The sequence below is a fragment of the Rattus norvegicus genome, chromosome 1 (assembly GCF_036323735.1).
Source record: "Rattus norvegicus strain BN/NHsdMcwi chromosome 1, GRCr8, whole genome shotgun sequence".
In the NCBI taxonomy this organism is placed as follows: Eukaryota; Metazoa; Chordata; class Mammalia; order Rodentia; family Muridae; genus Rattus; species Rattus norvegicus.
In genome coordinates this window covers 70,312,475-70,456,653 of record NC_086019.1, presented here as the reverse complement: position 1 = coordinate 70,456,653, position 144,179 = coordinate 70,312,475, and the positions used below count along the sequence as shown (strand labels likewise).

The following is a 144,179-nucleotide window of genomic DNA, read 5'->3' as shown; positions in this document are numbered from 1 at the left end:
TGACTCAGCCTGTGTTACCATTCCCAGTAGCAATAGGGCTTGTAGTCTCATCTTCAGGAAGAGCAGAAGGCAATTTTCGAGTCAAGTGCTCAGGTACCCAAATTGGATTTTCTTGATTCTGTGGAAAAACACAAACATCTCCCCTAGATCTCGAAATCACGGGATCTGGGCCACATCATTCACCAGTTAAGACATCCTTCCACTTTACTTCTGCATTAGTTATAGGGGTAATGGCAGTATGGCAGTCCGCAGCAGAGCGGCCATGCACATCTAAAATTTAAAAATTTAAAGTGAAAAGAGCTAAAGAAAGTTGTTCTTTTGCTGTCCGGCTGCTGGCAATTCCCTCTTTTTGTTTTTGTATCAGCTCTTTCAAAGTACGATGTGCTCTTTCCACAATTCCTTGACCCTGGGGATTGTATGGTAATCCTGTAGTATGAGCGACCTGCATTGTCTGGCAAAATGTCTGAAAGGACTTTGCTGTGTAGGCAGGCCCATTGTCTGTCTTGAGACTATCAGGCTTTCCCAGGCCGCCCATGCCTCTAAGCAATGACTAATGGCATCACGAGCCTTTTCACCAGTCATCAGAGTAGCGTGTATAATACTGGAACAGGTATCAACAGAAACATGAGCATATTTTAAATTTCCATATTGAGATATGTGTGTGACATCCATCTGCCAAAGTTTTAGCGGGATCAGACCACGAGGGTTAATCCCCACATGAGGAGGGTGGTGAAATTGAACACAATTCTGGCAACCTAACACCACATCATGGGCTGTAGCCCTAGAGATGTTAAATTTTTGTTGAAGGGTAAAGGCAGGAACGTGAAACTTGTGATGGAATCCTCTAGCGAGATCAACCGGAGCAGCATGAAAAATAAACTCTCCACGAGTACTGGCATCCACCAGGGCGTTATTACTGGTCAAGGGACCAGGCAAATTAGTATGGGCTCGAATATGTTGTATGAAAAATTTATTTTTTCTGGCCCAAATCATTTTTTGTAATTCTAAAAGAATTTGACATATGGTACTAGTTGACCGAATTGATCCTGCAATTTCAAGTAAGCGCACAGCATTAACTACATAAGCAGAGTCAGAAATTAAATTAAAAGAATCATGAAATCTTTTAAAAATTTCCAATACAATTTTACATTCTGTAATTTGGGGGGTGCCTGGACTGTATTGAATTAAGGCTGGTTCTTGAGAATCAACCATATAAACACCTACACCTGTTTTGGAGCCATCTGTATAAATATCTAACGCTCCAGACAAAGGCTCTGAGGCAGTGACCTTAGGAAAGATCACTGGATGTTCAATAAAAAATTGTAGCAAAGGATCCTTAGGATAATGATTGTCAAACTCTCCAAAACTACAGTGTAATATGGCCCAATCATCTACCAAGGCACACAATGTTTCCATCTGAGCTGTAGTATATGGTATAATAATTTTCTTGGGTAAAATACCAAAATGTCAAATACAAGATTTAATGCCTAACACAGCAACCTGTGCAATGGCAGAAGGGTAATATTCAAGGGTCTTATTAGGAGAAATATGGGGATAAATCCAAAGAAGCGGTCCTTGTTGCCATAGCACTCCTGTAGGCTGACGAAAGGTTCTTAGTATACACAGAAGGAGATCTTCCTTTTCCTTGTACCTTCTTAGCATTGCCTTTTCCAGTCTTTCTTCTACTTTCCCCAAGGATAATTGTACTTTCTTGGTTAAAGCACGGGGTGAAGCAAGCTGAAGATCCCCTTTCAGGATCTCATAGAGTGGTTGCAAATCTACATTGGGCATTTTAATATAGGGTCGAATCCAATTTATGTTTCCTAGTAATTTTTGAAAATCATTTAATGTTTTTAAATGATCTTTTCGTAATTCTGTTTTCTGAGGGGAAATACTATGAGGAGTAATTTTTGTTCCTAAATACTCCCCTATTTTGCCCATTTGAACCTTTTCAGGTGCTATCAATTGATTGTTTTCAAGCACCTTAACCACTTTCGCATAGGCCGCTTTTAAGGTGCCACAATCTTTAGCGGAAAGCAAAATATCATCCATAAAATGTATTATTCTTACTTTTGGGAATTGGTCACGTACAGGCTGTAGGGCTTGTCCTACATAAAGCTGACACATAGTAGGGCTATTAGCCATACCTTGAGGCAAGACCACCCACTGATAGCACTTATCAGGCTCTTCATTATTCATAGAGGGGAAAGTAAATGCAAATCGCACGCTATCTTGTGGGGCAAGAGGGATGGAAAAAAGCAATCTTTAATATCAATAATAATAATAGGCCAATCAGCAGGGATGCTGGAGAGTAATGGTAAATCTCTCTGTATGGGACCCATTATCTGCATCTGAGAATTGATAGCTCTTAAATCATGTAATAATCGCCATTTTCCTGATTTTTTCTTAATAACAAATAGGGGTGTATTCCAAGGTGAGCTGGATGGTTGAATATGTCCTAATTGTAATTGTTCGAATACTAAGTCGGCAGAAGCAATTAATTTTTTCAGAGGATAGAGACCATTGAGGAATCCATCCAGGCTCCTCTGTTTTCCATGTAATGGGTAGTCCCCCCTCCATGGCCCCTCCATGGCCCCTAGGAAAAGCCCAGACCCGTCCTGTCTTGTTTTTGTTTTGACAGTACTGGGTCAACTCGTCCTTGTAAGTTTTTTCTCAGACCCTTTTTAGGCGCGTAGCCCATTTTTGTCATCATATCCTTGACTTGTGGGGAGTAATCATTAGTCAGTCTCATGTCTAGATTTATGAAAACATCTCTGCCCCACAGTGTCACAGGAATGTCTATAACATAGGGAGTAATCTTTTCTGATCTCCCTTCTGTATCCTTCCATGTCAATTCTTTGGAGCTTATTAAAGGAGCCATTTCGTACCCTAGACCAAGTAGGGCCTGAGATGATGTTTGCGTAGGCCACCTAGGTAGCCAGTCATGAGCAGAGATAATACTACAATCTGCGCCAGTGTCCAACAGACCAAGGAATGATTGTCCCTCCACAGTCAATGTTAACATTGGATGATCACCCAGTTCCAATGAGATAAAGGCAAATCGGGAGCCTGTAGATCCTAAGCCCCCGTCCCCTCTAATTCTATTTTCAGCAGGAAAGCGCTTATGCAAGCTAGGCAGAAGCAGCATTTGAGCAATTCTGTTTCCAGGGGAAATGGCAGTGATTCCCTGGGGGGAGGCTACCAGGACTTTTACTGTGCCTAAATAATCAGGGTCAATTACTCTGGCACAATCTGTAAACCTTTCAGGGCAGAGGAAGAGCATCCTAACAATAGCCCAACTGTGTCTTTAGGGAGGGGTCCTCTAAAATGTGTGTCTACAGGCTGCACTCCCATTTGGGGGGTCAGTACGAGTCTGGAGGGGGAGTAAAGGTCCAGTCCTGCTGAGCCTTTAGCTCGGGTGGCGAAGGAAAGGCCAAGGCCTCTGTTTGTCGCCCTGCAGAGCCCCATATATTTGAGGGACCTGGGGACGTGGGCCCCGTTGTCTGTTTTTTGGCCGTGCACCACCATATCCTGTCTATAGGGGTCAGCCATCCAACTCCTTCACAGATCAACACTCATTTGCCCAGTGGTTTCCCTTCTTACACCGTGGACATAGTCCAGGCTGCTTGGGTCTATTGCTAATTTGCCCCTTACTCCTTTCAGGACACTGTCTTTGATAATCTCCTTTACGGACACATTTGAAACAGGTATCCATGGTGGCAGTTTTCCCTAACTGCACCACAGCTGCTGCTAGGCCAACATTAGTCAATGGCCCTCCCATTTCCCTGCAGGCTTTCATCCTAATTTCTTTTTTTTTTTTTACAGCTTTTTGAAGATTTTATATATTTTTTTCTTTTTTTTATTAACTTGAGTATTTCTTACATACATTGCTAGTGTTATTCCATTTCCCGGTTTCCGGGCAAACATCCCCCTCCCCGCTCCCCTTCCTTATGGGTGTTCCCCTCCCCACTCTCCCCCCATTGCCGCCCTCCCCCCAACAATCTAGTTCACTGGGGGTTCAGTCTAAGCAAGACCCAGGGCTTCCCCTTACACTGGTGCTCTTACTAGGATATTCATTGCTACCTATGAGGTCAGAGTCCAAGGTCAGTCCATGTATAGTCTTTAGGTAGTGGCTTACTCCCTGGAAGCTCTGGTTGCTTGGCATTGTTGTACATATGGGGTCTCGAGCCCCTTCAAGCTCTTCCAGTTCTTTCTCTGATTCCTTCAACGGGGGTCCTATTCTCAGTTCAGTGGTTTGCTGCTGGCATTCGCCTCTGTATTTACTGTATTCTGGCTGTGTCTCTCAGGAGCGATATACATCCGGCTCCTGTTGGTCTGCACTTCTTTGCTTCATCCATCTTGTCTAAATGGGTGGCTGTATATGTTTGGGCCACATGTGGGGCAGGCTCTGAATGGGTGTTCCTTCAGACTCTGTTTTAATCTTTGCCTCTCTATTCCCTGCCAAGGGTATTCTTCTTGCCCTTTTAAAGAAGGAGTGAAGCATTCACATTTTGATAATCCTTCTTGAGTTTCATTTGTTCTAGGCATCTAGGGTAATTCAAGCATTTGGGCTAATAGCCACTTATCAATGAGTGCATACCATGTATGTCTTTCTGTGATTGGGTTACCTCACTCAGGATGATATTTTCCATTTCCAACCATTGCCTACGAATTTCATAAAGTCATTGTTTTTGATAGCTGAGTAATATTCCATTGTGTAGATGTACCACATTTTCTGTATCCATTCCTCTGTTGAAGGGCATCTGGGTTCTTTCTAGCTTCTGGCTATTATAAATAAGGCTGTGATGAACATAGTGGAGCAGGTGTCTTTTTTATATGTTGGGGCATCTTTTGGGTATATGCCCAGGAGAGGTATACATGGATCCTCAGGCAGTTCAATGTTCAATTTTCTGAGGAACCTCCAGACTGATTTCAAGAATGGTTGTACCACTCTGTAACCCCACCAACAATGGAGGAGTGTTCCTCTTTCTCCGCATCCTCACCAGCATCTGCTGTCACCTGAGTTTTTGATCTTAGCCATTCTCACTGGAGTGAGGTGAAATCTCAGGGTTGTTTGATTTGCATTTACCTTATGACTAAAGATGTTGAACATTTCTTTAGGTGTTTCTCAGCCATTCGGCATTCCTCAGCTGTGAATTGTTTGTTTAGCTCTGAACCCCATTTTTTAATAGGGTTATTTGTCTCCCTGCGGTCTAACTTCTTGAGTTCTTTGTATATTTTGGATATAAGGCCTCTATCTGTTGTAGGATTGGTAAAGATCTTTTCCCAATCTGTTGGTTGCCGTTTTGTCCTAACCACAGTGTCCTTTGCCTTACAGAAGCTTTGCAGTTTTATGAGATCCCATTTGTCGATTCTTGATCTTAGAGCATAAGCCATTGGTGTTTTGTTCAGGAAATTTTTTCCAGTGCCCATGTGTTCCAGATGCTTCCCTAGTTTTTCTTCTATTAGTTTGAGTGTGTCTGGTTTGATGTGGAGGTCCTTGATCCACTTGGACTTAAGCTTTGTACAGGGTGATAAGGATGGATCGATCTGCATTCTTCTACATGTTGCCCTCCAGTTGAACCAGCACCATTTGCTGAAAATGCTATCTTTTTTCCTTTGGATGGTTTTGGCTCCTTTGTCAAAAATCAAGTGACCATAGGTGTGTGGGTTCATTTCTGGGTCTTCAATTCTATTCCATTGGTCTATCTGTCTGTCTCTGTACCAATACCATGCAGTTTTTATCACTATGTCTCTGTAATACTGCTTGAGTTCAGGGATAGTGATTCCCCCTGAAGTCCTTATATTGTTGAGGATAGTTTTAGCTATCCTGGGTTTTTTGTTATTCCAGATGAATTTGCAAATTGATCTGTCTAACTCTTTGAAGAATAGGATTGGTATTTTGATGGGGATTGCATTGAATCTGTAGATCGCTTTTGGTAAAATGGCCATTTTTACTATATTAATCCTGCCAATCCATGAGCATGGGAGATCTTTCCATCTTCTGAGGTCTTCTTCAATTTCTTTCTTCAGAGTCTTGAAGTTCTTACTGTACAAATCTTTTACTTGCTTGGTTAAAGTCACACCGAGGTACTTTATATTATTTGGATTTATTATGAAGGGTGTCGTTTCCCTAATTTCTTTCTCGGCTTGTTTCTCTTTTGTGTAGAGGAAGGCTACTGATTTATTTGAGTTAATTTTATACCCAGCCACTTTGCTGAAGTTGTTTATCAGCTTTAGTAGTTCTCTAGTGGAACTTTTGGGATCACTTAAATATACTATCATATCATCTGCAAAGAGTGATAGTTTGACTTCTTCTTTTCCGATCTGTATCCCCTTGACCTCCTTTTGTTGTCTGATTGCTCTGGCTAGAACTTCAAGAACTATATTGAATAAGTAGGGAGAGAGTGGATAGCCTTGTCTAGTCCCTGATTTTAGTCGGATTGCCTCAAGTTTCTCTCCATTTAGTTTAATGTTAGCAACTGGTTTGCTGTATATGGCTTTTACTATGTTTAGGTATGGGCCTTGAATTCCTATTCTTTCCAGGACTTTTATCATGAAGGGGTGTTGAATTTTTTCAAATGCTTTCTCAACATCTAATGAAATGATCATGTGGTTTTGTTCTTTCAGTTTGTTTATATAATGGATCACGTTGATGGTTTTCCATATATTAAACCATCCCTGCATGCCTGGGATGAAGCCTACTTAATCATGCTGGATGATTGTTTTGATGTGCTCTTGGATTCGGTTTGCCAGAATTTTTTTTTGTTTGTTTGTTTTTGTTTTTTTTTTGTTTGTTTTTTTGTTTTTTTTTTTCTCGGAGCTGGGGACCGAACCCAGGGCCTTGCGCTTGCTAGGCAAGCTCTCTACCACTGAGCCAAATCCCCAGCCCCGGTTTGCCAGAATTTTATTGAGTATGTTTGCGTCGATATTCGTAAGGGAAATTGGTCTGAAGTTCTCTTTCTTTGTTGGGTCTTTGTGTGGTTTAGGTATAAGAGTAATTGTGGCTTCATAGAAGGAATTTGGTAGTGCTCCGTCTGTTTCAATTTTGTGCAATAGTTTGGGTAATATTGGTATGAGGTCTTATATGAAGGTTTGATAGAATTCTGCACTAAACCCGTCTGGACCTGGGCTCTTTTTGGTTGGGAGACCTTTAATGACTGCTTCTATTTCCTTAGGAGTTATGGGGTTGTTTAACTGGTTTATCTGTTCCTGATTTAACTTCGGTACCTGGTATCTGTCTAGGAAATTGTCCATTTCCTTCAGATTTTCAAGTTTTGTTGAATATAGGCTTTTATAGTAAGATCTGATGATTTTTTGAATTTCCTCTGAATCTGTTGTTATGTCTCCCTTTTCATTTCTGATTTTGTTAACTTGGACAAACTCTCTGTGTCTTCTCGTTAGTCTGGCTAAGGGTTTACCTATCTTGTTGATTTTCTCAAAGAACCAACTTTTGGTTCTGTTGATTCTTTCTGTGGTCCTTTTTGTTTCTACTTGGTTGATTTCAGCTCTGAGTTTTATTATTTCCTGCCTTCTACTCCTCCTGGATGTATTTGCTTCTTTTTGTTCTAGAGCTTTTAGGTGTGCTGTCAAGCTGCTGACATATGCTCTCTCCTGTTTTTTTCTGCAGGCACTCAGCGCTATGAGTTTTCCTCTTAGCACAGCTGTCATCCTGTTCCATAAGTTTGGGTATGTTGTACCTTCATTTTCATTAAATTCTAAAAAGTCTTTAATTTCTTTCTTTATTTCTTCCTTGACCAGGTTATCATTGAGTAGAGCATTGTTCAATTTCCACGTATATGTGGGCATTCTTCCCTTATTGTTATTGAAGACCAGTTTTAGGCCATGGTGGTCTGATAGCATGAGGGGATTATTTCTATCTTTCTGTACCTGTTGAGGCCCGTTTTTTGACCAATTATATGGTCAATTTTGGAGAAAGTACCATGAGGAGCTGAGAAGAAGGTATATCCTTTTGCTTTAGTATAGAATGTTCTATAAATATCTGTTAAGTTCATTTGGCTCATGACTTCTCTTAGTCTGTCTATGTCTCTGTTTAATTTCTGTTTCCATGATCTGTCCATTGATGAGAGTGGGGTGTTGAAATCTCCTACTATTATTGTGTGAGGTGCAATGTGTGTTTTGAGCTTTAGTAAGGTTTCTTTTACGTATATACATGCCCTTGTATTTGGGGCATAGATATTTAGGATTGAGATTTCATCTTGGTGGATTTTTCCTTTGATGAATATGAAGTGTCCTTCCTTATCTTTTTTGATGACTTTTAGTTGAAAATTGATTTTATCTGATATTAGAATGGCTACTCCAGCTTGCTTCTTCCGACCATTTGATTGGAAAGTTGTTTTCCAGCCTTTCACTCTGAGGTAGTGTCTGTCTTTGTCTCTGAGGTGTGTTTCCTGTAGGCAGCAGAACGCAGGGTCCTCGTTGCATATCCAGTTTGTTAATCTTTGTCTTTTTATTGGGGAGTTGAGGCCATTGATGTTGAGAGATATTAAGGAATAGTGATTATTGCTTCCTGTTATATTCACATTTGGATGTGAGGTTATGTTTGTGTGCTTTTCTTCTCTTTGTTTTGTTGCCAAGACGATTAGTTTCTTGCTTCTTCTAGGGTATAGCTTGCCTCCTTATGTTGGGCTTTACCATTTATTATCCTTTGTAGTGCTGGATTTGTAGAAAGATATTGTGTAAATTTGGTTTTGTCATGGAAGGTCTTGGATCCTCCATCTATGTTAATTGAGAGTTTTGCAGGATACAGTAACCTGGGCTGGCATTCGTGTTGTCTTAGGGTGTGTATGACATCAGCCCAGGATCTTCTGGCCTTCCTAGTTTCTGGCGAAAAGTCTGGTGTGATTCTCACAGGTCTGCCTTTATATGTTACTTGACCTTTTTCCCTTACTGCTTTTAATATTCTTTCTTTATTTTGTGCGTTTCGTGTTTTGAATATTATGTGACCGGAGGTGTTTCTTTTCTGGTCCAATCTATTTGGAGTTCTGTAGGCTTCTTGTATGCCTATGGGTATCTCTTTTTTTAGGTTAGGGAAGTTTTCTTCTATGATTTTGTTGAAGATATTTACTGGTCCTTTGAGCTGGGAGTCTTCACTCTCTTCTATACCTATTATCCTTAGGTTTGATCTTGTCATTGAGTCCTGGATTTCCTGTATGATTTGGACCAGTAGCTTTTTCCGCTTTACATTATCTTTGACAGTTGAGTCAATGATTTCTATGGAATCGTCTGCTCCTGAGATTCTCTCTTCCATCTCTTGTATTCTGTTGGTGAAGCTTGTATCTACAGCTCCTTGTCTCTTCTTTTGGTTTTCTATATCCAGGGTTGTTTCCATGTGTTCTTTCTTGATTGCTTCTATTTCCATTTTTAATTTCTTCAACTGTTTGATTGTGTTTTCATGGAATTGTTTCAGGGATTTTTGTGACTCCTCTCTATGGGCTTCTACTTGTTTATTTATGATTTCCTGGAATTCTTTCAAGCATTTTTGTGATTCCTCTCTGTAGGCTTCTACTTGTTCTCTATGGAGTTCTTCACGTCTTTCTTGAACTCCTCCAGCATCATGATCAAATATGATTTTGAAACTAGATCTTGCTTTTCTGGTGTGTTTGGATATTCCATGTTTGTTTTGATGGGAGAATTGGGCTCCCATGGTGCCATGTAGTCTTGGTTTCTGTTGCTTGGGTTCCCGCGCTTGCCTTTCGCCATCAGATTATCTCTAGTGTTACTTTGTTCTGCTATTTCTGACAGTGGCTAGACTGTCCTATATGCCTGTGTGTCAGGAGTGCTGTAGACCTGTTTTCCTGTTTTCTTTCAGCCTGTTATGGGGACAGAGTGTTCTGCTTTCGGGCGTGTAGTTTTTCCTCTCTACAGGTCTTCAGCTGTTCCTGTGGGCCTGTGTCTTGAGTTCACCAGGCAGGTCTCTTGCAGCAGAAAAGTTCGTCTTACCTGTGGTCCCGAGGCTCATGTTCGCTCGCGGTGTGCTGCCCACTAGCTCTCTGTGGCGGCAGCAACCAGGAAGATCTGCGCTGCCGTTTCCGGGAGCTTCAGTGTACCAGGGTTCCAGATGGCGTTTGGTGTTTTCCTCTGGAATCAGTAATGTGTGCAGAGTGCAGTCTCTTCTGGTTTCCCAGGCATGTCTGCCTCTCTGAAGGTTTAGCTCTCCCTCCCACGGGATTTGGGTGCAGAGAACTGTTTATCTTGTCTGTTCCTTCAGGTTCCGGCGGTGTCTCAGGCGCAGGGGTCCTGCCGCTCCTGGGTCCTCCCCCACGGGAACCTAGAGGCCTTATACAGTTTCCTCTTGGGCCAGGGATGTGGGCAGGGGTGGGCAGTGTTGGTGGTCTCTTCTGCTCTGCAGCCTCAGGAGTGCCCACCTGACCAGGCGGTGAGGTCTCTCTCCCACGGGGTGTGGGAGCAGAGAGCTGCTGCGGGACGGGATACAAGGGTGTGGGACTCCTGGTAAACACAGGGAGTTCCCGGTCCTAGAGGTAATCTGCCTCTGTGTGTCCCGAGTTCACCAGGCAGGTCACGTGCTGCAGAAAAGTTGGTCTTACCTGTGGTCCCAAGGCTCAAGTTTGCTGGCAGGGTGCTGTGCACGAGCTCTCTGCGGCGGCAGCAACCAGGAAGATCTGCGCTGCCATTTCTGGGACCTTCAGTGTACCAGGGTTCCAGATGGCGTTTGGTGTTTTCCTCTGGAATCAGTAATGTGTGCAGAGTGCAGTCTCTTCTGGTTTCCCAGGTGTGTCTGCCTCTCTGAAGGTTTAGCTCTCCCTCCCACGGGATTTTGGTGCAGAGAACTGTTTATCCCATCTTCATCCTAATTTCTAAACCTTTGTTTGTATGGTGTTATAGCAGTCCTACATTCTTTTGTACATTGGTCATACACTAGCCGTTTAATGAGAGGCATGGCTGTATCAGGGTCTCCGAAGATCTTGGTAGCAGCCTCTACCATGCGGGCTACAAATTCTGAAAAATGCTCTGTGGGCCCTTGCAGAAACTTGGTAATGTTCCCAGAGACTGCGCCCCTATTAGGCAGTGCTTTCCATGCCTTGATGGCTATTTCATTAATTTGGCTATAGACTTGTTCTGGATAACCAGTCTGGTCCAGAGCGAATCTCCCTAGACCTAATAGTATGTCAGCGTCCCAAATGTCTCTGATGGTCTACTCCTGAGGCCAGATTAATGGCCACCTGAGTATTAGTATATTCATAAAGGTAAGATTTCCTATCCAAGTATTGACCTGAGGAGAGGCAGGCTTTAGCAAGACTCCCCCAATTCCCAGGGGTGAGGCAATATCTAGCAATAGCCTCAACTTGAGCCACAACAAAAGCTGCACTGACCCCATAGGTTCTGACAGATTCTGCCAATTGCTTTATAGTCTTAAAATCAACGGGTTCATGATACTGATGCCTGTTAGCATCCAGAAATACTGGAAAACTTAATCCCATCTCTTTCCACACCTCTGGGCAAAAGGAAGTACCTTTTGCAGGCTTCACCATGCTTTCATGTTGAGGGTTATACGTAGGTGCTGTTGGTATAACCACTTTCTTGCCTAATTGTCTGCCTCGTTGCCATGTGGCGTTAGCGTGTGGCCAGTCTGGATCATCTCTCTCTCTCTCTCTCATACTGAGCACCCTTTTCCTTGAGATCAGCCTCATCATCCTCACTAAGCTCTGAATCATCTGACATTCCTAAGGTCAGGGCTTTTAAAGAGGGATATATCTTATTTGTTTCCTGGTCCTGATTATCCCCCCCCCCCTTTTTTTATCTCTGCCTTTTTTCTGTTCCTTTTGTCTCCCTTTCTTTTCTTTTCTTCCTTCGGGATCTTTTCTCCCTCCGACATACTTTCTTGTTGTTCTGTAAGGATTTTCTGACCTGTGCTAATGGCTTCCTCACATAGTCTATCCTCTAAGCAGGCACAGACCATTCGCCAAAGAGGTTTTGATCCAGGCTTAAGCTTGCCCTCTGTGGCTTCTTTATCCAGATCTTTTCCCAATTTGTTCCATGCTCGCAAGGTACGAGATCCTGATACTATAAACGGTCGCATTCATCAAGAAAGCTCAATAGGATTTTCCTCTCGATTTTGAGGTTATGCTGATTGAGGAGTTCCTGGAGAGCTGTCAGGAGTGGGCTGGAATGTGAGTTTCCCATACTCAATGAACTTATTTACGAGCGGTTTTACGAGCAGGATGGGCTGGTGTGTTTGTTTACACACGACTTCGTAGCCTGGCACTTTTTGGCTATTCCCAGCAAATGCACTCACTTCCGGAATGGTAGCAATTCAAAAGAAAACAAATCTACCACACAAAGAAGAAAAGAAACAAAATTACAAGTCCTACCCACAAAGGATCAATTGGAAATAACATTGCTGAAGACCACAGACTTTTTAGCCTCTAAACCAAGGCTTTCATCATCTCTGCTTACCTCCAGAGAACTTTATCATCCCTTACCCGGGAACTTACCGACGTCGCCATCCTGGAATTGAAGAGTTCTGAATCCACGAGGATGTCCTCGGGTTCCCGTACGGGTCACCAGTTGGTCGCGCTCACCTCGGCCAGCAAGGAAGGCGCAACACGGTTGGATTCTTCTCAACAGCCTTTATTGCAGGACCACCTCATTGCTGATACAAGGACCTCGAGCGGCAAAGGCGCTCGCCTTATATACACAACAGGCTGTGTTCATGCTACTAGTCCTTAAGGGATTGGCGGAGCCCGAATCACCTCATGCTACTTGTCCTCCAGGGATTGGCAGAGCATGAATCACCCCACTACCATGGTACCGCCCCGGCCAGATTGACGCCAGGGGCAAAAACGTGTATGCACAGTACTGTATTTTACCACAGGAGGGCGCTGGATGTTGGCGCCATCTTTGTCTTACCGCGCCGCTCCCTACATACAACTAGACAGGTGAAGGAATAGAAAAAAATTATCCAGGATTTAAAAATGGAAACAGGAAATTTTCTCCCATGCTCATGTGTTCGAGATGCTTCCCCACTTTTTCTTCCATTGGTTTGAGTGTATCTGGTTTGATGTGGAGGTCCTTGATCCACTTGGATTTAAGCTTTGTACAGGGTGATAAGCATGGATCAATCTGCCTTCTTCTACATGCTGACCTCCAGTTGAACCAGCACCATTTGCTGAAAATGCTATCTTTTTTCCATTGGATGGTTTTGGCTCCTTTGTCAAAAATCAAAGTGACCATAGATGTGTAGGTTCATTTCTGGGTGTTCTTGGCTTCATAGACATTATCTAGTTTTGGTGGGTTTATATTTCCAGGTGCGGCAGGCACTGAAAGGCCAGTCCTTCAGTCTCTGCTCCAAACTTTGTCTCCATATCTCCTCCTATGAATATATTTGTTCCCCCTTTTAAGGACTGAAGTATCTGCATTTTGGTCATCCTTCTTCTTGAGCTTCCTGTGGGAAATTTGAGCTTTTGGGCTAATACCCACTTATGAATGAGTGCATACCAAGTGTGTTTTTCTGTGATTGAGTATCCTCACACAGGATGATATTTTCTAGTTCATTCCATTTGCCTATGAATTTCATGAAGTCATTATTTTTGATAGCTGAGTAGTTCTCCATTGTGTAATTGTACCACATTTTTTTTAATCCATTCCTCTGTTGAAGGGCATCTGGCTTCTTTCCAGCTTCTGGCCATTATAAATAAGGCTGCTATGAACATAGTGGACCATATGTCTTTGTTGTATGTTGGAGCATCTTTTGGGTATATGCCCAAGAGAGGTATAGCTGGATCCTCAGGCAGTTCAATGTCCAATTTTCTGAGGAATCTCCAGAGTGATTTCCAGAGTGGTTGTACCAGTTTGCAATCCCACCAACAATGGAGGAGTGTTCCTTTTTCTCCACATCCTCACCAGCATCTGCTGCCACCTGAGTTTTTTATCTTAGCCATTCTGACTGGTGTGGGGTGGAATCTCAGGATTGTTTGATTTGCATTTCCCTGATGACTAAGGATGTTGAACATTTCTTTAGGTGCTTTTTGGACATTCCATAATCCTCAGCTGAGAATGTTTTGTTTAGCTCTGTATGCCATTTTTAATAGGGTGATTTGGCTCTCTGGAGTCTAACTTCTTGAGTTCTTTGTGTATTTTGGATATTAGCCCTCTATCAGATGTAGGATTGGTAAAGATCTTTTCCCAATCTGTTGGTTGCCATTTTGCCCTAATGACAGTGACTTTTGCTGTATAAAAGCTTTCCAATTATATGAGATCTCATTTGTCGATTTTTGATCTTACAGCATAAGCTATTGGTGTTTTGTTCAGGAAATTTTCCCCAGTGCCCATGTGTTTGAGACTCTTCCCCATTTTTTTCTTCTACTAGTTTGAGTGTACCTGGTTTGATGTGGAGGTCATTGATACACTTGGACTTAAGCTTTCGATTTCCCATGGAGGGAAAGCTAAACCTTCAGAGGGGCAGACATGCCTGGGAAGCCAGAGGAGACTAGTTTCTGCCCACATTTCTGATGCTAGAGGAAAACACAAAATGCCTAGCACCATCTGTCCCCCCCCTGTGCACAGGGTCCCTAGTGAAGGCAGGGCAGGCCCTTCTGGTTGCTGCCCTCACTGAGAGCTGGAACCTGGATCTGAGAAGCGACTCCAGGCCTGAGACCAGTGGTAAGACCAACTTTTCTGCTCCAAGTGACCTGCCTGGTTGACTCAGGACTCACAAAGGCAAAATTGCCCAGGGACCAGGCATTTCTGGTTTCTAGCTGGGTCCCAAACGTCGCTGATCCTGGCCCTCAGCTGACTGCTCCCAAACCCCGTGGGAGAGAGAGCTCACCGCCCAGACAGGTGGACACTCCTGAGACTGCAGGGCAGGAGAGACCAATAGTACTGCCCGCCCCTGCGGATATCCCAGGCCCAAAAGGAAACCTTACAGGCCCTTTGGAAACAGGAAGATGTGGACACTCATCCCTGCGGTCCAGACACCGCCCGGATCTGAAGGGACCCGATCAAACAGCTCCCTGCATCCAAATCCCATGGGAGGGAGAGTTAGAACTTCAGAGGGGCAGACACACCTAGAAAGCCAGAGGAGACTACTCTACACACATTTCTGACACTAGAGGAAAAAGGCCAAACGCCTAGCACCATCTGGGCCCCCTGTACACATGGTCCTGAGCTAAACAGGGCAGGCCCTTCTGGTTGCTGCCCTTACAGAGAGCTGGAACCTGGATCTCAGAAGCAGCACAAGGCCTGAGACAAAAGGTAAGAACAACTTTTCTGCTCTAACTGACCTGCCTGGTGGTCTCAGTACACACAGCAACAGTAACACCGGAAGAACAGGAGACAGGAACGACTACATGCCTGAAAGCAAAACACTCTTTTCCCATAACTGGCTGAAAGAGAAGAGGAAAACAGGTCTACAGCACTCCTGACACACAGGACGGTCTAATCACTGACAGAAATAGCAGAACAAGGTAACACCAGAGACAACATGATGGCAAGAGGCAAGCGCAGGAACCCAAGCAACAGAAACCAAGATTACATGACATCATCAGAGCCCAATTTGCCAACCAAAGCAAACACTGAATATCCAAACACACCAGAAAAGCAAGATCTAGATTTAAAATCACATTTCATCATGATGACGGAGGACTTCAAGAAAGACATATAGAACTCCCTTAGAGAAAACAGAAATAAACAGCAAGGAGCCTACAGAGAGGAAATGCAAAAATCCCTGAAAAAATTACAGGAAAACACAATCAAACAGGTGAAGGAATTATAAAAGGAAATAGAAGCAATAAAGAAAGCACAAAGGAGACAGCCCTGGATATAGAAAATCAAAGGAAGAGACAAGGAACTGTAGATACAAGCATCACCAACAGAATACAAGAGATAGAAGAGAGAATCTCAGGAGCCGAAGATTCCATAGAAATCATCAACACAACTGTCAAAGATAATGTAAAATGGAAAAGATACTGGACAAACCATACAGGAAATCCAGGACACAACAAGAAGATCAAACCTAAGGACAATAGGTATTGAAGAGAGTGAAGACTCCCAACTCAAAGGCCCAGTAAATATCTTCAACAAAACCATAGAAGAAAACTTCCCTAGCCTAAAGAAAGAGATGCCCATAAACATACAGGAAGCCTACAGAACTCCAAATAGATTGGGTGAGAAGAGCAAGTCCCCCTGTGACATAATAGTCAAAACACCAAATGCACGAAACAAAGAAAGAATATTAAAAGCAGTAAGGGAAAAAGGTCAAGCAATATATAAAGGCAGACCAATCAGACTTAAACCAGATTTCTCACTGAGACTATGAAAGCCAGAAGATCCAGGACAGATGTCATACAGACCCTAAGAGAACACAAATGCCAGTCCAGATTACTGTATCCAACAAAGCTCTCAATTAACATAGATGGAGAAACCAAGATATTCCATGACAAAACCAAATTTACATAATATATTTCTAAATCCAGAACTACAAAGGATAATAAATGGTAAAGCCCAACACAAGGAGGCAGCTACACCCTAGAAAAAGAAAGAAACTTATCGTTTTGCAATAAAACAAAGAGGAGACAAGCACAAACATAACCTCACATCCAAACACGAATATAACAGGAAGCAACAATCACTATTCCTTAATATCTCTCGACATCAATGGACTCAATTCTGCAATAAAAAGACACAGATTAACAAACTGGATACACAATGAGGACCCAATATTTTGCTGCCTATAGGCAACACACCTCCGACACAAAGAAAGACACTACCTCAGAGTAAAAGGCTGGAAAATGACTTTCCAAGCAAATGGTTTGAAGAAGCAAGCTGGAGTAGCCATTCTAATATCGAATAAAATCGATTTTCAACCAAAAGTAACCAAAAAAGATAAGGAAGGACACTTCATATTCATAAAAGGAAAAATCCAGCAAGATAAACTCTCATTCCTAAATATATGAGCTCCAAATACAAGGGCACCTACATACATGAAAGAAACCTTACTAAAGCTCAAAGCGCACATTGCACCTCACACAGTAATAGTAGGAGATTTCCAAAACAACCATGAGATTGCACCTCACACCAGTGAGAATGGCTAAGATCAAAAACTCAGGGGACAACAGATGCTGGCGAGGATGTGGAGAAAGAGGAACACTCCTCCATTGTTGGTGGGATTGCATACTGGTACAACCATTCTGGAAATCAGTCTGGAGGATCCTCAGAAAATTGGACATTGAAGTGCCTGAGGATCCAGCTATACCTCTCTTGGGCATATACCCAAAAGATGCCCCAACATATAAAAAAGGCACGTGCTCCACTATGTTCATCGCAGCCTTATTTATAATAGCCAGAAGCTGGAAAGAACCCAGTTGCCCTTCAACAGAGGAATGGATATAGAAAATGTGGTACATCTACACAATGGAATATTACTCAGCTATCAAAAACAACGACTTTATGAAATTCGTAGGCAAATGGTTGGAACTGGAAAATATCATGCTGAGTGAGCTAACCCAATCACAGAAAGACATACATGGTATGCACTCATTCATAAGTGGCTATTAGCCCAAATGCTTGAATTACCCTAGATGCCTAGAACAAATGAAACTCAAGACGGATGATCAAAATGTGAATGCTTCACTCCTTCTTTTTTTTTTTTTAAGGGAAAGTCCTTTAATTCCTCCAGACAGAAGCCTAAGCTCACTGACTGCAAATCCTCTTCTTTTTTTTTATTTTTATTTTATTAACTTGAGTATTTCTTATATACATTTCAAGTGTTATTCCCTTTCCCGGTATCCGGGCAAACATCCCCCTCCCCCCTCCCCTTCCTTATGGGTGTTCCCCTCCCAACCCTCCCCTCATTGCCGCCCTCCCCCCACCAGTCTAGTTCACTGGGGGTTCAGTCTTAGCAGGACCCAGGGCTTCCCCTTCCACTGGTGCTCTTACTAGGATATTCATTGCTACCTATGAGGTCAGAGTCCAGGGTCAGTCCATGTATAGTCTTTAGGTAGTGGCTTAGTCCCTGGAAGCTCTGGTTGCTTGGTATTGTTGTACATATGGGGTCTCGAGCCCCTTCAAGCTCTTCCAGTTCTTTCTCTGATTCCTTCAACGGGGGTCCTATTCTCAGTTCAGTGGTTTGCTGCTGGCATTCGCCTATGTATTTGCCATATTCTGGCTGTGTCTCTCAGGGGAGATCTACATCTCGTTCTTGTCAGCCTGTGTCAACAAGGGTGCTGAGGGTACCTGGAAGAGAATGGTGGACAGGAGAAATGAATAAGGAAGCCAAAACAAGAATCTGATCAAGGCGACAATTTTATTTTTTCCAGGGCTGAATTTATACCATAACATGGGTAACAAAGTGAGGGAGGGAGTGTGAAACATTTATACAGGCCAAGGACACAATATTTGTGTGGTCAGGGAATCAGCTGATGTTGACAGGATTTTAGAAAGGTCACAGGTTTGTCAGATCTATTGGTCAGCAGGATGTTGGTTTTTCAGAAAGGTTACAGGTCATCACATTGGGTATCTTGACATCAGATGTATTTCTCAACAAGTTAAGAAATTTATCATAACATTATTCATCCTGACCACCAGATTTGTATTAGTCTTCTGCACCTGGCTCGGGATTTTCCATGAACGTAGACAGACAAATTTCTAACCATAATAATAATATCAATAATGGAGGGTTTCAAAGGCATCGCTCCCAACAAGCCTGCTTCTTTGCTTCATCCATCTTATCTAGTTTGGTGGCTGTAAATGTATGGACCACATGTTGGGCAGGTTCTGAATGGGCATTACTTCAACCTCTGTTCTAAACTTTGAACTATTTCCTCCCAAGGGTATTCTTGTTCCCCTTATAAAGAAGGAGTGAAGCATTTGCACATTGGTCATCCTTCTTGAGTTTGATGTGTTCTGTGCCATCTAGAGTAATTCGGGCATTTGGGCTAATATCCACTTATCAATGAGTGCATTTTTCTGTGATTGGGTTACTTCGCTCAGGATGATATTTTCCAGTTCCATCCATTTGCCTATGAATTTCATGAAGTCATTGTTTTTGATAGCTGAGTAGGATTCTGTTGTGTAGCTGTACCACAATTTCTGTATCCATTCCTCTGTTGAAGAGCATGTGGGATCTTTCCATATTCTGGCTATTATAAATAAGGCTGCTATGAACATAGTGGAGGATGTGTCTTTGTTTTATGTTGGGGCATCTTTTGGGTATATGCCCAAGAGAGGTATAGCTGGGTGCTCAGGTAGTGCAATGTCCAATTTTCAATATCCAATTTTCAGAGGAACCTTCAGACTGATTTCCAGAATGGTTGTACTGGTCTGTAATTCTACCAAGAATGGAAGAGTGTTCCTCTTTCTCCACATCCTCACCAGCATCTGCTTTCACCAGAGTTTTTTTTATCTTAGCCATTCTGACTGGTATGAGGTGAAATTTCATGGTAATTTTGATTTATATTTCCTTTATGACTAAAGATGTTCAACATTTCTTTAGGTACTCTTTGGCCATTTGATAATCTGCAACTGAGAATGTTTTATTTAACTCCACTCTCATCAATGGACAAATCATGAAAACAGAAATTAAATGGAGACATAGGCAGATTAACAGAAGTTATGGAAAAAATGGATGTAACAGATATTTATAGAACATTCTATCCTAAAACAAAAGGGTATACCTTCTTCTCACCACCTCATGGTACTTTCTCCAAAATTGACCATATAATCGGTCAGAAAACAGACCTCAACAGATACAGAAAGATAGAAATAAACCCATGTGTCCAATCAGACCACCTCAGATTAAAGCTGGTCTTCAATAACACTAAGGAAAGAATGTGAACATATACGTGGAAGTTGAACAATGCTCTACTCAATGATAACCTGGTCAAGGAGGAAATAAAGAAAGAAATTAAAGACTTCTTAGAATTTAATGAAAATGAAGGTACAGCATACCCGAACTAATGGGACACAATGAAACCTATGCTAAGAGGAAAACTCATAGCTCTGAGTGCCTGCAGAAAAAAACAGGAGAGAGCATATGTCAGCAGCTAGACAGCACACCTATAAGCTCTATAATAAAAAGAAGCAAACACACCCAGAAGGAGTAGAAGAAGGAAATAATCAAACTCAGATCTGAAATCAACCAAGTAGAAACAAAAAGGACTATACAGAGAATCAACAGAACCAAAAGCTGGTTCTTTGAGAAAATCAACAACATAGATAAACCCTTATCCAGACTACCCAGAGGACACAGAGAGTGTGTCCAAATTAACAAATTCAGAAATGAAAAGGGAGACATAACTACAGAATCAGAGGAAATTCAAAGAATCATCAGATCCTACTACAAAAGCCTATGTTCAACAAAACTTGACAATCTGGAGAAAATGGACAATTTCCTAGACAGATACCAGGTACCGAAGTTAAATCAGGAACAGATAAACCATTTAAACAACCCCATGACTCCTAAAGAAATAGAAGCAGTCATTAAAGGTCTCCCAAACAAAAAGAGCCCAGGTCCAGATGGGTTCAATGCAGAATTCTATCAACCTTCATAGAAGACCTCATACCAATACTATCCAAAGTATTCCACAAAATTGAAACAGATGGAACACTACCGAATTCCTTCTATGAAGCTACAATTACACTTATACCTAAACCACACAAAGACCCAACAAAGAAAGAGAACTTCCGACCAATTTCCCTTATGAATATTGACACAAAGATACTCAATAAAATTCTTGCAAACTGAATCCCACAGCACATCAAAAGAATCATCCACCATGATCAAGTAGGCTTCAGACCAGGGATGCAGGGATCATTTAATATATGGAACACTATCAACGTAATCCACTATATAAACCTCCTTAAAGGTAAAAAGCACATGATCATTTCATTAGATGCTGTGAAAGCATTTGACAAAATTCAACACCCCTTCATGATAAAAGTCCTGGAAAGAACAGGAATTCAAGGCCAATACCTAAACATAGAAAAAGCCATATACAGCCAATCAGTAGCTAATATTAAACTAAATGGAGAGAAACTTTAAGCAATCCCACTAAAATCAGGGACTAGACAAGGCTGCCCACTCTCTTTCTACTTATTCAATATAGTTCTTGAAGTCCTAGACAGAGCAGTCAGAATACAAAAGGAGATGAAAGGGATACAGATCAGAAAAGAAGAAGTCAAAATATCACTATTTGCAGATGATATGATAGTATATTAAAGTGATCCCAAAAGTTCCACCAGAGAACTACTAAAGCTGATAAACAACTTCAGCAAAGTGGCTGGGTATAAAATTAACTCAAATAAATCAGTAGCCTTCCTCTACACAAAAGAGAAACAAGCCAAGAAAGAAATTAGAGAAACATCACCCTTCATAATAGTCCCAAATGATATAAAATACCTCAGTATGACTTTAACCAAGCAAGTGAAAGATCTGTATGATAAGAGCTTCAAGACTCTGAAGAAAGAAATTGAAGAAGACCTCAGAAGATGGAAAGATCTCTCATGCTCATGGATTGGTAGGATTAATATAGTAAAAATGGTCATTTTACCAAAAGGAATCTACAGATTCAATGCAATCCCCCATTAAATTGCAACCCAATTCTTCACAGAGTTAGACAGAACAATTTGCAAATTAGTCTGGAATAATAAAAACCCAGGATAGCTTAAACTATTCTCAACAATAAAAGGACACCCAGGGAAATCCCTATCACTGAACTCCAGCAGTATTATAGAGCAATAGTGATAAAAACTGCATGGTATTGCTACAGAGACAGAAATATAGACCAGAGGAATAGAATTGAAGACCCAGAACTGAACCCACAAACCTATGATCACTTGATTTTTGACAAAGGAGCCAAAACCATCCAATGGAAAAAAGATAGCATTTTCATCCAATGGTGCTGATTCAACTGCAGGTCAACATGTAAAATAATGCAGATCGATCCATGCTTATCACCCTGTACAAAGCTTAAGTCTAAGTGGATCAAGGACCTCCACATCAAGCTAGATGCACTCAAACTAATAGGAGAAAAAGTGGGAAAGAACCTCGAACACATGGGGACTGGAGAAAATTTCCTGAACAAAACACCAGTGGCTTATGCTCTAAGATCAAGAATTGACAAACGGGATCTCATAAAACTGCAAAGCTTCTGTAAGGCAAAGGACACTGTTCTTAGAATAAAATGGCAGCAAACAGATTGGGAAAATACCTTTACCAATCCTACAATTGATAGAGGGCTTATATCCAAAATATACAAAGAACTCAAGAAGTTAGACTGCTGACAAATAACCCTATTGAAAATTGGGGTTCAGAGCTAAACAAAGAATTCACAGCTAAAGAATGCTGAAGGGCTGAGAAACAACTAAAGAAATGTTCAACGTCTTTAGTCATAAGGGAAATGCAAATCAAAACAACCCTGAGATTTCACATCACACAAGTGAGAATGGCTAAGATAAAAAACTCAGGTGACAGCACATGCTGGCAAGGATGTGGAGAATGAGGAACACTCCTCCATTGTTGGTGGGATTGCAGACGAGTACAACCATTCTGGAAAACAGTCTGGAAGTTCGTCAGAAAATTGGACATTGAACTACCTGAAGACCCAGCTATACCCCTCTTGGGCATATACACAAAAGTTGCCCCAACATGTAACAAAGACACATGCTCCACTATGTTCATAGCAGCCTTATTTATGAGAGTCAGAAGCTGGAAAGAACCCAGATGCCCTTCAACAGAGGAATGGATACAGAAAATGTGGTACATCTACACAACGGAATATTACTCAGCTATCAAAAACAACGGCTTTATGAAATTCGTAGGCAAATGGTTGGAACTGGAAAACATCATCCTGAGTGAGCTAACCCAATCACAGAAAGACATATATGGTATGCACTCATTGATAAGTGGCTATTAGCCCAAATGCTTGAATTACCCTAGATGCACAGAACACGTGAAACTCAAGAAGGATGTCCAAAATGTGAATGCTTCTCTCCTTCTTTAACACGGGAACAAGAATATCCATGGAAGGGAATAGGGAGGCAAAGTTTAGGACAGATGCCGAAGGAACACCAACTCAAAGCCTGCCCCACATGTGGCCCATACATATACAGCCCCAAACTAGATAAGATGGAAGAAGCAAAGAAGTGCAGACCGACAGGAGCCGGATGTAGATCGCTCCTGAGGGACACAACCAGAATACAGCAAATACAGAGGCGAATGCCAGCTGCAAACCACTGAACTGAGAATGGGACCCCCATTGAAGGAATCAGAGAAAGGACTGGAAGAGCTTGAAGGGGCTCGAGACCCCATATGTACAACAATGCCAAGCAACCAGAGCTTCCAGGGACTAAGCCACGACCCAAAGACTATACATGGACTGACCCTGGGCTCCAAATTCATAGGTAGCAAATAATACCCTAGTAGGGGCACCAGAAGAAGGGGAAGCCCTTGTTCCTGCCAAGGCTGGACTCCCAGTGAATGGGATTGTTGGGGGTGTTATTAATGGTGGGAGGATGGTGAGGGGAACAACTATATAAAAGGGGAAGGGAAGGTGTTAGGGGTATTTTGGCATGGATACCAGGTAAGGGAGTAGTATTTGAAATGTTAATGAGAAATACCCAATTTAATAAAAATGAAAAAAAACATGGAAACAAATTTTTATTTTAAATATTCATCAAGTATTATAGTCAATATCTTGAGATTGCCTGCCAACAGAATAACCTACAAGGAAAAAAGAAATCAAAGCTTTTACTTGATAATCAGTAAGGACACTGTGGTGTGTGCTGTATATTCTATTCACCAAGGCAAATCAATAAAATGAGCTTTGGCAAATAAAGAAAGTGCAAGTAACACTACTAGTATCCCAAGCAACCTGGTATATGTCTCTGTAGAAAACAACATGGAGGCTCACCTCTCAGTCTGGGCAAAAACAAATCCAACATTATTGAAAGACCTAAATGTTTGGCCTATAGGCTTGATATGAGTACTTTATGGATCCCAATCCAATATTCGTATATACCAAATGACATCCCAAAATTCTGCCACAGCTCAGGATATCATTTTAATAGCTACTACCTGAGATGATGCTGTCTCAAAGGAGTGAAGAGTCAACCATCATAATAGAGAGCATGCATATTCCTGATTCATTTGATATGACATCACCTTCCAGAATACAAAGAGGACAGAAAATTGTAAGCATCAAGACAAATAACTCATCTAATCAGTAAGTATACAAAAGTACAAAAAAAATTTAAACTGACAAAGACACATTTCAACCAATGTATAAAACAAATTCTAACTTATAGTAACTATGAAAATTTAATAAACTCCATATCAACGTCCTATTATAGCCCAGTGAAGTACCAACCATGGAGAAAATGTATCCAGTTTTAATGGATAGATGGAGTTAAAGACTCGACTTGATTTCTAGTGGAAATATAACTCAGTGTGGCCATTATGACATTAGAACAAGGTAGTTTAAAACTTATAAATCAAATTCAATGCCCATATTTCTTACTCATTGTAATCTAACCAAGTTACATAAATTAGTATATCAGACATACATTTGTGATGTTTCGATGTACTACAAGTCAGTACTATATCAAAACAAATAACAACTAGATATGAATAAAAATATTAGTATTTACTAACAGGAATAAAGTTCTCTCATTTCACTTGAGTAAAAATATATGAAATTGTTCTCAATCACCTTAATGAGGTGTGAATAAGCATCAACCCAAGAAATGTTTCATCAAAAGACAGTCACCTAGAGACCAGTTTTATAACACAGATTGATAATGAATGTATGCCAGGTACCGATAGTGAACAGGATGAGTATTGAACCTGTATAATTCCAGGGGCTTTTGGATTTTTACATGATGACGGGTTGTCCAGATAACAAGAATCATAGCAATTTTTAGGACATTTTATAAGCATGACTAGCATACAATAGTATATGAACAATGAAAAGCATGCTCAACTCCTGCCGCAATGTTGCATATTAGATTGCCCTTCCAGACACTAGACAAGGGAAAGCCTAATGTCCTATGATTCAAATCAAAGTCTGAATGACATTGGACCTTTATGACCTTCTCAACTCTTGTCTTACCAGGAAAGTTCTGATGAAACACACTTACATATAGCTGTTGACATATGGTCTAGCCTAAGTGGCTAAGGGAAAGATTATCACTGGGACTTATGCCATGGATAAGAATGAAATCATGGCACCTGAGTATGGAAAACATGGTCTTCACAACATGTTCTGAGATACGTGTTGATCAAATTTTGAAGACCTCAGATGCAGAGCCTGAGGCTCTAATTTTTCAGATGAATCCAGGGAGTAAGTCACAGGATTAGTAGGAAGGAAATGGAAAATATAATTAAATGGATCTCCAGATAGCAACAGTATTAAAACAGACACATAAGTGTATATGTGTATTATGTTTGTTCTCATATGAAGGAGATTTCACAACTGTCCCATCTTATATCCTAGCAGACATGAAGAAGCTGTGTGCTTTCCCTCTTTCCTTCTTGGTCCTGAAGTTTTCCCTCATCTTTTGCAGCTTGACTGAAACTGGTTGCTTTTGGAGGATAAAGAATAATGAAGATGATGATGGAGATTTGCGAAATGACTGTGGTTTTGTTCTTGTAGCAAATGAGGAAATCACAAAAGACAGATATTATAAGGACCTTATCTATTTTAGGTAAATTTTCAATTTAATTTCCTTCTTCAATATCATGTATTAGAAATATGTAGCTATGTAGATGAAATGTGATTTTCTGTCCTGTTCTTCCCACTGTAACACCAGTAACTACTGAAAATTAACTCTCATGTTTCTTCTTGTTTGAGTACTTTCAAATGTGTCACAGTTTAGTTTGGTTTTAGTACATTGAGCTCTAAATCACAAGGCTGGACAGTGAGAGAAAGTAGATTTTATATTTTGCCTCCTCGTGGATTTCATAGGTTGAAAGATGCCATCGTGCAAGGTGTCTTGAACTGCCTTGAATTCACAATCCACACCACAGACAAGAGCTCAATATGAACAGGCTGCATCACAGTCTATCTTTAGTTGTCTGCCAAAGATTCATATATCCGTGTGCATTCTAAAGGCTTTCATAAAATGTTTACTTAATTTTGGTCTCTGGCAGTTGGACATATATTCATACATTTAAATATGTATGTGTGTAGTGTATATGATTATATATATGTATAATTGTGATATATATATATAGAATTGTGAATATACATGTGGAAAACCTGCCAAGTTTGAGATTCTGTTACTGTCTACTTCTGTATATATTGCTATTCATTAGTGAATAAATACAACATTTGAAATTTTTAGAAGGATTATTTTACTTCTTGTGGATTAGAATCTGTTCTCAATATGTCTACATCGTTCTCAGATCTCAAGTGTGAGATATCAGTGTTGGCTGCACATCATAGATATGAATGAAGAAGTCTGGGAATACCTCACCTATTTACTCTGTTTGGGGCTTCTTTCTTTTATGAACTGAGGTTTCCTGTGCTTTTCTGTCTCTGAATCTCATCCCATCTTTTACTTAATTTACAACTCTTTAGGATTTTAAGAATACATTTTCCAATTGTTAGCCACAATACATTGTGCATATTTAGATACTGATAGTTGCTTAATATTAGTATTTTTGGATGTCAGTTGACTAGGGATTTCATTTCTGTTTTATCCTAGGTTATCCCACACCTAATTGGTAAAATAATGGAAATTCTCATTAATGACACTTTTATAAGCAATAATAGGGATTATAATGAACATATATGAACTATATTAATACACTTTCATGGTTTAAAATGAGAAAAAGCTCTAAACACTCAATTGAAAAATGCAACTTTGAGCAAAAGAGCATGTTTTGTGTTTTTACTCCTGATGAGAGGAAATTGCAAATAGTAAAACAAGTACTGGGACATGGTGTGGAACAAATGAGCACATTTCATATGGAAAAAGGATCTCAGTGCTCTGAAATCATGGCAGAGAATTAGTAAGATTGAGGTGTTAAGAGAAATCTGATACTTTTTTTTAGTAAATTTACATAGTAACATTGACACTAACAGGTAACAATAAATTGATATGTGAATGAGCCCTAAACGATAATAATCTGGTTATGTGGTATATCACTTTACATATTACCAAATGGATATATAAATTTAAGTGGAATGTACCATAAAATAATTATTATGTTTAATGAACATTAACATTTGAAAATATTAAAAGCATATTCTAAAACCATCATGTAACTATCATTACTGGTAATTTTTCTCACCGTGCATGAAATGAGCATTTTCTTAATATTAAACTTGAAAGAGTATTTCCTATTTTCTTCTTTCTAAAATTTTCTAACTGATTAAAGAAACTCTCATGAATAAATTTTTAAGTAAACTGATTTTTAGACAATTTATATAAATATATAATGCATTTTGAGTATTCTATGTCAGATAGTATCATATATTGGCTTTGAATATATTTCTTAATAATTTACTCTTTAATATTTTATGCTATTTACTGTGTTTGAATTCCAAACAATATCTTGTATGTTTTGAAACATAATTTAGTACTTAAGCATTAGAAATAGGATCCTTAGGACTCAGTGGTTAAGAGTACTAACTATTCTTCAAGAGGTCCTGAGTTCAATCCCCAGCAACCAAATGGTGGTTTGCAACCATCTGTAATTGGCTCTGATGCCTTATTCTAGTATGTCAGAAGATAGTGAGAGTATACTCACATATGTAAAATAAATAAATCTTTAAAAAATAAATAGGATCCTAAGTTATGGATATTGGTAAATATGTGTTAATGATATGTTATGGTACTAAAGGATATAAATATAAAAGGTGAATGAAATATCTTGATGTATTATTTGATTCTTAAAATACTCAATATGATTAAGATATTTGATGCTTAAAATTTTTTAAATAAGGCTGGAGATATGGGTCTACATTAAAGAACACTGACTTTTTCCAGAGGTCCTAAATTCAATTCCCAGCAACCAAGTGATGACTTACAACCATCTGTAATAGTATCTGATGTTCCCTTCTTGTGTGTCTGAAGACAGATACAGTGTACTCATATGAAATAAACAAAATACATCTTTAAAGTTTTTTAAATAATAAAATTTAAGGAGAATGTGTTATGAATTAGATATATGGTTCAAATCATGGGTTTTTGTTTATGTGCAATTAGAACTCTAAGTCTATTGCATAGTAGAGTCTTACTCCCTAGGACTGTAATCTAGCTCATGGATGACATTCAGAGATTTAAAAAAAGCTCTTTATGGATTTTCACAAATATAAAAATTATCGTATCAGAGCATCCTATATCTAATTTCCCAGGCTTATTTCAGGAGAGGCAGCATTTACACAGAAAGTTATCATGTCTTGCAGTAGATTTCTGCAATTTGAATGGAAAATTTCATGTATTGTACATTCTCCTTAATCTTCCCTGTGGCTTCCTTTAGAATACCACCAAGAAGATATGAGGATTTTTTGGTATTGTTTTTTACTACCAGTGAAATCAACAAAAATCCTCATCTTTTACCCAACATGTCTTTGATATTTTCCAACATTGTGGGCATGTGTGATGATACATTAGTATTCCTGGAAAATAAATATTCACCAAAAAAAAATATTTTCAGTTTTATTAATTACGCCTGTGGATTACAGTATAGATGTGATATACAAGTTACAGGACCATCATGGACAACAGCCTTAAAACTGTCAATTAATAATAAGAGACCAAAGGTGAGAATATGTGACACTGGATGAATTAACACCTTTTTTATTCCATTCATATGTATCTAGCAAGAAAACTTGTGCAGCATGCATTTGTGAGTATGCTGTTATACATATATTTTAAAAAAATAGATTATCAGATCATAGATGCAATGGGGAAACAGGCAAAACTATTTCCAGGAATATTCATACTTGTCAGGAATATTCTGAAATTTAGTAGGAATAATACATGATATTTATAAGGGAATCTTATTATCCTTAATAGGAATTCTGAAAGGTATGTAACATTACTCATATAGAAGACAAAACTGCCTAAAAATCATATTCCTCATATGGATGTTTCATCCTCTCTTCCATATCCTTTAGGTTTTTTTTGGACCATTTAATCCTAACTTGAGTGACAATGACCAATTTCCCTACGTCTGTCAGATAGCAACCAAAGATACATGTTTGTCCCATGCCATGGTCTCCTTGATGCTTCATTTTAAATGGACTTGGATAGGAGTAGTTATTTCAAATGATGACCAGGGTATACAGTTTCTCTCAGACTTGAGAGAAGAAATGCAAAGACATGAGATCTGTTTAGCTTTTGTGAATGTGATACCAGAAACCATGCAGATATACATGGCAAGGGCTATGATATATGATAAGCAAATTATGACATCATCAGCAAAAGTTGTTATCATTTATGGTGAAATGAATTCTACTCTAGAAGTCAGCTTTAGAAGATGGGGAGATTTAGGAGTACGGAGAATCTGGATTACAACTTCACAATGGGATGTCATCCCAAATAAAAGAGATTTCAGCCTTGATTTCTTCCACGGGACTGTCACTTTTGCACACCACCATGATGAGATTTCTAGATTTTGGGATTTTATCCAAACAGTGGACACTTCCATATACCCAATAGACCTTTTTCAAACTAAACTTGGGTGGAATTATTTTAATTGTTCAACCTCTAAAAACAACAATAGCAAAATTGATCTTTTTAAATTCAACAACACCCGGGAATGGATAGCACAACAGAGATTTCACATGGACCTGAGTGAAGAAGGTTACAATTTGTATAATGCTGTGTATGCTGTGGCCCATACCTACCATAAACTCATTTTTCAAGAAGTAGACTCTCAGAAAATGACAAAACACAAAGGATTATTTTTAGACTGTATGCAGGTAAAATTTCTTACAATTCATTATACTTAGATTTAGTAATGTGATATTTTAAATGACCCCTGGCAAACTCACATACATTTGTTAGAGATTAGTCTCTCAATAAAAATATTTCTATTCTACAAAACTCCCTAATGAATCTTTTACCAGGATAACATTTAATAGGAGAGATTATTTTTTTGTTTGAATTATCAGTGACTTTTGTAAAAATTTGTCTCAACATTTTAACAAATAAGTTTTATATTTAAAATAGGAGCTGAGTTTTATCATAAAAGCCTTAAATGATGACTAGACTAGAATAATTTTATCAAGAATCAATATATACACTGTGAATAATAGTTATCCATTTAAAGTAACATTTATAGAAACATAAATGATGAAAACTGTATATTTCATTAAGTTTATGTTTATTTCACATATGTATACTATATATACGTGATTGACCAAGTGCCCAACTGCCAATCTTTTTTTCCACAATGTCCAGACACACACACACACGCACGCACACACACACACACACACACACACACACACACACACACACTTCTTGTTGTGGATAGCCCTGGTGCTGTTTGTATTTTGGTGCTAATTCCACTTCCCCAAGAAGGGCTGCCTGGGAAGAGGAATGACTCCTGTATTCAAGTGACTTGCTGGGAACCTTCCCTTAATAAATAAAGATTTCTAGGAACCAATCACTGGATAAGGAGTAGGTGGCACTTCCGTGTCAGAGATGGGAAGAGGAGAGGCAGGATAAAGGACTAGTTTTTGGACAGGGAGAGCTTTCAGGACAAAATGTAGCTAGCAAGAGGCCTCCACTTTAGATAACCTAAATTTGCCACTGGCGGAGTTATATTTAGAATAGCTTACAAAATTAAGATGCTAATTGCTGTGCTCAGTGATTGAGTTACCTGTTGATTCTAAACTAAGTTTGTGTGGTGTTTTCCTTCACGCTGCAACTCAACTAAGTTACAGAGAAAGGCATGTTGGTGGGGCATCCCAGCCAGATACAAAATTTTGGAAACGTGCGGCTGTTGTGGCAGCTACCCACCATGGGAACTTGGTGAGCCAGGCAGAGAGATTTCAGAAGTCTGGGGTCAGAGAGTCTGTAGGGCTGAGAACAGGTCAGGCTGACCTGACCTCCAGTGCCTTGCTAGTGGTAGTGTGGGTGCTTGGAGGCCAAGAAGGCAGTGAGACTGCTGGGGCCAGAGAGTAGAGGACAGTGTGGGAGTCATATTTTTAATATTTCCTACTACACTTGTTATTTGGTAAGCTTTGTTATTTGGTAAGTTGTTCTAGAACTTTTTACCCTGAAACTTCAATGTGAAATAAATTAATTTTTAATTACCCATGAGAGAGATTACATTTTATTACATGGAATAACTTTAATACACCTGTCTTTACTGGAAGCCATTTAAATATTAGGGGACAATCTCAATTTCACATTGATATACATATGTAATCATCTAATGATGCATCTCATTTAGGTGACTTCTGTGCTGAAGACCAGAGTATTTACTAACCCTCTAGGAGAATTGGTGAACATGAATCATAGAGAAAGTCAGTGTGCAGTATATGACATTTTTGACATTTGGAATTTTCCACAAGGCCTTGGATTAAAAGTGAAAATAGGAACCTATTCTTCTTATTTCCCACGGAGCCAAAAACTTCATATATCTGAAGACTTGGAGTGGGCCACAGGAATAACATCGGTGTGTATGTCACAGTTTTCATTCTTTTCAGTATATCTAAATTTTAAAATATATGGCAAAGAAGTCTTAGCTCTGTGGTTAAGATCAGTTGCTGCTCTTGCAAAGGCCCAACTTTAGTCACCAGCATCAATATTTGATAGCACACAACTTCTTACAAATCAAGGTCACAGAGATCAAAGGCTTTTGGTTTACATGGTCAAATGCAGACACGTGAGTATTCACCCAACACTACAGAAACACATGTATGAAATATAAAGTAATACATATAATTAAAATTGTGGAACTACATATAAGCCATAAAATTTTGTTATTCTGTGTAAACATCTTGAAAGCCTAAAGAAGAAGAGCTTATACCCATTAACAGAAATATTTCCCCATATCCAAGATTTGCTTTTAAGCTTAGGAAAACTTTACTAATTCTGTGAGAATGTCATACAACATACTTTGTTCATAGTCATCAAACAAAGTTTTCCTGATTTACCCTATTGTCCCTCCCCAACCAAAGTCTGTATCCTTCCTTTTTTTATTTATAAATTATGTGAAAGAAACTGTTCCACATAAATATTCCATTTGGATTTAATCATTTTAGAAAGGAATTTTTTACCATCACTACAACCTAAACATTATACATATAATATCAGATGATGTAGTAAATAATGTGTAACATTGAGGGCATTGTAAGCTTATATAAAATAAAAAGTACCTGAAATTAATATGTGATGCTGGTTAACAATGAAATATGTATAGTCATATCTGTTAATAACCACGTATGTATATATATTTTTGTATGTGTATATTTGTGCATATGTACATTATGTATATCATGTATGATATAATATATCTATACCTATATCTATATTGCCTCAGATCCCCACCTCCATGTGTAGTGTGACATGCATGGTTGGATTCAGGAAAATTCATCAGGAACAAACAGCAGACTGCTGCTTTGATTGTGCTCAGTGCCCAGAAAATGAGATTTCCAATGAGACAGGTACATGTTTGCATGCAGGAAATAAATTCTGATTTTGAGTATCTTCTCTTTCTAATCTAGAATTGTAAAATGGCCTAGATAGAAACTGAAGACCCGAAATTTCTGTTTCAGAATTTAATCCTTTGAATGGTATCAAAAACTTTTGGACCATGCACATAACCTGTTTGTTCTACAATCATTTCCCTCAAAATATACTCGTTACTAATTATATATTTCATAGAAGATATTTAGGGGAACAAACATCTATAACCATTTTTAAACAAAAAAATGTAGGCATAGCCTATGCATATGTTTAATCTTCCTTGATTCTTTCAACAAAGCAACGTGGCTACAGGATTGGCCCACAATCTTTTCCTATCAGCCACATTGGTCCCTGACAAAGACCAGATGATCAGGGCAAGAGTTGTTATTTAAGGAAACACACTGTAGTAGCTTATATGGCTTAAAGGATGAAGCATTTGCTTTGAAACAATTAGAACAACAGTGGAAATATCAAGAATGCACACAAAAATGTGATAGTGCTCATTAGTAATCACAGCCTAGCTTAACAACAGAGATGAATGTCAATACCCATAATCTTCATACCATCCAGTTTGGAATGTGTATTTGGGAAAAAAAGAGGCCTTACAACAATGAAGGGGACATGGATAGATCTATGAGCCATACAGTTTCAATAAGGGAAATATTGCTTTATGCAAACAAGACTTGCATGAGGACTTGTATGCCATTGTGCATATGTAAATATACAAAGGGCACAACCCTCAAAGCCAACAAAGTGCATAATGCATTTCATGAGTTGGCATTGAGAACTATGTCTGCACACCACACAGAATTGTGAGTAGTGCGTTTAAGGTTTGAGGAATTAACTAATCTGAGTTTGTGCACATTACTATTCATAATACACTGGGGGAAAAAAGGTGTTTTCTTGCTTGCTTGCTTGCTTGCTTGCTTGCTTAAAAAAAATAAATATTGTTTCTGCTCCAGTCCCCATTATGGTGTTTTCTCCATCACCAAACTTAAGTTAATAAAGAGCAAGCTTAAGTCAGTGGTCCCTAGAGCATGAAGGTGTGGAATAGATGCCTAACAACAAATTATTTATTGAGGTATCCTCTGAATAATACAAACACTAAATTATAAGTACATAATTATGGTATCTTATAATGGTCTGTTGTTGTTCACCACCAGATATGGAGCAATGTGTGAGATGTCCAGATGATAAGTACGCCAATTTAGAGCAAACCCATTGCCTCCACAGAACTGTGTCATTTCTGGCTTATGAAGATCCACTGGGGATAGCTCTAGGCTGCATGGCCCTGTCCTTCTCTGCCCTCACAGTTCTAGTCCTAGTCACTTTTGTGAAGTACAAGCATACTCCTATTGTGAAAGCCAATAACCACATTCTCAGCTACATCCTGCTCATCTCTCTCATTTTGTGTTTTCTCTGCTCATTGCTCTTCATTGGACATCCCAACAAGGCCACCTGCATCCTGCAGCAGACCACGTTTGGAGTATTTTTCACAGTGGCTGTTTCTACGGTGTTAGCAAAAACAATAACTGTGGTCATGGCTTTCAGGATTACTGCACCAGGAATAAAGATGAGAGGCATGCTGGCATCAGGAACACCGAATTTGGTCATTCCAATTTGTACTCTAATCCAAATTGTTCTCTGTGGAATCTGGCTTGTAGCATCCCCTCCCTTTATTGAAAGAGATACACAATCTGAGCATGGGAAAACCATCATTGTATGCAACAAAGGTTCAGCTATTGCATTCCACTTTGTCTTGGGATACTTGGGCTCCTTGGCTCTGGGGAGCTTCACTGTGGCTTTCATGGCCAGGAATCTTCCTGACAGATTCAATGAAGCCAAGTTCCTAACCTTCAGCATGCTGGTGTTCTGCAGTGTTTGGATTACCTTCCTCCCTGTCTACCATAGCACCAGAGGGAAGTTTATGGTGGTTGTGGAGGTCTTTTCCATCTTGGCTTCTACTGCAGGGTTGCTGGGGTGTATCTTTGTCCCAAAGTGTTACATTATTTTAGTTAGACCAGATTTAAATGCTCTTCAGAAGTACAAAAATAAACCAGTTTATTGAAACTTTAACAGTTTTAAAGTGTTAGATGGCACTCAATATATGTTTTTGCTTTGCCTCAACAAGAGTAATACTAACTCACATAAAACTTTTAAATAATGTAATTACAACACAGGCCAGTACGGTCTAATGTAATACCATCTACTAAGTTTGAGTAGAAAATGGTTTCATTCATGAGTACACAAACCTAAACATATTGAGAACAGAAAATCTCAACTGAGCAATGGCTACTATCATTTTGACCTGTAGGTATATGTTTAAGTCATATTCTTAATTAATAATTAATATTAAATGATGCTACAGCTGGTGGACTGTGGCACCTCTAGGCAAGTTGTTCTGGGAATTATAGGAAACTTTAGGCACCATGAAGCCAGTAATCACCATTATTCCATGGACTCTCATTGAGTTCCTGCATCAAAGTGCATGTCTTGGCTTCATTCAATGAACTGTGACCACAGTACATAAGTGTCTATCGACACTTTTCTCACATGTTCCTTTTGACCATGGTGTTTTATTACAACAATAAACATAAGCAAAATGGTATGTTGCCTCCACTGTGACTGAGAATACTATAGATTACTGATTCAATAAAAGGAACTGATTTGAAAAGAGAAACAAGAATGAATGTCAGCAGCGTATGGGGCTTAGTGACAGCATTGCACATTGTTGACGGCCATCACAGGGGCGCCATATTTTGGAATAACTTTACAGTGTGCTATGATGTTAAGAATATCAGCATCTTGAATTCTAATCAGTAGAGGTAAAACTAGTAGTTAGGGACCAGCTCAACTTTTCCATTTGGAGACATAAGTAAGGTTTTTCTCTAGGAATATCTACTTACTACCAGTTTGTACAGCACCAATATCACTCAAGACTCAGAGATCTGTATGGAAAAGTAGGTCAATGACTATAAGTGGCAGAAGTCGTGGCTGAGTTCAAAGAAACAATATCACCAAGATCAAAAAGGACTGATATGTACTCAAAGAGAATTTTGCAGCATTCATAATACCTTCACAGGTTCAAGTCATATAGTATCCCAATACTCACGAGAAGACACAGACAACTGCAAAGTCATTATAAATTAAGAATACGTGGTAATTTCTGTCAAGGAATATTATTTTGTTATATTGAACTTAAATATGATTACTATTGATGTTCTCTATATTGATATCAAATCACCTGATAAAGAAATTAAGGAAAGAAAACACAAACATGCATAAATGCACTCTAAGCAAAACAACACCCTCATGACAGAATGCTCTTTTCCACAATGGGTTATGTGACTTTAGCTCATTTACAACATCCTTTCTCTACTACTCATCTTGTACTTCCTCCTGCATCTACTATTACCTCAGCAAATTGTGACCCTTTCCATGGAGGAGTGACACCGTATTTTTGTATTTCTGATGTGTCTGTGCCCTTTGTCATCCTGTGTGGATGAGGTTGTTGCATTTTCCACTTTATTTAAATCAAAACCAAGAGATTCCCAAAGATCTCCTGCATTCCAGACATGAAATGTGTAATCTCCACTGTGTGACCCATTGTCATACTTCTCTGACTGTGAAGTAAGTTTTTTGGTCAGATACAATACTGTGTAGAATGCCATGGTCAACAAACATTCGGAAATTCCATATAAGACATTCTGTAAGATTGTGATTTCAGAAGAAGCATTACATTCAAGAAAGATAAATCTATAGCTAGAAAATTACCTACTAAAGTAATGACAAAGCATTGTCCTTTCTAGAGAGGAAGTGATCCAATGCAGTCAATATACAACCAGGTTACTGCCAGGTCACCCTGTGGAATGATGCCATATCTGTGGCTCAGTCTTGGTCTCTTCTATTGGTAGATCTGACATTAAGCAACAGCTATAGCCAAGTAATCCTTGCATAAACCCCATCTTTTCCATCATGGTGACTTTGCCCTCCAACAGTTCCTCATCCCATTCCTGCTCCTCACTCATCTCCAACAGTGTGTGCCCCCACCCCACTAGGCCTCCCAATTTTGTGGGGTCTCAAATCCCTCGTGAGTTAGGCACATCTCCCACTGAGGCCAGACAGATCAGGCAGACCTCTGGTGTATATGTGTCAGGGGCTCAGACCAGCTCATGTATGCTGCCTGGTTGGTGGCTCAGTGTTTGCAAAACCTCACGAGTCCAGATAAGTTTAGACTGCTGGTGTTCTTATGGGGTCATCCTCCTCCTCAGCGTTTTCCAGCCTTTCTCTAATTCAGTCACAGGTGTCCCAATTTCATTCCAGCCGTTGAGTGTAAGTATCTGCATCTGTCTTACTCAGCTGCTTGTTGGGTTTCTTGGAGGACAGCCATGCTAGGCTCCTCTCTCTAAGCACACCACAGCATCAGTAATAGTATCACGCCTTGGAGCCTCCCCTTCAGACAGATCCCAAGTTGTGGGTGGTCACTGGACCACCTTTCACTCAGTCACTTCTCCATTTTTGTCCCCACAGTTCTTTTAGACAAGACCAACTCTGGGTTAGAGTTTTTGACTGTGGGATGGCAACCTATCCCTCCACTTGATGTTTTGTCCTTCTACTGGAAGTGGACACTACAAGTTTCCTCTTCCCACTGTTGGACATTTTGTGTAAGGTTCCTCCCTTTCAGTCCTGAGAGTTTCTCACCTCCCAGGCCTCTGGTACCTTTCTAGAGGGTGCCCCCCCCCCAAGGTTGCATATTTCCATATATTCTGCTGGCTCTCAGGGCTTCTTCCTGCCTCTACCCACCATACGTGATCATATTTCCCTTTTGCCCTCTTCGCTCTCCCACTCAGGTCCCTCCTTCCTTCTGCCTCCCATGATAGTTTTTTTTTTTCTTGTCCCTACCAAGTAGGATTCAAGCATTTTCCTCACTTGGGTCCTTCTGCTTGTTAACCTTCTTGAATTCTGTGGATTGTATCCTAAGTATTCTATACTTATAAGGATAATATCCACTTGTTAGTGAGTACATACTATGCATGTCCTTTTGAGTCTATGTTAGCTCACTCAGGATGATATTTCCCAGGTACATACATTTGCCTGCAAAAGTTATGATGTCCTTGTTATTAATAGCTAAATAATATTCCATTGTGTAAATTAACATTTTCTGTATCCATTCATATGGGTTGTTTCCAGCTTCTGGCTATCACAGATAAGGCCAGTATAAACATAGTTGAACATGTAGCCCTGTAGTATGGTGGGGCATCTTTTGGGTATACGCCTAAGAGTAGTATAAGTGGGTCTTCAGGTAGATCTATTTTGAATTTTCTGAAAAACCTCCAGATTGGTTTCTAGAGTGGTTGTACCACTTTGCAATACCATCAGCAATGGAGGACTGTTTCTCTTTCTCTACCTCCTTGCAAACATTTACTGTCTCCTCAGCTTTTGATCTTAGTCATTCTGATTGGTGTAAGGTGGAATCTCACAGTCATTTTGATTTGCATTTCCCTGATGACTAAAGACTTTGAACATTTCTTTAAGTGGTTTCCATCCATTCAAGATTTCTCTGTTATTAATTCTGTTTAGCTCTATACCCCATTTTTTAAAATGATTTATTTATTTTATGCATATGAGTACACTGTAGCTGTCCTCATACACACCAGAAGAGGACATCAGATCCAATTACAGATGGTTGCTGGGAGTTGAACTCAGGACCTCTGGTCTACCCCATTTTTTATTAGGTATTTTTTTCTTTTCTTTTCTTTTTATTTTTGAGGTTAGCTTCTTGAATTCTTTATATATTCTGGATATTAGTCCTCTATCAGATGTAGGGTATGAAGATTTTTTCCCAGTCTGTAGGTTGCCAATCTGTCCTCTTGACTATGCCCTTTGCCTTACAGAAGTCTTTCTGTCTCATGAGATCCTATTTATGAAATTTTTATCTTAGAGCCTGTGCCATTGGTGTTCTATTTAGAAATTTTCCACCCCCAACCTCACCCTATGCCAATTAGTTTGAGGCCCTATCCTAATTTCTCTTCTATTAGATTCAGTGTATCTGGTTTTATGTTGAAGTTCTTGATCCACTTGGACTTAAGCTTTGTGCAATGTGACAAATATGGATCTATTTTCATTTTTCTACATACAGACTACCAGTTAGACCAGCACCATTTATTGACAATACTTTCTCTTTCCCATTGTATATTTTTGGCTTTTTTATCATCAAAAATCAAGTGTCCATAAGTGTATGAGTTTATTTCTGGGCATTCAATTCTATTCCATTGATCACCATGTCTGTCTCTGTACTAATATCATGCAGATTTTATGACTATTACTCTGTAGTACAGCTTGAGTTCAGGGATGATGACTCCTCCATTTGTTCTTGTTTGGGCTATCCTGGTTTCTTTCCCATATTACATTGAGAATTGCCCTTTCTATATCTATGAAAATTTATGTTGGAATTTTGAAGGAGATTGCATTGAATCTGTAGATTGCTTTTGGTACAATGGCTTGTTTTACAATGTTAATCCTACCAATCCATGAACATGGGAGATCTCTCCGTTTTCCAAGATGTTCTATGATTTCTTTCTCGACATACTTGAGGTTCTTGTCATACAGCTCTTTCATTTGTTTAGTTAATATTATCACAAGATATTTCATATTACTTGTGACTATTGTGAAGCATGTTGTCTCCCTACTGTCTTTCTCAGACTGTTTATCAGTTGTATATAGGAAGGCTACTTATTTGTTTGATTTAATTTTATATCTGGTCACTTTCATCAAGTTGTTTATCAGCTATAGAAGTTCTCTGGTAAAATTTTTGGGGTCGCCTATGTATACTATCATATCATCTAATAATAGTGATACTTTTACTTCTTCTTTGACAATTTTTATCCCATTGTTCTCCTTTTGTTATCTTATTGCTCTAGCTAGAACTCTGTGTACTATATTGAATAGATACAGAGAGAGAGCGGACAGCCTTTTCTTATCCCTCAATTTAGTGGGATTGCTTCAAGTATCTCTCTTTTTAACTTGATATTGGCTGTTGGTTTGCTGTATATTGCTTTTATTATGTTTAGGTATGTACCTTGAATTCCTCATCCCAATTGATGGTAAGGCAGTTTCTGATTGGCTGCCTGAGACTGGGATTTTTCCAGTAATTGACTTGCCTGGACTTGTACAGTTCTGGAAAACAGAAATTTAGGCCTAATCTCCTGACCTACCAATTTGAAGCCTGTCATGGAGTCTGCCTGTCCCAGTCCTTTCTGGCTATCTCGAGTTGAGAGCTAGCTCTCTCAACCTCAGAGATTTTAGAATAACAAGAAAAAGCTGTCTAGGGTAGAGCAGAATACACAGAGAAAAAAACAGTTTGGAAAGCCATCAGAGCAGAATGTAGGCCACAAGCTTGGACCCAGAATTTGACTGACTCCCAAACACCTGTCTTTCATGAACCTCTCCAAGCTCAGACTGGTCCTTGGCATGCATCGACAATCTTACCCTTAGGGAAAAGTCAGAACTTAAAAGATGAAAAGCATGCATGATATATCCATAGGTACAATAGTAGCATGACTATTATGGGACAAAAAACACTCTTTGTTTACACTGAAAGCACATAACACAAGAGGAAAAACATCCCTCGTACTCCAAATGTGGTTAAGAAACCATGAGAGGGGAGCTCAGAGGCCCCAAGGGTGAACCTATTACTATTTTGGAGAAACGAACACCTTGTGGCATTCTCTTCTACATACATATCTCTCTAGCCATAGATTTGGGCAGCTCCCAGACATTAGCAGAGAAGGAACTCTATGCAGTCATTCCATGGTAATTAATGCAGAAAATCATAAATGTCAAAGTAGGGGGAATACTAGATTGAGGAGTGATCAGCCACAATTGGAGCATCTCTATTACATCCTCCCCAATGCTTGGGTGTCATGACTGAAAAGGGGATGGAAAGACCTGAAAAGCCAGAGGTCAGAGAGAACAATTCAAGAGACACAACCACAGTGAAACAGCAGCTTCTGAATCTGAAAGGACCATTCTCCACATAACCTAACAGCAGCTATGACTGTTCATACTATTTCCAGCCCGCCAACATGCTAAAATGATGTGAGAAGGACTTTATGAGACCTCATTCTTATCTGAAGAACTGTGAAGAGCTGATTGTTTCAGGGGGAAAGAGTTTGTTTTCTTCAGAGTTGTGAGTTCTAGGTGGATCAACATGTTCCAGTGTATGAACACATACTCAAACGTATGTGGATAACAGGGACTGGACTTGAAGTTATTTTAAATTTAAAAATAGGGAAGGACCAGAATAGGAAGGGTGCTAGAAAGGTAAGACTAGATTTAGAGTTGAATGTTAATAGTTTAAAAATATTTTGAATGAAATTCTAAACAAATTATTTTAAATGACATACAATTTAGAAGTTGTGATATTTTAAAAATGTGTATCATTCAGGCTAGTGGTGCATGTCTTAAATTCCAGGACTCTGAAAACAGAGTCAGATAGATCTTTGTGAGTTTAAAATCAGCCTAGAATACATAAAATATTCCAGGCTAGATGAGTCAGACCCTATCTGTAAAACAAGGAAAAGCACACAATATCTATTGATATGATTTGGGGTAATTAACATATCAAGTATTACAGAGTTCTATTCATTGTAACATACACATGAGAACATACAAATGCTGTGGTATTAAAACTTAACATTGTCATCTATATCACTAATACATAAATGCTACTATCTCCTGACACATCAAAACTATAATGGAATTGAAGCATTCAACATTCTGCTTTTTCATACTGCAAAATATATATCAATTTCATTTATATCTGACATATTATCATTTTCATTTTATCTGACATATGAACTTTAATGTAAACCTACACTTCATGGTTTTCCCAAGTGCTCAATGTCTTAGCTTAAAGCAAGAAACACAGTTTAAGAGTGAATGCAGGGTGTGGCCCATACATATACAGCCACCCAATTAGACAAGATGGATGAAGCAAAGAAGTGCAGGCAGACGGGAGCCAGATGTAGATCTCTCCTGAGAGGCACAGCCAGAATACAGCAAATACAGAGGCGAATGCCAGCAGCAAACCACTGAACTGAGAACAGGACCCCCATTGAAGGAATCAGAGAAAGAACTGGAAACCTTGAAGGGGCTCGAGACCCCATATGAACAGCAATGCCAAGCAACTAGAGCTTCCAGGGACTAAGCCACTACCTAAAGACTATACATGGACTGACCCTGGACTCTGACCTCATAGGTAGCAATGAATATCCTAGTAAGGTCACCAGTGGAAGGGGAAGCCCTTGGTCATGCTAAGACTGAACCCCCAGTGAACGTGATTGTTGGGGGGAGGGTGGCAATGGGGGGAGGGTGGGGAGGGGAACACCCACAAAGAAGGGGAGGGGGAGGGATTAGGGGGATGTTGGCCTGGAAACCAGGAAAGGGAATAACATTCGAAATGTAAATAAGAAATACTCAAGTTAATAAAAAAAAAAAAGTGAATGCAGGGGCAGGGCTCAGCGGTTAAGAGCACCCAACTGCTCTTCCAGAGGTCATGAGTTCAATTCCCAGCAACCACATGGTGACTCACAACCATCTGTAAAGAGATCCGATGCCCTCTTCTTGTGTATCTGAAGACAGCTACAGTGTACTTATATATAATAAATAAATAAATCTTTTAAAAAAAGAGTGAATGCAGTGCTGTATCATGTTTTTATATATCCTACTAGATGGTGTTTCATTAACCTATTTAATTTTCTTCAATATCAATATACTTATCAGGTGCATTGTACTTACCTGAGCCACAGTGTTTGGCAAGAGCCATAAAGTTGAAGTTTCTATCAGTAACAGGATAAAATGCTGCCATGAATTTACAATACTTAAAGTTACATGCACAGGAGATTCATGGTCAGCATCATAACCTTTAGAAAAATTGGGAACAGCTATGCTTTTATTAAAAACCATTTTTCTTTTCTTTTGTTAGATATTTTCTTTACTTACGTTTCAAATGTTATCCCCTTTCCAGATTTCCCCTTCAGAAACCCCACATTCAATCCTGCCTCCATGAGGGTATTTCCCAACCCACCTACCCACTCCCTCCTAGCTCCCCATACTGGCATTCCCCTACACTGGGGCATTGAGTCTTCACAGGACCAAGGGCCTCTCCTCCCATGGATGCCTGACAAGGCCCATATATATGCAGCTGGAACCATGGGTCGCTCCATGTGTACTCTTTGGTTGGTGGTTTACTCCATGGGAGTTCTGGAGTGTTTGGTTGGTTGATATTGTCCATTCTTCCTATGGGGTGCAAACCCCTTCAGCTCCTTCAGTCCTTTCTCTAACTTCTCCAATGGGGACCCTGTTCTCAGTCCAATGGTTGGCTGTAAACATCTGCCTCTGTATTTGTCAGGCATTGGCAGAGTCTCTCAGGAAACAGGTATATCAAGTTCCTGTCAGCAGGCACCTCTTGGCATCGACAATAGTGACTGGGTTTGGTGACTGCATGCAGGATGGATCTCCATGCGTGGCTGTCACTGGATGACATTTCCTTCAGTCTCTGCTCCACACTTTGTCTTCCTATATCCTCCTGTGAGTATTTTGTTCCCTTTTCTAAAAAGTACTGAAAAATCCACACTTTGGTATTTCTTTTTCTTGAGCTTCATGTGGTCTGTAAATTGGATCTTGGGTATTCTGAGCTTCTGGGGTAATATCCACTTATCAGTGAGTACATAACATGTATGTTCTTTTGTGATTGGATTACCTCACTTAGGGTGATATTTTCTAGTTTCATCTATTTGTCTAAGAATTTCACAAAGTTATTGTTCTTGATATCTGAGTAGTACTCCACTGTGCAGATGTACTACATTTTTTGTATGCATTCCTTGTTGAAGGACATCTGGGTTGTTTCCAGCTTCTGACTTTTATAAATGAGGCTACTATGAACATAGTGGAGCATGTGTCCTTGTTATATGTTGGAGCATCTTTTGGGTATATGCCCAGGAGAGGTATAGCTGGGTCCTCAGATAGTACTATGTCCAATTTTCTGAGGAACCTCCAGACTGATTTCCAGAGTGGTTGTACCAGCTTGCAATCCCACCAACAATGGAGGAGTGTTCCTCTTTCTCCACATCCTTGGAGCATCTACTGTCATCTCAGTTTTTTATGTTAGCCATTCTGACTGGTGTGATGTGTTATCTCAGGATTGTTTTGATTTGCATTTTCCTGATGACTAAGGATGTTGAACATTTCTTTAGGTGCTTTGTGGCCATTTGATATTCTTCAGTTGAGAATTCTTTGTTTAGCTCTGTACACCATTTTTAATAGGGTTATTTAATTCTAAGGAGACTAGCTTCTTTACTTCTTTGTATATATTGGATATTTGCCCTCTATTGGATGTACGATTGGTAAAGATCCTTTCCAAATCTGTTGGTTGCCATTTTGTCCTAGTGACAGTGTCCTTTGCATTACAGAAGCTTTGCAGTTTTTTTTTTTATTATTCTTTTTTTCGGAGCTGGGGACCGAGAAGCTTTGCAGTTTTATGAGGTCTCATTTGTCAATTTTTGATCTTAGAGCATAAGCCATTAGTGTTCTGTTCAGGAAAATTTCCCCTGTGCCCACGTGTTCGAGGCACTTCCCCATTTTCTCTTCTATAAGTTTGAGTGTATCTGTTTTTATGTGGAGGTCCTTGATCCACTTGGACTTTAGCTTTGTACAATAAGGCAATAAGAATGGATCATTTTGCCTTCTTCTACATGCTGACTGCCAGTTGAAACAGCACCATTTCTTAAAAATGCTATCTTTTTGCCACTGGATGACATTAGCTCCTTTGTCAAATATCAAGTGACCATAGGTGTGTCAGTTCATTTCTGCATCTTCAATTCTATTCCACTGATCTACCTGCCTGTCTCTGTACCAATACCATACAGGTTTTATCATTATTGCTCTGTAACACAGCTTGAGGTGAAGGATAGTGATCCCCTCAGTCCTGTTATTGTTGAGACTAGTTTTCAATAACCTGGGGACTTTTGTTATTCCAAATGAATTTGAGAATTGTTCTGTCTAACTCTATTAAGAATTGAGTTGGAATTTTGATGGGGATTGCATTGAATCTGTAGATTCCTTTAGGGAAGATAGCCATTTTTTTTACTATATTAATCCTGCCAATCCATGAATGTGGGAGGTCTTCCCATCTTCTGACATCTTCTTAACTTTCTACAGAGAATTGAAGTTTTTGTCATACAGATCTTTAAATTCCTTGGTGAGAGTCACACCAAGATATTTTATATTATTTGTGACTATACAGAAGGGTGTCATTTCCCTAATTTCTTTCTCAGCCTGTTTATTCTTTGAGTAGAGGAAAGCTACTGATTTGTTTGAGTTGATTTTTATCAACAGCCACTTTGCTTAAGTTGTTTATCAGGTTTAGGAGTTCTCTGGTGGAAGTTGTAGAGTGACTGAAGTATACTATTATATCACCTGCAAATAATGATATTTTGACTTCTTCCTTTCGAATTTGTATCCCTTTGACTTCCTTTTGCTGTCTAATTGCTTTGGCTAGGACTTCGAGCACTATACTGAATAGGGAGGGAGAGAGTGAGAAGCCTTGACTAGTCCCTGATTTTAGTGGGGATGCTTCAAGTTTCTCTCCATAGAGTATGATGTTGGCTACTGGTTTGCTGTATATTGCTTTACTGTGTTTAGGTATGGGCCCTGAATTCCTGATCTTTCCAAGACTTTTAACATGAAAGGGTGTTGAATTTTTTCAAATGCTTTTTCAGCCTCTAATGAAATGAACATGTGGTTTTCTTTTATTTGAGCTTGTTTATATAGTGGATCACATTGATGATATTGACTCTTTGTAAGTTTCCCAGCATGCAACACAACCCCACTCATCTCCCGACCCCTTTGTATTCACACTCTGGCCTTGGAACACCGCCCCCAAAAGAAACAAAATCCCTTCTTGTCTTGAAAGCTGTCACAGTGTGTTCCAGTGTGTAACTTTTGTCCACACATTGGCCTTGTTTGAAGCCTCTGGCTTCTACTACTCTATCAATTCTAGATCCTTCTGCATAACCTGTTGCTGCCCTATATCATGAAGATCCTGCAGCTTTGGATCTCCAGGATGGGCCCCTTCAGGTGGTCCAGCAGTTCATAGATGGTGTAGATGTTGTGAGCCTACACAAAGTCTTGGATCTGTGCCTTGTTCTAGCTGTGTTGGTCTACTCACCTGTTCTTTCACATACACACAACCAGGGTGAACCCCCCGGCACTGCCCCTGCTAGCAAACTCAGTGATGCAGCCAGCAAGGGGCAAAGCCAGGGAGGGACAAAGAGAGAAGGAGGGCAGACAATTGCCTGGGTCAGGGTATAAACCCTCTCACAATGGACAAACAGGTATAACATAGGTAGTTGGGGTGAACCCTATTAAGCACAATTATATCTGTTATAGTGTTAGTGTGAACTTTCCCAGCAGTCTATATAGCCTTTTGCCCCATAGATTTAATTGAAGACATCCAGCTACTCCATGTGTAGATATATGCCACTAATGCCATACTTTCCCTGGCTTCAGAAATCAGCAGCAAGGTTTATTACAAATGTTCAGGGTTGTCCCTTTTCTTTAGCACAGAGGAATGACCATCAGCATAGCCACACCACTGAGAAGGCCTTTATCCTTATACTATAAAAGAGAGTACATCTGCATTTGTTGTGCAGCATGAATTTTGTTTGGGCCACTAACCATTCCTGCCTCCAGTAACATTAAGGATGGTTTGCGAATAATATGGATTTGTAGCAGCAGCAGGCAGTGAGCTACAATGGCTGCACATGTAAGCTGCAGTGACATTGGAATCCAGACCTCACACAATGAGAACAAAATATGAAACGTATGGGCTGAAGAACTGAGCACTTCAGCCATGATATATCATAAGGAAGAAGAATTGTGCCATGGAGCAGAGCCCTGACACCAGGCCTGATCACACACAGCCCTCAGTGCAGTGGGAGCTCTATTTCCCAGGTATTCTAACACACCCAGTTCCAAGGATCAAAGAATCACTGGATCGCAGGCTCACAGGCTCACAGGCTCACAGGCTCACAGGAAGGACAGGCACAGGAGACAGGGAGGCCAGATAACACCAGAGATAACCAGATGGTGAGAGGCAAATGCAAGAACATTAGCAACAGAAACCGATATGACGCGGCAACATCAGAACCCAGTTCTCCCACCACAGCAATTCCTGGATACCCCCAACACATCTATGAAGCATGATTCAGATCTAAACTCTCATTTCATGAAGATAATAGAGGAATTTAAGAAGGACATAACTCCCTTAAAGAAACACAGGAGAACACAAGTAAATAAGTAGAAGCCCTTATGGAGGAAATGCATAGATATCTAAAGAAGTACAGGAGAACCATGCTGGAAATCAGTCTGGAGGTTCCTCAGAAAATTGGACATTAAACTACTTGAGGACCCAGCTATACCTCTCTTGGGCATATACCCAAAAGATGCCCCAACATATAACAAAGACACGTGCTCCTCTATGTTCATAGCAGCCTTATTTATACTAGCCAGAAGCTGGAAAGAACCCAGATGCCCTTCAACAGAGGAATGGATACAGAAAATGTGGTACATCTACACAATGGAATATTACTCAGCTATCAAAAATAATGACTTTATGAAATTCATAGGCAAATGGAGGGAATTGGAAAATATCATCCTGAGTGAGGTAACCCAATCACAGAAAAACACACATGGTATGCACTCATTGATAAGTGGCTATTAGCCCAAATGCTTGAATTACCCTAGATGCACAGAACACATGAAACTCAAGACTGATGACCAAAATGCGAATGCTTCACTCCTTCTTTAAAAGGGGAACAAGAATACCCTTGGCAGGGAAGAGAGAGGCAAAGATTAAAACAGAGGCAGAAGGAACACCCATTCAGAGCCTGCCCCACATGTGGCCCATACATATACAGCCACCCAATTAGACAAGATGGATGAAGCAAAGAAGTGCAGGCCGACAGGAACCGGATGTAGATCTCTCCTGAGAGACACAGCCTGAATACAGCAAATACAGAGGCGAATGCCAGCAGCAAACCACTGAACTGAGAATAGGTCCCCCGTTGAAGGAATCAGAGAAAGGACTGAAAGAGCTTGAAGGAGCTCGAGACCCCATCTGTACAACAATGCCAAGCAACCAGAGCTTCCAGGGACTAAGCCACTACCTAAAGACTATACATGGACTGACCCTGGACTCTGACCCCATAGGTAGCAATGAATATCCTAGTAAGAGGACCAGTGGAAAGGGAAGCCATTGGTCTTGCTAAGACGGAACCCCCAGTGAACATGATTGCTGTGGGGAGGGCGGCAATGGGTGGAGGATGGGGAGGGGAACAGTGATATAGAAGGGGAGGGGGAGGGGTTAGGGGGATGTTGGCCTGGAAACCAGGAAAGGGAATAATAATCGAAATGTAAATAAATACTCAAGTTAATAAAGAAAAAAAAAACAGAAGTACAGGAGAACACAATCAAACAGATGACTGAATTGAAAGAAAATCTGTCCCGGATCTAAAAAATGGAAATAGAATCATTAAAGAAAACTCAAGTGGAAACAGCCATGGAGATGGAAAACCTAGGAAAGAGAACAGGAGTCACAGATGAAAGCATCATGAACAGAATGCAAGAGATAGAAGAGAGAATCTCAGTGGCAGAAGATAGAATAGACAATACTCAAGGAAAATACAAAAAGCAAAATACCCCTATCTCAACACATTCAAGAAATTCAGGACACATTGAAATGACTGAATCTGAGAATAAAAGATATAGAAGAGAGTGAAGATTCCCAACACTAAGGGGGAGAAAACATCTTAAACAAAATTCTACAAGAAAAATGTCTTCACTCAAACAAAAAAATGACCATAAACATACAAGAAGCCTACAAAAACAGATGGGACCAAAAAAGAAATTTCTCTCGTCACATAATTAAAACACCAAATGCACAGAGCAAAGAAAGAATATTGAAAGCGGTAAGGGGAAAAGGTCAAGTAACAGATAAAGGCAGACGTATCAGAATTACACTAGACTTCTCAACAGAGATTATAAAAGCCAGAAGACCCTGGACAGATGTCATACAGTCCCTAAGAGAACACAAATGCCAGCCCAGGCTACTATATCCAGCAAAACTCACAATTACCATAGATGAAGAAACAAAGATATTCCATGACAAAACCAAATTTACACAATATCTTTCCACAAACCTAGCCCTACATAGGATAATGGAAGGAAAAATTCAACAATTCTCAACATCTATGCCCCAAATGCAAGGGCACCCACATTTATAAAAGAAAAGATATTAAAGCTCAAAGCACACATTGAACCTCACACTATAATAGTAGGAGATTTCAACACCCGACTCTAATCAATGGACAGATCATGAAAACAGAAACTAAACAGAGACAGTGAAACTGTTGTAAGACCCCTGAAGTAACCTACCTCAGGAGCGCCACGCACAGAGCACAGATTAACAAAGTGACCGCTACAATAGCAAGAGGGTATAAGGTTTTTAATCCACGCACATGGGTTGCTCATCCACGCAGGGAAAAGCAACCTGAACCCAAAAAGCAAAGAACTTTTATTCTTTACAGAGGGCAGACTTCAGCAACAAGGTCAGCTGGCTCATTATCATTGGTGGTACACAGGACAAAGGATGTTGTTAGGTATTGGCTGGCCTGCTCAAGGGGCTGTTTGTGATACAGTTGGTGACTTTCCTCGTCCAGCCTTTCACCTGGCCTTGGAAATTTGCTGGAAAAGGGCTAATTTGGCACATCTCTTAGAAAAGGGGAGGGATTTACCACAGGAAGGGGTAGGGAGAACAGTTGTTATTGTTTTGTCTTAATTTGCTTACGCAGAATAGCCTCAATATCTTGATCACCAAAACTTTATATTGAAAGACCCCAGCTTAGCAGCAGTAACGCCATTTTGCAAGGCTGTACTTAAGATGACTGGTTCAGGGAAAGGTTAGAACACTGAGTACACAGCGGCTGCCAAGCAAGATATGTTTGGTTGAAGGCCTGGCAACAGGACGACTTCGGTTGAGCACCTGACAATGAAAAAAAGCCCCAGGAGAGGTCCCACACCCTGGTGGGGGGCCGAGTCAGTCGTTATGTTCCAAGAAGGTAGCTAAGAAACTTGCCCCCGGGCTGAACCCTTGCCATATTAGAATCCACCAATTATATCCCTGTAACCATGCATCTGCTTCTGTATGCTTGCTTCTGCTCCCCAAAATCCTATAAAAGCCCATCCTTGGTTCCGTGGGGCGTGCCAGTCCCCCGAGTGACTGAAGCGCCCGCAGGTGCCTGTGCCTGTGTATCCCAACAATAAACCAAATCCTCTTGCTGATTGCATCCTGTGGTGTCTCGGTCTGGTCTTTGGAGTTGGAGGGTCTCCATCCCGAGGGAAAGTTCTCCCTGAGAGCTTTTCATTTGGTGCATTGGCCGGGAAAGGAGATCCTCCACCCAGGGACCACCGACCACCCACTGGGAGGTAAGCCGGCCGCCGTCTGTCTGTCTGTCTGATTTTGTCTCGTTCTGCCTTATTCTGTCTGTTCTGTGAGCGCTCAGCCAGGTCTGTTCTGTGAGCGCTCAGCCAGGTCTGTTCTGTGAGCGCTCAGCCAGGTTGTTTGGAATTTGGGCGGGACGAAGAAGGAGCTGACGAGCTCGGACTTCTCGCCCCGCAGCCCTGGAAGACGTTCCAAGGGTGTTAGGGGCCCGACTTTTCGGGGCCCAATCTGGGAGAGGAGAAAGATCCGGACTAACGGCACCTCTGTCTGTAGTTTTGGCTTTCAGAGGGCTCCGGACCTTTGCCACCTCCATCTGACTTTTTGCTTTCAGTTTGGTACCAAAGCCGTGCAGCACGCCTGTCTGTTGTTTGTTTGACTGTTGGTGTTGTTTGTTTTCTCTGTGTTCTAATCTTCCTTAGAACTAACATGGGACAGTCCCTAACAACGCCCCTAAGTCTCACTCTTGATCATTAGAAAGACGTCCACGACCGGGCACACAACCAGTCCGTCGAGGTTAAAAAAAAAAGGAAAATGACAGACTCTCTGCACATCCGAGTGGCCCACTTTCGGAGCGGGATGGCCAGTGAATGGCACATTTAATAAGATCATTATTTTACAGGTTAAAGATCGGGTCGTCCACGGACATCCTGACCAGGTTTCTTATATTATCACTTGAGAGAGTCTCGCCTTAACCCCCCCCCGGGCGGAACCCTTCGTGGACCCAAATTGGCCTCCCCTCAACCCCCAGTCTGTCCCCTCGGCCCCGCCCGGTCCGCCGGCCACGTCTTCCTCTCTCTACCTTTGTGAAATCAGAGCCTTCTAAGAAACCTGTCCTCCCGGCAGACCCAAACTCCCCTCTCATAGATCTTCTCTCTGACAGGCCCGGCTAAAACAGAGGAGGCAGAGCCGCCGGCCAGATCAGTTGCCAGGCCACAGTCTGATAAGGGTTTCTCCCCTGTCACAGGGAGATTTCGCAATAAGCGCGAGGTGATGCCAGATACAACCTCCCAGGCTTTCCCACTTAGACAGGGAACCGGTGGCCAGACCCAATACTGGCTATTTTCAACAGCTGACATTTACAATTAGAAACAAAACAACCCTTCTTTCTCCAAAGACCCGGTGGCACTCACCGACCTAATAGAATCTGTTTTACTTACCCACCAGCCTACTTGGGATGACTGCCAACAGCTCTTACAGGCTCTCTTAACCTCAGAAAAAAAACAAAGAGTGTTCCTAGAGGCCAGAAAGCATGTTCTGGGAGATGATGGGCGTCCCACCCAGCTGCCTGAAAAAATTGATGCTGCATTCCCACTTAAGAGACCAAACTGGGATTTTAATACAGCTGAAGGTAAGGGACACCTACGCCTTTATCGCCAGTTGCTTCTAGCGGGTCTCCAAGGGGCTATATGACGCCCTACTAATTTGGCTCAGGTAAAACAGGTATTACAGGAAGCAGGGGAAACTCCCTCCGCCTTTCTAGAGAGACTTAAGGAGGCCTACCGTATGTACACTCCCTATGACCCAGATGACCCAGGACAAATGACGAGTGTCTCTATGTCCTTCATCTGGCAGGCTGCTCCAGATATCAAGACTAAGTTACAGAGGTTAGAAAATTTGCAGGGCTATACATTACAGGATTTACTTAAAGAAGCTGAAAAGATTTTTAATAAGAAAGAGATAAAAAAAGAAAGAATTGAGTCGAATCTTGGCCGCCGTAGTTCAGGGCCAAAAAAGGAAGGGAGATAGGGGGGAGCTCGAAAGGGGCTGAAGCTGGATAAAGATCAATGTGCCTATTACAAAGAGAAAGGGCACTGGGCCAGAGAGTGCCCCAAGAAGCCTGGCGGACCCCGAAAGCCTCGACCACGAACCTCCCTCTTGGCTCTAGATAAAGATTAGGGAGGTCAGGGCCAGGAGCCCCCCCTGAGCCCAGGGTAACGCTTAAAGTTGGGGGGCAGCCGGTTGCTTTCCTGATAGACACAGGAGCCCAGCATTCAGTCCTCACTCAAGCTTCAGGACAACTCAGCGACCGGATGGCCTGGGTACAAGGAGCTACTGGTGAGAAACAATACCGATGGACTATGGCTTTTGGTAAAATGGCCATTTTTACTATATTAATCCTGCCAATCCATGAGCATGGGAGATCTTTCCATCTTCTGAGGTCTTCTTCAATTTCTTTCCTCAGTGTCTTGAAGTTCTTATTGTACAGATCTTTTACTTGCTTGGTTAAAGTCACACCGAGTTACTTTATATTATTTGGGTCTATTATGAAGGGTGTCGTTTCCCTAATTTCTTTCTCGGCTTGTTTCTCTTTTGTATAGAGGAAGGCAACTGATTTATTTGAGTTAATTTTATACCCAGCCACTTTGCTGAAGTTGTTTATCAGCTTTAGTAGTTCTCTGGTGGAACTTTTGGGATCACTTAAATATACTATCATGTCGTCTGCAAATAGTGATATTTTGACCTCTTCTTTTCCGATCTGTATCCCCTTGATCTCCTTTTGCTGTCTGATTGCTCTGGATAGAACTTCAAGAACTATATTGAATAAGTAGGGAGAGAGTGGGCAGCCTTGTCTAGTCCCTGATTTTAGTGGGATTGCTTCAAGTTTCTCTCCATTTAGTTTAATGTTAGCAACTGGTTTGCTGTATATGGCTTTTACTATGTTTAGGTATGGGCCTTGAATACCTATTCTTTCCAGGACTTTTATCATGAAGGGGTGTTGAATTTTGTCAAATGCTTTCTCAGCATCTAATGAAATGATCATGTGGTTCTGTTCTTTCAGTTTGTTTATATGATGGATCATGTTGATGGTTTTCCTTATATTAAACCATCCCTGCATGCCTGGGATGAAGCCTACTTGATCATGGTGGATGATTGTTTTGATGTGCTCTTGAATTAGGTTTGCCAGAATTTTATTGAGTATTTTTGCGTCGATATTCATAAGGGAAATTGGTCTGAAGTTCTCTTTCTTTGTTGGGTCTTTGTGTGGTTTAGGTATAAGAGTAATTGTGGCTTCATAGAAGGAATTCGGTAGGGCTCCATCTGTTTCAATTTTGTGGAATAGTTTGGATAATATTGGTATAAGGTCTTCTATGAAGGTTTGATAGAATTCTGCACTAAACCCGTCTGGACCTGGGCTCTTTTTGGTTGGGAGACCTTTAATGACTGCTTCTATTTCCTTAGGAGTTATGGGGTTGTTTAACTGGTTTATCTGTTCCTGATTTAACTTCGATACCTGGTATCTGTCTAGGAAATTGTCCATTTCCTGAAGATTTTCAAGTTTTGTTGAATATAGGTTTTTATAGTAAGATCTGATGATTTTTTGAATTTCCTCTGAATCTGTAGTTATGTCTCCCTTTTCATTTTTGATTTTGTTAATTTGGACGCACTCTCTGTGTCCTCTCGTTAGTCTGGCTAAGGGTTTATCTATCTTGTTGATTTTCTCAAAGAACCAACTTTTGGTTCTGTTGATTCTTTCTATGGTCCTTTTTGTTTCTACTTGGTTGATTTCAGCTCTGAGTTTGATTATTTCCTGCCTTCTACTCCTCCTGGGTGTATTTGCTTCTTTTTGTTCTAGAGCTTTTAGGTGTGCTGTCAAGCTGCTGACATATGCTCTTTCCTGTTTCTTTCTGCAGGCACTCAGCGCTATGAGTTTTCCTCTTAGCACAGCTTTCATTGTGTCCCATAAGTTTGGGTATGTTGTACCTTCATTTTCATTAAATTCTAAAAAGTTTTTAATTTCTTTCTTTATTTCTTCCTTGACCAGGTTGTCATTGAGTAGAGCATTGTTCAATTTCCACGTATATGTGGGCATTCTTCCCTTATTGTTATTGAAGACCAGTTTTAGGCCGTGGTGGTCCGATAGCACGCATGGGATTATTTCTATCTTTCTGTACCTGTTGAGGCCCGTTTTTTGACCAATTATATGGTCAATTTTGGAGAAAGTACCATGAGGAGCTGAGAAGAAGGTATATCCTTTTGCTTTAGGATAGAATGTTGTATAAGTATCCGTTAAGTCCATTTGGCTCATGACTTCTCTTAGTCTGTCTACATCTCTGTTTAATTTCTGTTTCCATGATCTGTCCATTGATGAGAGTGGGGTGTTGAAATCTCCCACTATTATTGTGTGAGGTGCAATGTGTGTTTTGAGCTTTAGTAAGGTTTCTTTTACATGTGTAGGTGCCCTTGTATTTGGGGCATAGATATTTAGGATTGAGACTTCATCTTGGTGGATTTTTCCTTTGATGAATATGAAGTGTCCTTCCTTATCTTTTTTGATGACTTTTAGTTGAAAATTGATTTTATTTGATATTAGAATGGCTACTCCAGCTTGCTTCTTCTGACCATTTGCTTGGAAAATTGTTTTCCAGCCTTTCACTCTGAGGTAATGTCTGTCTTTGTCTCTGAGGTGTGTTTCCTGTAGGCAGCAGAATGCAGGGTCCTCGTTGCGTATCCAGTTTGTTAATCTATGCAAAAGACTGAGTATTATACATTGTCCAGGACACCAGAAAGGGCACAACCCAGAGGCACGAAGAAACCGGCTGGCCGATGCCACGGCTCGAGAAGCGGCCGTGAGCAAATAAATCTTGCCCTTACATAGCCCAGACCAACCCACGCCCCCACCAGTGGGACAAACTAGTTGGGTTTATGCCCATGAGGACATAGAGCTCCTAAAAAAATGGGGGCCATCTACCACCCTCAACTAAAACAGTGGGTCTACAAAGGACTTTTGAATTGATTTCCTTTTTACATAAGAAGATAAAAACCTTACTAGATCGAGAAGAGATAAATCTGTGTTTTTTTTTTGAATTGGGACAAAGCGATACAAAAGGTGACTGAGAGTTACAAAGCGTGCGCTCAGGTTAACCCGGGAAGGACCATGATTGGACAAGGAGTTCGTCCTAGGGGACACCGTCCTGACATCCATTGAGAAATTGATTTTACTAAAATTAAACCAGATATATATGGATACAAGTATCTCCTAGTGTTTGTAGACACCTTCTCAGGATGGGTCAAAGCCTTCCCCACGAAGCACGAGACTACAAAAATGGTCACCAAGAAGCTCCTCGAGGAAATCTTTCCCAGGTATGACATGCCTCAAGCGTTGAGGTCGGACAACGGGCCCACTTTTGTCTCCCAAGTAAGTCAGTTGGTGGCCAAATTGCTGGGGATTGATTGGAAATTACATTGTGCCTATAGACCCCAGAGTTCAGGTCAGGTAGAACGCATGAATAGAACAATTAAGGAGACTTTATCCAAACTTACGCTTGCAACTGGCTCAAAGGATTGGGTGGCCCTCCTTCCCCTAGTTCTATATCGGGCCCGGAATACCCCGGGCCCCCATGGTCTAACTCCTTTTGAAATAATGTATGGAGCACCACCCCCATTTGTCCATTTCTTTGATTCAAACATTGCTGATTTTGTTGACAGCCCTTCTCTGAGGGCCCATTTACAGGCCCTACAGATTGTGCAGAGAGACGTCTGGAGACCTTTGGCCACTGCTTACCAGGACAAGCTTGAGCATCCGGTGGTGCCACACCCGTTCCAGATTGGAGACACCGTGTGGGTGCACAGACACCAGACCAAGAATCTCGAGCCATGGTGAAAAGGACCCTACACCGTCCTCCTGACTACCCCGACCGCCCTAAAGGTAGACGGAGTCTCGGCTTAGATCCACACACCACACGTCAAGGCAGTCCGGTCTGAGGAATTGACTAATCACAACACTACACCCCAGACATGGAGAGTTCAGCGCACTCCAAACCCCTTAAAGTTAAAACTCCTACGTGGCTCCTCCTAGCCCTTTTGTGGCCTAGAGTCAGTGGGGGAATAAGCCCCCACCAGACAGAAATTTCTTGACCAAGTTGAGTGAAAGATTTCACTCAAAGTTAGCAAAAAAATGGGGGAATGAAAGACCCCAGCTTAGCAGCAGTAACGCCATTTTGCAAGGCTGTACTTAAGATGACTGGTTCAGGGAAAGGTTAGAACACTGAGTACACAGCGGCTGCCAAGCAAGATATGTTTGGTTGAAGGCCTGGCAACAGGACGACTTCGGTTGAGCACCTGACAATGAAAAAAAGCCCCAGGAGAGGTCCCACACCCTGGTGGGGGGCCGAGTCAGTCGTTATGTTCCAAGAAGGTAGCTAAGAAACTTGCCCCCGGGCTGAACCCTTGGGGGGCCGAGTCAGCCGTTATGTTTCAGGAAGGTAGCTAGGAAACTTGCCCCCGGGCTAAACCCTTGCCATATTAGAATCCACCAATTATATCCCTGTAACCATGCATCTGCTTCTGTATGCTTGCTTCTGCTCCCCAAAATCCTATAAAAGCCCATCCTTGGTTCCGTGGGGCGTGCCAGTCCCCCGAGTGACTGAAGCGCCCGCAGGTGCCTGTGCCTGTGTATCCCAACAATAAACCAAATCCTCTTGCTGATTGCATCCTGTGGTGTCTCGGTCTGGTCTTTGGAGTTGGAGGGTCTCCATCCCGAGGGAAAGTTCTCCCTGAGAGCTTTTCAATATCACTAGGCATCCTGATTTCAGATGTATCTCTCAGAAAGGTCACAAGTTTGTCATAGGCATCCTGACCACCAGTTGTATTTCTCAAAACCTTGTTTTTACAACTTTGTTTTTCACATCTATCAAATTTTATTTCTTCAAAACTAACAGAAGTTATGAACCAAATGGATTTAATGGATATCAACAGAACATTTCACCCTAAAACAAAAGAATAGACCTTCTCAGCAACTCATGGTACCTTCTCAAAAATTGACCATATACTCAGACACAAAACAAACCTCAACAGATACAAGAACATTGAATTAATCCCATGTATTCTCTCCGACAACCACGAATTAATGCTAGTCTTCAATAGCAACAAAAATAACAGCCACATACACTTGGAAACTGAACAACTATCTACTCAATGATACCTTGGTCAAGGAAGAAATAAAGAAACTAAAGACCTTTTAGAATTCAGTGAACAGAGGGTTGGATACAGAAAATGTGGTACATCCACACAATGGAGTACTACTCAGCTATCAAAAACAATGACTTCATGAAATTCATAGGGAAATGGATGGCCTTGTTTGTCAGCAACTGGAGGGGAGGCCCTTGGTCCTGGAAAGGCGTGATACCCCAGCATAGGGGGATGCTGGAGTGGGATGGGTGACGGAGCACTCTCATACAGGCAGGAGTGTAGATGTGATATGAGTGGCTGGTGGAGAGGGTAACCAGGAAGTGGGATATCATTTGAGAGGTAAATGAATGGAATGATTAAAAAAAAAAGGGGGGGAACTCTTGAACCTAGATGTGTTGTAAGAGAATGTACTATTTACATGGAGAGGGATGTGTACTTTTATAATAGCAGATGTCTTAACTACTTTTCTATTGATTGAGAAAACATTTATCAAAACCAACTTGGAGCCAGGCATAGTGACACATGCCTTTAATCCCCTGTACTGCGGATGCAGAGGCAGCTACATTTATGTGAGTTAAAGATCAGCCCAGTTGACATTTTGAGTTCCCGAACAGCCAAAGTTAATAATGATATCCTGTCTAAAAAAAAAAAAGCAAATGCCAATCCTGTTTTGGCCCCGGTGTGAACTGAGTAACATGGTTCCTGCCCCTGGGGAGAGAACCTCTAAGAGTGTCCGTGGCTACTGTAGGCATCAGGCTTGTTTGTATTATAACGTACATATTTCTCATTCTTCCCAAGAATGTCCTCCCTGTTAAAGCTAAGGACTCCATGATAATTAGAAACAGCATGACTCCAGGAGTTGAGGGTATGGCTAATGTTTCAGCAAAATGATAAATGATAGAACCTTCAGGACAGCCTTTAAGGCTATGGAAAAGAACTCTAAAAAATGAGTTCAAAAATATATAACTTGTCAACTATGCAAAAATCTAAGGATGCAATAGGAATTATGAGGGGCTTCACAAATTTAAAAAAAAAAAGGTAGCTTCATTAATGACCCAGCTTGTCAGAAAGATAAAGATACAAAGGCAGGTAGATACAAACACTGGCAGAATACTGAATTCAGGATCAGCCTAGAACAGAGCAAGATTAGGCTCAGGTGTGGGGGCAATGGTAAATTCAGGGCAGGGGCCCACCCAACTAACTAGTCATCTGTGCTTAACAACAGCAGACAGATCTCTGAATTCTTTTGCAATGTTAAGAAAAACTGTAGGCTTGCTCTCTTAAGAATCAAAGGGCTGGGGTCATGAAATGATGGTTCACACGATAATCAAAAAATCATTTACCTGGAGTAAATGAATGGATTGATATGTAAAATGAAAGACTGGGAATGTGTTTTCAGGAGATGACCTATCCATCTTGGATTTTATCTTGGATTTTATCCATCCAAGATAAAAAGAACTGCTTGAAGGAAACACACACACACACACACACACACACACACACACACACACACACACACACACAAGCAGGACATGGACAGAGAGATTTCTTAGAATAGCAAGCATGCAGAATATAGAAAGAAAAATCTCCAGAGAGAAAGGACAAGAGAGAGAGCAGGTTGAAAACCTCTATTAAGCAGAATGCAGGTTGTCAGGTTGGACCCACAATTGACATTGAGTCAAACATTCTCTTAGAACCCCTCTCCAAGTGGAGGCTGGTCCTTGGCAGGCAAACCAAACAAACAATAACAGAACAACAACAACAAAACAACAACAACAACAACAACAAAACAACCTGGGGAAGGAACAGGGTTTATTTCATCCTCCAAGTTACAGTTCATCACTGAGGGAAATAAAAGGAGGAATCCAGAGGCAGAAACCATAGCAGAGAACACTGGGTTGCTGTTCAAGGACAGCTTGCTTGCTTATACAGTCATGGACAACCTTCTCAGGGGTAGCAATATCCACAGTGATGTGGTTCCTCCTATATCAATCATTAATCATGAAAATGGCATATAGACATCCCATAGACTAACAAGATGGAGGTAAATCTTTCTTGATGGTTAACTCTTCCAAAAAGACTCTTAAGATCTGTTGTTGTTGACAAACATCAATCAGTACTATGGCCTATCAATCAAAAACTTTTCCTTTCTTGTCGATCCTAAAATTCAACTTTAAATGTCCCCATAACCTTTTTCAAAAATAAATAAATAAATAAATACAATCAGATGCCTCCTTAAAAACTATCTTTTAGCTGTATCTGCCACTCAAATGAAATACGTTATACTCTAGAATAAGATGCAGGAGCTATGGCACAATTACAATAAAATCAAATTAAATCCAGAATCAAATATACACTTTAGTGTTTTATGTCATAAGACCCACAGCTTTGTATAGCTTAATTCTCTTAGTATGCCGTGTACAGCACACACAACTTGTCTCAGAATCTCAAGCCAGATGGGTTCCATACCTGTCATTGTCCTTGGCAACTCCATGATCTTGGCAACTCCAATATAAAGGAGTTTCTACTACAACTGGGGCTGCATATTCATCAATGCCCTCTCCTCAAGGAACCTCTGATGATGCCACACAATTCCAAGCTTCAGCTGCTCTTCATGAACACTTCAAAACCAGTACCATGTGAGAGACTCAATTGGACAAGTTCTGCTACAAGATGGACATGCAGACTTGACCCCTCCCTAAAACAGAATTTATAGAATGTTATCTCTCTCTAAACTGTGGTCCAGCTACTCCAACAATGGCTGCCTCTGTACAGAAGTTCTGAAAATCCAGTAATTGTTCAGTCCCCAGGCTGGATGTCTCAGCTGGTCTTCAGAAGTAGGCTGCAATGCCAGCAAAGGAATGACTTCCTAGAGAGGTAAGAAAAAGCAGGCAGAGCAAAAATTTCCTTCTTCCATATCCTTATATAGGCTGACAGCAGAAAAGGTGTGGCCAAGATCAAAAGTGTGTCTTCCTATCTCCAAAGAGTTGGACTAAGGGTGTGTCTTACTACCTCAAAGACACATATTAAGGGTGTGTCTTTCTAACTCAAAGATCTGGATTAGAAGTTGATCTTCCCACTTCAAAATTCAGCAAAACTCTCACAGGTGTGCCTTCCATTTTTAGATTTTAAATATAGATGTAGTCAAAAAATAGTCATCTCATGTATCAATATCCTAGTACAGTACTTTGGCACTGTACTGAATACTTCCCTTTCTTTTTTCAGTACTTCAAAATAACCTTCCAGGACACCATTGAGGAAGCCTAAGCTCTACAAGAGCGTGCACATATTGTCTTGTTCATAAGATATCTCTTTAAAGCTTCGGATAGTTTCTTGGTATTTGTACAAATGGACTCAAACATTCAATTAAGCTGAATATATGTCTTTATTAATATTTTCCTGAGTTTTATTTCATGGTCTTTCTGCTATGTCTACAATATAAGCATTGAATAAAAGATTTAACAAAATTCAATCACTTCTTGGGGCTTGTAGGATAGAATTTTCACAGCACAGCAGAACTTAAGTAAGGCATGATGGCAGTCAGTATTTGTACTGAGGTCATTGCTCCTTTACTGAATCATGGTTGCAAAGCATGAGTTCAGAGCCATGCACAGACACAGCCAAACTTGAACCATGGTCTGTCACTGATAGTTTTGCTACTGTATTTTCATTTTTCCCTCGATAGATCTTTCACACTCTCTTGCAGGAAAGAGAGTAGCTTCCACTCTGGCTTTCCTAAGCTTCTACATTCTGTCTATGTTGAGCCCTTTGAACAAGACCAAATATTACTGTGGCAGTAAGCCTGGAGAAGTAAGCACATACTTTCCCTACTTTAGTTGATCAAATGCTTTCTCTTTAATATTAATTTTCTGGTGAACATGATTGAACAAAGAACAGGCATAGGACATGTATAGGAGACTTTTCTGGGATTGAGAACTGACAACAAAGTATGCATGCCACCTAAGTCTATCGTGTTGACCCAATGACCTTTGTTGGGGCTATTTACAGAAATATGGGGAAAGAGGTGCTTATGCAGCAGAATGGAATCAAAGACAGTTGCTATCAGGAAACTCTAACCAGCGTGGAAAACAATTTATAAGCAGTGGACACCTGAAGCATACTGTACAACTGGTGGCATATCTACTGGTTAAAAGGCATCCTATTTGGTGGTTTGGTTTGTAATCTAGTTTTTTTTTTTTTTTTTTTTTTTTTTATGGGAGTTGAGTAGAGTGAACCCTGTCAGTTTCACAGACTTCATGAAGCCATTTGGGAATTATATTTCCTGCCTTTATCAGCTTCTCTTCAGGACAGAACATTTCAGTCTCCAGGAACCAGCTGCACAAACAGCACATTCTTCAGGCCTTTCCATATTTTCTTCATTATGAAGTGTTTGAGGTTGAAAAAGTAGAATGTTTTAATAATGTATTTCATACATTGCCACATTTTAATCATTTTTCCTCAATGTAAATTCTTGATGTTTTCTAAGATTTGAACATTACTTAAGAGGATTTCAGAAATTGCTCATGCTCATTATGATTTTCTAGTGTGGAGTATGCAATAGTTTTTAAGGGCAGAACTTGGACAAAGCATATGCTACATTTTTTACTAATGGAAACTTTCGTTCAGTACTATGAATTTTCTGATGTTTTCTTAGACCTGAGAGGTGGGTAAAGACTTTAACACATGTACTGCATTTGTAAGGTTCCTCTCCTGTATGAATTCTACGATGTATTCTAAGTTGGACTTTCTGAATAAAGCATTTGTCACATTCACTGCATTTGTAAGGCTTCTCTCCAGTATGAATTTTCTGATGTCTTCTAAGATCTGAGCCACTGGTAAAAGATTTCTTACATTCACTACATGTGTAAGGTTTTTCTCCTGTATGAATTCTCTGATGTTTTCTAAGGCCGGAGCAACATGTAAAGGATTTCTCACACTCAATGCATTTGTAAGGTTTTTCTCCTGTGTGAATTCTCTGATGTATTGTAAGTTGGGCTTTCTGAATGAAGCGTTTGTCACATTCACTACATTTGTAAGGTTTTTCTCCTGTATGAATTCTCTGATGGGTTCTTAAGTACGTCAGTCGGCTAAAGTTTTTGCCACATTCATTACATTTGTAATGTTTCTCCCCTGTGTGAATTGTTTGATGGCTTTTTAGGTGTGTGAGTTGGCTAAAACATTTGTGACATTCACTGCATTTATAAGGTCTCTCTCCAATATGGGTTTTGTAATGGTATTTAACCTGATACAACTGATAAAAGCATTTGCTACAAGCCTTACATTTGTGGGGTTTCTCTACAGAATGATTTCTCTGTTGTATACTGAGGTATGAATGGATTCTTTGGTTGTGACTGATTATGGGAAACAAATTTAAACAGTATACACAGTCTTTAAACTTGCAAGGTTCTTCTCTAGAGTCCCCACTTTTATGTCTGTATATGGTTGATGACTCATCAGAAGCATCTTTGTGTTTACCATATCTGCACTTACTGAAGTTTTCTGCAGTATCACGTGTGTCATAAGGTATACACTGGGAGGATTCATGAACCATTTTGCCAAACTTGTTACATTTATAGGACTTCTCTTGGATATTCACATGCTGATGGACAATATGCTTTGTGCCTTGGTAGAGGATTTTTTCATTTTTTCCACTTATGCGATGGTTCTCTGGAAAGTTAGCACAATTATGGATAACAGGAATTGATGCATGAGTAACAGATTCAATAACTGATGTTTCCTTAAGTTCTCTAAACATGAAACAGTAGCAGTTCTTACAAATACCACTCTCACCAGAGGCCTTTTGTGTTTCACTATCATTAAATGGATGCTCAGATAAAACCTTCACCCTGGTCTCCATCAATCCAAAAGAATTAATAGTAGTCTCTTCATTCTTATCTAAACTACTTATCTTTCAGAGCCTGGACAAATGGGTGATGGGGCAATAATGAACATTGAGACAGCAGTTCTCTGAAGTGTCATATGAAGTTTGTTTTCAGAGTCCACCATGCAGCTTTTCTTGACTAGGAACACACTATGTAAATCGGGCTTTCCAGAAACTTGCCAGATCCTCAGGCTTCAGCCTCCCTAGTACTAAAATCATACTGTGCCAGGATTATAGAGACCGCATGTCAAAAAAAAAAAAAAAAAAAAAAACAACAACATGCTCTTTATTTTAAAAACTCTCAATCTTTAAAAATCAGGAAGAAATGAACAGTTTAATTCAATATGAAAATAAAAATAGTCCAATTAATTAAGTGTACTGTAAGACATTTCCATACTCTGAATATTGAATTTTCTTTGAACATTGAAGTTTTCCTTAAAAACTACTTAAGAAAGCTGGAGAGATTGCACAGAATATAGCATTGGTTAATGTTGCAGAGCACAAAGAAAAATGTAAAAGAAGCACTATGAGTAAGTGTTCATTATCAGAATTTCCTTTCTTTCTGGTAGTTTCTAGACAGTTCAGAGAATTTAAACACATACAAAATAGGTAAATACAGAGGATAGTCGGGGGTTCTAAAAGAAGAACATTCTTACCTACAAAGACTAGATTGTTGTAATTCTCCAATATCACATCCATGTATAAAGCCCTCTGATCAGAACCCAGGCATTCCCACTCCTCCTGAGAGAAGTCCACAGTTACATCCCTGAATGTCAGCAGACCCTGTAATAGAAAATTACCCATTTACCATGTGCTGCTGGGAGGAAAATGTTTAGTTAAAAGGAATTACCTAATGAATTAGACCTAAAGAATTAGAGACATTTTTGTGATATAGACTAGGACAATTATTCAATGACAAAAGTTTTCTAGAGCTGTTACAGAGATGGTTTGGAAGGAAAGAGCACTAGATGCTCTTCCATAGGACTCACACTTGGTTCTCAGGAACCACATCACGCTAAATAAGAGATTCTACCTCCAATTGTATCAGATCTAATGATGTCTTCTGAATTCTGAAGGCAAAGCATTCACGAATACACTAAAGCAAATATACTCACATTCATAAAACAAAAATTTAGGTTAATTTTAATAAGGGATACTTTGAGCTGGACATGGTGGTACATACCTTTAATCCCATAACTTGTTAGGCAGAGGCAGGCAGATCTCTGTGAGTTTGAGGCCAGCCTGGTCTACAAAGAAAGTTCCAAGGCAGCCAGGGTTACATGCATGTGTGTGTGTGCGCGCACACACACACACACACACACACACACACACACAAATCCTATCTCAAAAAAAAAAAAAAAAACAGGGGTTGGAGGTTGGAGAGATAGTTCAGCATTTAAGAGCATTGACCATTCTTCCAGAGGTCCTGACTTCAATTTCCAGCAAGTATTTGGTGGCTTTCAACCATCTATAATGGGATCTGATGTCCTCTTCTGGTATGTCTGACTACCAGACACACATAAAAAATAAATCTTTTTTAAAAAATCAAATAAATAAGTCAAAATAGTCATGCTCTACCTTGTATTTCCTACCTCTGTGAAAATATGGTGATTGTGATGGTGGACTCACAATCAGCAGCCTTGTAGGGAATACAAAATACATAGTTACGTTCTGGATGTAGAAATATAATTCTATGAATTATATTGATAGAATTCTATGAATTCTATATTGATATCAAACAAGATTAAAGTGTCTCCTCTCAGATGGAGAAGTTATGATGAGCATAACTGTGCTTCCAAATTCTACAATTGTCAATCATGTTGAAATATGGGCTCTACATCAATCTTGTCTACAGCTGGGTCCCAACTGACTCTATTCTAAAATGCTCAGTTCAGATGCTAAGGCCTATGCGCAGTCCTGCACTCTTTCTAAGACAGAATTCTAAATACAGAATTCATGGATGAGTCAAAGTCAAATAATCCTTTTTTTTAACACTAAGGAATATAAAACATTACTGCATTCAACCAATGTTCCAAACAAGAAACAGAATTAATATTTTGTGAAGTTATGAGAATATTTTGACAACTTTAAACTGAATAGAAAAAATACCAAGGGGCAGTGTTAATATTATCTAAATTTTCCTAAATATCCACACAACCAATAGAGATGAATAACAATTCAGAAATCCCATACTCTCTACAGAATAATTAGAAAAATGTCTATAAATAAATTGCCTGTGTGAAAATTCATTCAGATGAAGTAGAAAAATTATCAGTGACCAAACAAATGCATTAAGCTGAATAATTATTATGCCAAGTTTTCACTAATTCTGAACATATTATTGGTCAATAAATTGGCTCAATTGAAAATATGAATCTTAGTTGGGCAATGATGGTACTTGCCTTTGGCAAGTAATGACCAGCACTCAGCAGCAGAGGCAGGCAGATCTCTTTGAGTTTGAGGCCAGCCCAGTCTACAGAACTAGTTCCAGAACAGCTAAGATTACACAGGGACACCCTATCTTGCAAGACAAGACAAGACAAGACAAGGAAAGGAAAGGAAAGGAAAGGAAAGGAAAGGAAAGGAAAGGAAAGGAAAGGAAAGGAAAAAGAAATTTGAATCTTTTAAGTTTCCTCTTCTTCACTATTTCAGCTCAATCATCTAACAGGATTTTAGCTTGCATAAATAATTACCATTTTTTATTTGATTCTTCATTTTTCAAAAAATAAAAAATGACAGTTTACATACTGGCTCTGTCATGAACCAGAAATATAAACCTGGGGGCTGAAAAGATGGCTAAGAAGTAAAGGGCACTTGCTGTTCCTACAGAGCAACCTATTTTAATTTTCTCTACCCATATGGCAGCTCACTTACAGAAACTGATTCTAGTGCCGAGGCTTTGGTGCCATCCTCAGCCATCCACAGGCACCATGCAGGCATCTAGTGCACATAAAAACATGGGGATGAACATACATAGTCAGACAAAAAAGTTTTTTAAAGAAGAATGGAAACCTGTCCACCTCAAGCTCACTTCAAAAACTCTATGTAATACACAGCTTCAGGGAAACAACAAACATAGGGTGACTTTCGGAAAAAGAGAGAGAGAGAGAGAGAGAGAGCGAGCAAAGTCATTAAGAGGGACATTGGTTTATGCATGAAAGCTGATGTGTGACAGCCCAAAATCAATGTTCTGTAGAATATTCTTACTAGTACATTCCATGTAATGCAATATAGAGATTGGATTAGCAGTGATTACACTCTGACAGAAAAATAAAACAAAAGACAAAGAGAAAATACTCATCTCTCTGTTGAGAATTTACCACTGTACACTGGAATCAAGAACAGAATATGAGCAGCACCCTTCCTGAGACAAATAGACTTCAGGTGTTAGCACACTAGCAAAGAGAAAATCCGCCATACTGTAACCTACATCTCCTTACAGAAAGATTAGTTTTACAGCAAGAGCAAGTCACATACTCTTTCCATCATCTTCTCTCTCTCTCTCTCTCTCTCTCTCTCTCTCTCTCTCTCTCTCTCTAGGGTGTTGAAATATTTACTATTAAGATTGAAGACAGGGGTTGGGGATTTAGCTCAGTGGTAGAGCGCTTGCCTAGCAAGTGCAAGGCCCTGGGTTCGGTCCCCAGCTACGAAAAAAAAAAAAAAAGATTGAAGACAGTGAGTTCCTTCTAATTCTATTTTTCCATAAATTGTTCAGTGATGTCAGCCAAAAGTAGGTTGTCCACTTTGTAAGCCTGGTTCTGGGAATCTGTCCATCCCTAAAATGTAAACTACGTGAGGCACATGACACCTACCTTCCTCACTAATATATAAGGACACAAATCCATCCTCTGTGTGAACTGAAAAAAATCAATGAATTTCTTTGATCATCATTTACAATGGAATCTTCAGAATTACAGTCTCAATTAAGTCCATGAAAATATATGTCCCCACAATAATATCTGAGGGAAGATAGAATGGAATAAGGCTGTGCTGTGTATGTGACAAGACATAAAGATTTAATCCTGGTTACCAGAGAAGGAAAAAAGAAAAAAAGAAAACAAAACAAACAAATAAAAAAAGAATAACAATTTAAATGACATTACCAGAGGCAGAAAATTAAAAAGATGGTTTCAACATAAAAACAATTTACAAAGAAATCCAGACAAAACACCAACCTGGAGCACATTTACTGGAGAAGCAGTCATTTTTCTCTGTCACTCTTCTTTGACTTTCTTTCTCAGGAACAAAGACTAGAACTCTTGTTGAAATTCCACATTGAGAAGTCAAAATACAAAACTAAAATTAATGCATCTGTGCTACAGACTATGTAAAAACACATAAAAAAGACTTCAAAATCAAAATGATACCAGAGGTTTTATCAACACTCCTACAGAGAAGAGAGTGGGGAAAGATATATTTAGAATGGGCAAAGAAAATAGCTGTGAACTTTATCACTGAACACTGACTTGTAAAATTCATGGCCAAGTAAGTGTACTTGAAGAAAGTTGTAAAATATAGATACAGTTCAACAAGTTTTGGTGATGAACTCATAAAGTACTAGGAAAAAATGTTACCAGGATCATTAAGTAACAGGCATATATGTCACACCCAGGCCAACATACACTTCAGGGAATACTGAACAGCATTAGCAAGAACACTGTACAGAGAAAAGATGCAGGCACTCACCAATCTTACTGAATCCAGAGCCATAAGATCAAGCTAAAGTGACTGGCTTGGCAGTAGTGGCATAGACCTTTTATCCCAGTAGTTGGGAGACACAGACAGGAATATCTGTGAGTTTGAGGCCAATCTGATCTATAGATCAAGTCTCAGGACAGCCAGGACTACACAGTAAGAAAATTTATCTTGAAAAATCAAAATGAAGAAGAAAGAAGAAGGAGGAGAAGGAGGAGGAGGAGAAAGAAGAGGAAACTGAAAGAGGAGGAGGAGGAGGAAGAGAAGGAGTAAACCAGAAAAATTTAAAGACAAAGGATAAAAAAGAGAAACAGGTAGGAAAAAAAGGCACCAAACTCATTGTTAATGATAGAAGTCCCAACTGACATTGGTCGGGAATATCAGACTTGATATAATACAAATACACTTGCAGACATCCAATGTTTTGTCAGAGCCCACTAAGCTTGCCAATGAGCACTACCTGGAAACAGTCACAGGGACACAGGACAACAAGACAAATCAAAACTAAACATAACAAAAGATCATCCCTTGGGGTGTCACAAGACCTGAACATATTTCATAATACAAATGTACAAGGAAAAGACAGCATGGTCCTGCACATACAGAAACATGTAGAACATTGAACAAAGAACCCAGAAATAAACACAGCAGAGAGGTAATGTAAGACAAGTATGTCAAGGATGATGACAGAAAAAGGCTTTGAATGTTCTGTGCTGAAAAATAATTGTCCATGTGGAGAAGAGTAATATTAGTTCCACATCTCTCACCCTACACAAAAATCAATAAAAACCATTTCAAACACCTTCCTGGAAAACTTAAAATACTGAAAGTACTAGAAGAAAATATGATGAAATGCTTAACAATTCAGAGAAAAGCAGTGTCTGAAAGTGATTTCAGGAACAAAGAAAATAACCGGGAGAAAAGAAATGAAAATGAGATTTCATGGAGTAAAAAGCTGAAAAGGTCAGAAAAGTGCATGCAGAATGGTAGCTAAGAATGAATGATACTCCTTCTGGTTTGCTGCCCTCACAGAGAGCTGAAATCAAGCCCTGAGGAGCGAATTGAAGCCCAAGACCAGAGGTAAGACCAACTTTTCTGCTCCAAGTGACCTGCCTGGTGGACTCAGGACACAAAAAGACAAAACTCCTCTGGAACCAAACACTTCCAGTTTCTAGCTGGCACCTGAACCTCTCTGATCTTGGCCCACAGTTCACTGCTCCCAAACCCCATGGGAGAGAGGGCTCAACACCCAGACAGGTGGGCACTCCTGAGACAGCAGGGCAGGAGAGACCGCCAGTACCGCCCAACTTTGCACACATCCCTGGCCCAAGAGGAAACTGTATAGGGCTTCTGGGAACAGGAAGATAGGGGCACTCAAGCTGCAAGAGTCCTGCGGTCTAGACTGCGCCCAGATCTGAACGGAGCCAGTCAAACAGTTCCCTGCACCCAAATCCCATTGTGAGGGAGAGCTTGACCGTCAGAGGGACAGACACGCCTGGAAAACCAGAGGAGACTACTCTCTGCCCACATTTCTGACTTTAGAGCAAAACCTACCACCATCTGGGGCCCCTCTGCACAGGTACTCTGGAGAATGAGGGGCAGGCCCTTCTGGTTACTGCCTTCACGGAGAGCTGGAACCCAGCCATGAGGAGCGACTTCAGGCTCAAAGACCAAAGGTAAAACCAACTTTTCTGCTCCTAGCAACCCGCCTGGTGGACTCAGGACACACGCCCACAGGAACAGCTGGAAAGCACAGACAGGAAGGACTACATGCCTGAAAGCAGAACACGCTGTTCCCATAACTGGCTGAAAGAAAACAGAAAAACAGGTCTACAACACTCCTGACACACAGGCCTATAGGACGGTCTAGCCACTGTCAGAAATAGCAGAACAAAGTAACATCAGAGACAACCTGATGGTGAGAAGCAAGCACAGGAACCCAAGCAACAGAATCCGAGACTACATGGCATCATCGGAGCCCAGTTCTCCCACCAAAGCAAACACTGAATATGAAACACACCAGAAAAGCAAGATCTACATTTAAAATCAACTTTGATCATGATGAAGGAGGACTTCAAGAAAGACATATAGAACTCCCTTAGAGAAATGTAGGAAAACACAAATAAAAAAGTAGAAACCTATAGAGAGGAAACACAAAAATCCCTAAAAGAATTACAGGAAAACACAATCTAACAGGTGAAGGAATTAAAAACAGAAATAGAAGCAATAAAGAAAGAACAAAGAAAGAAAACCCTGGATAGAGAAAACCAAAGGAAGAGACAAGGAACTGTAGATACAAGCATCACCAACAGAATACAAGGGATAGAAGAGAAAATCTCAGGAGCAGAAGATCCCATAGAAATCATCGACTCAACTGTCAAAGATAATGTAAAGCGGAAAAAGCTACTGGTCCAAAACATACAGGAAATCCAGGACTCAATGAGAAGATCAAACCTAAGGATAATAGGTATAGAAAAGAGTGAAGACTCCCAGCTCAAAGGACCAGTAAATATCTTCAACAAAATCATAGAAGAAAACTTCCCTAACCTAAAGAAAGAGATACCCATAAGCATACAAGAAGCCTACAGAACCTAAGGACGATAGGTATAGAAGAGCGTGAAGACACCCAGCTCAAAGGACCAGTAAATATTTTCAACAAAATCATAGAAGAAAACTTCCCGAACCTAAAAAAAGAGATGCCCATAACCATACAAGAAGCCTACAGAACTCCAAATAGATTGGACCAGAAAAGAAACTCCTACTGTTACATAATAGTCACAACACCAAATGCACAAAACAATGAAAAAATGCTAAAAGCAGTAAGGGAAAAAGGTCAAGTAACATAAAAAGGCAGAAATATTAGAATTACACTAGACTTCTCACCAGAGACTATGAAAGCCAGAAGATCCTGGACAGATGTCATACAGTCCCTAAGAGAACACAAATGCCAGCCCAGGGTACTGTATGCAGCAAAACTCTTAATTAACACTGAGGGAGACACCAAGATATTCCATGACAAAACCAAATTTACACAATATCTTTCTACAAATCCAGCCCCACAAAGGATAATAAATGGTAAAGCCCAACACAAGGAAGCAAGCTACACCCTAGAAAAAGCAAGAAACTAATCTTCTTGTAACAAAACAAAGAGAAGACAAACACAAACATAACCTCACATCCAAATACGAATATAACAGGAAGCAACAATCATTATTCCTTAATATCTCTCAACATCAAGGGACCAATTCCCCAATAAAAAGACACAGATTAACAAACTGGATATACAATGAGGACTGCCTACAGGAAAAACACCTCAGAGACAAACACAGAGACTACTTCAGTGTAAAAGGCTGGAAAACAACTTTAGAAGCAAATGGTCTGAAGAAGCAAGTTGGAGTAGCTATTCTAATATCGAATAAAATCGATTTTCAACCAAAAGTCATCAAAAATATAAGAACACTTCACATTCATCAAAGGAAAAATCCACCAAGATGAACTCTCAATCCTACATATCTATGCCCCAAATACAAGGGCATCTACATAAATAAAAGAAACCTTACTAAAGCTCAAAACACACATTGCACCTCACACATAATAGTAGGAGATTTCAACACCCCACACTCATCAATGGACAGATCATGGAAACAGAAATTAAACGGAGACATAGACAGATTAAGAGAAGTTATGAACCAAATGGACTTAACAGATATTTATAGAACATTCTATACTAAAACAATAGGATATACCTTCTTCTCACTACCTTATGGTTCTTTCTCCAAAATTGACCACATAATCAGTCAGAAAACAGGCCTCAACATATACAGAAAGATAGAAATAATCCCATGTCTCCTACCAGACCACCATAGGCTAAAGCTGGTCTTCAATAACAATAAGGAAAGAACACCCACATATACATGGAAGTTGAACAATGCCCTACTAAGTGATAACCTGGTCAAGGAAGAAATAAAGAAAGAAATTAAAGACTTCTTAGAATTTAATGAAAATGGAGGTACAACATACTCAAACTTATGGGACATAATTAGAGTTGCACTAAGAGGAAAACTCATAGATCTAAGTGCCTGCAGAAAGAATAAGGAGACAGCATATATCAGCAGCTTGACAGCATACCTAAAATCTCTAGAAGAAAAACAAGCAAATACACCCAGGAGGAGTAGAAGGCAGGACATAATCAAACTCAGAGCTGAAATCAACCAAGTAAAAACAAAAAGGACTATACAAAGAATCAACAGAACCAAAAGCTGGTTCTTTGAGAAAATCAACAACATAGATAAACCCTTAGCCAGACTAACCAGAGGACACAGAGAGTGTGTCTAAATTAACAAATTCAGAAATGAAAAGGGAGATATAACTACAGAATCAGAGGAAATTCAAAAAATCATCAGATCCTACTACAAAAGCCTATATTCAACAAAACTTGAAAATCTGCAGGAAATGGACAATTTCCTAGACAGATACCAGGTACCGAAGTTAAATCAGGAACAGATAAACCATTTAAACAACCCCATGACTCCTAAAGAAATAGAAGCAGTCATTAAAGGTCTCCCAAACAAAAAGAGTCCAGGTCCAGATGGGTTCAGTGCAGAATTCTATCAGACCTTCATAGAAGACCTCATACCAATACTATCCAAACTAGTCCACAAAATTGAAACAGATGGAGTGCTCCCGAATTCCTTACATGAAGCCACAATTACTCTTATACCTAAACCACACAAAGACACAACAAAGAAAGAGAACTTCAGACTAATTTCCCTTATAAATATCAACACAAAATCACTCAATAAAATTCTGGCAAACCGAATCCAAGAGCACATTAAAACAATCATCCATCATAATCAAGTAGTCTTCATCCAAGGTAAGCAGGGATCATTTAATATACAGAAAACCATCGACGTAATCCACTATATAAACAAAATGAGAAATAAAAAGCACATGATTATGCTAAGAAAGCATTTGACAAAATGCAACACCCCTTCATGATAAAAGTCCTGGAAAGAACAGGAATTCAAAGCCCATAACTAAACATAGTAAAAGCCATATACAGCAAACCAGTAGCTAATATTAAACTAAACGGAGAGAAACTTGAAGCAATCCCACTAAAATCAGGGACTAGACAAGGCTACCCACTCTCTCCCTACTTATTCAATATAGTTCTTGAAGTTCTAGCCAAAGCAATTAGACAACAAAAGGAGATTAAAGGGATACAGATTGGAAAGGAAGAAGTCAAAATATCACTATTTGCAGACTTAAGTGATCCCAAAAGTTCCACCAGAGAACTACTAAACCTGATAAACACCTTCAGCAAAGTGGTTGGGTATAAAATTCACTCAAATAAATCAGTAGCCTTCCTCTACACAAAAGAGAAACAGGCCAAGAAAGAAATTAGGGAAACGACACCCTTCATAATAGTCCCAAATAATACAAAACACCTTGGTGTGACTTTAACCAAGCAACTGAAAGATCTGTATGATAAGAACTTCAAGCCTCTGAAGAAAAAAATTGAAGATCTCAGAAGATGGAAAGATCTCCCATGCTCATGGATTGGCAGGATTAATATAGTAAAAATGGCCATTTTACCAAAAGTGATCTACAGATTCAATACAATCCCCACCAAAATACGAATACAATTCTTCAGAGAGTTAGACAGAACAATTTGCAAATTCATCTGGAATAACAAAAAACCCAGGATAGCTAAAACTATCCTCAACAATAAAAGGACTCCTGGGGGAAATCACTATCCCTGAACTGAAGTAGTATTACAGAGCAATAGTGATAAAAATTGCATGGTATTGGTACAGAGACAGACAGATAGACGAGTGGAATAGAACTGAAGACCCAGAAATGAACCCACATACCTATGGTCACTTGATTTTTGACAAAGGAGCCAAAACCATCCAATAGAAAAAAGATAGCATTTTCAGCAAATGGTGCTGGTTCAACTGGAGGTCAATATGTAGAAGAATGCAGATCAATCCATGCTTATCACCCTGTACAAAGCTTAAGTCCAAGTGGATCAAGGACCGCCACATCAAACCAGATACAGTCAAACTAATAGAAGAAAAAGTGGGGAAGCATCTCGAACACATGGGCACTGGAGAAAATTTCCTGAACAAAACACCAGTGGCTTATGCTCTACGATCAAGAATCCACAAATGGGATCTCATAAAACTGCAAAGCTTCTGTAAGGAAAAGGACACTGTTGTTAGGACAAAACGACAACCAACAGATTGGGGAAAGATCTTTACCAATCCTACAATGAAAGAGGGCTTATATCCAAAATATATGAAGAACTCAAGAAGTTAGACTGCAGGGAGACAAATAACCCTATTATAAATGGGGTTCAGAGCTAAACAAAGAATTCACAGCTGAGGAATGCCGAATGGCTGAGAAACACCTAAAGAAATGTTCAACATCTTTAGTCATAAGGGAAATGCAAATCAAAATAACCCAGAGATTTCACCTCACACCAGTGAGAATAGCTAAGATCAGAAACTCAGGTGACAGCAAATGCTGGCAGGGATGTGGAAAAAGAGGAACACTCCTCCATTGCTTGCGGGATTGCAGAATGATACAACCATTCTGGAAATAAGTCTGGAGGTTCCTCAGAAAATTGGACATTGAACTACCTGAGGACCCAGAGATACCTCTCTTGGGCATATACCCAAAAGATGCCCCAACATATAACAAAGACCCATGCTCCTCTATGTTCATAGCAGCCTTATTTATAATAGCCAGAAGCTGGAAAGAACCCAGATGCCCTTCAACAGAGGAATGGATACAGAAAATGTGGTCCATCTACACAATGGAATATTACTCAGCTATCAAAAACAACGAGTTTATGAAATTCGTAGGCAAATGGTTGGAACTGGAAAATATCATCCTGAGTGAGCTAACCCAATCACAGAAAGACATACATGGTATGCACTCATTGATAAGTGGCTATTGGCCCAAATGCTCGAATTATCCTAGATGCACAGAACACATGAAACTCAAGAAGTATAGACAAAATGCGAATGCTTCACTCCTTCTTTAAAAGGGGAACAAGAATATCCATGGGAGGGAATAGGGAGGCAAAGTTTAGAACAGAGGCAGAAGGAACACCCATTCAGAGCCTGCCCCACATGTGGCCCATACATATACAGCCACCAAACTAGATAAGATGGAAGAAGCAAAGAAGTGCAGGCTGACAGGAGCCGGATGTAGATCTCTCCTGAGAGACACAGCCAGAATACAGCAAATACAGAGGCGAATGCCAGCAGCAAATCACTGAACTGAGAACGGGACCCTCATTGAAGGAATCAGCGAAAGGACTGAAAGAGCTTGAAGCGGCTTGAGATCCCATATAAACAACAATGCCAAGCAACCAGAGCTTCCAGGGACTAAGCCACTACCCAAAGACTATACATGGACTGACCCTGGACTCTGACCCCATAGGTAGCAATGAATATCCTAGTAAGAGCACCAGTGGAAGGGGAAGCCCTTGGTCCTGCCAAGACTGAACCCCCAGTGAATGGGATTGTTGGGGGGAGGGTGGTAATGGGGGGAGGATGGGGAGGGGTTAGTGAGATGTTGGCCCAGAAACCGGGAAGGGGAATAATAATCGAAATGTAAATAAGAAATACTCAAGTTAATAAAGTGAAAAAAAAAATCCAGCAACAAAAACAAATGCTGGATCCTCTTTATGTATCCAGTCTGCTAGTATATGTGTTTTTATTGGTGGATTGAGTCCATTGATGTTAACAGATATTAAGGAATAGTAATTGTTGTTAAGTGTTATTTTTGTTGTTAGAGGTGGAAGTATGCTTGTATGGCTCTCTTCTTTTGGTTTTGTTGCAAGATTACGTTCTTGCTTTTTCTAGGGTGTAGTTTCCCTCCTTGTGTTGGAGTTTTCCATTATCCTTTTTTAGGGCTGGATTTGTGAAAAGATATAGTCTAAATTTGACTTTGTCATGGAATATCTTGGTTTCTCCATCTATGTTGACACTTTTGCCGACTATAGTAGCCTGGGCTGGCATTTGTGTTCTCTTTGGGTCTGTATGACATCTGCCCATGATCGTCTGGCTTTCATAGTCTCTGATGAGAAGTCTGGTGTAATTCTGATAGGCCTTTATATGTTACTTGACATTTTTCCCTTACTGCTTTTAATATTCTTTGTTTTGTGCACTTTGTGTTTTGACTATTGTGTGACAGTAGGAATTTCTCTTCTGGTTCAATCTATTTGGAGTTCTGTAGACTTCTTGTATGATTATGGGCATGTCTTTCTTTAGATTAGGGAAGCTTTCTTCTATAATTTTGTTGAAGATATTTACTGACCCTTTAAGTTCTGAGTCCTCGCTCTCTTCCAAACCTATTATTCTTAGGTTTGACATTGTGTCCTGGATTTCCTGGATGTTTTGAGTTAGGAGCTTTTTGCATTTTGCATTTTCTTTGATGGTCATGTCAATGTTTTCTACGGTATCTTCTGCCCCTGAGATTCTCTCTTCTATCTCTTGTATCCTGTTGGTGATGCTTGCGTCTATGACTCCTGATCTCTTTCCTAGGTTTTTCTATCTCCAGGGTTGTCTTCCTTTGTGATTTCTTTACTGTTTCTATTTCCATTTTTAGATCCTGAATGGTTTTGTTCAATTCCTTCACCTGTTTGGTTGTGTTTTCCTGTAATTCTTTAAGGGTTTTTTGTGATTCCTCTTTAAGGGCTTCTACTTGTTTACCTCTGTTGTCCTATGTTTCTTTAAGAGAGTTATTTATGTCCTTCTTAAAGTCCTCTATCATCATCATGAGATGTGATTTTTAAATCCAAATCTTGCTTTTCCGATGTGTTTGGATATCCAGCATTTGCTTTGTTGGGAGAACTGTGCTCTGATGATGCCAAATAGTCGGGGTTTCTGTTGCTTAACTAGGGGTTTAGTTCCTTGACTATTGCTATCAGGTTGTCTCTAGTGCTAGCTTGTTTTGCTGTCTCTGACAGTGGCTTGACCCTCCTATAAGCCTGTGTGTCAGCACTCTTAGAGACCTGTTTTCTATCAGCTGGATCTGGGTTCAGAGAGCTGTGGGCCTAGTTCAGCTCTGGGTGCTGGCAGAAAATGGGAGAGTCCTATCCTAGACTGCTCCTGGGTTTGTGTGTCTTTAGGCCTCCAGGCGAGTTGCTTGGAGCAGAAGAGTTTGTCTTACTTCTGCTCTCAGGTGTGTCAGCATTCCTAGTGACTGGCTTTCAGCTCTAGGGCTCAGTCAGAAACCGGTAGGGTCCTGCCCCTGACTGCTCCTAGATTCCTGTGCCCAGAGGGGACTAGGCAGGTTCCTCTTGGGCCGGGAATGTGAGCAGAAGTAGTTGTCTTCTATGAGCTCTGCGAATTGTCTGCACTTCTAAGAGTCCAGCTCTCTCTCCCATGGGATTTAGGTACTGCCTATGGACTTATCTTACAAAGGCATTTTCTTAATTGAGGTTCTCTCCTTTCAGAGGCTTTGGCTTATGACAATTTGACATAAAATTATCCGGCACAGCATGTTTTTCCAACAAACAAGAAATATAATTCTGCAAGTCAAAAACTAAATATTCCATGACAAAGCTCAAAACTGATAATTGTCTTAATAAGTTATAAACTCCATAGACAATATCAATTAGTTTTGTACATTTCAACAGAAGATTCTGAAAAGTCAGCAAACCACTCAGTGTCTAAGAATTTCTTGGAAGCCCTGGTGTAGCACTTAAACTATTAAAAGTGTTCGGAAGGCTACTGGGTGAAAGCATTGTCAATGGCTGTCCATGTATCATAATTCGGTGTGCTATGATACCAACTCTCTGGGCAAAGTATGTCCAATAGTGTAATAATGCCAAGACTATTTGGTGAGTAAAAGGATTTCTGGTTCCATCTAAGGACAAACCAATGAGAGAAAAGCACAGATGACACTGGAAAGCAGGTAAAAGTCAATGACTGGGACAATTATAGGGTATAAGAGGAAATCCACTCCTGAAATATAGGTACACGTAGAAAATACTAAAAGTACCTTGAAAGAGTTCTCTTGCACCATAGCCTAGAGCTACTGTCATCCCCAGTCAACAAGACTTTGTTTGCAAAAACAAACTGTTAATTTTGAGAAACTGCTTAGTGCACAATCAATGATGGAAAAATAATATTAGCACATCCAAACAGGGAACATTACAGAAGAGTGGAGAATAATGTAAGGGTTAAAGGATGGGGGATGACTTACAGAAATTCATGTTGTCATAAAACATCACAGTTGGATTTATGAACACATGACAACAGCCTGGCTACAGCTCAAAACCTGTCCCACAACATACAAGAGGGACTGAAAGGAAGAAATTGTGGAACCAGAGATGTGACAGAGGACACAGTAATGGTGCAAGCTCTCCAGGGAGCAATAGTTATAAAGACCACTCTCTTAAAATGCAAGTGGCAGACAGGGATTTTAGGAAGCATGGATGAATGTAAATTCCAGGAGCTTTGAAATAGCTGCAATAGCAAGAAAAACAGATAATGTAAATACTATATGTATTCTTCTCTAAATAAATACTCCAATATCGATAATATAAGTGGAAAAACCAGAATAAGTTATAGTTTGTGTGAGCTAAAAGTTACCAATAACAATAAAATATGCACAACAGAATTTTGAGAGCCAGTATAGAATATGGTGCTGTCTTTACAATAGTTATAATTTTAAGCACAAGGGATTCATAGTCAATAATAGGATGGTGATGAAAAATGGACACAGCCATATATAAATTTTTAAGAGAAAAGTCAGGATGTTTTCACCTGGCATACCTCTTCATAACTCTTGCCTGTGACATTCAGGCTGAGTAGTACTGTCACCTGCATCAGTAAAAACTTTAATGCCGAAGGACAGATGCTGTATTTCAATAAATATGGGAAAGGAATGTGTCAGATGACTTAGTCGGGTCCTTGTCTTCAACTGAAAAGGTTTATTTTCAATACACAGAGAATGAGCTGGAGGTCTTCCTGTGGTATGATAAGTAACTCATGTTTTTACATGATTCCACCATGAAGTTTTCTGTCCAGGGCTTCTATATTAAAACCCAGAAGTGAAATTTCCTCAAATACACACACACACACACACACACACACACACACACACACACACACTTACTTCTAACAGCCATATGTTTACATATCTGGCTCTTCCATTCAAAGAGCCCTGAGCATACAATCCAAGAACTAAACAGGATGGGCAAGAATGTCAGCGTTCCCAGATACCTATGTGTCAGTATTGCTTGTCTGAGCATGAACACTACATAGTATTGAGCATTAAACTTCATATAGTAGACGAAGTTCAAGATAGTTATGCTTAGTATTCAGACTGTGGGCCTCTCGATTTATAGGAGGAGGCTATCGTTAGGATAGTCTCTCTGAGGCTGCCTCATCTCCCAGATCTATCTTGCTCCCTCACATTTAATTGCTATGTAAATAGGCACTCATTTCCCAATTATCTACTCATATACCAACATGGGCTTGGAAATACAATCCATATGAATATTTATCCATATTCTAATGTTCAGTGAGCGTGCAATAATATATTTAAAGCCCTGAAAGAAAATAACTGCCAACCATAGATTACACACATGACTACTAGAATTGACAGAAAAGGAAGTACATTTGAAGGGGTCAATAATTAGCATACTATTGAAGGGCCCAACTTAACATTACAAACTCTAGGAAAGGAATATATTTTATAGAGGAATTAATGAATACAGGAGAACTGGAAAGCAACCAACCCATCATGTATAACACAAGAAAACATTAACCCTTACAGGGAATAGAGAACAGTATCATCAGTAATCCATCATCCAGAATAGCATGTAGGGAGCCATTCTGAGCTATACAGTCACAAAGGATGTGGAGCGTGGGTGTGGCGGCAGTCCCAAGATGGCGCCCGGGACTGCAGTTAAGTCTCATGACTAGCACCTGACTTCCTCACACACCTGAAACTAGCCACGTCCATTGTGAGAGCTGCACAGGCGCACCATGATGCAAGATCAGGCCATGTGATGTGGATCTATGAACTTCGGGAGGATATAAGGGAGTGTGCTAGGGAGGAAGGGGGAGGAAGGGAAGAAAAGAGAGATTGCTGCTTGCATGCAGAAAGAAAGGTTCCAGTATAAACTGCTTTGAGAAGAACGTCGTGGTGTCACTCCTTTCTGCGGGACAGAGATGGAAGCGACAATAGCAGCAAAAGCTTCTAGAATAGAAACCTGAGACGTGAAATCTCAGTAGGAACAGAATTTCATCTACCATTCTTAAAATTTCATCATAAAATTCCTTGTAGAAGTTCAAATAGCATGAACTCTCACCTCAGGTGTATGTTGGGCCACACCTTTAATCCCAGCACTCAGGAGGCAGAGGCAGGCAGATCTTTGAGTTCAAGCCCAACCTGGGCTACAGATTGAAGTCCAAGACCACCAGGGGTACACAGAGAAATCCTGTCTTCAAAAACCAAAGGGGATGGGGAAGTGGGTGTGTGTGTTTGTGTCAATCTAGATTTATAGTCCAGGAAGAAGAAAATGTACTATAATAGGGGAAAGTTCATATTCTCCCCAGTCATACTTAAAGTAGAATTTTAAAGTAGCTAGAGAAGATGGAAGGAGTTAGGCTTGGTGGTTAGCAGCATTGCTTGTTCAAGAGGAACACTACGTGTCAGCTCATAAAACTGTCTGTGACTCTAGTTCTGGAGGGTACAATGTCCATCTCTGTGGGCACTGCATACATGTATATGTATGTACACCAACATGCAGACGAAACACCCATACACACATAATAATAATTATAAAAGAACAACCTATAGAAGTTTGAAAGAGACAAAAAACCCCAAAAAACAAAGAGATACAGTAGGAAAGACATTGAACTTACCCTTTTCAACAACAATGTGATTGCTTATATAAGCTATCTGAAGATACCACTAGAAACTTTTATACTTGACAAATGTTTTAGTAATATTGGAGAATGAAGAGATAACATAAGCAAATCTCCAGTTTAATGAGCAGGTTGAAAAAACAAATGAGGATTATATACCATTCTCAGAAGTTTCAAAGACCTTCAGAGCTCTTTGTGCTTCAATTTCAGGAAGGAAGTATTAATTTAATGTGTCCATAATCCTCAGCCATGAGGGAATTACAAACTTGAGCATGAGTGATACTCCATCTCACCAGAATGACTAATGTGAAGAAACCAAATAAGGGGCTGTCAGGATGATGTGGTAGTTAAGAGCACATACTGTTTTTTCTAGACTACCTGAATTAGAATCCCGGAACTAACACATGGGCTCACAACAATCCATAACTACTCTCCCAGGAGATTCAATGCCTTCTTGTGACCTCCACAGGCACCAGGCACACAGACATACATATTCCCAAAAGAAATGTATACATAAATAAAATAAAATAACAAAAACAAGAAAATAAAATAGATGCTCATAAGGTAGAAGAATCACAGAGGCAACTATAACTGTAATTTGCTGCTAGCCTTATACACATGCTGATTTTGACAACAATGACACTATATACACAACTCTTTATATATGTGTTATCCCCTCAAAAAATAATAAACAACAAATATAATCAAATGCCCAGGAATGCATCTGAAGAAATGGTAAAGTGGGTCCTTATTCTAACTCCTATTGGGAATGCAAACTACTGCAAACAGTAAAAGTCACTTTGGAGAGGACTGAAACCACCTATATGCACTACCATATTATCCTGCAGAATACAAGGCTGCTTCAATGTGTGTAGATCTCTCAGTGTAAGCTTGTGACTATCTAGAATGTAACAGAAGGATCATGACCGTGTCAAAATAATCCATAAAACACCTGTGGGAAATTTTCATGTTTGCTCTTTATCAAAGATTTGAAGAACCTGGCAATGGGGAAAACACAACCTATGAATACTAAACACGAGAAGCCACAAACCTAAACTCCACGTTTTACTAAATGAGGAAAACTAGAAGGAGTACAACCTTCTCAGGACAGGAACAAGGGTGTACAGTCTGTTCATACTCATCAGCACAGTGCATCAAATGTTATCCAGACCAAAAAGGAAAGAGAAAAAAATTCAATTTAAAGGGGTTAATACAGGTCAGAGAGCAACTTATTCCAAAGACATAAAATATTCTTTGGGGTTTCGGGAGGGGAGGCAGGGAGTGAAAAGGCAGGTATTTGAAGACAGGACTTCTCTGTGTGGCTCTAGCTGTCCCGGAATTCACTATATAGACTGGCTTTGAACTTACCAAGATCTGCCTGCCTCTACCTCCCAAGTGCTGGGATTGAAGGTGTTTGCCACCACTGCTCAGCAAGAAATATAATTTTCAACTTCAAGAATTATAAATATTCCATAAGAAAGCTCAGATCTGATAATCTTTGAAATGAGCCATAAAACTCAGTTGTTTTACATAAGTTTTACAAGATGAGGGTGAGAATAAGGCAAACCACTAAGACCTCCATAATATCTAGGAAACATCTCAGATGCCCTGATGATAGCCTTCAGAGCAACAAAAGGTGCTGTGTAAGCTAGTGGACAAGAAAAGTCCTTAATAACCTCACCCAGAGGGCTGGAGAGATGGCTCAGAGGTTAAGAATACTGTTCCAGAGGTCCTGAGTTCAATTCCGAGCCAACACGTAGGGGCCTATCTCCATTTATACTTCTATGCTTCAATCCAATGCCCTCTTCTGGCATGCATGTAGAAAGGGCACTCATATACATAAAATAAATAAATAAATCTTAAAAACCCTTACCCAGACATGGACCACCTGTGCCATATTACCAACCTGCAAGAGACTCTATGTTAATCTACTGACATAGCACGGGCCCATCAGAGTTACCAGGAAACATCAGCAACCAGCTGGTCAGTGCCCTTGTGGTATTCCACTGTCTCTCGTCTTACCAAATATCCTCTCCTGGAACATCAAAACTATATGAATTCTGGAATATTTTGCCCCTTAGAAATATTTTCTACATATGAGATTCTTCAGCAAATTCTATTTAAAAAGTTAAGAAAGCCAGACGGACTCTATGTCACTCTGGATCGCTCGCATGTGGGGAAGGTTTGGAGGCATGCAAGGGGACAGGATATAAAATTGTTTAATTGAACTCAGGGCTCAGACTTTAGATGGACATCAGCTGACCCTGTGTATGTCAACACTGCACAATAAAACCGTCTCCTGAATCAGAGCTTGGTGGTTACTTCCTTTGGTTTCCTAAAGCAGTGTTACGGTGTGAAGACAGTTTTCTACTTAAGGAAATGCTGTCTGGTTGAATTCTGGGCCAGTTCCTGATAAGGAAATATGTGCAATGCAGTGGTGACTTATGTCACCATGACTTTGAAGGTGACAGGCCACAGGAGGTAAGTGACTCATGATATTTTGCTATATGTGTAAGTACTCAATCTGCCTTTACCAGGCTCTGTCCACAACTTAGCCTACTTTCAGTCTGGGTCAGAGGATCTTTGTATGTAATGGTCAAAAGTTACTTCAGAGATTTTTTACTGGTTGCATATGGAGAATGAGTGACTGCTTATGGCATAACCATGGAGAGGAAATTTAAATAACCTGGTTCAAGTCCCAGGGAACATGGCAAAGAGGGGACAAAGACTGGGAAAGCAGAAGAATAGGGAGGTAATCGAAGATACACACAATATATTGAATAACAGTCACAAAAATAGTCACAAGAAAACTAATTTTACATTGAAACACAAAGAATCTGAGTGTAGAGAGCACCCCAGCTACATAAAGCAGAGCCTGAGTTATCCCAAAAGTGATTCCAGATGATACTGCAGAGCTAAATGACCTCCAGAATATAGGAATGGCAGAAGAGTAGATATACAGCCCTATGCCACAGAGCAGCAGATCCAGAAACAGAACAATAGCAATGACATGTGATTTTCAACAAAATAACATAGGTGTACTACATAACAGGTGGCCTCCTTCATCAACCCAACATATTGGAAAAGTATCCACACAAATGAACCTCTATACATTCTCTCCCATTATACAATGAATCACAGACTTTGGCTTCATGTATGAGCTGAAGTCAAAAAGGATGCATGGAAATCCTAAAAATTAAAACCATAAAGAAATAACAGTTAAATGTATTAGCTAGCTATTTACCATATGACAGGTTAACACTCAAAATATATCATAAGAAAAAAACGCAAGCAAATAAAAATAACTTCAATTAAGAAGCAAATAGTTTTAAGAGATCATGCTAAAAGGCAGTCACAATGGCCGATTAGTACACATTAAAAATGCTTCACACCATGAGTCATGAAAGAAATGCTCACCTAGTGTGCACCAAGATCACATATTAGGTCAGTGAGAGCTAGTCAGGGAGCACACTCAGATTTGCACAAAATGAGTCCTGAAGACAATGTAACAGAAAGAACTCAAGAGATACAGTGTCAGTGAGAAGCCAACTTACTGCAGCCACCATGCAAGTCAGTGTGCAGCTTCCTCAACTGTCAAATAATCAAACTATTCACAAAGATTTAGCTATCACATGTGTTGTTTCATAATACTATGTTCTTGCAAAAATGAATTAGTCACTGACCAACATGCATGTGGACAGAAACAGCAGGTGGAAAACAGAAGAATAAAAATGTGACACAGAAAACACTGACAGGCCACTAGCATGGATACACAATTGCCAAGGACGTTTCTCTTAAAGTGATTCATTTCAACAGGAATGGGATATTTCAACAAAGTACGCAAAGGTAATAGTATCATAGTATGAAATTTAAGAAAGCACAGAATCCGAAATGCTTCAGAAGATGAAACCAAGATTTCAAACTCTATTAAAAGTATAGCAATGAAAATCAGTGAGTATTGGTGTTAAGACAAAATGTCAATGGAAAGATAACACACACCATTTACAGTTCTGCAGAGACACTAAACAATGCTTATCAAAGTTCTGATGGCATGATTTTAGGAAAGAAACAGAATCTAAAGGAACATTCAAAATGTCAAAGTTAGGAGATCAGAAAACAAACCTAAGACATGATTTTCCCTAATTTTACAAAATGCTAAAGTTACAGTAAGAAAAATCATTTAATATTGCAATGAAGAGACAAAAGAGAGAGACTAATCAAATGGGGTCTTGGTCACTGACCTGAAGTCATATAAATTATGTTTTTTCCTAGTTAATACATATAAAGTCAGTGACATGTAAAATAGGATGATCTTGAAATGATTTATAAAAGAATATTCCAAAAACTTTTTTTAGAGAAACAATGTGGCAAAACCAACCTCAAGTCTCATTTGCACTTTGTTTGTTAAAATTTTTCTTTAGGGTTTCTATTTAAGCTGATGGGTATCCACGTTCTGCTGCATGTATATGTGTGTGTGTGTGTGTGTGTGTGTGTGTGTGTGTGTGTGTGTGTGTGTGTAACTAGGTCAGAAAAGGCATCAGAGCTCTGAAAACAAAGTATGTATAGGTGTTAGTCAGTATGTGGATGCTGAGAATGAACCCACGTCCTCTTCAGAGCAGAAACAGCTACTAACTGTTGAACCATCTAAATAGTGCCTCCCCACAATTCCATTTTCCATCTCACTTGACCCTCTCACCATACCTAACTCAATCCCTCCAAAATACCTGGTATATTTGCTTCTGTGTCTTTCCGTTCCACCTTCTAGGCCTCTCTGTTCTGCTTCAAAATTGAGCAGCTCTGGCTTATGTGTAAGACCTGCACAAGAAAGAGATTTTAAAGAAAACACCTGAATTTCTAACACAGGACTATGTTCTGCAGATAATGAGAAAGTAAAATAGAAGGTTCTACAGATGATTCCCCTGGTGTCGTTCAGGGTCAGAATATAGAAAATACTTAGAGGCCATTTTCAGTTAGCATACGTGGAGGCCCATCACTTCTAATCACAGCTCAATCAAAACGCAAGAGCAGAAATGAAGCTGAATGAGTGGGACGACTGTATTACACACCACTGAGTTCTCAATCTGTCATGGAACAAAAAAATGACAGCAGCCTTCAACCACCCCAAAGGACACTCATTCTCATAAGGCTCACACACTTGCAGAGTAGTTTTCCTAGGAACCCCAAGGAGCAAAGGTGCTACAAGCAAACTATTCTCACCCACGGCAAAGAGAATGCTGCAATTCTGCAACAGCCTATCTCTGTACAAAGTCGTCGAAGCAGGATCCAGTCATTGCCCGGTATTCCACTGTCACAGCCCTAGCTGTCAAGCAACCCTGAAATTAAAAACCAAAGGAAGTGAGTGCTTGAGCCATCTCTGTTTCTGCACTGCTTTAATCCCAGCACTCAGAAAGTAGAAGCAGGCAGATAGATATCCCATGTGCAGTCAGATATGGTGAGTTCTTAGACAGGGCAGAATTGAAATACTTATTCAACCAAACAAAATCAAAACCATGTCACCTTGGCCATGTGTCCATGGGCAGGGTGCTTTTCTTGAAACAGAAAGAGAAAATATTGCACATATACTTGCATGATCAGAATTATTTAAGAGATGCTTTCCAATTTTGTTCCAATCTAGTGTTTTATAGCTGTAAAAGAGTGTGGCCTGATATCATCTCACAACATGCATACATTCTGTGATTTTTTTTTCCAGAATCTAAGCTGTAAGTTAAGAATTAAACCTATGAGAACACATTTCAGGATGCTGTATTTGCATCCTAGTGTGCTTACATCTCAGATGGAAAATAACGGACTTTTAAAAACTGTCATGGGAACTGACACCCTCACACATGCATACAGAAAAGCAGAAAACCAATGAACATAAAATAGTTTTTATAAGTTTGCTTAGTAAATATTAACGTTTACAGACGTAACCGTAAAGTTTGGTAAAATATACATTCTGATTCCATCAAGTCTGCAGTGACTAATATCTAAAAAGTTCTTGGGGATGCCTAGTCCCCAGGGTAAAAGATCACCCTCTGAAGGCCACTTTCGTGGTCGGAAATGTAGTAAATGGGGGTAGTTAGAAAGCGTGGTTGTGTTTAAGCTCCACAGGACTTGCATCGCATTACAGTGGGAAAAAGAACCACGTTTACCAACAACAAATAATTCAAGTCCTCTATGAGATTGTTTTGTAAATATCCTGGCAACCATAAAATGAATGAAAAAATCCATAAGGCCCAGCTCTCGTAATGTAAAATTTATCGATAAGGGTGAGACATCCACAGCAGTTTCAGTGCGGGTTTCCTTACGAGCAGCAGAGAAACTAATCACTCCTGGTCAGGTTCCCTCATGTTTCCAAACCCCGCAGCTCCTCTGACCTGGGAGGTTCAGGGCCGCCGGCAGCGATTCCCGCTGTTGCTCTGCTGACTCTCCCGGGACGCCCCGAGTGGCACCTGTGGCTGCGGGGAGTTTTCACCACCAGTTTAGACCCCAACCTGTCTCCTTTGTAACCCGGTTCTGAAGCAAGGTTGCTTCCCATATCCCCCCGGGGGGATGGGGGAAGGAGATGGCGAGTGTCTGAAATCCTACTTCCTTCCGTTCCTCAGTGCCTCATCTGGCCCCACCCATCACATACCTGTTCAGGTCACATGCCTTGTGGCTCCCTCCCACCCACTTCCTCTACCCCATTCAGATTCCCATCCTCCTCGCTATTTCTGGGTCTGAAGACAGCAAATGTCCATTGATCACTCGCCAGCAATCCTGAATTTGGCAACAATCCTAGTTCTGCTGTAAAATCCAGTTCCTCCCTTCCCTCTGTACTAGCAATGACTTGTGGGAAATTCTGCTGCTTCGGGAATTTTTTTTCTCCAGAGTCCCTTTAGCCTACTCTGTTCAGCAAGCTTAATATAGACAACCAAAATTTATGTGACTGCCTTGTGTACAGGATAGGGAATCACAGGCGTGAAAAACCGTAACTTAATTCAGGCTCAGCTTGGTACTGAGGTCAAATGAGCAGCCTGCAGCAAGAAAGTGTGGTGTCCTTGAAATGGTTCACTGTGGTACTCAGGGGCATAAGGGCAGTTAGACTGGTACTCAGACCCTCTCTGTGGCAGGTTGAGGCTTATACAAATTTGCCATTTGCCAAGAGGCTTCTGAGAAGGCTGCAGCTTGAGACAAAGGAATGAAACCAATCTAATTCCCAACTGTACAAGAGGAAAATGTTTTTTTTTTTTTAAAAAGTGTCACGAAAAGCTTCAAAATAGGATGTTCAATAGATTATAAAACTATGCCAAATCCAGACATTTTGTGAAACACAGTGGCCTTTATTTGGTGTCAACTGGACCTCGAGATAATATGAACAGCCTTACAGCAACAAAAAAGGGCTTAGATATTCTTAACAACCAGAAAACGCAATAATGAGTGGATTCAAAACTCAAGGTTCAAACTTTCAAACAGAAAAACCTCAAAAAAAAAAAAAAGAATATTAAAGAAAAAAAATGAATGCATAAGAAACCAGATTAAATTTACTGAAGTATATCAGTGGTTTTTTGTACACGTACTATTTTTCTTGAACTTGTGCCTGGCGTCACAGGAAGTAAAAAGACATCATAGCCCCTGGATCTTGGGACTGAATCTTTTCCTCTGGAAATCACCTTCTCTTGATGCAAGTGGTCTCTGCACTGTCCAACACTGGTTTCCCCTCTTTCTTCTTATGTTAGAATTCACTGAATCCAGTGTTTGCTTTCAACACTGCCACCTTGTCAGTGTCTTTCCCTTACATGATCATAGGAGATATCTGTCACAACATTGTCACCATGTGTTAACTGCACCATAACTTCTAATTTCTAATGTGATGACTCCTAGATTAAAGTTACTGGTCATCTAAATTTGCTAGAGTATCTCAAAGACACACACACACATACATATGAATATATATATATGTATATGTATGGTGTAAAGTTATTAGCATTCCTACAGACAAGAGAACAATGAGGTTATTGTCTTAGTCAGGGTTTGTATTCCTGCACAAAACATCATGACAAAGAAGCAAGTTGGGGAGGAAAGGATTTATTCAGCTTACACTTCTCCATTGTTGATCACTACCAAAGGAAGTCAGGACAGGAACTCAAGCAGGTCAGAGAGCAAAAGCTGATGCAGAGGCCATGGGGGAACATTAGTTACTGGTTTGCTTCCCCTGGCCTGCTCAGCTTGCTTTCTTATAGAACCCAGGAGTGGTTCCAGCCCAGGGGTGGCACCTCCCACCCTTGATCACTAATTGAGAAAATGCCATACCATTGGATCTCATAGAGGCATTTCCTCATTGGAAATTCCTTCTCTGTGATAACTCCAGCTTGTGTCAAGTTGACACACAAAACCAGCCAGTACATATATATTTAAAGTGGCAAAAAAAAAAAATCCAAAAAACCTGTGAACCATAGTGTACTAAGAAACATTGGCTGTTAAAATTCACAGAGAAGGAAGCTCATCTGAAGAAAGTTATGCACTCATGCAGCCCCTCAGATCATAATTAGAGGAAAAATTGTACATAGGCAAACCAGAGAGAAGTTACCCAAGAGAACACAGGAAATGAAATAATTGACCTGAAGAATAGATAAGTAGAGGACAGCTGGGGAATATCACACACAACCAGCAAAGCACTATTTGAAACTAGAGGTGAGAGAAATACTATGGGTAATTTTACCCACCATTATATTAAAAACACATAACAAAAATATCAGAAATGAAAGCCCTATGAAATAAAAATCTCAGTAGAAATGGAAGTGTCATGAGACAAACTTCAACAAAATCCTGTGATAAACTCTGAAAGGATCTAGGAAGAAATAGACCATGGCTCAACACAGTAAAGGGCATGTGTATCACACCTAGGCCAAGAGTACAGTGCAGAGAAAAAAAATGGAATAATTCTAGCAGGAACACTAGAGGAAGAGATGATGCACGAAATTAACTATTTCTAAACTTACTTAATCCAGAGCCATAAGAGTGAGCTAGAGAAGTTTGAATCAGACAAAGGATAAAAAGGACATACATGTAAATAAGAGAGGCATTAGACTCCTTTTTAATAATGATGTGAACACGCAAAAGTTTCCCAAACACCATGGGGAAATCTTATACGTAAGCGCTTTAAGTATTATTGAACACAACACACACACACACACACACACACACACACACACACACACACAAATAAACACCACTCGTTTCCCTGTATATCAATAACAACAATCTGAGAAGGACATTAGAAATTTAATAATTATTATTATTCCTAGGAGGAATATTTTAAGCCACAGAGAAAAAATGAAAAGTAAGAGTACACAAGAAAATGAACTGCCACACACTTCACTAACAAATGACATGGTAAAAATGGTTATTAACAGCAATCAACAGAATTAATGCAATTCACATCAGAAAAACGCTGATATGAAACAGGCACAAGGACACAGGGAAGTCACACATATCAACTTCCATCCTAAGAAAGAGAATTCCTGGGGACCTGACCATATATGATAATACAGAAGCACAAAGATAAAGGCAGGATGGTGCTGCACATGAAGAAACATGTAGAAAATGGAACAGAACAAAGAACCCAGAAATAGACACCCAGCAGAGAGACACTGAGAGCCAAACATGTCAAAGACAAACTCAAAAAGAGAGAGCCTTTGAGCCTTCTGTGCTGGAAGAGTGACATTAGATCCCGTATCTCCCACTGTCCACAGAAATCAATACAGACTAGACTAAGGAACTTCCTGGAAAGCTTCCTGGAAATGTTAAAAGTACTAGAGGAAAACCTGATTAATAATGGTTAATAACTCAGAAATAGGCAAAGACTGTCTGGAAGAGACTTCAGGAGCACAGAAGTTAACCAGGAAAGAAGGAGGAAGAGGATTCATGGAGTATGGGCTGCAAAGGGCAGAGAGTGAGAAATACAAGAAGAATGAATAGCAGCTAAGAGAGGAAACTAAACACTTAGCAGATTTTCTCCACACAAGGGGTTAATATGTACAACACACAAAGAGCTGCTCAATGTAAGCAAATGCAGTCCAAACTAATATAAAACTGACGCAATCCAAAAATGAGTCAGAGTTCATGTACACTAGACAAGCACTAAAAAAGCCAAAACATTTAATTCTTAGAACAGTTATTTATTCATTTTGTAAGCATATTAGGCCTGCGAGTATGATGGATGTGCACCACATAAGTGTCCAGGGAAAGCAAGAAAGAGGAGAATCTGATCCCCCGGACCATGATCAAGTGAGAGCTGGGAAGCAAAGCACATCCTCCTCAAGAGCAACACGTTCTCTTAACTGCTGAGCCAGCTCTACAGCCGGACAAAAACATACGGTTTAAAGTGATTATCATTCTTATTCATGAAATTACAAATCCAAATCCAACTTCTCTCCCTGGTCAGAATGGCTAAAATTAAGAAAACCAATGGAATACTTTCAATACCACTTCATCAGAGGTGGGGACAGAGGCAGGTGAATCTGTGACTCCATTCTAGCCTGGTCTAGATAATGAACTGGAGGCCAGCTAGAACTGCACAATGAGGCCAGGTCTTATATAACAAGGAAAAAGCAAATGGATTGCAACAAGTACAGGTGAGGGAATGGCAAAGTCCTTTCCTTATTCATCCCCAGGGGAATGTCAACTGGGGCAAATTCCTTCTAGAGGTCTTAAAAGTCAAAATCTTAAACTACAATGTTACCCAACACAGGAAAACTGAGTCCTTAATCACAGATCCTAAATTCCCCCACAGCCAGCCAGCACAAAGAGTGTATCACTATTCACAATACTGAAAGAATAGAGATAGTCAATATGCCCATGGAAAGATCACCAGTAAAGGAAACAGAGTGCATTCCTGTGGAATTTTTATTTGCCACAAAGAAATGACAATCAAGAACTTGGAATTCAAATCAATAGTTGTGAAAAAATCATATGGAGTCAATGGCTAGTGAGAAAGAAGTATCTTTGATTTTTTTTTCCATGTGCGGACCTCATATTTTCAATTTTGTTAGTGTGTTTGTAGCTATAGTCCATGGCTTTTGCAGGAAGAACTAGTATGGTGGTTTGAATATGCTTGGCCCAGGAGTGGCACTATTAGGTGGTGTGACCTTATTGGAGTAGGCATGGTCTAGTTGGAGAATGTGTGCCACTGTGGGGGTGGGCAATGAGACTCTCCTCCTAATCACATGGGAGCTAGCCTTCTCTTAGTGGCCTTCAGATGAAGATGTAGAACTCTCAGTTCATCCTATACCTTGCCTGCCTGGACACTGCCATGCTCCTGCCTTAATAATAATGGACTGAACCTCTGAACCTGTAAGCCAGCCCCAATTAAATGGTGTCCTTTTAAGAGTGGCCTTGGTCATGGTGTCTGTTCACAGCAGGAAAACCCTAACTAAGACAGATGGAAACAAGAGTTCTCAATAGACATAGAACTAGAGAAAATGATGGGTATTGGAGGACTGGCAGCAGTTGCATCATAGTTGCCCCCCAGGTTTATAGGAGAAGGCAATGGAAACCATGATATGATCTTGAAGCAGGAGAGCACCACAAATGTTCAACTCTGTGTTCTTCACACGGCACCTGTAAGGAAAGAATGCAGAGTTTAATGACAGCATCACAACTTCACAGCTCAGCAAAAGGATGTTTCCATACTGATACTGGGCAGGGGTCAGTGGTGTGTTCTCAGGATAAATATAGAAAACCACCTTCAATATGAACACAGTCACAATCCCACATCAGTCTCTTCCTGGAAAAAGGTTTGAGGGCCCTAAAATTTTTCCATTATTGCACATTGCTGTCAGCATTTCTAGGTGGTCACATTTCATTTCATTCTACCTAGAAGATAGAGTACATGTATTTACCATGTGTGTAATGCTATATTGGAGAGCAGACACATCGTGCGATGGGTCAGTCTGTTTGGCAAATATCATAGGTTTTTTTTTTCTCAACAGGATAAACTTGTCATTAGATCTACATACAGCCATTCTCATCGTTGTCAGAGAAGGCTTTCCATTGTTCACTGAGGAGAGTATACCTGTCCAAATGATGCCTCTTCTCAAGGTGAACTTTTTTCTAATTTGCATGTACACCTTTATGTGAGAACAGTGATCACTTGCAACCCACCTGGAATCATATTGAGATAGAATAATACAACTCAGCACACAAATGCTTATATAAAATGTCAGTATGCTAAACATTCTAGGCAATGTCCAGGCAGAGCCATCAAGGAGGAGGCATAGTAGATACCACCTGATGGCTGCCAGAGGAGAAGAGTTTTCAGGTAGATACAGGGATAAACTGAATTGTCGCAGAGGGTGCCCTTAAAATTAATCATTAATTATGTCAGAAACTTCAAACTTTTATTACCTGTAGAAACATCTTCCAGGATACGCATACAGTTGTGCCATGGTATTCTTCCCAGTAGTTGTCAGGTTCACTATTAGTATTAATAGACTAAGGTGAGATCTCTCTCAGGTTACAAACTTTACAGTTACACATCAAAATAGGATTGTGTGACAAGGGACATGGGTCAAGTCTCCTGGCATGCATATATATTATGTATAATATATAATATATAATCATAATTCTATATAATTACTATGCACAATCCTATATAGTTTTTATATAATTATATAACAATTATAATAAATGGATATATAATACATAATTTGTTTTAATTACATACAGATTAATATATAGAGTTATGAGAATTAATATATTATATATTATATATAAATATAGCATATAAAATATGATATAGAGATTATATAGTATAATATATAATATCCAATGTGTAATAATCTCTATTATATATTAGATAAAATATATATCACTATAATCATATAATATATATTATTACATATATTATATAAGGTATGTAAATATAACATATAATTTTATAATTATAATATATAAATTATAACTTATATAATATAAAATTGTTATAAAATAAATAATATATAATCTCTATACAATATATATTATATAATCAACATATCATGTATTATTTCTATACTATATAATACATATAGATAATATATAATCTATTTAATCCATATATAATGTACAATATAAAATATATAATCTATATTAAATAATCATATAATCCCTATATCATATATACTATATATAAAAAATCTTATGTTCAAATATTCATACACACACATGTATATGTCTTACATCTGTCCATGTGTCATAAAATAAGGAGTCATTCTGAATATCTGGATGTTATTACTAAACAATATTTTTATAACCATGGCACCAATATATGCAGATATGCATATATATCACACTGACCATATATGTAACATCTCAAACAGTTCTCTTGATTGGTAATGGACATTTGGATGGTTTCTTACCTAGCAAATGCTCTAGTATTTTAGAGAGACAGTGGGAGAGGAAATGAAACTAAAAACTAACTTCATTCCATCTGATCATACTCAATCATGGAAAGAACCAAAACTACATCCATCCTTCATTATTTGGAGTAACTTCTCTACTCTTATTGAAATTTACTCTTATTGATACATCAGACAGTGACAAATTTCTTTTTCTCCTTCTCCCTCTCCCTTCTCCCTCTCCCTCCTCCCTCACCCTCCCCTCTTCCCTCTCCCTCCCTCCTTCCCCTCCTCCTCCTCCACCTCCTCCTCTTTCTCCTGCTCTTCCTCCTCCTGCTCTTCCTCCTCCTGCTCCTGCTCCTGCTCCTCCTACTCCTCCTCCTCCTCCTCCTTCTCCTCCTCCTCCTCCTCCAACAGGGTTTCTCTGTAGCTTTGGCTGTCCTGAAGCTACTCTGCACACTAGGTTGGCCTTAAACTCTCAGAGATCCACCTGCCTCCGCCTCCGCCTCCGCCTCCGCCTCCGCCTCCGCCTCCGCCTCCGCCTCCGCCTCCGCCTCCGCCTCCGCCTCCGCCTCCGCCTCCGCCTCCGCCTCCGCCTCCGCCTCCGCCTCCGCCTCCGCCTCCGCCTCCGCCTCCGCCTCCGCCTCCGCCTCCGCCTCCGCCTCCGCCTCCGCCTCCGCCTCCGCCTCCGCCTCCCCAGCACTGGGAGTAAAGTATTGCACCACCACTGCCCAGCAGCAAGTTTCTTACACTATCAATCTTAAGCAACAGTCTAGACAGTGTTCAAAGAACTTAGGTAAATTAAATACCAAATTCTTTCAGGATCAACCATGGATATTTATCAGTTACATTAAGAATTCAAAAGATACTCAATGAGTTAAGCCATAAGAATGGCAATTAAATGAATAAGGATATCAATACTATCATTGAAAAATTAGGACAATAAAAAGAAAACCATCTTGTAGCTCCAACATCTACAAGATGAAGCAATAGTTGAGGAATTCTCCACCAATCCTACCCAACAGAAACAAGAGGACATGGGAATGGATAATTCATTGTTTTAACCTAATAAAAGGGGAAAGACCTAATGAGCAGCAATAGAAATGGGATCTGTGCTCTCTGAAGGTGGATCCATAAGGTCAGTGGAAGCCATAGCAGCAACATGGGATTTTAAAGCAGTGTAGACATCAAGCTGAAATGCTGCATAAACAAAAGTTCTCAGTGAATAGCACTACATCCAGCCAAGTGTCCTCATAGAAGAATATGGACAGCTTTCAGGGACCTTAGAAGCACAACTGCAATCCACTGTACTAGGTGTACAGTATGTGCTTCTTAATGCCTTTCACTTATGAACAACATGGCTTCCATTCAAAGGGCCTTGAGCAGGTGACCCAAGCAGCAAACAGGAAAGGCAACAACATCAGAATTCTCAGACAGCCATAGTTCAATATAACCTTAACTTGGTAGTGCATGAACTATATACAGTGGAAAGCTCAAGTTACTTATGCTTGGTGTTCAGATTGTGGGTCTCTGAATGTCACAGGCAAGGGTCATGAAGTGATGTAGCAGTGATGTACCCTAGGACAGTCTAAATGTCTTCATCATTTCCCATGTCTATCCTGCTATTCTTGCATCTAAGTGTTGTGGCTACATGTTCCCATGCTGTGTTTTCTAACAGTTCCCGAAAGCTGGATCTGCTCACTCTGGTTGCTACTCTAGCACTTGGTCACTTAGGCTGTTGTTAACCATACCTGACACACACATCGTGTTCCACCAGCCATTCTAGCATGGCACCACACCACGCTAGCACCAGGCACTCTATAGCCTAGCACTGCTTCCAGAACTTAGACAGGTTATCTCTCTGCCCGCCAGAAACTTTGCTCACATCCCCTGTAGCCTGGGTTAATCAAAGCTCTAAAAACTTGTAGTTTAACAATTAGATTTATATGTTAAATTCTCAATCTACAATACATCCACACAATAAACTTACAACCAATTGGTAAGAATATAAAGCGCCCACCTAGATAAAATAAACTTGCCTACAGAAATCCATCCCAGCAACCTTGGCAATTCAGGACAACCGGGATCTGGGTCATCCTTCTGTCTCCATCTGGATTCTCTCTCCTTCTCCTTCTCCTTCTCCTTCTCCTTCTCCTTCTCCTTCTCCTTCTCCTTCTCCTTCTCCTTCTCCTCCTCCTCCTCCTTCTCCTCTCCCTCCCTACAAAAACTTTGTCCCCACTTTATTCTTTTACTGTCCAATCATAGCCTTGACCTAACTTGTGACAGCCCTCGCCTGCATAATGACATCAACCTATACTCCCATTTTCCAATTATCTTCTCGTACTCTTTAACACCAACACAAGCTTAGAAATAGACACAGGTAGCTATGAATATCATATAAGGGATGGATTATTACAGGACAATTTGTCCAATCTAAGTGGGCAGTTTATATCAATATCAATTGGCTCTGAGTTCTTTGTTTGGGCATTTTGTGGGTTGAGAATTTACTGATATAAATCTGACTGATAAATTGCAAGCTTCAAAAGTTTCGATTTAACAAGGCCGCAGCGATTTGTGACAGCTAACCTTGAGATGGGTGGTAGCTGCATGGGGCTAGCCATGGAGGCAGAGTCCAGAGAGTAGATGGCGCTACCGTGGGATGGTGCACCCATTTTTATTATTTAATACAATAGTTGAGGGCAGTTACTGCTCTTCCAACAACACCTGTGTTTGAATCCCAGCACCAGTATCCTGACTCCCAGTCATCTGTAACTTCCCTGTCAGGGAATCTAATGCCCTCTTGTGACCTCCACAGGAACAAAGAACACATGTTGCACAGTTAAACATGCTGTCAAAACACCCATACACATAAAATATAATAAAAATAGCAAAAAGGAGAAAGCAAATGGAGACAGGTATGATGGCTTTATTTAATCTCACTACTGTCCACTTTAATCTCACTACTCTGCAAACAGAGGCATGTGTAACTGTAATTTACTGCTAGACTTGTCTACATAGTAAGTTTCAGACCAGCAGCAGTTATATAATAACACCCCCCCAACATAGTAAACAACAAAGTAATGAAATGTCCACAAATGCCTGTGGGAAAATGTCAACACAGGTCCTGACTGTAATTTCTAAAATGAATGCAAACTAGTGCCATCAGTAGAAATCTCTTTGGAGATTGCAGAAACAACAACTTACCATCTAAGTCTGAGGGATCCATCAATGCGAAACAGAAAATGTGGAGACTCTAACAAAAGGAATATGGTTGTGTCAATACATACAAAAAAGGTGACAGAAAATTTCACATTTGCTTATTATCAAAGACCTCAAAACTCTGAGAATAAGAGGAACATACCTCAGCACTATAAACAGTAGAAGCCACAAACCTAAAAGCAACATTTTACTATGAAGGGATCAAAGTACCGGAATAAAATCCATTTTGCTTTTCAGACTCCATTAAAGTTAACTTGTTCTCAGAGTGTCATGGCCCCCACCCTTGAGTCCTGAGAAAAACCACATGTCCCTAGCAATTGTAAAATAGGCACTGTAGCTGCAGCTAGCTGATCACAACAGAGTGGGCTAAGAAAACATTAGTCATTCCCAGGTCAAGATGTTTCTTTTAGATATATGGTCCTTGTGGTTTGACCAGATGCTGTGAACCAACCAACTTAAAGGCCAACATTCCTTTTACCTTCTTACCAAAACATGAAATGCCAAGGCTTAGAAATCCCTGCTCATGGATTTTCTCTTTATAAACCCCTTTCTCCTAGACCTTGGGGCTAGTCTCCACCAGATGTATTAAAGAAATATTTCAGATACCATGATGGTAGCATTCACAGCAATAGAAGGTGTAAAGCTTGTGGGGAGAAGTGGCATCAATGACTTAACCAGATGTGTATATCCTATGCCAGGCAATGTGTGTCTGAAGATGTAGCACACGTCCCGGAAGGTTATCAGGACAGATCTGCAACAGGGTGGTCAGCACCCTGTTATCTCCCTGTGTCTCATCTGTTACCAATATCCTCTCCTCGACCCTCAGGACTACAAATGATTACTGGTATATTTAGCTGCCTAGGGAAATGTGTCAGCATATAAAATAATTCAACAAAACTTCAAATAGCCAGTCAGAATCTATATCACCATGGATTGCTGGAATAGGGAGAAGATTTGGAGGCATACAGGGGACAGAAGGCTGTAAAACACTCTGTTTAACTGAACTTGGGGCTTAGATTTTAAACTTACATCGAATGATCTTGTCTGTGTCAGCACTGCAAAATAAAGCTGTTTTTTTGGATAAGAGTTTGCTAGTTACTTCCCCTGGTTTCCTAAAACAGTGCTATAGGGTAAAGACAGTTTTCTATGAAAAGAAATGCTTTCTAAGAAGAAATGCTTTCCAGAGAGCCAAATAACCCTATTAAAAATGGGGTTCAGAGCTAAACAAAAAATTCTCAGCTGAGGAATATCGAATGGCTGAGAAGTACCTAAAGAAATGCTCAACATCCTTAGTCTTCAAGGAAATACAAATCAAAACAACCCTGAGATTCCACCTCACACCAGTCAGAATGGCTAAGATAAAAAAACTCTGATGACAACAGGTGCTGGCAAGGATGTGGAGAAAGAGAAACACTCTCTCCATTGTTGGTGGGATTACAAACTGGTACAACCACTCTGGAAATCAGTCTGGAGGTTCCTCAGAAAATTGGACATTCTACTACCTGAGGACCCAGCTATACCACTCCTGGGCATATACCCAAAAGATGCTCCAACATACAACAAAGACACGTGCTCCACTATGTTCTTAGCAGCCTTATTTATAATAGCCAGAGGCAGGAAAGAACCCAGATGCCTTTCAACAGAGGAATGGATACAGAAAATGTGGTACATCTACACAGTGGAATACTATTCAGCTATCAAAAACAATGACTTCATGAAATTCATAGTAAAATGGATTTAACTAGAAAATATCATCCTGAGTGAGGTAACCCAATCACAGAAAATCACACATGGTATTTACTCACTGATAAGTGGATACTAACCCAAAAGTTCGAATCACCCAAGATACAATACACAGACCACATGAAGCACAAGAAGGATGACCAAAACGCAGATGCTTCACTCCTTCTTAAAAGGAGGAACAAAAATATTCATAGGAGAGGATATTGAGGCAGAGTTTGGAGCAGCGACTGAAGGAACAGCCATTCAGAGCCTGCCCCACATGTGTCCCATATATATATATATATATATATATATATATATATATATATATATACAGTCACCAAGACTAGATAAGATTGATGAAGCTATGAAGGGTATGATGACAGGAACCGGATATAGATATCTCCTGAGAGACACAGCCAAAGCATGTCAAATACAGAGGTGAATTCTAGCAGCAAACCACCGAACTGAGAACGGGATCCCCACTGGAGGAACTGGAGAAAGGATTGAAAGAGCTGAAGGGGCTTGCAACCCCATAAGAATAACAATTACAACCAACCAGAGCTCCTAGGAACTAAACTACTACCCGAAGTCTATACCTGGACTGACCCCTGGATTCAATTGCTTATGTAGGAGAGGAAGGCCTTGTTGGGCACCAATGGAAGGAGAAGCCCTTGGTCCTGCCAAAGTTGGACCCCAGTGTAGGGGAATGTCTGCAGCGGGAACACCCTTACAGAAGAAGGGGAGGGGAAAGGGATAGGGGGCTTATATCCAGGAAACCAGGAAATGAAATAACATTTGAAATGTAAATAAAAGAATCCAATTTAAACAAAACAAAAAACAAAAATCAAAAGAAAGAAATGCTTTCTGGCTGAATTATTGGCCAGTCTCAAAGAAAGAAATATATGTGATGCTTTGAAAACCTGGCCAAAATTTTTCAGAAAACTGGGAATAGTTCCACCTCAAGACGCAATTATACCACTTAATGGCATATACCCAAAAATGCTCCACCATCCCACAAAAACTTAACTACGTTCATAGAGGCTGTATCTGTAATAGCCAGAAACTGGAAATAACCTAGTTGTCACTCAGTTGAAGAATGTATAACAATGTGGTACATTTAAACAATGGAATTCTATTCAGCTCTTAGAAACAAAGATATAATGAATTTAGCAATGGATGCTATTTGAGAATATTATCCTGAGTGAGGTAATGAGTCCCAAAAGGACATGCACAGTATATGTTCACTTATAACTGGATATTAGCCATAAAATAGAGAATGCCTATGCTACACTCACTCCACAGACCCAAAATGTCTGGACAGGAAGGCGTCTCACTTGGAAGGGGAAGTGGAATGGTCATGGAAGTCAGATGGAGGGAGGGAATTGGGTGGGTTCAGGTTGGGTATGGAGAAGGGGACAGGGGCTTGATCATATGGCCATGTGAATGAATGGAAATCTGATACTGATAAGTGGGGAGAGGTAGGAGGCATCTCCATAAAGAGACAGAAATGGGATAAGGAAGGCACTCAATAATCAATGGGGGTAACAGCTGTGACTCACAGTCTTGGAGATATGGAACCTAGGGTGGCTAGGTAGGAACCCTGGGGGGAGCAATAGGGATACCAAGCCGCCCACAAAACTTTTGACCCCCAATGTTTCCTGTCTACAAGAAATACAGGGATATGAGATGGAGCAAAGACTGAGTAAAAAACCAACCAATAACCCACCCAACCTAAGAAGACCCATCCCATGGAAAATCACCAATCCCTGACACTATTAAGGATACTCTGCTATACCTGCAGACAAGAGTATAGCATGGCTGTCCTCTCAGAGTCTCCACTCACCAGCTGATCCAGACAGATTCAGATACCTACAGCCAAACAGTGGATGGAGCTTGGGAACTCTTGTGGAAGTACAGAAGGAAGGATTGCAACCTCTAAGGGCATAGGAATTCCACAGAAAGACCAACAAAATCAACCATCAGAGCCCCTTGGGGCTCTCAGAGAGTGAACCATCAACCAAAGAACATACCCAGGATGAACCTAACTCTCCCCATACGTATGTAGCAGCTTGCTCTTCATGTGGTTCCTGAACAACATGAGTGGGGACTGTCCACAAAGCCTGTGTGTGGGATATATTCTTCTAGTTTGCCTGACTTGTCTCATCTCAGAGGGAGAAGAAGTGCCTAGCCTAGTAGAAACTTGAAATGCCTTGGTGGAGTGATATCCAGGGTGCTCAGAGGGGAAGGGGAGGGGTGATAGGGAAGTATTGTGGAAGGGGCTGACCGGGAGGTGTGGCAGTGAGCAGAATATAAAAGTGAGTAAGTAAAAAATTAAATTAAAAAGAGGTTAATACAAAACAACAAACAAACTGTGATATTCTATAATGGTGCACTATGAAAGGACTAGGAAAATAAAGTTGCTAGTTTCCATATGGACGTTAAAAAAAAGAAAAGAAAAAACCTGGCCTATAATTAGGAGGAAGACAGGCCACAGAAGAGATTCCATTCATGACATTTTGGTACATGTAAAGTATTAACACTACTTTACCTGTTCTGCCTATGACACAGCCTGACATTGCTTTTAGCCTGGGTTAGAGAAATTTTGTATGCCATGGGCAACAGTTATTTCAGGGACTCATAGTAGTGACGGCTGCTGCACAGCTATGAAGATAAAATTCACAGGACCTGGTCCGCATCCCAGGAATATGACAGAAGAGGAGGGAATAAAGTGATTAGCTATGACACACACCATACTTAAAATATTATCCACAAAAATAGGAGAAAATTAAATATACAGGGAATCACAAAGAACCCGTATTCAGTCCAGCTACATAGAGCAGTTATATAGTTATATAGGGAGTTATCCCAGCTCTGATTCTAGATAACACTTCAGAGCCACATGACCACTAGAACATGGGAGGGTCAGAAGAGTAGAAATACAGCCCTATACAATAGAGCAGCAGATTGAGAAAGAGAACAGTAACAATGAGCATGTGAATGTCACCAAAATAACCCACACATGCTATGTAATAAGCAGCCTTTTTCAACAATGCTTTTGGAAAAGTATCTATCCAGAGGGAAAACTGGAACTGGGTCCAATTCTGTCCCACCATACAATGGCTCAGACCTTCACCTATGCTAGAATAGTGAAACTGAGAAAAAGGATACATGCACAGAAATCCCAAAAAATCAAAGTATGAAGAAGCAGCCTATTGAGCAGATAAATTTATTAGCTTGTTATTAATTGCATGATATGCTAATGCCCAGAATATGAAATGACTAATTATGAAACATTCTTGCCAAAGAGGAATTAGTCACTGACAAAAATGTATGTGAAAAGAAACACCGGATGGAAAACAGAAGAATACATAGATGACACGTGAACACTGACACAACGCTAGCATGCTCTCGCTGAAACATGGGAACACAATTGCCTAGGAGGTTTCTCTTATGTAAGGAGCTAAAGGAATTCATTTCAACAAGAATGGGATATTTCAGCAAAATAAGTAAAGACAATGGTATCGTTTTCCTTTCCTCTGTGAGATGTGCGGCTCATTCAATTGCAGAGTAGTTTTCCCATAAACCCTGATAAGGGGCAAGGGAGACTGCAAGAAAACTATTCTCACCCACAGAAAACAGACTGCTGCACTTCTGCAATACCCAGTCTCTGTACAAAGCCAGCTGAGCAGGGTCCAGGTTTTGTCCCCCCTCCTGAGAGAAGTCCAGAATCATAGCCCTGATTGCCAACAAATCCTGAAATTAAAAGTCAAAAGAGGTGTTTGAGTCATCTGTGTTCCTGCAGGGCTTTCCTCTGAGCACGCAGAAGGCAGAGGCAGGCAGATCCCTGTGGGACCAGCTTGGTGTACAATGTGAGACAGACTGGGCAACAGGCTGATAAACTGATTCTATAAAACAAAGCCAAGTCTAAACCACACCAAGGCAATCTGCCCATATATCCATGGGAAGAGTGTTTTTGTTGGACCAAAGAGGAAAAAGACAAAGAAACTTTTCTCATACACTTGAGTGATCAGAATTACTTAAAAGACGCTTTCTGGTTTCATCCAAATCTATAGTGTATTTTCTGACTGTAAAAAATTGTTTGACTTGATATTCTTTCACTGAGGTATGTTTGTGAGGAACATACTCTGCCTTTCTGGACTTTAGTGTGTAGTATTATGGAGTCAGCATATGCAGATACATTTCTGAATGCTATTTTTAATCACGACGTGCATATGTCTCAGATGGAAAATTAATGGAAGTGAAACTTTTTTTTAGTAAGTGTTAATGTTTACAATCAAATCTTCCCTGGTCCTCTAAGAGACTAATACCTAAAACATTCCCTGGGGATGCCTAGTCCCCAGATGCAAAGGCCACTCTTTGAACAGGAAAGTGATAAAGCAGAAGGGTTAGAAAGTGTAGATGAATTTAAATTCCAGGAGCTTTGTCACTGCCACCACAATAGCAAAGAGAATAGCGTTGGCAAACAACAGAAGAGGCCCTGGCAAGCTTAATCATGGTGAGCATGGCTCTGGCAGGCCTTGGTCTTCTGCCCCATTCTTTCGGTCTTTCTAAAAACCATTAGATTACATTCCTAAAAGTAGCAAACTGTTCTTTTATTTAGCCACTTCCTCCTCCTGAGGCTGACTACCAAGGTCCAGCTATCAAAGTATTAAAGTCAAAAGACCCGTTTAGATCGCTTAATTAACTTGCCCAGTCAAAATATACCACCATATCCAAGCCCATTCTTTAAAGTTACACCTGCAAATTTATTTGCGGATGTTTTTCTGCTTGAGTCAGAAAGCAACCACTTTAACTTTTCTTCTCCGCTTAATATCTCTTGTGAAGAAGAGTGGTGTTTGATGGTGGTTTTTGCCTAATCTGGGGTCGGTGGGAAATCCCTGCTGTGCGGTCTCTCCTAACAAGTGCTTTACCAGATTATTCGGTGAATATCCAGGCAACTATAAACTGAATGTAAAAAAAAAAAAAATCAGGCTAAGTCCCAATTTATATGATCTGATATATATCGATCCGTTCAAGAGCCACAGTAAAATTTTGAGATCTGGCGTTCTTATTAGCAACAAAAGAAAGCCTGATTATGCCCCGCTCCCCCCTCCCATCCGTTTTCCAGCCCTGCAACTCCTCTGACCTGGGAGGTTCCAGGGCCGCCAGGCTGCAGGGCTGCTGTTCAAACCGCTGTGCTGCAGACTGCTGACTCTCCCAGACCTGCAGCCAGTAAACTGTGTCTCTAGAGAGTTTTCAGGGTTCCGGAGGGAACCAAGCGCAAGTCTTCTACAAACCGTTTAAGATCCTAAGAATCCCAGAGGTCTCTCAGGAAGGCGGGTTTTCCTCTTTCTCTCCTTAGGGTCCTAAGTGCGTCCTCTGACCCCACCTCCAACGCAAAGTTCCTCTTCAAGATGTTCAGAGCTCACCCACTTAGAATCTGCCCAACCCCTGTTATTTGGCCCCTTATTGTGTCTACCGCCCACTTTTCCAACTCCCCTGTGAAATCCAATTTCTTCTCCTTCCATTGGATTAGAAATGGCTCGTGGGCACACAAGTAGTTCTTGTGCTGCAGCTTGAGCAAAGATTTCTGCTAGGGGTGGGGGGCGGGGAATTGGGGGTGGGAGCATGTTCTGACTGTTCAGCAAGCTTAACAAAGTTAATAAAAATACACATCCCTCTGACTTGTGATGCAGAGGACAAGAAAGCAACAAAGGATAGGAATCCCTGCACGGGATTCAGGCTCAATTTTGGACTGGTCAGTTGATTGGTGTGCAGTGGTGGGGGAGTCCTTCGACTGCACCGTTGTTTTCCTCAAAGTGAGCCAGGCCTGTCTGATCCTGAGCATTCTCTGTGAATTCAGATCCGGGTTTGCTCTTTATAAGATCCTGCTATATATCCCACAAATCCAGTCTGGAAAAGTGTCCTTGTGGGGAAGAATGGGACACAGGTGGATATTGATATTGAAGCGGGAACTACATAAACATCCTGTATCCTTTCATATGAGTTTCTTCAATGTGCCCTGATTTTGCTATCTACCAGACTTAATAAAATTAATATTCTGAAGCCACTAAGTACTGCTTTCTTTAGATGTTCTTTGGACCTGTGCTGGCATTGTTCTACTGACAAGCATAGTCAACGCACACACCGAAATGTTAAAATGAGTAACTGAGATGATCAAAGAGTAGTTTTTGTTGTGTGTTTTACTGAAGGAGAACCTCCAGAGTGCTTGTGGCATTCAAGCAGCAGCAAAGCCAAAAAGGCCTGGGGGTGGAGGAGGATTCAGAATTTGGCCATTATAACATAAAAGGGTAAATGCACCTCCCATGCCTCTCTAGAAGGAGATCTGGCATGCTTTTGATCCTTTTTCTATTGTTTTCGTTTTGCTTTCAGAATAGACTGGTTTTCTCTGTGTAGCCCTGGCTGTCCTGGAACTAGCTCTGGAGACCAGTTTGGCCTCGAACTCACAGAGATCTGCCTAGCTCTGCTTCCTGAGTGTAAGGAATAAAGACCTGCGCCATCATTGTCTGGCAAGAATGTTTATCTTAAAAACTTCCACCTTCGAAGCAGAAGGAAGAGGATATCTGTGAATTCAAGGCCAGCTTAGTATACATAGAAAGTTCTAGGATGTCAGAAATATGGTGAGACTGTCTCAAAATAAATAAATAAAACCCCCAAACAAAACAAAAGTCGTTTTTCAAAGTGTTTTCTGTAGGGTAATTTCTTTATCAAATTTCAATGCTAAGCACTACTGAATTACACAAAACTGTTGCTTAAAATCCTTGAGATGGATTGGAGAGTTGGCTCAGTAGCTCTTGTGCAGGAGGAAAGTTTGATTCCCACCACCAAATTTGGATTTTAACAGTCTGTAGCTTCTGTTTCAGGGACCTAAAGCCCTCTTCTGACTTTTGCAGATACGGGGCAAACACATGGTATACATAGCCAAATGCAGGAAAAACATATCTACATATAAAATAATAAATTAAAACTCACTGTCACCTACAAGCACATTGTGTAGGCTTCTCATAACTACATGAGTGCAAGGCCAGTCTGGTTTATATAGTGAGTTTTAAGATAGTCAGGAATAGGTCCTTCCTCAAAAATAAATAATAATGCTGGCGTGAATTTACAAGATTTAAAGTTGCATGCACAGGAGATCTGTGCTCACTATCATGACATTTAAGTACAGTGGTCAAAGCTATGCCAGAACTCTAAAGAGAAAACTCAGGATGTTTTCATCTGGTACATAACCTCACGACCCTTGCCTGTGACTACATTCAGAAAATATGCTACCTTTATTGTCACCACTGAGTAGCAATGTAAAAAATTCCCACCCAACTGAAAAATGTTGTATTCCAATCTACTTAAAACTCTAGAAGGAAATCTGGCATCAGGTAGTCCTTCACAAAGGAAGAACTACAGACTAACAGGAACATTTGTTTATCTTGTGGCTCCTTCACTGCTTTAAACTTATTTTCCCTACTAAATTGTCCCCTACAGGTACTATAGCATAAGAACACAAATCTTTAGAATGTATCTATTTACTCCATGAGGGCCATAAAATACTTACTCTTCTTGCTCAATTAGTAAATCAGTGGAGGACCAAAAGTCAACAATTATTTGTGTTTGATCCTTGCTCTACCACATTATCCTTAACTAGCAATCAGTTTTGAAGAGTGTTACAGAACTCTCTGGATTTTCAAGTTTCATTTGCAGAGTACTGTGGAAGGATAAGAAATCATTATCCAGCTGGCAAACTACAGGATTTTTTTTCATATGAACTGAATTTGTGATTACAAAAATTGTTCAACCTTCTTCCATTCCACAGGCAGAAACGTATTTTATTGATGGCTCATCTAATGGTGCAGGGGAAGAATCCATGGTCCAGATATTCATCAATCTATTAATACCTCTTTTTCTCACTCCAAGTGAAACTGGATGCTTTGATTCATCTACTATAATTATAATTAGTTCATACGCCCTTAAATATTGTTTCAGATTCTGCCTATGTTTAAGGTTTATTTCCAGCAATAGAAATTGATTTTTGTCTTTAGATCACATTATGCTCACATTACTACAGTGTCCTATTTGTGTTATACTTCTAAATTTCTTTGGGCTGTACCTCAGTTTCAGAGAATGCTTCTGCTGTGTACTCTTCTCATGCAAATTTTTGCTATTATGGGAGTACCTACTTTTATAGAAACTGATAATAGCAGTAAAGATTACTATAGTATTAGTATAGTAGTAAAAAGTTTTTTAAAACTTCTGAGAAGAACACAATATTATTTATATCACAGGTATTCCTTATATTTTTGAAGATCAGGGCACATAGAATATTAATTATCAAAAGCTAAAAAGGGAAGGGGCATCAGTGATATTCTTGCACTTTTCTTTACTCTTAATCTTTAAATTTTTCCTCGAAGTGATCTATGCTCAAGAGCTCAAAAGCATTTTTCTATAGATTATAAACTGCTTCTATAGTATAGGGTCTAGACAGACCTAGGTGGTTTAAACAGTTTGAGATGTGTAAGCCCAGTTATCAGAGGAGGACTGGGCAGAGATTTGTATCTGTCATTACAGATGGAGCCACTGAAACATTATGGATTTTTCCTAGGCTTCTCTGGCTCCAAGCCCTCAAGGATGATAGCAGAGGGTGGAGACAGTTGAAGTCAGTAGAAAGACAGCAACCCTCCAGCTGAAGAACAAAAGGAGATATTGGCCATATTATCAGAAATCAAGTCTGCCCACCCACCTAGATCCACGTTGCCCTGTACACCAAAGGGAAGATATTCTATGATGCACACAGAACCCTATGTCACTGGAGACTCTTTTTCTAGTGATGTTATATGCTTTGACCTATGCATCTGCAGTGCATAGCTCTCAACATATCTATCCAGATCCTGTTATTTTTTTACTAATTCTATGTTTATGACTGGCCCTTGAGACCATAGTAGACTCATTCATTTATCTGAAAAAAAGGACTGTGTTAATTTTTCCTTGGGATCTAATCACTTCCTGTTTCTATAGCACATAGCATTTCCATTCCTCTTAGAAGGAAAGTGTGGACTGATGCTTTACCAGACAACAGAACTCATAATCATATAGGTAGGTCTGTTTTCGAGCTGTTCTTTTCTGGTCCATATATTAAATAATGTCACCAACAGTACTGGGCATAGTTTAGATCCTGTTTACACTACTCTTTTCTAAAATTTTAAGTACTTCCCTGTTCTTTCATCCAGATGCTGAATTTTGAAAAAAAGAAAAAAAGGAAATCATTTAACATGGTGATCCTATGTTAACTGATTGGGGTCTTTATGGGAGATTTGTTTCTAACAGTTGGATAATAGACAATGGTGTAATTAAAATTAGCTGGTTCTATGGCATGTTCATAATTATACTATTTTTTTTTTACTCTGAATGCACGGGGTCGATAGCTTGGTATAATAGAGGCTGAGCTCCCCCTAGGACTAGGATTTGGTTTAATTAACTGGAACCTGAACAATGGCGTATTTGGAAAATCCTGGCAGCATTAACTTCAAATCAGACATGGTCCAGTAATTTTAGACACACCTGTTCCATTCATTTTAATTCTGCTTTTGTAACCCCTTTCATATAACTTCTTGTGTAAAGTTGCCCTATGTTTTTGCGAAAGGTTGCTTTAACATTAATCTTAATCTGAATAGTGTAATGAGTTTTATTGTAAATTATAGTATTATGGTTACCTGTAACTGACCAGGCCATGGGAAGAAGGGTCTATTGTAGCTATTATGATAAATGCTCTTGACAGATTTCTAAAAAGGACAAAATTGAATTGAATGGCTTGTTACCGTCATAGGAATAATTACCATTGCAACAGTTTGTACAAAAACAGTAACATAATTCTCATAATCTATGAGTAAGACAAGCATTGATGAACAAATAGAATCAGAGGTAGAAGAGGCACAACAGATGGTTAATTTGTTGGGGGTATCAGATTATAAATATGAAAAAAAAAACCCTAAGTGTCTGTCAAGTGTGATTGGAATTCAACTTACTTTTGTATTACCCCTACAGAATCTAATCAACAAAATTACATGTGGGAACACATCAAAAACCACTTACAAGCTTTCCAAGGGAATTTAAATTTTAATGTTTTTAACATTTTCAGATAGCTTATCAACTGTTTCTTATGAGGATTTGGCTGATGGAATAACTAAATCATTAGGAAGAATCCCATTGCTGGTGCAGATTATAACAAATAATGCTTTCATTGTCCTAATATTATTGTGTTGATAATTTGCTTATTTATAGAATACTCATGCATCAAATGACAATTAGACTTATCTACAATATCTTGAATGGAAATCACTGTAGACATATACTGAGTTCAAAAGATAAAATGGATAAGATATCATAATATAGTCCACGAATGATCCAATGTAAGGAGAGTTCTGAGTGCTTATGGGACACCTCCAAGACACTGTTTTTCCATAACATGGTGTTGTTCCCAGAATGTACTTTCATACCGCTTCCAGGTGTAGTCAACAGAAGTAGGTTTGCTTCCAACCAATATTTATTACAAATAAAGTAACTTCTGAAAGTGGAGGGTTTCCAAGACAGAATTCTGCTCAAGTAGGAAGAATTGGTCTGTGGGTGTGTATGTGTGTGTTCTATCTTTGAGACAGGGTTTCCGTGTCCTGGAACTCACCCTGTAGATCAGGCTAGCCTCAAACTCATAGAGATGCACGTGCGTCTACCCTCTCCCAACATAAGTGCTTGAATTAAAGGCCTGTACCACTACCACCTGGCTAAGAATTGCTTTTCAGTGATAAGGAATGAAGAAAAGTATTGAAAGGTTATTAAAGGGGCTTTGATATGTGTAGGATCTGTGTGCAAAGGAGCTCTGATCCAGGGAGTACCTGAAATTGGCATTAAGTCTGTGCAGACAATTGACGTCCCCTGATGATTATGGTCAGTCCCTACTAACTTTTGTGACTCCTGTCTTGAGTTCTTCAGCTCTGAAGGAGCAACTTCAGATTATCACATAACCATCTGCTAATGCAGTAACTGGCTTGACTAAGCCTACAAACCTTTGTGTTTTAGTATTTGTATATTAAACTTCTACTATTACTGTGGTTTTACTAAATACTTCCCCAAGTTTCTTGAGTACTGAAAAATAATTTCCCTGTACATTCTTGGGGATTTTCTACCTGTGCATGAACATACATGTTGTCACAGCTATAGATTATCACTGTAAAGTTATTGCCATCTTGCTATTGACAGGTTTTCGCTCCAGAATGAATATTTTAAAGGTAAAAAAAGAAAAGGGTGTCTTTATTAAAGCACCCTCTTGGATTTTCCTTCAAGAAGAATTTCCAGATGTCTAGTAGGAAAAAGCTTTGACAAATTCAATGTTATTTCTTCGGGGTCTCAAGAGGTATTTCTAGTATGCAGCAAGGCATAAATGTAGCACAATGGCAAACATAAACATGAATGTCTCTCTAATACGAATTTTCTGCTGTATGTCATTTCAGGGAATAACTAAAGGCTTGATGACATTCTTTAGATTAACACATATTGTCTTCAATTTTTAGGTTGAACAAGTAAAATGTGATGAAAGGCTTCCGACAGTGAAACATTTCAGAATTTTTCTTCACTATAAACTCTTGATGTTTTCTAAGATTTAAATATTCCATAAAGGTTTCCCCAGGTCTCTCATGTTCATAATGTTTCTCTGGAGTGGAACCTGCAGTGGTCACTAAGAACAGCCCTCTGGAAAAAGCATATACCACATTATTTACTATGGAAAGGTTTTTTCCCAGGAATGAATTTTGTGATGTCTTCTAAGGTTTGCCAGTGTGGTAAAGGATTTGTCACATTCACTACATTTGTAAGGTTTCTCTCCTGTATGAATTCTGTAATGGATATTAAGGTGTGCTAAATGATAGAAGGCCTTGCCACATTCTTTACAAGCATGAGGTTTCTCTCCTGTATGAATTTTCTGATGTGTTCTGAGCGATGAACATTTTGTAAATGATTTCTCACATTCATCACATTTGTAAGGTTTCTCTCCAGTATGGATTCTGTAATGAACTTTCAGATGTGATAGTTGATAGAAGGCCTTACCGCATTCTTTACAAGCATGAGGTTTCTCTTCGGCATGGACTTTCTGATGTGTTCTGAGAGATGAATATTTGGCAAAAGATTTGTCACATTCCCCACATTTGTAAAGCTTTGCAGCATGAGTGCTCTGATGTCTCCTACAAGTTGAGCAATGTGCAAAGGATTTGTCACATTCATTGCATTTGTAAGGTTTCTCTCCAGTATGGATTCTTTCATGGCTTTTAAGACAGGACAACTGGGAAAAGCCCTTCCCACACTCGTTACATTGGTAAGGTTTCTCTCCAGTATGGGTTCTGTAATGTACTTTAAGGTATGACAACTTATAAAAGCACTTACCACATTCTTTACATTTGTAGGGTTTCTCTCCAGCATGAATTTTCTGATGTATCCTAAGTGTTGAACACTGGGTAAAAGATTTCTCACACTCCTTGCATTTGTATGGTTTCTCTCCAGTATGAGTTCTGGCATGTTTTCTAAGTTGGGACACCATATAAAAGGACTTACCACATTCCTTACACTTGAAAGGTTTCTTTCCAGTGTGAATTTTTTCATGAGCTCTAAGAGATGAGCACCGGGTAAAGGATTTGTCACATTCCTGACATTTATATAGTTTTCCAGCATGCATGTTTTGGTGTTCTCTAAGAGATGAGGAGTAGGTAAAAGATTTTTCACATTCCTTACATTTGTATGGTTTCTCTCCAGTATGTATTCTGGCATGTTTCCTAAGTTGGGAGAACATATAAAAGGATTTAATGCATTCCTTACATTTGAAAGGTTTCTCTCCAGTATGAATTTTTCCATGTGCTCTAAGAGATGAGCACCGGGTAAAGGATTTGTCACATTCCAAACATTTGTACAATTTTCCCTCATGGAGGTTCTCATGTTCTCTAAGAGAGGAACAGAAGGTGATGGATTTGTCCCATTCCTTACATTTGAAAGGCTTTTCTCCAGGATGGACTCTGTAATGGGTTTTAAGATCTGACAACCACCTAAAGACCTTGTTATATTCTGTGCATATCCATGGTTTCTCTCCAGTATAAGTTCTCTGATATGTACTGAGGCTTGAGCAGGTCCTGAATCCTGTTCTACGTGGGTTTTCTCCACTATGGATTTTTAGTTGTACAAGTTTTGGGGTAGAGCCAAAAGTTTTATCACATTCTTTATATTCTTTCTCTCCTATGTAGATTCCATGACTCTGACTTACATTTGAAAATAAACTTAAAGATTTGCCATAGTCTTTATATTTAAAAGGTTCTTCTCCAGTGTGTATACTTTTATGTCTACTGAGGTTTGGTGATTCAAAACAGGCATCCCCGTAGTTACCAAATCTGTATTTGTTGCAGATTTCTGGAGTATTATTTGCTTTGCAAAGTATCCATCTGGAAGATTCCTGAAGCATTTTGCCAAGTTCATTACATTCACTGGACTTCCACTGCATATCCACATACTCATAGATGATACTCTTTGAATCTTGATCCAAGACCTTCTCAGATTCACTGCACACTTGATGCTTCTCTGGAAAATGAGTATAATTAGGGAAAAGGGGATTTGAAGAATGATTAATCAGATTCTATATCTGAGTTCTTTGAGATAAGTAAATACAATTCTGAGTTCTCTGAGATAAGTAAATCCAGATCTTTAGAATAGAGTTCTGTGCAGAGGCTTTTCTATTATTTATTATCACTGTGTGGAAGCCACTTTATGAATTCTCAGAAGAACCTCTATTCTGATCTCTATCACTGATATAGCCTTTTCATTCTTATCTAAACTGCAAACTTTACAAAACATAGAACAAATGTTGAAGAAACAAGAGTGAACTTGGGAACAGAGCTCTCTGACAGATTACCTTTGAAATATGTTACTTTATCTAACTGTTTTCCCCAGAAATATTCTAGAAAAGTTTAACACTAAATTCAAAATATCATCACTTAACAAGTGTACTGCTATACAATCCCTGCTTAGAATAATCAAATTTCTTTTGACTTTACAAATTTTATATAAACTTGATAGAGCTAGGTGTGGTGCAGTGTGATGTTAATCCCAATTTATCACACAGATGCAGACAGATCTCTGTGAATTCCCAGCCAGCCTAGACTACATTAGTTAATCCAAGGACAGCCAGAACTTCATAAAGAGATTCTGTCTCAAGTACAAAAGTAAACAAACAAACAAAAAAAAAACCCACACTGATAGAGATTTTTTCCTTAATGATCCATAAAAATTCATCAAAAAAATAGATGCAAAGAAAATCTTTTTAGTAAATATCCAAGGCTATAGCTAACCCAGGGCAGGGATGTCATGGGTAGTTGTTATATAGTCTTTATTTCAAACCTTATACTGTCTGATATCTACAAACTCAGCCCTGTGTTCCCTGCCTTTCTTTAAAAAGAAATTCTCAAGTTTTCTCCTTTCATTGATTTCTAAGACTATGTTCTAGAAGGATCTTTGTGTGTTCACCCATGAGGATAATCAATAGGTGTAATACAGTTGCAAGAAAGAAAATTATAGAGTTATCCTACTTCAGGGACTCATGTTAGATTTATAATGTACAAAATTGTTCCTGAGGACAGTAGAGAGGTGGTAGTATAAAAAATTTCATATCCTCAAACTAGCACATAGTACATAACAAAAACATTCACTGACGACATTGTTCAGTGAACTCTCTAAAACAGTTAGAAGCTTGCCACTAGACAGTAGACTAGGATACTACATTTATAAGTAGGAAACAAGGAAGACAGTTTCTTAGGTATTCAGATAATTCTTTCTTTTTCCAATTAGAATACTAAAATTAGAGAGAGACCAAGACAGAAAACCCAGTTGTTGAAAAGCAACAAATCCTGTGTGAGCTGGATGAGGAAAGAGAACGGGAACAAAGCAGATGTTCAAGTCAACAGCAGAAACAGGACTCAGAAAACTGACCATGGGACCATGAGAGATTCACCAGAGAAAATAATCTCTTTGACATTGTCTCAGTCCTATATAGGACTAATTCTGAAAGTATAGAGTATTAACAGGGAGATTCCAATTCTTTGTTGTTGTTGTGTTCTTTTTTACTCTTTTTGTTGAGACAGGGTGTCTCTGTATATCCTTGGCTGTCCTGCAACTTGCTCTATAGACCAGGCTGGCCTTGAACTCAAAGAGTTCTGCCTCCCTCTGTCATAAAAGTATGCACTTTTATGACACTGCAAAATTCCAATTCTTCTTGATCAGAATATCAATGCCAAAGACTCTAGAGACCAGAAAGTGTGTAGGATTCAGATGTGTTTTTATATGAGATCACTTTAAAACCAGTTGAAATATTTTCAGGTACTGGCTCTGGCAAGCCCTGTGGTATGCAAATATAGAATAATTATAGAGCATCATGACTGAAATTTATAATAAAATGAAAACAATAAATTGAGTACAAAGAGTAAAGAAGTTATTAAGACAGAGAGAGCTATGAAAAATACAGAGCACTTTGTAAAACCTGATAGTATGTTCCTTATTTTCAATGATTTTCTTTAAATATTCCCAAAGGAGAAGATGCAAAGATGTTTCAAGAATGAGACAGGCAGCATAGTCCTTTAGTCTTAACAGTTGGAAGAGGCAGGCCATCTCTACGAGTTCAAGGATGACCTGGTCTACAAAGTGATTCCAGGACAGCCAAGGCTACACAGAGAAACCCTGTCTCAAAAACAAACAAACAAAATATTTGAGACAGAGTGGCTGCAGAGATGGCTCAGAGAATAAGAGCACTGGATAGCCTTCCAGAGGACCCAGGCTACATAAACAACATGCACATGGCAGCTCACAACCCTCTGAAACTCTAGTTCCAGGGAATCTTAAAGCACCAGGTTACTAGTGGTGTACAGACATACATTTGGACAAAGCCTCTATACACAAAATTGAAATTAAAAAAGAAAGAACTGAAACAAAGACAAATAAAAAAGATTAATATATTATATGAATATTGTAACACATGTTAGACATATATAATACATATATATTATAATACACACATATACACATATATTAACCATGAATCCACTTCAGATCTAAAGATACAAAATGTTGACTGAAGAAATTATACAAAGATATCTGTGATGGTTTGAATGACACTGCCCAGCATAGGCTCATATATCGCATGCTTTGTCATCAATTGATAACTGAAGAGGGAGTTGAAGGACACTTGATAGGAAAGTGTTACTGGGAGTGTATTTTGATGTTGGGAAAGCCAATACCAGGCCCAATGCCATTCTGCCTGCTCTCTGTGAAAATATAAAGTGCTCTGCTACCCAGCACCAGGCCTTCCTTTCTGCCTGCCACCATGCTCCCCACCATGATGATAATGGACTACACCTTTGAAACTATTTGAAAACCTCCAATTAAATACGTTCTTTTATAGGAGTTCCCTTGGTCATGGTGTCTCCTCAGAGCAACAGTGGCCTCTCTCAAAAAAAAAAAAAAAAACAAAAGACAAAAACCAAACAAATAGATAAACAAAAGCAGAAAAAAAAAAACAAAGCAAAACAATACACACATAAATGATGAATGTTTAAATAGTCTTCTTCTGTCCAAATGGAATAGAACTCCATGAGTAACGTGGAATGTGACACTGATAAGAGCATGATCTTGCTCGCAAATGGGAAGACAAAATGGAAGGAAGGCCATATTCCATAAAGACCCTAAGCAATTCCTACCTAAATACCACACAATACAATTTGTGTAAGAAACACAGTAAATATTTCTACAAATACATAGAATCTCGGAGAATTAAACGGAGTTGAGATGTTCTCATAGCAGAAAGTGTAACCTTATAGAGATGCTCAGAGAAATACACATACACACACACACACACACACACACACACACACACATACACACACACACACAGACACATACACACACACACACACACATACACACACACACACACACATACACACACACACACAGACACATACACACACACACACACACATACACACACACACAAACACAGACACACACACACACACACACACACACACTTGTTTTTTTTAAGACAGGGGTTTACTATGCCCAGCCGGCAAGAATTCATTCTGTAGACTAAGCTACATTTTAGCTCACGAATATCTGCCACCCTCCTGCCAGTCTTTCACTGAGATTCACCCAGGGCTGGAATAAAAGGTATGCACAACCACACCCAGTTAAAGACACTATGATTAATAAAATAATAAAATTATAGCAATGAAAGCTACTTACTATTGGCCTGAAGACATGAATAGTTACTGAGAATCTCTCTCCCTTTTAATCAAATAAAACTGTATTCATTTGCAAGTACTTCCAATAGATTACAATAGTAGTACTTCCAATGAGAACAATAATGTCTTCCAACATTTATAGTAGGACACATTTTGAGGACACTGTACTAAGTAAAGTTATCAAGATTTATTACACCAGGCAGTGGTTATCCACATCTTTAAACCCAGCACTGGGCAGTGGCAGAGGCAATAGGCAGAGGGCAGAGGACAGGGGGCAGGGAGCAGGATGCAGGGCCAGAGGACAGAGGGCAGAGGCAGGTAGATCCTGTAAGTTCAAGGCCAACCTGGTCTACAGAACAAGTTCCAGGATAGCCACAGCTACATAAAAAAACCGTCTTAAAAAAAAAAAAAAACAACACAAACAAAAATTTTCTAGTAAGACAGAACATGGCAAAACTGTTTTATGTGTTTCCTTCCTTTTTCACTTGAGCCCCTCTTTCTTGCTCATTCACTTACCTCTACCTGGTTTGGTCACCATCTTCTCTCTCTTCACCTTCCAGGGCATGCAGATTTGCTCCAGACAGGGGACCAGGTCTGTCTTGCACACAATACCTACGTATTAGAAAGTGGCACACACACACAAAAAGTAGCACATTATTTTGTTGGATTCTATAGGACATACTAGATATCTAAGAGATGACATAATATAAGGCTATAGATATGATTTGCTAGATGTTATTTTCATGTAAAAGTCTTACAAATATTTATGGAAGTCTTAAATAGATGGCTCAATGGTCAAACGGTCCAGCTTTTGTTCCCAGCTCCTGGGGAAGCTCACACTTCTCTGCAACTCCAGATTCAGGGCACTTGTTGCCTTCTGCTGGCTTAGTTGGGCATTTTGAGCTGCAGGCTAACAGCTATACATAAATAAAGTAAAGAAAGCTGAAGAAATACTTAGGGAACATTTTCAGTTTGCAGACCAAGTTCTGCTTCTAGCTAAGATTGAGTCAAATGCAATGATGGAAATGGAACTTTAGGATGCGGGTGGGTAGAAACATCTGTGACTGGTTCTCTGAATGTATTGTGGACCCGAAAGTGCTGGGTCTGGCATGGTTGCCTAAGGGGCAGTGTGATACTGTTTATGCCCCTGGAGCATCACCGTGGCATTGATCCCAGCATTCTCTGATGATTGCTGTTGCTCTGAAGCTGATCTGCTGTCTCTTCTGTTTTACTTTCGATCTCCCTTTCTTGGGAATATACTTCCCCCGTTACTCAGAGCTAATGATTCCATAATAAACGGAACAGATGCAGTTCTCAGGACTGAGGAATAATGGAGATGGTCATGAGGCTATGGGTGACAAAGAACAGGCTTTCCACTTGGCCTTTAGGGCCATGGGAAAGGATCTAGACAATATAACCATAGAGGCCATAAAAGCCTACATTGTTCTTTGTAGAAATTATTGTAGACTTGGTTAAACTTGGAGTTATGAGGAGACATATATACCCTCTGCTCCAATGACTGCTGCATTAATTTAGCCAGGATGAACTTGGGGACATCAAGGATAGAGAGTTAATATGGCCTCAAGAAGAAAAGGCATGTATAGGAAACGGAGAAACCTATTAAAAAACAAAAAACAAGCAAATGATAAATGGGTTTATTAGAGGATTAAAAGATGACATTCAAGCATATAAAAAGTTAGTACTTCATTCTCCTGGCTACTTGAAGGATTGGGGATGACAATATCTAGAGAGATATTAGAGAGCATTAGCTGCTTCACTTGCATAAATTTTAAAACTTTGTAAGAAATTATTTTAACCTTAGAAGTCTGTCACCTTTCTGTTCTTAAATGAAAAGTTACGAAAGACTGTATTAGGAAACTGCTAGAGCTTGCCTAGATACCAGTGAAGAACAGACTGTAAACCTGTAAGAAAATGTGCTTTTCCTTTGTGTTTGTTTCTGTTTTAAGGAATCAGGGGCTGGGACTAATAATCTGGGATTCATAAAATTTATATAAATTTAGGATTTATGAAAAACTTCTTAATAATGGTCAAAGCCTTGATGATGTAACTTTTGTAAATAAATACTAAGTTCAGGCTATCTGGTAGAAAGAAGGAAAATGAATAAGAAGACTGAGGAAGGAAAAAGGATGAGAATAATGACGAAGGTAAGAAAAAGGAAGTAGGAAGAAGAAACAAGAAGAAGGGAGAATGATGAGAATCCTCAGGCAAAGAGAAAGCGCCTGTATTGGCAGTTACATCTACCATTGACTGAGTCATTATTGAATCAGTGCAGCTCCCACTCCCCCCTTTCTCAGATCTCAACAAAAGGAAGTCTTCATAACACCCCCAAAAGAGAAAATATTAGATACCAGGAAGAAGTAGAATTAACATAATTTACTTAGTTTCCTATACTTTCTTAACTAGCTACTCAGAGAGTCTCCACATCTAAAAAGTAGATATATATCAAGGATGAGTTAGCAATTCTGCAAGAAGAATGTTCTCACCCACAGACACCAGGTTGCTGTAATTCTCCAACATCACACCAATGTACAAAGCCCTCTGAGCAGAATCCAGGCATTCCCACTCCTCCGAGGAGAAATCCACAGCCACATCGCGGAATGTCAACAAACCCTGCAATGAAAATATTTACCATGTGCAGAATCCTTTCCTGAATACAGAAAGTATACGGAAAACAGGAACATTTTTTATTCTTCTGCAAATGCAGAAGCACAGTTATTCAGGACGCTGCTTTCTGGAATCATAATACTTAAAAACACATTTTCCAACTCTGAGAAAAAGGGATGACACCATATTCTCAGAAACAATATTCTTTTGGGGTATATAAGATATAAATTTAAGGTTTGGACAGAGAAATATACCTTCTATGAAGGCAGTGTTAATTTCACATAGAATCATATTATATGTATTTCAGACATAAAATTTGTGATGAGCAAAATTGTGCCTCTAAATATCATAATTGTAGACCTCATTAAAAGATTGACACTGGATCAATCTTTCTTTTATCCTCAGTTATAGGATTAACTCAATTGGGATGCTAATGCTCTAGGATCCATGCTCCAGCTCCACAATTTTCTATAGCAGAGGCAGAACTTGAGAAGCAGAATGTATGGATCAATTTAATGTCAAAGAGTCTTAAATACTAGGCATGGCAGAACACACCTTAAATCCAAGCACTCAGGAGGTAGAGCTAGGCAGATCTCTTTGCATTCCAGGCTTATATAGTGAATTCGAAACCAAGGCTGCAAAGTAAGACTCTGCCTCAAAATAATAAATAAATAATGTAAATAAATAAGTCTGTCAGAGAGTCTTGGTTTTCTCATAGTAAGAAGGGAATACTAGGCTGGAGAGATGGCTCAGAGGTTAAGAGCACCCGACTGCTCTTCCAGAGGTCATGAGTTCAATTCCCAGTAAGAAGGGAATAACAACAATCGAAATTGCCAATTCTCCAAACATTCATCATAAGTGAGTTTATTTTATGAGGCCAGGTACAGTGGCGCATGCCTTTAATCCCAGCACTCAGGAGGCAGAGGCAGGCAGGTCTCTAGGTCTACAAATCAATTCCAGGAGAGCCAGGGCTGTTACACAGAAAAATCTGCCTTGAAAAACAAACAAACAAACAAACAAACAAACAAAAAACCAAAACAAAATCATTCTAACTATGAATTACATATAAAAATCAGCAATAGTCACACATAATTATTTTTTCTAATACACATAATACAAGAAAGACAAATAGCAATTTCACAAATTTCAGAGAGTTTTATTCCTGAAGAGTTATCAAGGATGCAGGGTGGTGGTGGTCCACACCCTTAATTCCTGAACTTGGGAGGCGGAGGCGGAGGCGGAGAGAGAGAGGCGGAGAGAGAGAGGCGGAGAGAGAGAGGCGGAGAGAGAGAGGCGGAGAGAGAGAGGCGGAGAGAGAGAGGCGGAGAGAGAGAGGCAGAGAGAGGCAGAGAGGCAGAGGGCCAGAGGCAGGAGAGAAAGAAACTATAGAGCCTGAATCTACTGACAATAGTTATCACTTTAGCCCAGTGGCTTTCAATCTACCCTGACACTTTAATACAGCTCCTCATGCTGTATCAAATATGTGAGCTTCAACTACAAAATTATTTTGTTGTTCCTATATAACTATACTTTGTTACTCTTTTGAATTATAGTGCAAACACTTTAAGGAGAATAGGTTTGCCAGAGGGATCATCGCCCACAGATTAAGAACCACTGCTTAAAGTCAACACACATAGACTGAACGTTCCATACTCTCTAGAGAGCTTCCATACTCTGTATTAGGATCACAGACAGTGTGGTCTTGTCTATTTTTCTATAAACAGTTTAGTGGTACTAAAGAGGAGTTCCAGGTGTCTGAATGTTCATGTTCCTAAAACTGGTTTGAAGAAATCTGGTAGATCCTTCAATCAGAGCCTCCGCTGAACATGAGGCCTTCCTCACTAATATATGTTGAAGCCTGCTCAACCAGCATAGGTGTAGCCACTTTGTTCCATGCCTGCCAGTCATTTCGTATTGTTACTAAAACAGAAAAATAGCTTGACTCAGAGCAGGATCAAGCTGACCACATTCCCTGTTATGTTCTAGGCTTATTAATCTTAAGAAATTCCATAACCACCCATTCCACTTAGGACCAATCAGAAAAAAAGGTCAGTTAGAACTGTTATTGTCTAGCTAGTCAAAAGAGCTTGAGTCAGGGCCGACCCCTGGCCAGTACTTCCTGTATCTGCCCATGAGCTCATGGTGGTTTTTGCCTATACACATTGGCTCTGGGAAACATTTGTGGTTGCCGTTTAGCTTTAAACTCTATACTGTGATCCTGATCAATCAGTCTTGGGGTGTGCTTTCAATGAACCAGCCTGTTTAACTGAAGTAAGTATTTGAGTGGTTTGTGCCACAATTTCCAGACCTTAACTATGTGTGTGTGTGTGTGTGTGTGTGTGTGTGTGTGTGTGTGTATACATATACATATACATATACATATACATATACATATACATATACACACACACACACACACACATCGTCTGCAGCAGCAATTGGGGATCAATACATTTCTTTGATCATCAGTCACAGTGGAAAACACTTTCAGATTACAGGTCTTAAATTAATTTACCCTTACAAGTTTAAGTCTGGGAAGGACAGGTGGAGGGAAAGGCTGTACATTTATGTGGTCAATATTATCTATCTATCAGAAGAAAAAACAAACTAGATAACATAAACACAGAATTAAAAGCCTGCAGTGAACCTGGTGGTGGCGGTGGCAGTGTATGCCATTAGTCTCAGCACTTAGGAAACAGAGGCAGGTAGAGCTGTGAGTTCAAGGCCAGACTGATCCACAGAACAAGGTCTAAGACAGCCAGGACTATACAGAGAAACCCTGTTTCAAAAAACCAGACATATAACTATTGTATAGATGAGAAGTGGACATGACACTGACCTGGAATGTATTTACTGGAAAGCCAGCCATTTTTCCCTATTGCCCTTCTCTGAGTTTCCTCCTCTTGCACTTTTGTACCTGAAATTAATATTAAAAGCTGTTAGGAAGCCAGGCAGTGGTAGTGCATGCCTTTAATGCCAGCACTTGGGACAGAGACAGGTGGATCGCTGTGAGTTTGAGACCAGTCTACAGAGGTAGCTCCAGAACAGTCAAGGCTATATATCGAGAAACCCTGCCTCCAAATGAAACAAATAAACAAAAAGCCATGATGTCAGGTCACACCATGGTAGTGGCAGAAGAATAGACACAGCCCAGGGCAATGGAGTAGCAGACATAAAACAGCCAAAGCAGCTGAGATCATTTGTAATTTTACCAAAACACCAATATCTTAAGCTAAAGAATAGAACAGTCTCCTCAACCAATGGTGTTGAGGAAAGTATCAATCCACCCAGAAAATACAAACCTAGGTCTATTCTCTCCCACTGTGCAATGGCTCACAAAGCTTATGTATAACCTGGAAGAGTAACATAAAGGGGAAACATGTTCATATGTAGACATAGGGAACTAGTTTCTAAATGGCCCTACAGACCTGCCCAGTCAGTACGCACACTCATAGTCCCAAACAATGACAAACAAGAGATACAACGTAGGAGGAAGAATACAGAAATATACTGTCAGTGGGAATTTGAACTCACTGCAGCCACCGTACAAGTATGCAGCTTCCTAAACAACCAAACAAGGAAAAAAAATCTCATAAGATCCAACTATATTACACATGCGGTTTTGTTTGGAATTATTTCTAATTGAAACACATACTTAAGATGACTTCTGAAATCACTTCACAAGTGGAAGTTATAGAAGATGCCAAAATGAAATTTATAAAGGAATAAGCTATAAGAATACCAATGAAAGGCAAAATATCTCAGAAGGAGGACATGAAAGACATAGAGAAAAAATGATCAAACTGTTATGCGTTTGTTCTTTCCTCTCAGTGATTCCTTCAAATATAAATGAATATTGCCCAAAGAAAACATGCTAATAGAAATGGACCTTCAGATATGCAGACAGTCAGAAAGGAACAAAGGAAAAAAGAAAACTAAATTAAATTAAAACATTTTCTACACAGGAATTGACTTAAAACCTAAGAACTGAGAAATTCTGAGTGGAAGAATTATATAAAAGCATTTCATGAATGTCGATAGCAGGAGAGGAGAAGGTTGGACATAGTTATTGTAGGTCTCAGAAAAAAACCAAATCCATCAAAATACAAATCAATAGTGATAAAATGTTCCACTCATTAGAAAGTTTTGTGGTCAATATGAGTACATTTCACACAACCATTTCCACACACCCAAAGCAACCACTGACACAATGGCAGGAAAAAAAAGAGACAGTGATGCTGGGAAAGTTTAGCCTCTGATTCAACACTCAGTGACAGATACTAACATCAGACAGAGCATTGCTAAGGAAAGACCAGCATCCGTAGCACAGGAAAAGATTATGCCTAGCAGCCTTACAGAAAGCCATCCATAAACAAAGCAGAAGTCTCAAACTTCAAGATCTTCTCAAACTTCGAGGAGCATGCTCTACTGTGGTCAAATCTTAGAAAAAGAACAAGTGTCCAGAAGGTGGTAGTGCATGCCTTTAATCAATCCCAGCACTAGGAAAGCAGAGGCAAGCGCATCTCTTGAGTTTGAGGTCGGCCTGGTCTGCAGATTGATTTCCTGGAATATAGATATCAATAGCACATGGAAAACAGAAGAACACAGGACATGAAAATCAACAGCTGGCATGCGCGTATTCAAACATGTAAAGACAAAGTAGAAGGAGGTTTGTCTTCTGTATAGTTTCCACGAAATTCCTACCAACATCCCAGCATTTTTGTAGAAATGGAGAAACTGATATTAAATTGTGGGAAACAACAAATAGCTCAAACATCTTCAAAGAAAGATCAAACACAGAGGGAATTTGAAAATCTGTTAAAATTACAATAAACCCACTGAATGTTGACCTAAGGACAGACAAGAGGTATCATCGGGAGGACAACGAACATAGAGTTTAATATTTTAGAGACATACTAAACAATTCTTATCAAAATCCTGCTGGCATTATTTTAGGAAATACAGAAATTAACCCTAAAAGATGTAGAATGTGAAAGAACTACAAAAAGCTCCAAAATTCAGAGAACAGAGAAAAAAAAACCGAGAGGCATCGATTTTCCTAATTTTGTAATCTATTACAATTATAGCAATGAAAACTATTTAATATTGGTCTCAAGATATGATCAGTGATATAAATTCAGGATGGATGCCATCCATTTCATGTATAGTCAAATAAAATTACATTCACTTCTTACTATTAATTCTTACATAGAAGTCTTTCCACACTTACAATAGGGTCATCCCAAGGAGACTACTCTCAGTGGAAGTCTCATTCTTAGTGAAACAGACTGTGGCAAAATGAATTTCACGTCCTGTCTCTGCTGTCACTTAAGCCTCTCACTAATCCCTGCCTCAATTTCCCCAGACATACGTGTATCCTTTGCTACTGTCTTCTCTCTCTTCACCATCCAGGGCTCCTTGTTCCACTTCATCAGTAAGTCCTGGATATGAGAAAGAGCTTCATCAATAAGTACCAGGATTTCTAACACAGTATTATGCTCAATTAGATAAAGAGAAAACTAAATAGAGAATTTTACAAATGATTCCCCATTTGTCATGTGGTGTCAGAATACTGAAAATATTTAGGGAGCATTTTCATTTTACATAACTTGAATTCCACCTCTTATCACAGCTCAGCAAAAACTAAAAGGCAGCGAAGATGGTTCAGTAGCTGTTGCTCTTCTAGAGGACCAAGGACCAGCACTCACATTGTGGCTCACAACCATCTGCAATTCCAATCCTAAGCATAAGCAAAAACATATGAGCAAATAAAAAAATTTTTTTAAATGTTAAAAACCCCTCAGGATTAGAAATGAAACTTCATGACTGAGATGCCAATATTATAATACCATTAAGTCTCTGAATTTACCATGGAACAAAAATAAAGAAAATTAACACTTCCCCAAATGAGAAGCCTAAGGAATAAAGAACACTTCACTTTAATATTCTTTCTTGCTTTGAGAATCTTTCACTGTAATGAGATGTGTTGTGAGGTTCATCCACATAAAGCTCACACATGTGGCCCAGTTTGAGAAGACACCTGAGGATGAGAAAATAATAGTTCCAGAAAACTATTTACACACACAGTAACCAAACAGCCGCGCCTCCATTGTGTAATCTCTCTAAAGTACTCTGAGACACCACTGCCAGTGAAAGACTAGATGTCACAGACGGACTGAAGGTGGGAGAGCTCTGAAAGGTTCAGGTCTCCAGGCCAGATCCTATTTGCATTTTATAGTCTACAAGCACTTGGTGGGGCCAAGAGGAAAATAAGCAGGATTTCCCAAGAAGCATAAAGGCTTGGGGGCTTTTCAAATGCAGGTTACAGCTGACAGAGATAAGGTTGCTAAGGGAAAGACTTTTGTTTCAGCCACACCTCTCCAGGTCACTCTGTTTCAAGAAGCAAGATGAAGTTACAACAGTAGTGCTTTAAGTAAATCATTAAATAAATCAGTAATTCGGTATCAAATAAATGATCTTTTCTACCTTATTCTACTTTCATTCTAACATGAAGTCTCTATGCAAAAAGTGCCCTGAGCAGAGTGTAGGTGTTCCCCCTTTTCTGGGACAAGTCCACAGCCACATCACTGAAGAACAACAAATCCTGAAATACAAAGCAACGATTTGGCCCCCTTCCCTTGAGTAAAGTGCAAAGGAGACATTGATTAGACTCTTTTCTGATGTAAGTAAGCGGCCACAGTAATTCAAAGGTTCTTTCTACTGTGGTGCTGCTCTATACAATGCTTTGTAACTGTGGACATACAGTGGCCTGATATTCTCACTCAGCATGCATAAGGTGTCTTTTTAGACTCGAGATATAACATTAAGACCCTCACACCCGAATACAAGATTTTGAGTACTGTATTTACATCATGGAATGTGTGCATCTCATACGGCCAGTTAGTGATAAAATTCTACGTAGTAAAAATGTTAACGATTACAACCATAACGATTACAACCATAACTGTGTAGTTTGCAAAAATATACTTGTGATTCTTCTGTCGATCCTTATGTGACTAATATCTAACAAGTTTTTTAGGTTGACAATCCACCGGCTCTAAATGCCACTGTCTTGAAAAGCTTGGATAATTTTAAAAAGTGCTTTGTCGTTTCCGAACTAACAAAGAGAATTGTGAGATTATTTTTAATAGAATATGTTGAAAACCTTACGAGAAAAAAAAAATCAGGATTAGTCCAGTTCATCGAGTTCATGAGAACAGGGTCCTAATGAGTAGCCCAGAAATCGATCGCACCCTGCTCCACGCCAGCCCCTCAGCTCCTCTGACCTGGGAGGTTCCCGGGCCGCCCGGCAGCGGTTCCTGCCGCAGCGCTGCTGACTCTCCCAGGATTCCCCGCGCGAAACCTGAGGCTTAAGGTAGTTTTCACGTCTCTGCAAGACCCCGGACAGTGTCCTCGGTCCAGGTTTGCACTATGTACCCCCCGAAATTCCTTAGCAAATTTGCTGCGCCCCTCCCCTGATTCTGGGGATACGTTGCCCACTCTGGCCCCGCCAACTATATAGTTTCCTCTCACATGTACCCAATCCCGCCCACCTACTTCCTCTTCCGTTTGGTTTCCCAAGGGTCCCAGCTGTGGCCAGCCCTGAAAACTGCAAGTGTCCAACGCTCCTATGGCAGCAGCGACGCTGAAGCTGTCAGCTGCCATGGGAAAGGGTGAAAAGGGACAGTGCTCTCTAAGGACAGCAAATTAGAGGCAGACTACAAAACAGTTTTACAAACTGTTCAATGGAGTGAAAGCACAAAGAAAAGGAACAAATATCTGAAAGAACTTAAAAAGAACAGGAACAAAACGACTGGAGATCAAGAAATCACAAGCAGGGGGCTGGAGAGATGGCTCAGCGGTTAAGAGCTCTGACTGCTCTTCCAGAGGTCCTGAGTTCAATTCCCAGCAACCACATGGTGGCTCACACCCATTTGTAATGGGGATCAGATGCCCTCTTCTGATCTGTCTGAAAAACAGCTACAGTGTACTCATAAATAAAATAAATCTTAAAAAAAAAAAAAAAGAAAGAAAGAAAGAAAAAAAATCACAAGCAAAAGACGGAGGGAAAACTGAGGACTAAAAAGATTAATTCAATAAGGTGAAGCGCTAAGGAAAACAATATGAAATAAAGGGGAAAAAAGAAAATTCACTGGGCAGTAGAGGTGCAAGCCTGTAAAATCTCAGCACTCAGGAGGCAGAGTCAGGCACATTTCCTGAGTTTAAGGCCAGCCTGGTCTACAGAGTTAATTCCAGCACAGCCAGGCCTATACAACAAAACCCTGTCTTGGGGAAAAAAAAAAAAAAACTCTCAGTAAAGACAGACTGTATTTCTTGATACTCTGTACCTGGCATTTTTGGCTTCCTTTATTCTCTTGGTGAAAAGTTGAGCATGTTTCTTTGTGTATTTCTCTGTGTGTATGTGTTGTTTCTTCAGAGCAATCAATATGTCTTCAGTGTTTGTGGAGTAACAAATTCCTGAATCTTTGATGCTTTGATCTTGGGATCGAACAGTATAATGGGTATAGGGTAAGCAGAGATAGTTGACAAACTCTGACTGGCCAGGAGAATAGGTTACAAATTCAAAGTGTCGTTTTTATTATAGGCTTAGCGCTCTCTGAGAATGTAGTTTAAAAATGGATGGGGGTGTTATATAGGGTATAAAACTCAGTAAATAAGATAGACTGACTAAAGTAAACTTTTCCTACTTTATGCAGTATTTATTTTTTAAATACTTTATTAGTATTTGCTATTCATAAAAAGACCAGTTCAGATATTTTCTCTTTGACTGGAGTGGTCTAAAACAGCAAAGACTGCTAGCCTAAAAGCAAGATGTAAAATTAAATGTGTTCGCTTTAGAGGAGACTCTTTGGACTCTTTAACTTGGAATTATAGGTTGATAAAAAGAATAAAATCCATTCTGTTTGTATTTTCTAAATGTAACTGAAAGTATAACCCTGGGCATATGATGAAAAGTGAACACAAACACTATACCAGTTGGATAATCGCTAGTCTGTCCTTGTTCTGTGAAACCTGAGGAAATAAAGAAGCACCTGGTTGCTCGTCAGTCAGAGCAACAAAAATAAGTAAAATAAGTAAGTCAGCCACAGAAGCAGCCTGATAGCTAGGTAGCTAGTCAGAGCTGTTAAATTTCCCTGACCATTGCCTGACTCCTTCCCTCCCCTTCTTGAACCTTTTATCTCTACTGTAGGCTGTCCTGTCAGTAAGGACCTTTGGCTGAGAAACTGGCCCACCCAGAAGCTCTGTGCCCCTGAAGCCACACTTACTAACCCTTTTCCAGTATTCAACTCCCTGATGATTGAGCATTCAAATATTTGAGCCTATAGGGGCCATTTTTATTCAAATCATCACACTCAGGGAAGACATTCATACTCATAAAATATATTTTAATAGTTTATTATATAGATAAAAATATCACACAGTGCTCTGTAAATACATTTTTCTTATTCACTAAAAATTAATTTAACCAAGCATGGTGGTGCATGATCTCTATGAGTCCTAAGGCAGCTAGAGCTACACAGTGAGATCCTGTCTCAAAACAAAACAAGAAAGACAACCGCCCCCCCAACCCAGTAACAACTAGTAATTAGTATTAGTCCTGTAATACATCATTTAAATTTATACTGGCTGCATGTCTCCCAAATGTAGTTTCTAATAATTGATAATAACTTGTTTTCCCCATTAACAGTATGTGTAGGGTTGTGTTCATCAGCACCTGATTCTTGGTTGTTTTAAAGACATCAACAGCCCCAGGGCTCTGGGTGGTCACAGGTGAGTCCAAAGACTACCAAGTATATCAGCACCTTTGTTTTCCTGTGTTTGGTGGTTCATAGTCTGATAAATGTGACGGTCCCAATGCATGCAACAATAATATCAGAAGTCAACAGATTTCGGACACTGTTCTGTGAAGTAACAATGTGTCATGCCATACAGTAATGTTATCAGCTCCTGATGTCTTGATTGGAAATCATGCCCTGGGCCATGGTTTTCCTGTGTGCCCTGGTATTAGCAGCAGGCTAAGCTGTGTAAATTATCCTGCTTCTATGTAACACCTTTACAACAAGTAACACTTGTTCTCTCATCTTTCATATCTGTGACTCCATTATATTAATTTTATCTATGAGTGCTTTGCTAACATATTTGTGTGTGCACAATGTTCTTGTCTGGTAGCCCAGGAGTCAGAAGTTGTCAGATCCCTTGAAATTTCAGTTGTAAGCTACCATGAGAGTGCTGGGACTTGAACTCTTGTCCTCTGGAAGAATAGTAGTGTTTTTAGGCAATAAGCCATCTCTCCAGACCCAGAAACCTTATTCTCATGATGGAGGGAATCTCTACATTATCCAGCATTGATTTGCCAACTGATAGTGCACTTTATTCTATTCAGCAGAGACTACAGTTTGCTTTGACTACAGATGGGGTACAACACTTCAAAAATTCTTTTCATTAGTTAATTACATGGACTGTCAAAAAGAATACATTGTTACTCACTCATTTTAGAATCTATAATCTTGACATTAAAAACAAATATCAAAACACATGCATGCATGCATGCACACATGTGCACATACACACATGAACACAGCAATACTGCCATGTTTAGCCATAAAGAGCAATTACAATCAGAAAGGGGTAAAAATAAGTCTAATTATTATGGTAAACCCATTAATAATATCACAAATTTCACATTACTAATTTTAAGAGGTCAGGCTAGGGGTATGATGAAATAACCCACACTTGCATTTGTTTTTCTCACTAAGCCTCAATATTATGACTTCTACCTTAAAATTTTGGAAGGTATCTTGGCCCAGAAACACATCTCTGTCTGGCCATGTCCTTCTGCACTTTTGCTATTTCCACTCATAGAAGGAGAACCACAATATTCAAGCAGTAGATAAGATGGGCAGAAGAGAGAGGTCTCTGTCATCTGTAGATCACTCTTACCTACTTGACCATGATCCAGCTATGCTAGATAAAATGTAAATTAGAAACTTCGTTCAGCCGGAGGGTTTCTGTGTTTCTAAGGAAGTAGAGCACAGGCGTGGCTGATCTTTTTTCCTCATCTCTCACATGGCACTGTTATTGACCACCTAAGTCAACAGCAGCTGACAAGTTGAGTGCAACTCAAATGCCAGCATGGCGAGGGGGAGGGACTCCTCACACCACTAGCTGGCATCAAACCCTACAAAAAGTAGGAGTATGAGAAACATTGAAGAGATAATCTGTGGGTGTGACACATGTATATGCAGCCAGGAATCTCAGAGTGTATGAGACAGTTACTTTTCAGTACTCCAGACAGTTGGAGTACTTACTCCAACGGAAAACCATAGTGATTCATATAGAAACACTAGGAAACAACAAGTGTGTTGCAAAGAAGAAACCAAATGAGTAGAAGAATTTGTTGTATATTTGATTGGAGGAGGAATTAGTTTTCCTCAGGAAGATGGCCTCTAAAAAGCTGTCCATGATCTTACGGATTGGTTTTACACCCACGTAATACAGTTGGCACTAAATACATTGAGGCAGTTTTGTTTTGTTTTGTTTTTTTAAATAAAGAGCACATGAAGATGTGAAGCAATAGAATAAGGGTGGGGCAAAGTTGGGAATAATGAAGGGAAGGCATTCAGGGGAAAGTCTATAAAAATGCAGGATACACATATATGAAATTCTAAAATAATAAACTATACTCTAGTATATGTAGACTTTTTTAGATTTCTTGTATGTTCATCTATGTCTTGCCTATACATCTGCCTGTCCGTTTGAGGGTGTGGGATCCCGTTGAACAGAAAGCTGTGAGCTGCCATGTGGGTGCTGGGAATTGAACCCAGGACCTTTAGAAGAACAGCCAGTGATCTTAACCACTCAGCATCTCTCGAGTCCAAATACTTACACATGTATTTAAATATAAAGGAAAAGCCAAATCTCTATGTTCAGGTGAGGCTGACAAGGGTGAGATACAAAGGAAAGTACTACTTGGATGTTTGTAGTTAAAACTTCCATAACTGTGAATAAGAATTCCAATTTCACTGCCAGGTAATTTCTGTTGCATTCATTAGAATGCGTCAAACATGAAATATAAACTTTGACAAGATTATGCAAATCATATAAGGTTTAAATACTGTGGGAAGATTTTGAATGAAAGCATGCTAGTGCTTGATCAAGCCTTGCAAATTATCCTGCTGTTGTAAAAATATAAAAAATAAAAAAAGTATATTGACTTTTACCCCGCTAGGTCCGCACCACAGTTCCCCAAGATATCTGCTAGATATCTTGTCACAAACACATCCTAACTCCGAGGCAGCCCAGACCAGTTGCCCCACACTCCATTACACTTAAATCTACACATTAAAGAACACACAACACAATAATCTTAGATCCAATTGATAAGATATAATTGCCCACTTAAACATACAAAGCCTGGTACCATCCATCCCTTGAGAACATTAATAACAACCTGTAAATACACAGAGCAGAATCTTAACATCACCTGCCATGGCTTCTCACCCTCCTCCCCACTCCACCCCCTCTTTCTCTCTTTCCCCCTCTCTCCTTCTCTCCCTCCCTCCCTTCCTCCCTCCCTCTCTCTTGTCTCTCCTTCTCCTCTAGTCTCCTCCTCTTCCTTCAAACTTCTCTCCTGCCCACCTTCCTTCTCCTCCAATGACAGGCCTCCTTCTATCCTGTACCTACCCATCACCTGTACATTACAGATTAAATGGGGAGAAGGTTCTGGTGAAGTCACCTGATTCCTGAGTACGTGACTAGGCAGCTGTCCTTGGGGCAGTAGAATTAGCATCAAAATACAGATAACTTAAGGGCAAACCATAACATCCTGCGTTTCTCTTATATTTATATAAAGTGAGAGGTTCAGGTTGGAGGCAAGATCACATTTTCTCATTGAATTTCCACGTAAAACCATTAAAGACAGCTGTTTTATTTATTTTAAAAAATCACTTTACATAGAGTTGTAGAACATTTCAAAAATACATGTGGTTTTAGGGAAAGTATAGATAAAAATAGGAGAGATGTCAACTTACTATACTAACATGTGGAAACTGACAGTTCTTGTTGACCATTTTCAAAGAAAGCAAAGGTGTGGGTTTCATGATATACATTGTTCAACAGAACTGTATATTCTCAGATATTAGATTTTGCTTTCCTCTGATATCTCTATTTTTTCCACATAAATTTCCTTGAGGACATCCAGATAGAGATCAACAGTTCTATGGATTTATCAATTTTTTTCTGATATTTCTAAAATATGTTATTGAGATCCCCCTGCCTCTGCCTATTGAAGGCTACAAAAGCCCCTTTCTCTTCCTACTGCTTAGCATACTTATCTCATATGTGTGTTCCTCCTTCTGCAAAATAAAGCTCATCTCCGTTTGTGCTACAGTATGGAAGCTTGCTTTGACTACTAATTCTTCATGGACCACGTGACATTACTGGCAACTATTAACAGACAGTAGATTGCATAGTGAGCTAATGAAGAAAACAATCAGGGATAAGTAGTTTAAAAGAAAAGTAGTCTTCACAGGCAAACAGTAACAGAATTCTCTCTGGGACACAACCACTGTCACGAACTAGTGCAGTTCTCAAAAGTGCCCTGGTCCGTGCAGCATCTGCATGAAGGTTTGACAGAGGAAGAATCTGAATTTGCTATCATGAGTCTGTCTAGATAGCTGGAGTCATCTGATGGTTAACAGACAGTCATTAACTACCTAACTTCATCGCTCCTGTCTCAGACTCATCAGCTCCGAAGCAGCAACAATTGATACACACATTGTCATAAAATCATCTGTAAGCAAGACAGCACGGAAGTATCTGAGTGTTAAAAAAAACCTACTGTGCTTGTATCTCATCAAATTGCAATACTAGCATTACCCAAATGTTAATATGAATTTTACATTTACTCAAATAGAAATATCCTCCTCCACTCAAGTACATGACAAATTCCCTTAAGCATTTGGTTCCCTTCTCTGCAATACACTTGTTGGTCTAATGTCTGTTGTGTATTACTGTTTCTGTATGAATCACTGCGCTTTTCAGTTGGACTAAATACTTTTCCAATTTTCTTGAGTACTGAAAAACAATTTTTCCTGCACATCCTTTGGGATTTCCTGGCTATGCATGTATATGTATCACATCCACCAGTTATCTCTTTAACGTTTCTCACACTCTTGCTATCTGTATGGTCTGACTCCTCAATGATTACATTGAAAGTAAGAAAAAGAGGAGTCATTATTAAAGGAGTCTTTTGGGTTTTCCTTCAGGATAAATTTTCAGATGTATCTACAATTTTAACACTAGGTAAAGGCTTTGGAAAAAAAATCAGTGCATATCATGTGTTCTCTAGCATGGGATTTCTAATGCACAAGACGTGAGGATTTTACAACAGTGAACATTCTTATGATCTCTTTCTGGTTTGAATTTTATGACTACATTTTGTCCTCATGAATTAATATAAACTCTTGGTGTTTTCTATGACTTAATCATTCATCAAAGCTCTCATCCGCTTCTTATGTTCACGTTTTTCTCCAGTATGGATTCTGCTGTGCTTTCCAAGACGACAGCGATGGGTAAAGGGTTTCTCACATTCACCACATTTGTAAGGTTTCTCTCCACCATGGATGCTGGAATGTGTTTTAAGGTATGACAAGCAATAAAAGAACCTGCCACACTCTTCATATTTGTAAGGTTTCACCGCAGCATGAATTTTCTGATGAACTTTAAGATTTGAGCAGTGGGTAAATGATTTGTCACGTTCCCCACATTTGTAAGGTTTCTCTCCAGTGTAGATTCTGGAATGTTTTTTAAGGTCTGACAACCAATGGAAGAACTTACCACATTCTTTGCAATTGTATGTTTTTCTCCAGTGTGGACTCTGTAATGATCTTTAAGTGTTGACAACAGATAAAAGGATTTACCACAGTCTTTGCATGAGTGGGGTTTCTCCCCAGTATGAATTTTCTGATGTGTACGAAGAGCTGTGCAGTGGATAAAGGATTTGCCACATTCCTCACACTTGTATGGTTTCTCTCTGGTATGGAGTTTATAATGGCCTATAAGTCTTGACAATCGAGAAAAGCACTTACCACATTCCTCGAATTTGTAAGGTGTCTCTCTAGTAGTATTGATTCTGCAATGGGTTTTAAGTCTACATAACTGGGAAAAGCCGTTATCACTTTCTGTGTACTTGTGCTCCATCTTTTTAGTGTGGATACTCTGATTTGTACTAATGTTGGAACATAAACACTTGCCACACTCTTTATATTGGAAAAGTTCTTCTCTAGTGTGTACACTTTTATGTCTGTTTAGGTTTGAGGGTTCTGTAGAAGCATCCTCGTAGATACCACATCCACACTTCGTGCAGTTTTCTACATTGCCTCTTGTGTTGTAAGGTGTACATGGAGAGGACTCATGAATCATTTTGCCAAGCTCCTTATATGTGTCAGACTCCTCTTGGATACTCTCATGTTGATAGACTATATGTTCTGAGTGTTGATCCAAGACCTTCTCACATTTACCACACATGTGATGCTTCTCTGGGAAATGAGCACAATTAGGAATAATAGGGATTGACTCATGGGTAACACGTCCAATAGCTGAGTGAGCTTCACTTCTCTAAGACAAGTGAGAATTATTTACAACACGGCTTTTAGTAGTGGCTTTTTATTTTAACACTGGTGTATGGATGTTCAGAACCTCCATTTTGATCTCCATCACACTGTGGGGGTTAATAACAGAATTCTTATTCTTATCTAAACTGCACTACTTGCAGAAGGAGAGAGAATTGGATGATGAAAAATAAATAACTTCGGAAAAGAGCTATATGAAGGATTAGATTTAAAATATTTTCCTCTTTGTAAATCTCCTTTTCCCCCACAAAATAGTTGAAGAAGAGTTTAGTGCAATATCAAAATTAAAATAATCAACTTACTAAGTGTATTGTATCTTTGTTCCATACATTTAAATAAAAACTTGGGTAAGAAGGAACAGCCAGCTCGTGGTGGTACACCTTCAATTCCAGCACCAGGAGGCAGAGGCAGGTGGATCTCTTTGAGTTTAAGGCCAGTCTGGTCTATAAAGTGAGTTTCAGGACAGCCAAGGCTTCACAGAGAAACTCTGTCTTGAATAAACAACAACAACAAAAACAACAAAACAACAAAAGAAAGGAAGAAAGACAAACAACTTGGAAAGAGAACTGGCGAGATGGACTACTAATTAAGAGCAACTGTTGATTTTTCAGATGACTTAGGGAAATGAAAAGGAAATTCCATGAAAATTTTTGTGTTTTGTTTTGTTATGAGGATTTTCCTAATTCCCTGTAGTTTCTAGACAGTATGAAGGAATTTATACATCTATATACCCAGTAAATACAAAAAATGGAATTCTGCAGGAAAAATGATCTCACCAACACAGACCAGATTGCTGTAATTCTCCAACATCACATCAATGTACAAAGCCCTCTGAGTAGAGTCCAGGCATTCCCACTCCTCCTGGGAGAAGTCCAAAGCCACATCTCCGAATGTCAACAGACCCTGTAATGGAAATTTAAGGGTTTTACCATGAGCAGACATTGTCATAAGAATTTATGGACATTTTTTTGTGACACAAATGAGACAGGAAAATTATTTTCCAGATTTTTTTTAGAAAGGCTGTAGATATAGCTTAGGAGACAAATGCACTACTTGTTCTTGGCCCAGATGGCATCTAATATCTACATGTCACTCCAGTTTCCCATGATTCATTGCCATCATCTGGCCTCTGAGGACAACATGCGTGCAAGTAGCACATAGACTTACGTTTTGACAAAACCACCCATACATATGAAATAAAAATAAAAATTAACTGCATATTCTAACTTTGTGTGCTATACAGAAGTTTACTCAGAATTTGAAACATTCAGTCATGTAGAAACAAAATTAAAACATTTTAAAGGAAAAAATGTTAACCTGGGCCAGATGGTAGTGGTGCATACCTTTAATCCCACCCCTTAAGAGGCAGAGTTAGAGCTCTGCAAGACCAGCCTTATCTACTGGGTAAGTTCTAGGACAGCCAGCTCTACACAATGAAACAACACTCACCCACTTCAAATAAAAAAGTTAATCTGATCATCATAGCCTTTTTTTTTTTCATAATCTGCACCCATGAAAAACAGTAGCTTCAACAAAAGAAAAAAAAAGAGGCCATGGGACATCCTTTCTCCTCCAATGGTAAAGATTAGAGGAAAGTAATTAAGAGGAATCTTCATTTCTGTGTGAAATGTGATGGCTTATGTACAACACTCAGCACACTCAAGAAAATTCTTACTAATATATGCCACATGATGTCGTACAAAGACTCACCACCAGGAGAGGCTACACAATGGGTGGCTGTCTGAAACCACAGATAAAAGACAAAGCGAAAACACTCATCTCTCTAGTTTGGGAAGCTGGCACTGGACATTCGAATCGAGGGAATGATATGAGCAGGATTTCTCCTGAGATGAATAGATGCCAAGTGTCAACAAACACAGGCACATCATCATCACCTCGTGAAATCAAGTGTCAAAGAAAGAAGCCAACAGACTACAATCTGCATCTCCTCCACCAATTTCAACACATGGTCAAGGCACGTACGGCTGCCACCTTCAACACTCTCTAAAGAGTTTCAATACTTAGCATTATAATCCAATTGAGGGTTCAAATAGTATGTCTTTGAATCCTTTTCCAAAAAAAAAAAATTATTAAGGATTCTAGCAAGAAATTCAAGGCGTTTGAATGTGCACTTCCATAAACGTAGTTCAAGGAGACCTAAGTACATCCCCCAGATGGAATTACATGCCACAAAGAAGCCTTGATAGCTAATCCGTAAGTACGCAAATCCTTCGTCTGTAGCAACCGAGCAACAACATATTTGTTTGACCACAATGGAAACATAGGTCTTATTTTCATTGTGAATAGTTACCCAATACAAAGCGTCTGGCCGGAGAGGGCTGAATAGAGAAAGGGCTGTGATACATAGTATTTAAAAAGTTAATCTTAAGTATTGGGAGAAAAAGGAATTCATGGGAAACAAACACTTCAGATGTCATTATCAGAAACAGAAACAAAGGCTTCCAAAACAATTGTCATTAAAAAGGAGGAAGAGAAGTAGGAGTAGGAGGAAGGGAGGGCGAGAGTGAGGAGGAGGGGGAGTATGAGGAGGAGGAGGAAAAGGAGGAGGAGGAAAAGGAGGAGGAGGAAGAGGAAGAGGAAGAGGAGGAGGAGGAGGAGGAGGAGGAGGAGGAGGAGGAGGAGGAGGAGGAGGAGGAGTCGTCAACATGACACAGACCTGGGATGTACTTACTGGAGAAGCAGCCATTTCCACTTATTGCTCAGATCTGAGTTTCCATTTCAAGAACCATGACTGGACCCCTTCTTGCCATTTCATATCAGGCATCAAGAATACAAAACAAAAATTAATACTATTCTCTCTTAAAGAACAATGTCAAACAACATAAAAAGACCCAAACATCAGAATATACTGGAATAATTCTAAAGCAAGGAGAAAATAGAAAAATATATTTAAATACCCAACAGTAACTGTAAACCATATTTTTACAGCCAGAAAAATTATGTCTTAAAATTGATAGAGAAGTACATTTGAAGATACTCATAAATTAACACATTCCATTCTACTCAAGTCATTGCAGATAATAATTAAAGGCAAATATACACAGATCAGTCAAAAAGAAATTATCCATGAGAATGCAAGAAATAAGATATTTCTTATGAGATATTTCTTATATGAGGAAGATGAATAGAGAAGAGCTAGAAAATAACCACCTATATCTTTATAACTTTAAAATAAAGTTAATATTGTTTGAAAAGGTAATCATTAACAGAAAATACAGAAAAAGGCCAATGTGTGTATGTATTCACTTTTACAGTATTTTTATTCTATGTATATGAATTTTTGCCCTAGATGTATGAATGTGTATTATGTAGGTGTTGGTGGTCACAGAGATCAAAGTGCATTGGATATAATGGAACTAGAGTTACAGACAGCTATAAGCTAAGGTGTAGATTTTTGGGAAAGAAATCCAGGTCCTTTGGAAGAGCAACAAGTGCTTTTTGTTTTCTTTTGTGACACAGTGACACATTTCCTCCAATAAAGCCACATCTATTCCATAAGACTATACCTCCTAAAAGTGTCACTTTCCATGGGTCAGGCATTCAAACATGAGTTTATAGGGATCATACCAAATTTTTGTCTTGTTTTTTGTTTTTTACTGAAAATAGTTTTTTTCTTTCATTTTTTTAGTTAGGTTCTCTATGGCTATGAGGAGATACTGTGACCATAGACACTCTTTATAAAGATAAATCTTTATTTGGGACTAGCTTCAAGTTTCACAGGTTTAGTCCATTATCATCAGAGAGAGAAGCATAGCAGTGTGAAGGCTGCCATGGTGCTGAGGAAGGAGCTGAGAGTTCTATACTTTGATCCACAGGATCAAGGAGACTGTAAGACATATTGGGTATAGCTTTAGCATAGAAGTCCTCAAAGTCAACCCTACAATGACACACTTCCTCCAAGAAAGCCACACCTCCTAATAATGCCAATCCCTATAAGCCAAACAAACACATGCGCCTATAGGGACCATTCCTATTCAAAGCACACCCATAATATATCCTGATTACAGTTTTCCCTCCCTCTATTCCACCCAGTTCCTCCCCACTTCCCCCCTATCCAGATCCATCACTTTCCATCTCTCATTAGAAAGCAAAGAGGCTTCTAAGAGATAATAATAAAAATACATAATTGGATAAAACAAAGAAAAGGAGAAAAGGACAAGCGAAGGCACAAGAAACAGAGATCCACTAGTCTGCCCGTCACACTCAGCATTCTCATAAAAACACCAACCTTTAAGCCATAATACTTATACAAAGGACTTTTAGGGTAAAGAGACAGAAGAAAAAATATACAAAATAAAAAAGTAAGATAACATTAAAGAAAAAGAAAGGAAATGCACTAAAATGACATTTTGACAAAAGGAGAAGCCTCCGCAGATGCGATTGAGTTCATTTTCTGTTGGCTATCCATCTTCAGGCATGTGCTTGACTCAGAAAACTGTTCTTAACTGTTTAGCCATCTCTCTTGACAGCCCTACTTTGTGAACAGGCTGGCCTCGAACTCAGAGATCTGCCTGACTCTGCATTGTGATTAAAGACATGCACCACCACTACGAGGCTGCCAGCCATTAAAAAAAAGTGTTTTTCTTCCTTAGCCATGAAGTAATTACAAATTCAAAACCAACTGATACTCCTTCTTACTCTATTCAGAATGGCTAAAATGGAGAAGGTATAGAGGGTCTCATTTCCTTCTACTAATCCAGAGGAAATAGAAGCTGGCTCTGGTATAAACAGTGAATTCCAAGTCAGATAGAACTACAACATATGACTTTGCCTCAAAACAAAACAAAACAAAAATAAAAATAAAGGAAACACACAACAAATGCTATTGAGGAAACAGAAAACTGGGACACTTACTCATTCCTCAAGGAACTATGAACCAGTAAAAACCATAGAAATCATTTTGGAGTTTTCACAATCCAAAATCTTAACCACTGTATTGCCCGCCATAGCAAAAATACACAGGCCCTAAGTTATACCAAAGACAGACATACAGGTTTATTGGTACAATATTCAAAGGAGATAATAAATGAAGCCATCCTAGATGCCCAACTACAAACTTACATGGTGGAATTCTATTTTGCAACAAAACTGCAATCATGATCTTTGCATTAAAATTAATAGAAATATAAATTATATGAATTGTACTTCCTAAGAGGAATGAGAAAGTCTGCAGGTTTTCTCCCCTGTGCTAAGCCTATTTTTATATACATGGGTGTAAGTGGGAGTCTAGGGCAAGACAAGTGGTTCTCAACCTGTGTGTTTAGACCCCTTTGCGGGGTCACATATCAGACATACTGCATATCAGATATTTACATTATGATTTATAACAGTAACAAAATTACGGTTATGGAGAGGCAACAAAATAGTTTTATGGTTGGGTTCATCGAAACACAAGGAACTGTATTCCATGGCATTAGGAAGGCTGAGAACTACTGTTCTAGACAGAGCATCTTGAGAGTGGAACAAGAGTTCTGGAAGCATGTGGGGAATAAAGACAAAATTGATAATGGAGTGGAAGAAATTGGGTTGGTAAAGGAAACTGACACATAGTTGCCCTTCAGGAATGAGGTGTACAGGAGGAAGGGCCTGGAAACCATGGTGGGGCCTTCAGGCACTAAAGCATCACGAATAAACAACTCAGCACTTGTGTTCCTTATATGGAAACTGTAAGGCAAGAGTGCAGTGTTTATTGACAGCATCACAAGCTCACAGCTCAGGAAAAGGACTGCTTCTATAATGACATGAGGTAGAGGGAGATGGTATGTTCTCAGCATAAATATAGAAAATCATGTCCACCACAAAAATAATCACACTCCCCGACAGGTTATTTCCTAAGAAAAGGTTTGAGAGGTTCTAGAATTTCTCATCATTGCATATTGCTGTCAGCTTTTCTATATAGTGGAAAATAACTGGAATGCAGTATCACTTTGATCTCATTGTTCACCATGTGTGTCATGATATCTTGGAGAACAGGTACATACACCATGCAATGGTTCAGTCTATCTGGCAAACATTATGTTTCTTCTCAATATTGCATACTTGTCATCAGATATAGTCACAGTCAACCTCAGCATCACCTAACCAGACCATACACTGTTCACTCAGGTAAAGTGTACTTTTCCAATTTAATTCTCTTCTCGAGATGGACCTCTTGCTGGATAGCCTGTATTTGCAACTCTGTGTGAGAATATCTGATACCTGCAACCCTTCTGAAGTCATATAAAAGGTCAATATGTGGTTTCAGTGACATGTCTCTGTTCTCCATTGCTCTTGGCAATGTCAAGGCAGACTCATTAAAGTGGAGGGCATGGCAGAATCCATCTCATGGCTTCCAGGGAAAAGAGGTGCATGGATAAGGTGTGTCCTTCCAAGGAATGCCCTTAGAATGATAGCCTCTCTAAGATTAAAAATGGAACAAAGGCATTCCATTTTTATTCCCTGTGATTTGGAGGAATCTATTTTACTATCCCCTTAATAGTGAAATTACAAACCTGTGCAAATTTCTTAAATGTAAACAAGAGTCTATGAAGCGTTCGAAGAAATCAAAGTAAATGAAATAAGTAAGTTAAATCATGAACCATGGATATGTATGAGTTACTTGAAGAATTCAAGAGATAGTGAGCTAAGGAAGAAGAAAGACAACTATATGAACTTAATATATTAATACTATTAACAACAAAAATCTAAACAATAATGAGACAAAACCAGACTGTAGTTCTCATATCTATAACATGGGGCAATGGGTGAGAATTTCTCAAATCTAAAATGGGAAACAGACATAATTCAAGATCTCCATTAATCTCACCTAGCAAAAACTTGAGGAAACACAGGGAGGAAGCACTCATTGTTTCTAAACAACAAAAGGGAAAGAATCAGATGAGCAGCAATGGAAATGGGGTGAGATGGCTATTCTTGCTTGACAACATGACCACACCCCGAATGAACTAAAACCCAAATGTCTGGTGCACATGTTTGGTTTTGTTTTTTTTTTTTTTCCGTAATTAAATCATTTGATGTGGGAAGACCCACCTTTTCTTTCTTTGTATATCCCTCGCTGTCCTGGAACTAGCTCTGTAGACTAGCCTGGCCTCAAACTCACAGAGATTCACCTGTAACTGCAGGGATTAAAGGTGCCCTTTAATCTGGGCTACACCTTCAGCTAGCAGCCTATATAAATGACATAAAAAAAGAAGCTTGTTCTGTTTCCTTGCTTGCCTTTGTTCTCATTGCCAAGTCCATTAGCGCCTACTTCTCCAAGGTTTCAGTGTATACTGAGGTTCAGCTGAGACACACAGACTTAAGAACAGAACAATTACTGGATGTGTGGCCTTTCTATTGGCTGAACAAGCTAGTCCATAGCCTGTAACCCACTCTAATACAATCCCTTTCTGTATCTATATCTAGATTCACTCTATCAGTTCTTTTCCTTAGAGACTCCTAACTACACATGGGATGTGACTGCTCTACAGGTAGTCACATGAGGTCAGGAAATTCACAGCAGCCACACAGAACTTGACAGCAGTGTACAAATGGAGGTGAAATGCAGGCAACACAAAAGCTCCCAGTTAATACACCACACCCAATAAACCCTCCTCAGAGAATATGCATGACCTGCAAGACCTTTGAAGCTCAACTGCAAACCACAGCACTGGAATGAATGTGACAGAATGTCATTCAGTGTGTTTGGTTTCAATGCATTTCATATATGAACAGCATGAAAGAGCTTGCTGGGTGTGACTCAGGACACCATTAACACAGAGCCCTTAACTCACTTATGGTACTAGTGCAAATGAAGTACTAAAGAATGGGCGCATGTCCATTCTACATTACATCTAATTGTCAGCGAAGAGGTTTTGAGATTTGCGGACCTGTGGTTACCAGAAAACTGTGGCATTTGATGCAATTTACTTTCCTTCAATAGCAGACTTCTTTGTTGATGGAATGCTGGGTGATGACATCTTCCTGAATTATAAATTTGTCCACAATTAAAATGGATCCTCATAACAGTTACTACTAGGTACCTAACTACATCATCAATATGATAAATCTTCTGTTGCCACATTACAGTGGACACAGGATAGTTTCAGCTCTGGGCTCCATGAACACAAACAGCATTATTAATCATACACTTATGTATGATAAAGTCAGATCTGTGTATGATCATTCCTAACTCTTCCAATGTTGGTATGATGTATGAACTTTCCTGTCACATATCCAGGCTAGTATTTACTCTAATACTAGTAGAGACACTTCTATGCTCTTTCCTGTACTGTTATCTCATCCTTGTTGAGTACTGAACCAAGATTCTCTTTAAGAACAACAAGTACTCTTAAGTGCTGAGCCACATTTCCAGCCCTTCATTTACTGGTCCTTAATTAACTCCTGAGAAGAACTAAATCAATGGATGGTGAGACAGAATTCATGGAGCAGTGAGGAAAACTTGTTGAAATGTCATGGTAGGGTGAGTGTGAGGTCATGAAAACTAGTCACACACAAGTAACAATGACACACTGAGAAGCTTGGAAGCAAGAAGCTCTGGTTTTAAAGAACATTTGCCCATAATTATGTACCCAAGGGCTTACAAACATAAGAACAAATCAATCCAAAATAATACATATCGAAGGATATTAGAAATGCTTTGGAGAAATTAATGTAATAGAGATACAATGAACAACACTAGGAGTCAATGTAACAGACTTGTTTCTGTCAAGAAATAAAAGTTCTTACAAAGCAGGCTTTACCTGATCCAAACCAAGAGAGTAAATCCCTAAGCAATGGAATTAGAGCTGAGTGGGGGAATAACAGTAGAAACCCTGTATTACTTTATGGAGTACTGTAGAAAGTCATCCCAAATAAACTGGAATTGTAGAAGAAAGGGATAATTCCTAGAAACAATTTTCTCTGTTATAAACTAGAATAGATCTTACACAAATACTGGAATTTAGGCACCAATAATTTCTTCTAAAAATATTCCAGGACTAGACAGATTCAACACTGCATCCTCTCAAGAAACAACATATCATACGAAGCTGCTTGATACCTAAAACAGATAAGGACAAGCAAAAATAACCAAAGAAGAAGCACAGACCAGTTGTCAGTTTAGAAATCGATACAGAGACTCTTTCTGAATTATACAGAAGTACAGTTCAGGTTGACTTCATGCCAGGGGTTCAAATGTTTCAGAAACACACAAAACAATCAATGTAAAACAGCAAATAATTACACTCAGTGAAAGAAGAAATATGATCATGTCAATAGAGCCATAAAAGGCCTGCAGAAAAATACCACATTATAAAAGCTCTGAACATCATAAACACTAGAATCCACAAACATATATCCAACATTGCATTCAGTGAGGAAAACTAAAATCATTCTTCTTTAGTTGGGACAGAGACAAGAGTGTCCATTTCTTCCACACCAACTCAACAGTGTATCAACAGTTATCCAGATGAAGAAAGAAAAACTTACAGGGGTCAAAATAGGAAGTCAAAAAGCAAATTACTCCTACATAGAAGAAAAAGGATTCTATAAGTTAAAAACTTTGTATTGTCCCATGAGAAAGTTCAGATCTTGACAGCCCTCTTAATAAGCTATATAATTCACATACAACATCACTTGGAATTCCTACAAGAAGATGCTGAGAAGTCAGCAGCCCATTCACAGTGTCTACAAATATTTTGGT

At 39.6% G+C, this 144,179-nt stretch overlaps 1 protein-coding gene, 1 long non-coding RNA gene and 3 pseudogenes across 6 annotated transcripts; 2 read left to right on the top strand and 3 right to left on the bottom strand.

The window, feature by feature from the left end:
- Vom2r-ps24 (vomeronasal 2 receptor, pseudogene 24) lies at positions 25,475-34,684 on the top strand (annotated as a pseudogene).
- On the top strand, positions 49,575-56,619 carry LOC134482876 (uncharacterized). Of its 3 annotated transcripts, none has more exons than XR_010059544.1 (2): positions 49,575-50,172; positions 55,616-56,619. It is a non-coding gene; the product is annotated as an uncharacterized LOC134482876 (long non-coding RNA). The 3 variants fall into 3 exon arrangements; XR_010059543.1 differs by lacking the exon at positions 49,575-50,172 and adding an exon at positions 51,254-51,536; XR_010059542.1 differs by lacking the exon at positions 49,575-50,172 and adding an exon at positions 53,724-55,270.
- A 3,844-nt stretch (positions 56,620-60,463) lies between these two features.
- On the bottom strand, positions 60,464-87,210 carry Zfp758l1 (zinc finger protein 758 like 1). Of its 2 annotated transcripts, XM_063277072.1 has the most exons (6): positions 86,950-87,210; positions 85,790-85,905; positions 85,297-85,387; positions 67,154-67,236; positions 63,635-63,761; positions 60,464-62,764 (listed from the first exon to the last, which is right to left on the bottom strand). In XM_063277072.1, exons 4-6 carry the CDS (start codon positions 67,181-67,183, stop codon positions 61,662-61,664), a joined length of 1,260 nt encoding a protein of 419 aa, XP_063133142.1. In that variant the 5' UTR covers positions 67,184-67,236; positions 85,297-85,387; positions 85,790-85,905; positions 86,950-87,210; the 3' UTR covers positions 60,464-61,661. The 2 variants fall into 2 exon arrangements, with proteins under 2 accessions (XP_063133142.1, XP_063133146.1); XM_063277076.1 differs by lacking the exon at positions 67,154-67,236 and having other exon boundaries at positions 86,950-87,209.
- Positions 87,211-108,979: 21,769 nt separating this feature from the next.
- On the bottom strand, positions 108,980-126,349 carry Zfp748-ps1 (zinc finger protein 748, pseudogene 1; annotated as a pseudogene). The gene is made up of 6 exons (XR_010059531.1): positions 126,110-126,349; positions 124,195-124,264; positions 121,663-121,740; positions 118,703-118,829; positions 116,715-116,810; positions 108,980-112,491 (listed from the first exon to the last, which is right to left on the bottom strand). The product of XR_010059531.1 is annotated as a zinc finger protein 748, pseudogene 1 (transcript).
- A 5,402-nt stretch (positions 126,350-131,751) lies between these two features.
- The window catches only part of Tmem65l1 (transmembrane protein 65 like 1), a 19,769-nt pseudogene continuing 7,341 nt past the window's right edge, over positions 131,752-144,179 (bottom strand).

Coding starts and splice junctions, on each gene's coding strand:
- Zfp758l1 (XM_063277072.1), bottom strand. CDS start 67,183: ATGACTGCTTCTCCAGTAAATGTGCTCCAG. Junction 63,762..67,153: donor CTCCAGTAAATGTGCTCCAG/GTTGGTGTTTTG, acceptor TTTCTATTACAG/GGTCTGCTGACATTCAGGGA. Junction 62,765..63,634: donor CAACAATCTAGTCTTTGTAG/GTAAGAATGTTC, acceptor CTAACTTTCCAG/AGAACCATCGCATAAGTGGA.